Source organism: Panthera pardus, unplaced genomic scaffold (assembly GCF_024362965.1).
Source record: "Panthera pardus isolate Hobbes unplaced genomic scaffold, ASM2436296v1 HiC_scaffold_25, whole genome shotgun sequence".
In the NCBI taxonomy this organism is placed as follows: domain Eukaryota; kingdom Metazoa; phylum Chordata; class Mammalia; order Carnivora; family Felidae; genus Panthera; species Panthera pardus.
In genome coordinates this window covers 89,004,116-89,138,655 of record NW_026526821.1, presented here as the reverse complement: position 1 = coordinate 89,138,655, position 134,540 = coordinate 89,004,116, and the positions used below count along the sequence as shown (strand labels likewise).

Here is a 134,540-nt window from a genome sequence, read left to right as displayed (position 1 = left end):
TGTTGTTTTTAAAATGGAAGACATTTGAGTTTATTAGTATGCGAAGATTGACCCAAAGGAAAGAAAGACATAGAAAGAAAGACAAAAAGACAATTGATAAAAGCAGAGAGGATGACAGGGGGTTCAGGTGGAAGGATTATCCTCAGAAGTACATGGATTTCTCACAGAAAAGACAGGTATTGATAAAAATCTTTTATTCAGGTGAGTGGAGCAAGAAGTTGATTGAATTCATGTTTCTTGGGCTTTATCCATGTTAATTGAAATGTGGTCTGCAGACCACATTGATCAGAATCACCTGAGGTATCCATTTTATGAAGAATCCCAGCTGCCATCACCCAGAGAATAAGATTTAGGAAGTCTGGGTTGGCACCCAGGAATCTAATCTTTAAACTAGCACAAGTACCACCCCCCAAGTAATGCTGATCCATCATAATGGTTGAGAACCGCTCCTTTTTTTCTCTGTGAAATATAAAGGACAATACAGTGTTTCCCCACCCCCTATAGAAAGTCATCCCTCTACCTGCCACCTAGCAGCCAAGGCATGGACATATGACCTAGATTTACACCTTTGGATGCTCCCATTTGTGACTTTGTTTCTCAAGGGAGTGAAGCAGAAACAATTCAGAACTTACCACACAAAGCATAGTATGGGACTGGTAGCATCACCTGAGAGCTTCTTAGGAATGCAAACTCTCAGGCCCCATCCAAACCTACTAAATCTGCACTTTAACAAGATATCCAGATGGCTCCAAGCCACATTGAAGTTTGAAAAGCACTGGCTTAGAACATATCTGTAGTGGTAGAGTCAAGAGTTCTGCAGCAGCAATGGCCAATGGAACACGTAGCATGACCTCAGCCCTGGGTTCTGTTCCCCAGCCTTCCTTGATTCTTGCCTTTCTTGGTCAGCTACTCTACTTAGTACAGGTAACAAACAATCACAAAATCTCAGCAACTGATAATAAATAATGCTGTTTCTTGCTCATGCTCCAGCTGGCTGCCTGGGGATATCTGTTTCAGGCTGCAGTGGATGAGTTGAATGCGGTGACTTTAGTACATATGGCTTTCATTCTTTTGGGACCAGTGGCTTACTCAAAGAATGCTTCTTCCATGAGGGAGTTTGGAAGCTCTCAAAAGTGAGTGGAAATACAAATGCCTCTTAAGGCCGCAGTCACCCTGTCACTTTCCCCACACATCATTGCCCAAAGCACATCACATGCATAAATCCAACATCATATTCCTCCTATGGAGGTTGATGGAGGAGAGGAAATAAATATTTACCGAATGATGAACCTAACATACAATGTCACCCCTTTTCCAAGCCTGGTTTCTAGCTTTCCCACTGGTTCTAAGGGCCCCACAATAACCTTCTAGTAGATTCCTTTTCTGCTTAAGTTAGCCAGCACCAGCTTCTGCTGCTTGAAACTAAAACCTGCCACTGATCCATGGAAGGAAGTCTAGGCCAAATGCAGGAGAAGGTAAAACCCCAGGATGTGGCTGTCAGACTTGGAGAAAAAGCATGTAGAGACTATATGCACAAGATGATTAGACAAATAAAGGGATGAATGGAAAAATAGGAGGTCTTGGCTGGAAACCAAAATACTGGAGTTTTAAAGGTCCAAGATGTGGCTACAGGAGTTTAAAAGGCCCAAGGTGTGGCCACAGGATTAAGTTCCTGAAACAAGTCTCCCCTTGTAGTTATTAAAAACCCCTGGGATGAAGACATAGCTGAATGTAAAAGAAGGTGAGTCAAGTGCCACATTCTTCCTGCACACTAACCAGATAAGTCACAAAGAAGGCCATGTGAGCATCAAAGGGACAGGCGGGAAGGGAAGACTAAGGCTTTTTGAATGCCAGGGACTACGATGGGTATATTATAATTACTGCCTCTTCTAATCTTCACAACAATTCAGCAAAGCATTTTACAGATGAGGACATCAAGGTTCAGATAAGTTAAATCATTTTCCCAATATAATCCAGCCACTAAGAGGGGGTGCAAGGTAGCTTCAAGCCCAGTATGTTTGACTACATGGTCTATGCTTCTTCCTGTTGAACCATACAGTGTAGAAACCACACAGCAAGCCCTGTTGTAAGAGGAACATAGGGAACTGTCAATCTCCCTTGCAGAAGCTGCAAGGACAGCTGTATCCTCAGGAGCAAGCTGGGTGTCAGTTAAGGATGGGATGATGTGAGAGGCTGTTGGGGAGGGGAAGCTTGTCTACCACTATAGCACAGGTTTGGAGGAAGGAGGTCAGCATAGAGGACAAACCAAAGACTTGCAGAACTATGCAGATGAAAGCCCTGTATCAAGGAGTAATCAAAAGAGCTTGCATTCCTGTATGTGGCTGAGGATGAAATTTAAAGGTATGTATCTAGTTTCTGTGATAGACCATTCTCAACGGGGGAACAGGAGTGATCCAATTAAATAATTAACCAGAGGGGTGCCTGGGTGGCTCAGTCGGTTAAGCTGCCAACTTTGACTCAGGTCATAATACCGCGGTTCGTGAGATTGAGCCCTGCATCAGGCTCTGTGCTGACAGCTCAGAGACTGGAGCTGCTTCAAATTCTGTGTTTCTGTCTCTCTCTCTCTCTGCCCCTCCCCTATTCACACTCTGTCTCTCTCTCTGTCAAAAATAAGTAAATAAAAACATTAAAAATGCTTTTTAAAAAAATAAAAAATAAATTTAATCAGAGCATTTCATGTCTTTATTCAAGTCCTGCAAGGACTTTCAGTCTAACTCAGAATAAAATCCAAAGTCCTAACCATGGTCTACAAGAGCCTGCATGATCTGGCTCCTACCTACATACCTCCAGATCTAAACTCCTGCCCATCCCTCCTGCTCACCCACTAGAGCCACACTGGCCTCCTCACTGTTCCTCAATATGCAAGCCCACTCCCACCTCAGAACCCTTGCATCTGTTGTTCCCATGGACTGGAACACACTTCCACAGAGTCTGACAACTGTATCAGAGGGCTCTTCTCTGATAACCCAGTACACTCACCAAAGCTTTATTTTATTACTTAGAACTTATCACCACCCAACATGTATGCATTTGTTTATTGTCTCCCCTGACGAGGAGGGACAAGCTCCATGATGTAATGGATTTTATCTGTTTTGCACACCACTCTGTGCCTAGTGCCTAAAACACTATCTGGCCTATGAGGTGGTGCTTGGTAAACATTGTTGAATGAAATCAATGGAGATTGCATTGAATTGGCTGGTCAAAAGATTCTGAACAGAATTTCAGAAAAAATTTGGTTTTACTGATGCCGATAAAGATGTCTGCCTACTGGAGAACCTTTAATTTCCTTTCCCAGCTGGCTTCTGGAAGCTGACTATAACCTGTAGTTGACTCCTCATGGCAAGCTCTTCCTTAGGATGAGTCATTTCCACTGATGGGTAAGTTAATCCATTAATAGCTTCATTTTCATGATGTTTTTATAATCAGAAAAAGAAATTACAAAAGTTAATATGTGGCATATGGAGACAGAAACTTTGTTTTATATATGCATCTGTTTGTCTGTGTGTGTATCCAAATAAAATAAATTTATATATGATAAACCAGGGAGGACAACATAGAATATGCAATTCGTTTCTATTCCTGTGAGTACAAAATTACTATCTCACCTTACTGATCCCCTAGAGGGTTGCTACACTGTGACTCTTCTATCTAGGTTTTTCACAAACTGTATGTTGCATCTCCATCTGCCACAGAACTTCAAGTACCACTGGATACTTTGGGTTATAAGGGCTAGATGCCAGAGCAGTTTCAACAAGCTGAAGTTTTTTTTCTTATCCTGGACTTGACTCAAATCATGTAACCCTTCCAGATTATTTTGTCAATGGGTTGGAGCACAGGTAACTCAGTAAATGTGGCATATGTTGCCTCAAGAACCCAGAATGATCTGCTATTTATTGTACCTTTTTCTTAAAGGTATCGATGCAAGGTGTTTTGGTTTGGTTTCGTTTGGTTTTGGGGGTTTTTTGGCTACTTATTTTTTATTTTGAAGGTAACATCTCAACATTCCCCAGGCCACTATATCCCTGGACACTTCCTTGAGGTGACACCTTGGAATCTTTGTGGGATTTCCCAGCCACTCTGTAGTACATAATCAGAGAATTGAGGATAACTGCAACCTCCTGCTCTCTAGTCCTGTCAGAAAGAATGTCATCAATTTATCAGGTCAAAACAATAGCCAGCAGGATGGTGAGTAATCATAATGACCAAATTATGATCCAATGCCACTGAAGTAGTCCTGAGCGAAGAAAATGTACAACTGACCTTCCAGGTGAAAGCAATTGCCTCTCCTAGTCTCTACTTATTGGGAGATGGAAAAAAAGATCTATAGCAGCCTACCAGGTACCAGGGCTGGGTTGATTTTTCCTCCAGCAAAGAGATCATATTTGAATCAGCAGCTACAATTGAAGTTACCACTTGTTTAAGCTTATAGTTATCCAATAACATTATCCAAGACCCACTTCAAATAGGTGAGCGAAATGGAGATGTGATAAGAATCACCACTTATAAATATTTCAAGCCTTTGATGGTGCTTAATTACAAAAATGCCCCCAAATCGTTTGCAATATTGTCTTCAGCTTGTAATTTGGGTAGGGAAGGCAATCTCCAGGAACTTCCATTTGGTCTTTTCTACCATAATCGATAGGATCTCATGGGTAAGAGAGCAATGCATATGTATATTTTTATACCGTAACTGAATATTTCTACTCCAATTATACACTCAAGAACTAGGAAAATAAATACAGGATGGATTTGAAGATCCATTGGGCCCCTATGAGAAGGATGGTAGCCAAAATTTCATCCCCTAGCTCTTATAAGCCCACCCTTACTGGTGGACCACAATGGAATTCAGGTTCCTTAGAGATTAACTCTGACTCAGATCCCAGTAACTATTAATTCCTGAGAGATCTGGATATGTTTCTCTTTCCCCAGGCTAAGTTACCATGGCAAATAGGCACGAGTCTCTTTGGGGGAGTCTAGGAATGAGAGTTTTCACAGGGTCCTTCCTCAAGGGCTCCTGATTTCTCCTTCCTTCCAGGGGCCCTGGGACATTGAACTGACTCAGAAATGGAAAAAGGGAAAGAGGCCATGGCTCTTCACTGTGATGGCTTAAGTCAGGATTCTCTTTAAAGTACACCTAAAGTTGTTGGGGTTCCCCCCCCCATTTACACAGTTTAAGGAGAACCCTATTGGGCTGTCTCTTTTGGCCCTGAGTATCCCATGTTAACCACCATCAAAATTTCCTACGGGTCAAAATATTCTGATTATCACTCTAGCCCTGCTGCCTTTTATGGTAGCCATACTCACCTTTCTCTGTTGGGTAAGTGCCATTCCATGGCCTCTACCACTCTGGGATATGATTATCACCACTGAAATCAAGGAGTACATTTCAATAGCGAATATCCACCCCTGCCCCCATCCTCAGTCTACAGAAGACAGTGTCTTGTTCCTTGTGAAAACACAAGCCTCTTCTCACCATTTTATTTTTCTACGCCATAATGAAGGGGAAGTTCTCTGAGCCTTCTCAACTCAGGAAAGGGGTGAGTGAATGATAAATCCACATTTAATAAATCTACTCAAAGCTTTCAAACTACTAAAGTCTTTGGATTTTTCTATATCGTATCAAAGAGTTTCTGGTATCTCAACTTCATACAGCATACGCCACATCAGGTTTCAATCAGCTGATAAGGCAGTTAGATCCTCTAAAACTAAGCAAATTTAGGCCAAAGTAAAATTGTGTCCCTTATCTCTTGAACTTCATGACCACATATATTATCCATGTCTTATTTAAATAAATTAGCAAAATGTTACAATTTTTTTTGCTCAGTGCCATCTGACTTTAATTGGTCCCCTGGGACATGGGACAATATGACTCTTCTCATATGTCCGGATGTAATGAAAGGGGGTAGGAGGGGTATGAGAATTGGCTTCTGCTTGCAAGGAAACTATCTCAGGCGAGGTCATTCATTAGACGGGCTTCAAGTAGAGGAAGAATAAGTACAGCAGACAAAGGCAAGGAGAAGGTATTCTTTTGCTATCAAGATAGGCTCAGTGAGGTTCCAGACACCTGGTATCAACCAGATCCCAAATTTCCCCATTCGGATTTTCATGTTGCCACTGTTTCCTAATCTATGCCCTAACTTGTACCTAAAAGATTAGACAAGACTATGGGTTCAATTAATGTTAATCCAGCAACCCAGTTAACCTCAGCCACGTGGGACTACAGGAAGAGATTCTTTTAGGGCAGTCACGGGAACTCCCTGGTTCTCTAACTGTGCCTTGAAGCAAGACTTTAAAACCCTAAGACTTTCATTTTCTTTCTTTAAGCACATTTGAAAATAGCCAGACTAAGCCACAGCCTTTGTATTCCGTAGGCCCTTCACATGGCCTATCACAGTAGCCACTTTGATCACTAAGGCATTGTCTTCAATATAGGCTTCACTCCAGGTACCACAGATGATATTTAAAGTCATTGCTCACCACTGGGCACCATGTACCCATGACAGCAAACCATCTTCTGATAGTAAACAGATTGTCACAGCTTTCAACTACAACCGGGTCAGGTAACCAATCCCACCTTTTCATTTCATTAAGGTGGTATTGCCCGCAATCACAGCTGGTATTGGTCAGAGTTATTTGTTTTAGCCAACAGAATATACTCTAGCATGTTTCAATGGAGAGAGATCTATTGTAGAATATCATCGATAAGAATAGACAAGGAATTTGGGGTGATAATGCAGCCAGGAGAAACACCCGACCTCATCATGGAAGGTCCCAATGGAAATTCTACAGCTATCGCTACAGCTTTTAGAGACATATATGAGGCTACGGACAAGATAGCAGGAAGAATCTCCAATACAGCTTCTCCCAAAAGAAACAAATGCTTCTACCACCTGCTTTGTATGGCTACTTCCCATATAGCTCACTCCTAGCATCTAATTCTGCACAAGTATGTTTACTTGAATGAACTAACCAAAGCCTGGGGTTTTGTTTTTTTAATTTTCCATCTTCTCCTTTATGGGAAAGCATGCTGGAAGTGGGATGCAATGAATATTGGATGACCCAATCTTCATTCCTGCAACAATCAGGAACACTTATTGCCCAGTAAATATATTCCTGGAAGTCCCTCTCACAGACACAAAAGCACTCCTATGTAAAGACCTGTGTAAGAATGTTTATTACAGATGCATTTATAACCAACAAAAATCCATAAACAAGGTGAAGGCCCAACACTAAGAACATGGTAGAGTTCATTACAGTCCATATATATCTCTAAGTATTGTCATTATAATAATATTACATATTATTATAATAATTTATAATACTATAAATTATATTATTATATTATAAATATTATATTAATATAATAATATATTATTATAAAGAAGAAAATAGAGTTCTATAAGGTGACTAGGAGGGATTTCCTCAGGATGATGTTGACTGAGAAAAGCAAGATAAAGACAAATGTATATTATGTGATCTTGTTTATGTTTAGAAAATTAAAAGAAAAAAGTATATATAATGCATATATGTATATTATTATATGAATATAATAAAAACTATAGAAGAAATATACACTAGGTTTGGAACATGAGTTATCTGAGTAGATATGAAATAACATATGTGTAAGGGAAAGGGAAATGTAGAAGACTACATTTGAAAATTACAGGATGGATTCTGGGAAGGTGGCAACAGCAGCACGAACATGATTATTCAGTCTCTACAAATCTCCAGATAAAATAGAGGATAGCAAAACCAAAGCACATGGAAAATATTCATAACTAAGGTTGCCAGATTTAGCAAATAAATGCAGAATGCCCAGTTAAATTTGAATTTCAGATACACATTGAATAATTTTTTGGTATAAGTATGTCCCAAATATTGCATAAAAATAGAAAGACAAGACCTAAATGGGGGAGGGTAACCGTGCCAGAAAAAATCCCAGAAAGCAAGCCACCATATTTTTCAACACTACACAAAAACAACAGAAGAGGGAGCTCTATGAAATCAGAAAAGCTTTCCTGAACTCCATCTTTTTTTTTAAGTCCAGGAAAACTAATTTCACACACAAAAAAAGAAACAGAGGGGTATCAAGGTGAAACCCCACACAAAATTACTATAAGAAAAAAGAGAATAAAGAGGACAATAACATCCCCAAAGACAATGAAAGCATGCCAAAAAGACCTGCCCACAAAACAGGTAAAAATCGTAACCTACTACTTCAGAATGGATATCATTAAGAAAATGATAGAAAACACACACACAGAAAGCCTGGTTCAAATCAGAATTAGAAAAACTCAGATATGTTAAGAAAAAAAGAAAAAAAAGGAAAAACTCAGAAATGAGGGTTGCCTGGGTGCTCAGTCGGTTGAGCATCTGACTCTTAATTTCGGCTCAGGTCACGATCCCAGGGTCATGGGATTGAACCCTGCATTGGGCTCCACACTGAGCATGGAGCCTGCTTAAGATTCTCTCTATCGCTCCCTCTGCCCCTCTCCCTTGCTCGCTCGCTCCCTCTAAAAGAAAGAAAGAAAGAAAGAAAGAAAGAAAGAAAGAAAGAAAGAAAGAAAGAAAGAAAGAAAGAGGGGCGCCTGGGTGGCGCAGTCGGTTGAGCGTCCGACTTCAGCCAGGTCACGATCTCACAGTCCGTGAGTTCGAGCCCCGCGTCAGGCTCTGGGCTGATGGCTCGGAGCCTGGAGCCTGTTTCCGATTCTGTGTCTCCCTCTCTCTCTGCCCCTCCCCCGTTCATGCTTTGTCTCTCTCTGTCCCAAAAATAAAAATTAAAAAAAAAAAAAAAAAAAAAAAAAGAAAGAAAGAAAGAAAGAAAGTGAGAGAGAAAGGAAAATCTCAGAAGTGAGGTAACAGAGAGGCACCTGGGTGGTTCAGTCTGTTAAGCATCCGACTTCGGCTCAAGTCATGATCTTGAGGTTTGAGAGTTCAAGCCCCCTAAGCCCCCTATTGGGTTCTGTGCTGACAGCTCAAAGCCTGGAGCCTGCTTCAGATTATCTGTTTCCCTCTCTCTCTGCCTTTCCCCCGGCTCACATTCTGTCTCTCTCTCTCTCAAAAATAAATAAGTTTTAGAAAAAAATTTGTTTAAAGAAATGAGGTGACAGAATTCAATAAAGAACATGAATCAAAAGGAAAAATCATTTCAGAAATGAAGGCTGGACTAGAAAGAACACACAAGAAAGTTAATGCTGCTGAAGAAAAATAGCAAATAAAAAAGAAGTAAAAATTTTAAATCAACAACAAATGAAGAGAAATAAAAAGAACAAAAGAAAGGTAAAGGAGATCAAACACACAGGTAGTAGGAATCCTTAAAGGAGAAAACCAAAGCAAAGACAAAGAACAAATGCTACACCCTGCAGATTAAAAATGAAACAAAACAAACAGTAACAACAAAAATTTTCAATAAAAAAAGATTTAAAACTTCATATTGAAAGAGCATACCACATGGGGCGTCTGGGTGGTTCAGTCAGTTGGGTGTCCGACTTCGGCTCAGGTCATGATCTTGCGGTCCGTGAGTTCAAGCCCCGCGTTGGGCTCTGTGCTGACAGCTCAGAGCCTGGAGCCTGTTTCAGATTCTGTGTCTCCCTCTCTCTCTGACCCTCCCCCGTTCATGCTCTGTCTCTCTCTGTCTCAAAAATAAATAAACGTTAAAAAAAAATTAAAAAAAAAAAAAGAAAGAGCATACCACATAGCTGAGATTACTGACCCAGAACAACAAATATTCCAACATATTCTAGTAAAATTATTGGACTTTAAAGAAAAATTAAAATTCTCTGACATCTAGAAAAAAAAAAGAATATGTGACTTTTTTAAGGAAAAGAAAATTAGATTTGCATCAGGATTTTTTACAATAATGCTTTAGGCCAGGAAAAAGAGAGAAAAGGAATAACATAAGAGACACTCAAGGAAAAACAAGTATGAAAGGATTTTTATATCCAGAAAGATAACTTTCATATATAAAGGACACTGACAAACTATTAACAACATATAAAAACTGGGGAATATTGTTCTCATGAGCCCTTACTGAAAAATCTATCAGAGATATATCAGTGTCAGGCCACCAAAATAATTAGAGAGGCATTGATATAAGGACAGAAGTTGAGGATTCAATATATAATCACCTGTAAAACTACAAATAAATGAGAGCTAGGAGATAGAACATTAACATATAACAGATGTGTACTCTGGCAATGTAAACGTGATACAACTATCTTCTTTATTTTTATTTTCCAAAAACAGCTTAGTTGAGATATAATTCACAGGCCATATAGTTCACCCACTTAAAGTGTACAATTCAGTGCCTTTGGTGTATTTACAGAGCTGTGCGTCTCTCACTACCCTCAATTTTGGAACAGTTTCATTACCCCCAAGGAAAATCCCATACTTTTTAGTTGTCATTTCCAACCTCCCCACCCCCAGCCCTACGTATCCAAGGATCTGCTTTCTGACCCTATAGATTTGCCTATTCTATATTTCACATAAATGGAATTACACAATATGTGACCCCACCAGCATATATGAGGGTTCTGATTTGTCCACTTCCTCTTTGGTAACAGCCATCCTAATGGCACAATCTCACTGTGATTTTCATTTATATTTCTCTGACAGCTAACAATGTTGAACATTTTTCAGGTGCTTATTCTTCATTTATAGATCTTCTATGGAGAAATGTCTATTCATATCTTTTGTCTATCTTTAAATTGGATTATTTGTCTTTTTACCATTGAGTTATAATTGCTCTTCATATATTCTAGAATCAAGTCCCTTATCAAATATTTGATTTGCATATATTTTCTCCCATCCTGTGGGTTGTCTTTTTACTTTTTTGATGGTATTCTTTGAAACGCAGACATTTTCAATTTTTATGACCTCCAGTTTATATATTTTTTTCTTTTGTTGCTTGTGCTCTCGATGGCATATCTAAGAAATTATTGCCCAATCCAAGGTCACAAAGATTTGTACCTATATTTCCTTCTAAGAGTTTTAGTATTTTAGCTTTTATGCTTTGGTCTTTGATTCATGTTGAGTTCATTTGTATCTATGGTGTCAAAAAAGGGCCCAACTTCATTTTTTTGTATGTGGTATCCAGTTGTCCTGGTACTACAACTCTTTTTTTAGATGGTAAGAGAGAACAGAGAAAACATGGGCAAATTTTTACATGTTCTCAGCAATCATATTGGTGGTAGTATTAGAAGAGCTATTCTGACACTCTTGATGTGTAATATGGGATAAAACAAATGAGTCATTTTCATCCCCTGTATCCTTGAGAATCAGAATTCTCAGCATAAAATAAAGAAGGCAGTCTTAATAGAAAAGAGGTTAAGTAAATGTGCTATAGTCCTGGATTAGAGTTATAAATATTAGTATGAATTCATGAATTAGTTAGCTCTAGCCACTGAGAAAAATCTAAAGACAATGACCAACTACATAGCACTGAGTATCCCTTAACACCCAGAGTGTAGTCTTGAAATATCCTTTCTCGCTGAAAAAAACAAAACAAAACAAAACAAAACAAAAAAAAAACACAGTACTTTTGAAGAAATGGCTGATCCCAAATCTGGGGCAAAAAATGTACAAGACGGACCCAGAGCATCTCATAATACCAGATTGCAAGGAAGCTACTGAAGACTGCTAGGATTCTGTCAAAAGGACGAACTTTTGGAGCTAACTTGTGGAGGTTCACCACTGGCCATAGGACGATTTGAGCTTCAATAATAATAGTTATTACAAGGATTTGAAACTCGTCAAATATGTCTGAATCTAGGAGTTCATAATGATACTTTAAAAAAAAAAAAAAAAGAGTTGGTTGGGGCGCCTGGGTGGCTCAGCCGGTTAAGTGTCTGACTTCGGCTCAGGTCATGATCTCACGGTTTGTGAGTTCGAGCCCCACATCGGGCTCTGTGCTGACAGCTCAGAGCCTGGAGCCTGCTTCAGATTCTGTGTCTCCCTCCCTCTCTCTCTGCCTCTCCCCCATTCACACTCTGTCTCTCTCTCTCTCTCTCAAAAATAAATCAACATTAAAAAAGAATTAAAAAAAAAAAAAGAATTGGTCACCTTCAGAGGATGATAGGGAACCAATTTATTATCTTGAAATTAATAAATAAAAGAAATAAATATAACATTTATCCTGCTTTTTATATGAACTTCACTACAGGATAACAAAACAGTGGATGAGGGAAAATGTGTTTTTATAAATGCATTCCCACTAAAAAATGAAAGAGGAATGGTAGAATATCAACTTTGGTAGCCCCTCCCAGTGAATAATACAGTTGTCAGGCAGCTGTTAAGATCACAAAAAATGACAACCAGACAATGCACACTTCCTGTAGTCTTGCCATGTAATACTTAGAGTTTTGCCAAGGAGATTATACCTGTTATTTATTTTGTTTTGCTTTTTAAGTTTATTTATTTATTTTTTGAGTGAGAGAGACAGAAAGCAAGGGAGGGGCAAGGAGAGGGGGAGAGAGAGAGAGAGAATCCCAGGCAGGCTCTGCACTATGAACACAGAGCCTGACACGGGGCTCAAACTCACAAACTGTGAGAACGTGACCTGAGCCGAAACAAAGAGCCAGACACTTAACCTACTGAGCCTCCCAGGCACCCCTGAACCTGTTATTTGATCCATCACCGGGATCAGCTGTCTGTTTGTAAGAACTACAGAAAAGAGACGAACACACTGAACTGCACCAATAATATTTAAGTAACAAAATCCAAACTCTGGGTCAAAAAGCCTGCAAGCAAAAGGAAGGTTGGAGGAGGAGTTCACAGATTAAAAGATACTTACATGATATATGTTTAAATGGGCAAGAGTAAACTACAGTGTCTAGGAAAGCATATTTGGGTAATAAAACTATAAAAAAGAAAAATGCAAGGAAGTGGTCACTATCAAAGTCAGGTCTAACAAGTGGTTACTTATGTTGGTTACTTAGGAGAGGAGGGTTGTGTGCCTGGGATGGGGTACATGGAAAGGGCTTCTAGAATGACTGGAAAAGTTCTATTTTTGTTTATCTGGATGGTGCTTACCTTTAAATAATTCATTAAGTTATGCATCTTATTTGTGTGGTGTTCTGCAGTGATGTTTTATTTTACAATAAAAATATATATTTTAAAAGTTTCCTATATCCCAGTCACACCTCAGACCAATTAAATCAAGTTCTCTGGAGGTGAGACCTAGGCATCAGTTTTCTTTAAAGCTCCCTGGTGATTCCAGGGGTGCCTGGGTAGCTCAGGTTGTTAAGCGTCCGACTTTGGCTCAGGTCATGATCACACTGTTTGTGGGTTCGAGACCCCTGTCAGGCTCTGTGCTGACAGCTCAGAGCCTGGAGCCTGCTTCAGATTCTGTATCTCCCTCTCTCTGCCCCTCCCCTGCTAATGCTCTTGCTCTCTCTCTCTCTCTCTTTCTCAAAAATAAAATAAACGTTTAAAAATTTTTTTAAAAAATAAAGCTCCTTGGTGATTCTAAAGTGCTCCCAAGTTTGAGAACCAGTATGTAAGAGGAATGGCATTTCGCTGTACTCAGTACCAGGGACCAGGGTTCCAGTCTTCACATAGTCACACTTCATAGCAGTGGAGCAGGCGTTTTAACCTGAAACCACAAGAGCTGACCTATGTGTTATATGGTGAAAACAGTTTACTTACCAGACCTATGTGTTATATGGTGAAAACAGTTTACTTACCAGAAATCAGGATTGGACAGGCTGATTTTTTAAGTCCCTCCGAGTTCTAGAGCCTGATAATCTAAATAAAAAGAAACAAATCGTATATAAACAATATAATTGTATAAAACTTTTAACAGTTGCATACATGATAGGATCTCAGTTATGCATCTATATGAAAAATTTGTGTATGTGTATGCTGTTTAGAGTCCCAGCATGAAAAAGAATTCAATATATATGGTTTAAAGAAGAGATTTAATGAACGAGCGATACACAGAGGTGTGGGCAGGATTACTGTATTCACAGATTTGCAACAGTGAAAAGCTGTTACTCCAACGCTCCAAACCTGAAGAACAAGAAGAATAAATGTTTACTGGAGCCCAGTAAGAGCTGGAGCTGTGGAGGAGCCATCTGACAGGAGCTGTAGTTGTCAGAGGATATAGCCATTTACACTGGATCCATTCTCTTGTACAGCTGTGTAGATGACTAGACCACAATGCATGTGTCCATTCTATTGTTATTGGCAAGTTTTTGTTCTCATAAATAATGTTGCTAAGAATATTCTCAGACACGCTTCTTGATGAACATATACACACATTTCTGTTTGATATATACGTATGAGTGAAATTTCTGGGTCATAACATATATCAATCTTCAGCATGGGCTGCCAAACGGTTTTTCAAAGCACATGTACCAATTTAGATTCTTACTAACAGTACATAAGAATTCCTTTTGTTCATGAATATCTGCTGAAGAAGAAAGACAAAATGGGAGTATCTACACAATCAGATATAAACATTTATTATAAAATTGGTAATTGTGGGGCGCCTGGGTGGCTCGGTCGTTTAGGCGTCCGACTTCGGCTCAGGTCATGATCTCGCGGTCCGTGAGTTCGAGCCCCGCGTCGGGCTCTGTGCTGACAGCTCGGAGCCTGGAGCCTGTTTCCGATCCTGTGTCTCCCTCTTTCTCTGCCCCTCCCCCGTTCATGCTCTGTCCCTCTCTGTCTCAAAAATAAATAAACGTTAAAAAAAAAAAAAAATTTAAAATTGGTAATTGAGACAGTGTGGTCTGGGTGAATAGAGAGATAAATAAACCAATGAGAAGAATAGAAACTCCAGAAACAGTCCCATACATGTATAAAAGACACTGAATTAATGATTAAGATGGCATCGTAGAGCAGTAGAAAAGAGGCCATCTTTTCAGGAGATAATGTTGAACCAGTTGAATATACTTACCCAAGAAGAGAAACTTTACCCTACCTCTCACCATACCCGGAGAGAATCATTTCCGGGTGGATTGCAGATGGAAATGTGAAAGGTGAAACAATAAAGATTGAGAAGACAGCCTGGGAGAATATCTTCATGACCTTGGGCAAATTCTTAAATAGAATACAAAAAGCACTTTAGCTAAGAAGGAAAAGATTAATAAATTGGATCCCATTAAAATTAAGACTATTGTTCATTAAAAGACATCATAAAAATACAATAGTATACGGCACATATTGGCAACGATATTTGTAACACATTTTCTTAGTTCAGACTGCTAGAACAAAAGTACCATAGACCGGATGGCATAAATAATAAACACTTATTTCTCACAGTTTTGGAGAATGGGGAGTCCAAGATCAAGGTACCTGCAGATCTGCTGTCTGGTGAGACTCTGCTTCCTGCTTAACACACGGTGCTGAGGGAAACAAAGGCAAGAGAAATGAAGCTTAAATTAAATCTCCTTACAGCTAGCAGCCCACTGATAAACACCTGGAACATGCAGACTGTGACTCACGGCTCAAGCAACTCATGGCTGCCTTCGTGTTTTTGTTTTATTGAAGACTAAAAGTAACCTTATCTTAACAGTAGTTAGCCCCTCAAGGTCCTGAAAGCCTTGCTTTAAAATTCCTTAGAGACTTATACTATCCCTAACCCCCACTAACTTAAAAGTGTATAATCAGTTACTCCTCACAACCTCAGTCCACTCCTCTGCCCACAGGTCCTGTTCCCGTGCCTTAATAAAATCATCTTTTTTGCACCAAAGACGTCCCAAGAATTCTTTGTTAGCCATTTGCTAAGAATCCCATCACACGGTATGTCTTCTTGCTGTGTCCTCACATGCATGGCAGAAATGTGGAGAGAGCTCCCTGGGGCCTCTTTCATAAGTAGTTTACTCCTATTCATGACAGCTCCCCACTCCTGACCTAATCACCTCCAGAGGCCCCACGATCACATTGGCGATCACATGGGCGGTTAGGATTTCAACATACAAAGGACACAAACCTTCAGGCCATAACACACATTAAACTGACAAAGGACACTTATCCAGATTACAGAAAGAACTCTTAGAATGGAAAAGATAGCAACCTAGAGGGACATTGATCAAGAGACTTGAATCAGCACTTCACAAAAGAAAACATCCAAATGTTAAAAAGGGCACAATCTCATGCAAAATATAACAATGAGATACTACCTCACACCCACTAACATGGATAAAATTAAAATGACTGACAATATGGTGTTGGAGAGAATATGGAGCAATGAGAACTCTCATGCATATAAATTGATACAATCCCTTTGGAAGTGAAAATAAATCGAAAATCGAAAATACACCATGACTCAACAATTTTACTCCTATGCCTGTATTCCAGAAATGTATACATATGTGCTCCAAAAGACATGTAGAAGAATGTTCATGAGCAATGATATTTTTCTTAATAGACAAGAATGGAAACAGCTATATGACCACTAATAAAGTCAATAAATAAGTTATGGTATACTCATACAATGGAATAGTACACTGCAATTAATATGAGCAAACCAATGCTACAACAACATGAATCAGTCTCATAATGTTGAATGAAAGAAGTCATACACAAAATAATACATACTGTAGGATTCCATGTATATAAAGTGCAAAAACAGGCAATAATAATCTATGGTGCCAGATATTAGAACAGCTGTTAAGAAAGGGGAAGGGGGGAGGGGCGCCTGGGTGGCTCAGTCAGTTAAGTGTCTGACTTCGGCTCAAGTCATGATCTCGCAGTTCGTGGGTTCGAGCCCCACATCGGGCTCTGTGCTGACAGCTCAGAGCCTGCAGCCTGCTTCGGATTCTGTGTCTCCCTCTCTCTCTGCCCTCCCCTGCTCATGCTCTGTCTATCTCTCTCTCAAAAATGAATAAATACTGGGGCGCCTGGGTGGCTCAGTCGGCTAAGCCTCCGACTTCGGCTCAGGTCACGATCTCACTGTCTGTGGGTTCGAGCCCCGCGTCGGGCTCTGTGCTGACGGCTCAGAGCCTGGAGCCTGTTTCAGATTCTGTGTCTCCCTCTCTCTGACCCTCCCCCGTTCATGCTCTGTCTCTCTCTGTCTCAAAAATAAATAAACGTTAAAAAAAAAATTTAAAAAAAATGAATAAATATTAAATTTTTTTTTTAAAAAAAGAATGGGGAAGAGGGAAAGGGTAGTGATTGGAGGGACAAAAAGGGCTTCTGGGATGCTAGTTTTGTTCTATTTTTTGAGGTAGGAGGTATTTCCTGGGTATGTCAATTTTTTGATGTTTTATCAAGCTACACATTTATAATTTCTGCATTTTGTATCTATGTTATACCTCAATTACAATTTTATTAATGAAAAATATGTATATACAACAATGTTAATCATTGCATTGTCAATAATTGTATTGGATTAATCAGTTATGGCGTTAGTTAAATACATTGTGGTACATCCATGAAATAAAATACTTTGTTGCCATTTAAAATAATTTCTATGGGCGGGGCGCCTGGGTGGCTCAGTCGGTTGAGCATCCGACTTCGCTCAGGTCATGATCTCGTGGTTTGTGAGTTTAAGCCCCGCATTGGGCTCTGTGCTGACAGCTCAAAGCCTGGAGCCTGCTTCAGATTCTGTGCCCCTCCCTCTCTCCGCCCCACCCCTGCTTGTGCTCTGTCTCTCTCTGTCTTTCAAAAATGAATAAACATTAAAAAAAAGAAAGAAATTTTAAAAAACAATAATAATTTCTATGGGCGTGCCTGAATGGCTCAGTCAGTTAAGCATCCAACTCTTGATTTTGGCTCAGGTCATGGTCTCGTGGTTCGTGCGTTCAAGCCCCGAGTCCTGCTCTGTGCTAACAGTGTAGAGCCTGCTTGGGATTCTCATTCTCTCCTTCTCTCTGCCCCTCCTGCTCTCTCTCTCCCTCAAAAATAAATAAACTTTAAAAAATTAATAAAATAATGTCTATGGAAAACTTGCAGAACATTTTGCCAAGTGGAAAAAGCAGTTTACAAAAAAAGTATATTAAGTACATATCTATTTATTTTTTAAAAAACGTATGTGTATGTGTTTCTGGTGTGTGTGTGTGTGTGTGTGTGTATGCACTCACACAAACCAGATCCTGAAAGGATTCACTCCAAAATATTAATAACAGTTGTTTCTGAGTGGTATTATAGGTTGTTTTTTTTAACTTTCTGAATTCTTTGACTTTTCTACAATAAACATGCTCTACTTATGTTTTAAAAATGCTTTTTTAAAAAAGAAAAAATCTATTCAGAGCTTTGTTTGCATTTCATTAAATATTCTTTTATACATTCCCTGATTCTATCAAAGTAATCTTTTATTCTCCCCATGGTATCTGAATCAGGCAGAATGGCAAAATCAATCTGCTATGTAAAACATTAAACTAAAAATCTGAAACGGCTTTGGTTAGAGCCTTCCTGTTGTGTGGTCCTGTTTCTCCCACCTAATCTTTCTGAACTTGATATTCTCTTCCCCCATGTACTGCTGAAACTTGGATTTAAAATTGTTCTGTTTCTCCATATATTTTCTCGGTGCTTGGATTTTTGCTTTTATTTTTCTGTCTACTAAAGACACAGCCACAAAATCTCCAGACATAAACCAAGGTAGGTGGCCTATTTTTAAAAGGTAACAATAGGGGTGCCTGGATGGCTCAGTCAGTTAAGCATCCGACTTCAGCTCAGGTCATGATCTCATGGTTTGTGAGTTCAAGCCCCACCCCAGGCTCTGTGCTGACAGCTCAGAGCCTGGAGCCTGCTTTGGATTCTGTGTCTCCCTCTCTCTCTCCCTACCCCTCCCCCACTCATGCTCTGTCTCTCTCTCAAAAATAAATAAACATTAAAAAAAATTTTTTTAAGGTAACAATAATCATACTAGACCTCATATATGAAGTACCTACTATTTGTCAGACACAGTGCTGAATGCTTAACATTAATGAATCAATGACTCCTCACAACCCTAAGAAGTGGGTGTCTTTACATCTGTTTTACAAAGAAACTGAAGCTCAAAAACGTTAGGTAACTTGGCCAAGGTCACCTGTTTAGCAAGGGGCAAAGCCAAGATCCAAAAGGGTAAGGGGCCATGGAGAAGGGTCGACCTGTAAAACTATCCAGGATAGAGACTCATATAGTGAGGACCTTGGCTGTACAAATCTTTCGCACCCACCTGATTGTCCCTTCCCATGGAAATCCAACATTGGGACAATGAGGCTAAAAATGTCAGGAAAGAATCATGGGGAGAATCTGGAATCTCCAGGAGTCTTTGGTTGTCTTTGACACCAGAGGCCTCACTCCACATCAAAGGCCTCTTTTTTTGTAAGTGTGCCCACCTCTTGGTTGGACAGAATGAGACCTGGAAAACTCTGCCTTGAACTACCAGATCTCCCCCTCCCCCCCCCCCCCCCCCCCCCCCGCTCCGTGTTGGTCCAGAGGAAGCATTTAGAAGGCAGTGAGGGCTGCCTGAAATATACGACTATTGAGATGTCAGTTTAGATGACTGCATTGGGCTATCATCCAGAGTAGCAAGGACATTGAAGATCCTGACCAGTAAGTGCCAGGAACTTTCCAAGACTTTGCTGAAACATTTAGGCACCATGGCAGAGTCATCCAAATATGAGTTGGAAGTACCCTCAGAGATGTAACCACATATTAACTGGTTACTGTAATTGGAAAGCTAGAAGTCAGAGGCCTAAGGTAATGGTTCTCAAACTCGAGCTTGCACCAGAAGCATCTGGAGAACTTGTTAGAACACAGTTTGCTGAACTCCATCCCCACAGTTTCTGATTCAGTAGGTCTGAGGTGGGACCCAGTGTTGTGCTTTTTAAATAAGTTCCAAGCTTATACCAAGGCAGCCAGTCCAGGACCTCGCTTTGAGAACCATTGGCCTAAGGAATTAGTACAATAGTCACAGCTGTATGGATTTCTTAGACTGTACTGGCAGCCCTTTCCTTCATGGCCAGAGTGAAGAGGGAGATTTTAGGAGTGCTAAACTGGTTCAGAAAGGGCAGAGGAAAGCCAGGACAGTTCCACCAGGAGGTGGACATCATGGGAGCCACCTTACAGTCTGTCCACCACACAGAGTAAGTGATAGCTATTTCTTTCCATCTTCCTGATGTCCAACAGATAACTACTGATCAAACACACACACACACACACACACACACACACACACACACACACACACACATTTACCAAGGATAAATGCCAGTTTTTTAGAAATAGCACAGTCTGAATTTATATTGCAGAAGGAAAAATTTTTCCATACTGCCACATACATTTAATGACAGCCATTTGCTTGAGAGTACCTGAAATTACACAGAACAGTGTGAGTTTCCCTTATTCATCTTACTCCCTCAACCTTTCCTCACTCCCTGCAAACTGCTGGTGTTCTGGGCCCAGGATTAGGGCCCATTATTAAACTATACGCCTCCTCCTAACCACTGATTAGCTACACAAAGAACTGTCTTTGGACTTGCCCTTTCTCTTAACCTTCAACCAAATCAAATTATTAGCCAAAGCCTATCTTCCCTCTCTCTCTGACAGTGAAAGACGGTGAGAGAGTGAGTTTTCTCTTCACATTACATAACCAATTTCTTCTTGATTGACGTTTTAAATAATTTTTGTTTCCTTTACTAAATCTGTACCCTGTTCTGTGATAAGTGTTTTGCTCTTTCAATCCATCTCAAACTGGTTTTGAAGTAGGTGAACTGTTAGGAAACAATTAAAAATAAATAAACATCTAGATGCACAACCTCCTGTGTCTTATATGCTTATAGACTGGGTAAGAACTACAGTGAGGTCATGAAGGGGATGATCAATAGTAAGACTCACTGGATTCAGTCTCAGTGTGGTTAAGAAGTGTGGCAATGGGTTACTAGAGAGGACACACTGGAAGGATAAGAGGCAGTAGTCAAAGAAAGGGGTGCTTGAAATCGAGATATTGGAGGGACACAGAAGCCAATGATAACTGGTATTTAGACCTTTGTACTTCAACCTGCCATTGGTTACTGACCTTGACCATTCTTGTAACAAAGGAAGTTTCCCAAGGCCTGCTCAGTTCACCTTTGATTTTACTGATTACCAGTCCTCTTTATGGATACTCTGGTGACTAAGGCAAACGTTCTCCAGGATGGGCGCTTCAAAGGAAAATGTCTTCGAAGAAAGTGTTCCTGGGTGATCTGTGGGTCTCGCCAGCTAACCTTTCCAAGAGGGGAGAATTTGGATGCAAGCCTTATGGTCATGCAGTTACTTTTCTACTATAGCATAATGCAACTCCCAACTTCCCACGCATCGGCTCTGTAGTGGTGCGGGCACCGAAAATGTTTAGAACCATTATCATACTTTCATAGGCACCTCTCCTTGGGTCCATTGGACAATTCAGGAGAAAGTGCCTGGTGGAAAATTAGAGCTCTAATTACGGATTGGCCTGCTGAGATAATGTTTGTAGGCACACTTTTCCATGCTTAAATCAGAGGCACTCCATGGAAAGGATATATTTCTGTTCTTGCCTCTTTGAAAGTGCCTTTTCTGTCTGTAAATTATCTGTCCCAAGAGATTCTCTGTGAGTTCAGTAAAATTGTATCATGAGGAGTTGTTGTGTTTTTTTTATCTGAAAATTACTCAGCTTAAGAGAACATAAAAGTGAAGTCGTGTTAGTAATTGTAATCACGCTAAGGAAGTTTGCATTTCTGCAGCAAGCGTAGGCACAGCAGATAAGAGCCACTGGAAACAAGATTTTTCCAAAACTGCTCCTCTTACTGCTGAACTTCCATTAGTTTTGAGATCGCTACAGTCTGGATTCATTTATCCCATAATTTCTTTGAAAGCAATGATTTATTTTTATAAAAATGAATTAATGTTCCTTATTTCTAAATCCAATATGTAAAAGCAACAAATCACCCTAAATTGCACACATTTGGTGAACACCATTTGATGCATTTCTATGCATATATGCAGGTTTCATATTTAATTCACAGGCCATACAAGTCAATTCACCCTTTCAAAGTGTACACATTGTTATTTTTAGTATTTTGACAGAATTGTGCACTCATCACTGTTATCTAATTTGAGAACATTTTCATCACCCCAAAAAGAAACCTAATACCCATTAGCAGTCACTCCCCATTTCCTTCCACCTCCACCCCCTGGAAACCATAAATCTACTTTCTGTCTCTATGAATTTGCCTCTTCTGGACATATATACATGGAATCAATTGTTAGATTCTTACACCACCACTTACTAGCTATGAGACCTTGGCCAAATTACTTGGTTTATCTGAACCTTAGTTTCTCCATCTGTAAAATGGGATTATACTGCCTACTTTAAAGACTTGTAAGGATTACTTGAAATAACACATATATATTGAACACTGGGTGAAGTATAGAATTGTTGAACCCCTATATTGTACACCTGGAACTAATATAACACTGTATGTTAAGTGTACTTAAAATAAAAACTTTAAAAACAAAGGACTTGTATAGGACTTATCTTATGGTATTTGCCCTATAAACATGATATCCCTTCCCTGAGACTGGAATAGCTAGTAAGTTCAACTCTCGAGCCAAACCTATTTTTAAAGAATTCTCAAGAACAATTTTATTTGCTATAAATGGATTTCAAGGTCTTTAATAGGAGCTTATGTATTTTTAGTCATCAAGTACATCAAAAGCAAACAAGTACAATAAGTTTTAAAAGTAGAATTCAAGAGGGGCACCTGGGTGGCTTAGTCAGTTAAGTGTCCGACTTCAGCTCAGGTCATGATCTCACACTCTATGAGTTCAAGCCCTGCATCAGGCTCTGTGCTGACAGCTCAGAGCCTGGATTCTGCTTTGGATTCTGTGTCTCCCTCTCTCTGCCCCTCCCCTGCTCATGCTCTGCCTCTCTCTGTCTCAAAAATAAAAAATAAAAATAAAAATAAAGAATTCAAGATTGATGATAAGACTTTATCAAGTCTTTTTTTCAGATTTATTGAGGTATATTTGACAAAATTTTAACATATTTAAAGTGTGAATCCAAGTTTTAAAATTTGAACATTTTTGTGTCATATTGTTCATTGGGTTATGCGTATTTGGGCAAAATTTTCTTGATTGCAATGTAACACGAGGAGCCATTCGATTAGATCAACTGATTATGTAGTTCTACCCAGATACCATTCCTAGACAAAAAAACTAGCTATACCAAAAAATTATCAAAAGATAAATCACAATATTAGAAACTGTTTAAACTGTGATGATCAAACTATAATTGGTGAATGGGCAGAGAGTGAAACATCAATGTACTCATAAAGACATGAGTTCCTGTATACACTCTACAGGAACTGGTCTGCAACATCCTGGACCTCAGATGCAGAATTAATCGTTTTCATCACTTCATGTCTATTTGCTTGTCCAGACAAGGCTTTTCTCTAGTTTGTTCTTTTTTATCTCCATTCCCCAAAGCCTATCTATCCCCTACACCCCAGACACACACACATAGAGGCAATTATTCTAATGAATTTGTATCATATCCTTTATATATATAGGAATATACATACATATCATACATATATGTATTATAGCACATGTATAACATGTTTAATATATACATATATAACATGTCTCGCAAAACATGCATTTTTTTGCGTGTTTTAAAAATTATTACTATTATGCTTTAGACCTTACCCTATTTCTCATGTTTTATCATATTTCTCAATATTACTCAGCATATTGATAACTAATAATAATAATATTTGTATTGCTTGGGCACATCTAGTTTCTTGCTTCTATATGCTCCATAGTCTTCCCTGGCATTTATCCAGTGCATTTTACTATACAATCCCCAGAGATCAACACGTAGATTGCCCCCCAAATCCCTCAAGAGCATTGAAATCTTATTCTTGTCAAGGAATTTATTTCATCAGATAGAAAGATTGCTACTCAACTTTCTTTTTGTTCATATCTTTTTCTATTGTTTAATGTTCAACCTATGATTTTACTTTGCTTTCAGTGTGTCTCATGTTCTTACACATTGTTGGATCTTGTTTTATTTTGTTTTTTTATCCTAGTTGAGAGCTTCTAGATTTTATTTTTTATTTTTTTTATTTATTTGGGAGGGTAAGAGTGGGGGAGAGGGGCTGAGGGGGAGGGAGAGAGAGAGAGAGAGAGAGAGAGAGAGAGAGAGAGAGAATATCCCAAGTAGGCTCCACACTCAGCAGACAGCCAGATGCAGGGCTTGATCCCACAACCCTGGGATCATGACCTGAGCTGACATCAAGAGTTGTGTGTTCAAGTGACTGAGCCACCCAGGTGACCCAAGAGCTTCTAGATTTTAATTGATAAATTTTACTCATTTATATTTATTGAACTTTCTGGGACTTTTCTTATATTTTCTTTTTAAACATTGTTTTCTTTATTTTTAATTTAATTATCTTGTATTTTCTTTGTACTACATTTTAATCCTTTGCTCATTTCTAATGGAGGGATAAAATTTAATGCTTTTTTTTTGTTATATGATTACTCTTAAGTTTGATATATTTATTTACTCCTATTTATTTAACTTATTAACACATTATCCTCCAAATAAAACAATGACTTTAACATACCCCTTTAAAAAAAAAAAAGTTTATTTGTTTTTGAGAGAGAGAGAGCACACAAGTCAAGGAGGGGCAGAGAGAGAGGGAGACAGAGGATCTGAAGCAGGCTCTGCATTGACAGCAGACAGCCCAACGTGGGGCTCAAACTCAGAAACTGTGAGATCATGACCTGAGCCAAAGTCAGACACTTTACCAACTGAGCCACAAGGTGCCCTGGCTTTAACATACTTTTATGTCCCTTAGGACCATGACCAATTTGATATTGTCCAGAAAATTTGTTCCAGGTTGTTATAGATATACTTTTTCTCTTTTTTTCCTTTGGTCATTTAGGTTTCAGACAAAGATAACACTTGCTAAGTTATTTAACTGCCCTTGTATGTCTCATACACCTGGTAGCATTCTCTTGGTTTATTTCTCTTATTTTAAAACTTCTCCTAAGAGCATTTCCAGTGCTCTTTATGTGTAACCTCTAAGGCCTTTTGTGCCAGAGAATATCTTATTATAGTCTCACACTTAGATTATAACATGGATCCATAAAAAATTCTGGAATTGAAGTTCTTTTTATTTAATACTCTAAAATTATTATCCCATTGACTTGGATCCACTTTTTCTGTGGGAAAAAATGATGTCAATATTATTCTTCTTCCTTTGTAGCTCATTTACTCTGGAGATTCTTTGTCTTTATTTTTTTATGTTTATTTATTTATTGGGGGTGGGGGGCAGGAAGAGAGGGAGAGAGAGAATCCCAACCAGGTTTGGAGCCTGATGGGGGGGGGGGGGGGTTGATCTCACAAATGCTGAGATCATGACCTGAGCTGAAATCATGTGATCATGAACTGAAATCAAGAATCAGATGCTTAACCGATTGAGCCACCCAGGCACCCCTGGATATTGTTTGTCTTTCATGTTTTGGGGAAGATTTTAGAATTTTGTCTTTTTCTTTGATGTTCTTATATTTCACTATAAAGTGTATAAATGTGATTTTGTTTTTCTCACCTACCCAGCTTGATATATAATAAAACTTTTCAATCCCAGGAACTTTATCATCATTATTATTTCAAACATAACTTAACAATAATGTTATTCTTCTATGGGGCTCCTGGGTGGCTCAGTTGGTTGGGCGTCCGACTTCGGCCCAGGTCATGATCTCACGGTTTGTGGTTTTGAGCCTCATGTTGGGCTCTGTGCTGAACAGCTCAGAGCCTGGAGCCTGCTTTGAATTCTGTGTCTCCCTCTCTCTCTGCCCCTTCCCTACTCACGCTCTGTCTCTCTCTGTCTCTCAAAAATAAATAAACATTGAAAAAATTTTTAAAAAAACAATAATTTTATTCTTCTCTTATTCTGGGACTCCCGCTATCTGGATGTTAACATTTCTACTTCAATGCTTCACATCTTTTTAGCTTGCATTTTATATGTTACATTTTCTGCTACCTCCTGGGAGTTTTTAATGTGATCTTCTGACTCACTAATTTGTTCTTTGGGTGAATCCATCTATTTTAATATATAAATATGCACATATAAAATCCAACTATAAATTATATACATTATATCCCATCTGTTATATCAACTATGCTTTTATAGTTTTTTCATTGTATTCTTTTTAATGAATCTTTTTTCTTTATTCATATTATTAAATAATTTCTTCTATTTTTCTTAGTCTTTCTTTCCTCATCTCTTCTCCCTCTCTCCTTGAAAATAATAACTTTATTGCCATCAAAAAATAATTACTTCACAGCAACTTTATAAGTGCTCTAGGATACTGAAGAAAGAATCACAAAAACCTCCAGGAAAATAAACGTGACATTTTATTCCAAGCCAAACTGTCACTCAAATCCATAGCCAACAGACAAGCAGCTTTGAACATAAAATATTTCTGAGAGTTCCTGTGAGTTCAAACGGAGGATTCTATTAGAAGATAAATTTAGGTCTACCTGAAGAATTGGCAAGAGAGTATTGGATGTATGTTACTGTGGACCAGGACGGGACACATGCAGCGACTATGGTGGAAGAACAGATTAGAAATGATCTAGAAATGATATAACTGACAAAACTTCAGAGGGGAAGGGGGCACAAAGATAGGATAAGGTATAAACACATTGTGGCATAAATGTGTTTCTTCATCTTTAATAGCTTGGACTACATAGCTGCCAAATCAAGTGAAAGAAGTATACTTAATAATACCAAGGTTAGGGGCGCCCTAGCGGCTCAGTCGGTTAAAAGTCTGACTCTTGGTTTCAGCTCAGGCCATGATCTCACGGTTTGTGAGTTTGAGCCCCTTGTCGGGCTCTGCGTTGACACTGAGGAACAGGCTTAGGATTCTCTCTCTCCCTCTCTCTCTGCCCTTCCCTCCCTCTCTCTCTCCTAAAATAAATAAATAAACCGTTTTCAAAAAAAGTACAAAGTTTAACTCTAAGAAAATGAAAGTATCAATTAAAATTAAGTGGGGGTAAAGGAAAGGGGAAAGAAGTAGAAATATTCCAATTTTACCATTGCTCATAGTGGAAAATTAATAGACTCTACCTAAAGAAATACAAGATTAAGATAGTTACATAAATATAAAAAAAGACAAGAAATAACAACTGTTAGCCTGGATATGGAGAAAAGGAAACCCTTTTGTGTTGTCGGTGGCAATGTAAACTGATATAATCATTACGGAAAACAGTATGAGAGACAGAGTGTGAGCAGGGGAGGGCAGAGAGAGAAGGAGACACAGAATCTGAAGCAGGCTCTGAGCTCTCAGTTATCAGCGCAGAGCCCAATGCAGGGCTCAAACTCATAAACCGTGAACTGTGAGATCATGACCTGAGCCCAAGTCGGAGGCTTAACCGACTGAGCTACCCAGGTCCCCCAGTGCAAAAATATTTTAAAGCTAAAAAACAATAAAAAAACAAAATATTACAGGGGCGTTCGTGAGTTTGAGCCCCACATTGGGCTCTGTGCTAACAACTCAGAGCCTGGAGCTTGCTTGGGATTCTGTGTCTCCCTCTCTCTCTGCCCCTCCTTCCCGCCCCTCTCTTTCAAAAATAAATAAACATTAAAAAATTATTAAAAAACAAAAACAAAATATTATAAAAACAGAGCTAAAGCCTCCTATTAATTAATGTAAATGAGCCAGATTTCAATTTTCAGACAAAAAGACTTTCAGATTGGCTCACAAAACAAAAGCCAACTGTGTTATAGTCTCGAGACAAACCTAAAACAAATTAGCACTGTTATACTTCCTCCAATTTCCTGACTTTTTAGTAGATGCTATTTTATTTTCCATTGTGAAGGTTTATAACATAGACATTTCATTCTATAACCTGAGTTTCTTTAGTGTTTATTCCTAGCTCTATGTTTAAATTGGTATTGCAAAAAACTTCCAAACATCATTTCTAGTTCTTTATTTTGATTCTCTTCTTGATTCTATTTCTATCATTAAAATATTTTTTTCAAGAAAGGCTTATATAACAACAGCAACAACAACAACAAAAATGACAGCAGTACAAAACATTTTAACATTGGTTCAGCCCTCGCTATGTGCTGAGAACTGTGCCCAGGTACTTTACATTATCTCGTTTAGCCCTCAAAACAACCCTGTCTTGAAACTATTATTATCTCTATTTTATGGTTACTCACTCCTTAAACACAGTAATTTTGCTCTCTTCTAGCTTCTGTATCTAAAATTGCTTATCAGTCACCCCTCCCCCCCCCATTTCAATTTTATCTTCAAGAATGTAGAAGGTTTGGGACACCTGGGGGGCTCAGTCAGTTAAGCGTCTGACTTTGGCTCAGGTCATGATCTCGCGGTTTGTGGAGTCGAGCCCCACGTCAGGCTCCGTGCTGACAGCTCAGAGCCTGGAGCCTGCTTCGAATTCTGTATCTCTCTCTCTCTCTCTCTCTCTCTCTCTCTGCTCCTCCCCTGCTCATGCTCGGTCTGTCTTTCTCTCAAAAAATAAATAATAAGACATTTAAAAAATTTAAAAAAAGAATGTAGAAGCCTATTGTATGAAGGGCAATGTCTTCATTTGAACTTAGCCAACAAAAGGTCCCACCATCCTTAGAGGGCAGTGGGAGATTAAAGATAATAGCAATTTTTTTTCATAACAGCAAAATTTTGTTCTAGCACATTTGAGAGTTGCACCAAATAAGCCTTGAAAAATTGACTTTAGAGACCCTCCATTTACTGAAGCATGAAAGAGGGCTGAAAGCAAGGTGTTTTCTTTCATGGGTAGGATATAAGTGTAGCGAAAGGAAGATCATACCAGAACTTTAAAGTACTCAAGTCTGTGTGAGCCATGAACAAGGAATGCTTTATCTGAAGTCACAATTCTGAAGGCAAATGCTGAAAACATATTGCTTTACAAATTATCGGTAATTGGAATCATCCCCCAATCCTGGAGCTTACATACTTCCCGAGTTGTGGTAGTAAAGAAAAAGGCACAAAATTCATTTGTATGGATTACCATATTCTTAACTGTATCTTTCTCTACTGCTCCTGGGGTATATGAAGAGTGAATCATTACTTCTCCTTTTACTTTTCTTTAAAATACTAGTTACGGCAAAGTTCTTCCTCCTACTCATTCCCGCCTCTCACTATTGTAAGTGGGTGTGGAGGTGGTAGTTAAATTTATCATTCACTCCATAGGTCAAAGAATACTGGAATTATGATAGACTAGATGAGGAATGGCCAATCTCCAGGATTAACGATTCTAAAATGAAAACAGCAGAGAATAAGAACAATGGATTTGGGAGCCACAAGCTTGGGTTCAAATGCCGTCTCTGCCATACAACCTATGCGCCCCTGTGAGGATGAAAGTACTTAGAAAAATGCCTGCCACACAGTAGGTGCTAAAGAAAAAACATAATGGTCCCAAGATTTTATCTCAAGGGGCTGAAGATGACTTTATATTGGTTCCTGGGAAGCATTTCGTGTTTTCCAGTTAGTGGCATGGAGCAGACCCTCAAATAGAAGCATTGTAAGACTGCCTCCAACATTCACAGGTGTCCTTGAAACATTGGTTTTCTTCTTAGTGATGAGGCACCAGGTGAAACAACTTGCCTTTCATTCTGGATGGAGTATCCCAACATATCCCAGATCTTTTCACACTCCATCCATCCAAGAATTTCTGTAAAGTGGCAGACTCCTGTATTTCACAGGACGACCTCTTTGCTTTGCTCCCTTCCCATGAAATTTCACAAAGTACCCTATGTACTTGTGGCTTTTAGTTCTCCAGAGCCTTTGGTATGATGCCACCATTCTTGCAAAGTAGCATGCTGTCCTTTGGAATGGAGATAGAGTCAGGGACACTGCAGAGTTCCGGAGCCCCATTTGGTGGTGGGGGCTCCCAGGCTCTGTTCCTGATTCATCAGTCACCTGACTTACTAGCCTCTGGTTTAGTTTTTTTCTGTTCGTGAAGTTGCTCAAGTCTGGTTTGTGGAAGGGGCCAGGAAAAAGGTGGGGAAAAGACCCAGAATGGGATATCCAGTGGCGGCAAAGAATGACAAAAGTCTTGGGTGACAGGTGCAGCACAATCAGGGTCCACGCTGTACATAAAACCCGGCGTTCCTGGAAGATTGGATCTGCTTATATTCAGTTTTAAAAAGTGGCAATGGGGGTGGGGGTGGTAAGGAACAAGCAAACAGACGAGAAACAAAACCATCTTATTCCCTTTTTTATGCAGCTTCTGGAACCCACTTAAGTGGTAAGACATCCTATTCCAAGGAAGAGAAATGCTTTTCATTACTTGGCAATAAGCTGGATTGGCGATTTATTAGCATCTATTTCAACATCCCAGCCATCTCATGTAATGAGAGGAGAGGTTGATCAACATTTATGGAAAAACATTTAGGAACTTCCATAAATTTGTGTTTCCTGTACAGAGCACTGACAATCCGGAGATGTAATGACGATTTTGAAATCTGGGTTTAGGAATTCCTTTGAAATCGGTCCAGGCTTGTCAGTGCCTTTGAAAAGCATATGGCTAAAGGCAGCAATGATAATAAAAACCCAAGGAGGCACAGCTCAATCACTCGGTTGCTTTTTCCCCCCCAGCTGCCTTTGCAATCCGTCCATTATATGCTCTCCGGGCCATTGGCAGGAAATCTGTAAATGTCAATGTGAGGAGTTTCTGGTGCATTATTATAGCAGGCAACATTATTGTTTTTTTCTCCTTTAAAAAATATTTTGGCAAGATACCTGAGACTCTGGAATGGGCCGCCAAATCACAGTAGGATTCCAGATGGTTGAGATTCCGGCTCCTGATGCCCTGATGTCTCCCCCTCCCTCCCCTCTTAGATATTTTCATTTGTGTTCTCCTCAGAGATAAATATTTTTATGTCAAGCAGCCTCAATAGTGGTCATTATTGAACATTTCTGGGTTAACCTGGAGGTGAATGAGTTCAATCATGTACACTCGTGAGGTTCAGCTTTCATCTCTCCCCTTTCCAGGCTCCTCTTGCCCCTTTCAGCAGCCTCCCCCACTCTCTCTCCCACTGAGGTGTCCTGTGAGGACCTGACCTACTAATGCTCCCTCTTTCTTCCCCCATTTATCTGGCTGGCCCCTAATATGTGCTCAAGCATTGGCAGAGTGGTGTGTGAGCTTCTTTGTGATCCTGCCCTGACCTCTACAGTGTGGGTGACTGCCCTTCTCGAGGCTTGTGTGGCAAACCATGCTGTACTCCACTGCAGGAATAGAATGTAGTGATCACTCATGGAGGCTTCAGTCAGACTTGGTGCAGCTCCGGGCTCTGCCTCTTGCTCTGTGTGACCTTGGGCCAGGCACTTAACCTCTCTAAGCCTCAGTCCCCTCATCTGAAAACTAATAATACTAAAGTTATCTTAGATTGGCTGTTGGAAGGACTAAAGATAAAACTTGTAACATGGTTGGGATAACACCTGTGCACAGTAATTGTTCTGTGGACATTTAGCCATTGTCATTGCTATTCTGACAGAACTTTATTTCAACCATCGGGTGGATGTCTGACTCCCATTCTGGATGGTAAGCTCCTTGAAAGCAGGGACTACAGCTTTGACATCTCTGACTCCCAGTTCCTAACTCAGTAGGTATTAATACATCCTGCTCAAAGGGTATTTGTATGTTTCAGTGAGGCTGTTGGAAGGACTGTGCCCTAAACAAAAGGTATGACTTAAATCAGGGATACCTCAGTTATATGGAAGGCAGGGATATTTCCACTACTTTGCTCCTATGTCCATTTTTGCCCCCAAGGAAGGAAATACCACATTATTAGTCCTTTCTGAGAGTGTACGAGTTGCTCAAAGCCTAGGACATTCCTGAGCCATGTTTCACTGGTGGACAAAACTTGCAACAGGTGAGAGTTTGAGTTCCACTCTGTTACTCCCTGCCTCCATGCAGTGAGCAGAGCAGGCTTGGCTGTCCTTCTGGTCAACCCCCCTGTCCTATATTCTCTACCCGGACCTGTGGGAGGGAGGGGTGTGTGTAGACTCTGCAGTGTAGACTCTCAGTTATCCTCACTTCAGAAGAGACAGTATAGGAAGCACCTCCCAGGCTTTCAGAACTAAGCCACACACTCCAGCCCAGAGAAGCCCTGCTTTTGGTAGGTGACTTCTACTCGTGCACTATTAATAATGTGATGCTCTATTAACATAGATGCCCACCTCTATGTATAGCTGAGGGAACCCCAAAATAGATAAGAGACACATGGTATAATCCAGACACCAAAATCCCACCCCAAATTGAAATAGGGGATATGTGGGACAGAACTTGTTATGCTCATGAGAATTTTAAGAGTACATGACCCCTCCCAGGGACTACAGAAAGGATGGCAACACTAATCCAGGCACTTCTGAGACATTCAGAGAAAGTTTTGAGATGGGCCAGAGCAGGGGAGTTTTGCATGTAACTATCCTTCTGTTCCGATTAAATCATTCATGATGAGCCTATGTGGCTTCGACAGTAAAAAGGAGGTGATTGAAAGAAAGGAGGCATTTTCTGGTTGGGCAGCAGTGAATAGGAGCCAGCACAGGGAAATCACCTCTTCTCTCCTTCTGAGTTGTACTTCAAAAGTCCTTCCTTCCACATTCTGCTTCTTTCTTTGAATCACACTACCTTCTCTCCCAAAACCCTCTCCGTTTGTAAATAAATAGCCCTTGACTGGAAGTCAAGTGCCTGGACTCTTGCCCAGCTCTGCTACTAATTCACCAGCCAGGGGGCCTTGAATCATTAACTTCTTTCAGAGTCAATTTCTCATCTGGAAATCAGATATAAATACTTAGCTCTCCGGGCGCCTGGGTGGCTCAGTCAGTTAAGCATCTGACTTTCGATTTCAGCTCAGGTCATGATCTCACGTTTCTCACATTGGGCTCTGTGCTGACGGCATGGAGCCTGCTCGGGATTCTCTCTCACCCTCTCTCTCTACTGCTCCCCTGCTCACTCGCTCTCTCTCTCTTTTTTTTTTTTAATTTTTTTTAATGTTTATTTATTTTTTGCAAGACAAAGTGTGAGAGGGGAAGGGGCAGAGGGAGAGGGAGACACAGAATCCGAAGCAGGCTCCAGGCTCTGAGCTGTCAGCACAGAGCCCGACGCGGGGCTCGAACCCACAAACTGCGAGATCGTGACCTGGGCCGAAGTTGGACGCTCAACCGACTAAGCCACCCAGGCGCCCCTCGCTCTCTCTCTTAAATTAAATAAACATATATAAAAAAATGCTTAGCTCTTAGGAGACTGTCAGGTCATCAGTGTGAGCCTTAATCCAATTTGACTGTTGTCCTTATAAAAAGGGAAAATTTGGACAGACACATGTACAGAGGTAAGACAATATGAAGAGACACAGGGAGAATACAGCCACCTACAAGCCAAGGGATGCCTGAGGCTACCAGAAGTGAGGAGAGACACCTGGACAGATTCTTCCCTACTTCCTTCAGAAGGAGCATGGCCCTGCTGACACCTTGTTTTCAGGCTCTGGCTTTTGTTATGGCAGCTCTAGGAAGCTAATATGGCATTAAATGTCCTCAAGATTTGCCACTGTGGCCGGGTGTTCTGTTACTGCCAGACACATTGCTAATTGATACACACGAGATACATATACATTAGTGTAATTTACTGCTGTATAAGAAAAAAAAACTCCCAAAACATGCAACTTAAAACAACAACAAAAAAACATTTATCTCATACAGTTTCTATGGATCAGGAATTCAGGCTCTGGTGAAAATTTCATGAGGTTAAAGTCAAGATGTTGCCCTGAAAGCCTGACTGAGCTTAGAGGATCCACTTCCCTCTAGAACATCATCATTGATTTGACTCCACTCTAGGGACTCTCAGTCCATTGTCTTTTGGTTCCATCTTCTAGATCCTCCTAGAAGACAGGATACAACTGGCCCAACCTGGGCCAGGTCTCCTCCTCTAGACTTAATCAGTCTTAGTTGAAAAGCCCGAAGACCTTCTTCCTCTGGCTCCCTTCTTCTCATCTTTTCTACTCTTCTGCTCACACTTACCCGCCCCTCCCCCCCCCCATCCATGCCCTCACCCTACCCCAGGCTTCAGACTCTGGGTTCCATTGTGACAGAGGCCCTGGTGGTCATTATCTTAGAGAATATGTTGTCTTGGCGGCCAGTGGAGCCTTCTTATAGCACCTGAAGTGTAAATAACTTTAGGTCTTCCAGATTCTTCAAAGTAAAATACTTACAAGACAAACAGACCTTTGTTCTACCAATTCATATCACCTCCCACAAGTCATTTTGATTCTAAGGACCCACTCCCCAACAAGGGTAAAGATGTACTAAGGGGTTTCCACAGCACATATCACTCTTTTTATCCCCAAGGCTGGGCGAGTGTCTTATGACTCCGGCTTGGTATCTATAACTGGGAAACACAGGTATAAACTCTTCTGAGAGGAGGGACTAATGGCAGCATGTGTCACTCCATGAAGCAGTCTCTAAATTGTGAGCCTAGAAGGAGAATGTCACTCAGCAGCCATTCTGCCCCATGGCAAAGGCTGAGGGAAAAACACTAATCAGTATTGGAGAGGAAGTGGGTCGGGAGTGTGGGGTGGGGATCTCTTAGTCAGCTGCCCTGATCCTATCCTAGAAGAAAGAATTTCTGGAATGTGACAAAGGAAGTTATATCCAAATTGGTGGGTGATGGCTTCAAGATGAATAATATCTCAGCTATATTTGAGCTCCTCTCAAACATAGAAAATTATGCCGCAAGAAATAGCATTTAATCTGAGCTTTAGTCCCTGCCAAGTGAGGCCATTTAAGGATTTTTTAAAAAATGTTAAGCCCGCCAGAGCAGATTTGTCCTATCAGTGACAATGAGGGCAGAGGAGAAAGTGAAATAACACGATGGGCTTCTAACGCCAAACCTGATTTGGGTACAGCATGGAAAGTCACCTTGGGTGTGGCAAGATGAGGAGGTGAGGCGGAGGACCACATAATTAGATTTGGGTTATTGCCAAGGGCCTCGTTTTATTTGAGTTCTGAGTTTGTGGGTGTTTATGACACTACTAAAAGCAACTAAATAAAAGTAAGTTATAAATGAGGATGAGGAATGGGACGGAAGAGTCACTAAGCCCTCAGCAACTCCGTGTCCCTGTCTTTTAAATGGGATTGTCTTTCATGCCTAGAAAATACTAGACTTACAAAAGAGTAAATATCTCCATAATGCCATCATGTTTTGGGCATGGAGATTATAAATGTCTCCCTGCTATCCCTGCAAATCTGGGAGGTCTCAGTTTGGGACAGGCACTTCCTCAATTATAAAATAGCAATATAACAGGGAAACCTTCAGCTTCCTTAACTCTATTGATCCACTTGGTAAAAATATCCCTTTAAAATCTTTTTTGTTTTTAAGATTTTATTTTTTAAGTAATCCCTGTACCCAACGTGGGGCTCAAACCCTCAACCCTGAGATCAAGAGTTGCACACTCCACTGACTGAGCCAGCCAGGTGCCCTCCCTCTAAAGTCTTCAAAAATGTTTACACATATGTAGTTGCCATGGTATGAGTTTAAGTGATGATCAAAGTGAGGTGAATCTGGAACTCCCATGAGCTTGCAATTTAGGAATGATTGGGAAAGACTGGACCCCAGTTATCAAATAAATACACAAAGAAGTTCACTTTCATTTGGTTCAAGCAAAAAACAAAACAAAACACAAACAGGTAAAGGACATTTAATGGGTGGTGAGTAAACTGTGGAGCCAGACATGATCTGTACCCCACTGGCAGGTCATCTGGACAGACGTGGATTGTGTCTGATGTGCACCGAGCCCCAGACTGGGTGCTGAAATGGCTGCAGAGTGAGTAAGTGTCAGCGCCTGCCCTCAAGGAGATTGAGTCTCATAGGGGAGACAGATGTCTACGCCAATAGCTATTTTATGCAAAAACACAAAATCTGACTTAGACATCAAAAAAGGCAGGGGAAAGGGGTGGGTCAAGAACATAGATTAGAAAGGGAGGATTTGAATAGTTTGAGAATTTGTATCACCTTGTGCTGGGGCCTTGAGGAAGAGCCAGGCAGAGTGTCACTGGAGAAGTCGCTGAGTGACCCGCTTAGAGAAGACACAGGGACCCTGTAGGCTTGAAGGCTTAGGAAGGGTGGGTGAGAAGGAGCAAGGACAAGGGGCATGAGGAAGGGCAGACTCTACATCTGAGTCACACTCCTGGGCTTTCCAGAAAGATGAAGCTCACGTGGCCAAAGTGATAGACCACTTTCTATCTGGCATGGACGCTCAGTCAGATGCTCCTAAGGAGAAAAGGAAAGGCTGCAGCAGCCCTGGGACCCGCCACCTGGAGAGGCTGTGTCTGGAGAGGCAGGTCTGGTGTAGGCAGGAGATTCTCTGGTTTGAGAACCAAGTCGGGGGCTGGGTCGGGAAACCGTAGGAAGGCGCTGCACGGGATGTGAGAAAGTATAGACAGTAGTGTGCGGTGCTTAGGGACAAAGATCTGGAACCCAACTTTTGCATTCACGTCCCAGATTTCCCACTTCCTATCTCTCTGATCTTGGATGAAAATGCAAACTCTGTTCCTCAGATTGCTCATCTTTAAAGTGTGCAGAGTAAAATCACCCACCGCTTAGAAGTGTGATGGGCAGGAAATGAGCTGACAAGTATAAAAGAATAGCACACAGCTGGTAGTCATCGGTGTTAGCTAGGATTATTCCCTAGTCATTTGATGTGAGTGCCCAGCCTATCTTCTCTATCCCCACTGATATTTTCAAAAATCCATTCCATTTTTTTAAAGTGTTTTTGTTTGTTTTATTTTGAGAGAGCACGTGAGCAGGGAAGGGGCAGAGAGAGGGGGTGGAGAGAGAATCCCAAGCAGGCTCCACGCTGACAGTGTGGAGCCCGATGTGGGGCTAGAACTCATGAAACTGTGAGATCATGACCTGAGCCGGGACCAAGAGTCAGACACTTAACTGATTGAGCCATCTGGGCGCCTCCAAAAATCCATTCCATTTTAATTCAGGGTCAAGTCATTCGATTGGTCAATATGTGGACTCCTGGGATGCCATGGTGGCTCAGTTAAGTGTCTGACTATTGATTTTGGCTCAGGTCATGATCTCACGGTCATGGGATCAAGCTCTGCATTGGGCCCCGTGCTGACAGTGTGAAACTTGCTTGGGATTCTCTCTCTCAGCCTCTCTCTCTGTCCCTCCTCCAATTGCGTGTGCATGCTCTCTCTCTCTCTCTCTCAAAATAAATAAATAAACATTAAAAAAAAAAAAAGTGGACTCCTGAGGCCAGTGGACTGGGGCTCAGTCTCTCCATGGATCCATTACTGCTTCTTTGTTCTACATCAAAGATGAAGCACACCACAGGACAGACCCATGGGGGGGGGGGGGCGGTCAGCTATTGGAAAGCAGGTGCCACCCTTGGTCACGAGAGGCCCTGTAGGAAAAGCAGGAGCAGGCAGGGACCTTATCGCCCCATTGAACAATCACTTTGGACCCCACCACTCCCACCATTCTTAAGTTCTCTAAAATAGGAAGAGTCATGAAATACATTCAATCACAGGTTTGAGTCCCTCTTCTTCCCACCCACCTTCCCATCTCCTCCAGCCCCTCCCTCAAAGCTGACACTCCAAAGAAGAGAGTCTTGACACTCCTACTGCTCTGGAGAAGGCTCGGCCTCTGATAACACAAGAGACACGTGGCTCTTTTTGAAGGCAGCAGACCCACCAGGCAGCTCGGGAGCTCCGAGGCGAAGGGGCTGGCAGCAGGCAGCGCACAGCCTATATATGGAGCTGCCAGGGAAGTGACTGTTTCCAGGGTGAACTGACACAGCCGTTCAGGAAACGAGCAACTCAGAACTTAGCAACGTAATTGAAGCCTGCCAGGCTCACCTCTCACACCTCCACCCCCAGCTCCTGCTCTGCGTGGGGCTGCTTTGGAGGATTTGCTGCCGGCACCCAATAGCTGGGTGAATTCTGCTCACATGTGTTTCCCAAACAGCCCTGGGGGAAGCCTGGGTCTTGCACAGGGGTGGGACTTGGGGGCTCAACAAGAGGGCTTCCGTGGTAGAAGTAAAAGCCGCCAAGCGAAGACAGGGACATACGAGCAGAAGGAGACAGCACAAAGGCACCGTCCAGGGAAGGGAATCGGCCCAGACTGTCCCATTTAGAAATGGAAAATGTGTGGTTGGGGTGATGACTGGTTCTTCTCTTAATCACTGTCATTAAAACAAAGCAACCATAAGAGAAATGGCAGATTCAACAAGGGAAATGAAGGAAGAGAAATGAACAGCATACATTTATGAAGATACAGTGGACTCCTGGGTCCTCATGAAAACTTGCCCACATCAATTCCCAGAATACTTTCTACCTTAATCCGCCTGATGGCAAAATGGCCCCCACATGAGGTAGCTCAATGGGGCTCTGTTCTCTTCTCTCCAGGATGATGACCCAGTGGCGATGGCCACAAGAACCAGGAAAGATCTGGATATAGGCAGCCAAGTCGAAAAAGATTTGCTTGGACAGAAGTCTAAAATTAGCATGGAGAAGAAATGGTCAAGAGAGGCCTATCAAGAGAGAAAGAGAGAGAGAGGAGAGAGAGAGAGAGAGAGAGAGAGAGAGAGAGAGAGAGAGAGAGAGAGAGAGATTGGCCAAAGAGATGGGACCTCCAAAGCCAGGATGTATGGCAGAGTTCCCAGCACCAGCCCTGAAAGCCAATCCTGGCCACTCAGGGCCTTTGAAGAGAGACCCCTTCTGTCTAGGGCCAGAAGCCACACTGAACTGACCTCTAGTCCACCCCTTTCTTCTCTCCTTGTTGTAACAAAGATATATTTGATTTAGTAGACTTTTGTGTCAGTGCTATTTAAACATTTCGTTGTCTTGATGTGGCCTATTTTAATTCTTCTTTTTCTATCCTTATCCTTAGTTTATTGCTTCTTTTTCTAATTTTCAGTCTTCTCATTCTACCTTCTATTATTTTCCCTCAACTTCACACCTTAGGTATTAATTTTTTTTTAACGTTTATTTATTTTTGAGACAGAGAGAGTCAGAGCATGAACAGGGGAGGGGCAGAGAGAGAGGGAGACACAGAATCTGAAACACGCTCCAGGCTCTGGGCGGTCAGCACAGAGCCCGACGCGGGGCTCGAACTCACAGACCGTGAGATCATGACCTGAGCCGAAGTCAGACGCTTAACCGACCGAGCCACCCAGGCGCCCCAAGTATTAAACTTTATTCTTTAGAAAACTATTTGCTTCTATATGGTAGCCTTTCTATTTACACTTTTAAATCTTTTAAAAATCTGCCTTTTCTTTAATTTTCCTGTACATTCCTTTAAAAGATTACTTGTTTAGATATTTACAGATTTAATTTCTATTGCATTTAGTTTTAGCTCAATGTTTTATTCTTAAAGGGTTTTTTTTTTTTTTTACAAAAAGTTATTATTAGCTGTATCAATTATGTTTCAGAGCAGGAATGTGGCAGATTGTACTTCCTAAAAAAGGCCACAATATTTTCATCCCACATGCTCTTCCAGAACTTTGCTGCTCCTCCATCAAGAGGAGGCATCTAAGTCCCCTTGCCTTGAACCTGGGTGAGTCTTTGTGACTGTTGCAACTACTACAGTATGGTAGAAGTAATGCTATGGCACTCCTGAAGGTAAATGATAAAGATGATCATACACACACACACACACACACACACACACACACACACACACTCCACCTTGGATCGCAGCCACTATGCAGTGAGGAGAGGCCCACGTGACTAGGAAGCAAGCAACTCAGCTGACAGCCAGCACCACTTTGCCCTCCTGGAAGTAGATGGTCCAGCCTTCAGGAGAGCCCCTTCAATTTACAAGGTATGGAACAGAGCTGAGCTTTCCCCGACAAGCAAGCCCTGCCCAAGTCACAGGTTTGTGAGCAAAAGAAATAATTGTGGCCGTTAAAAAAATTTTTTTTAATGTTTATTTATTTTTGAGAGACAAAGAGAGATAGAGCACGAGTAGGGGAGGGAGACACAGAATCCAAAGCAGGCTCCAGGCTCTGGGATGTCAGCACAGAGCCCAGTGCAGGGCTCAAACTCACAAACCTCGAGATCATGACCTGAGACAAAGTCTAACGCTTAACCAACTGAGCCACTCAGGGGCCTCACTTGTTGCCGTTTTAAATCACTAAGTGTTGGGTGCTGTATTATGTAGCAATAAAATAACCAAAACAAAGAAATAGAAACTACCTTAGGTATTTTAAAGAGGAAGAGGTTTACTAGAGGAGATTGGGTACTTACAAAATGTTTGGAAGGACTGGAATGAACCCCAGAATGTAAATCATTGAGCTCAAAAACACTACAGAAGATATAATCTAGGAGTGAACTAGAAAGTTCCTACTGGCCAACACAACCACCTTTCAATGACTAAGAAGCCAGGGATTGGACACTGGACACTGTTGTGGGAAAACCTAGTGTCTCCTTGACGTGACTTGGCAGCAGAAAAACAACCCAAAGAGGCACGAAGATGACTTCGGCCCCACGCCCGCCTTCCGAATCTCACAACACTACTTGGCATTACCTAATTTGCATTCTGAATTCTAGCTGCAAAGGAGTCTGAGACCCATCGATTTCGGCTTCCTGGCCTCTGCAATACAGGGAAGCCCTTAAAGGCAGGGTGAAATAGAGATTGAGCGATCAGCCGAAAGCAGCCACAAACATAAAAACTATGCTTTTATTTAATTTTACATCTCCTTTTCTTCTCTTCTCCATGTCTATTACTTTGCTCTTCATGATTTGTTTTTATACGGGGCAGCAGCATTAATAGATGTAATCACGATCGCGCTGAGGAGAGTGAATCCTCCACACAGGGGCGATCAGAGTCTTCTGCACCCAGGGGCACCTGTAGGACCCATCTGGTCTCTCCTAATTAATAACATCAATATTTTTATACTCACAAAAATTTAATAGGCTGGACATCCATACCGTTCTGCAATTTTGTTATGATGTATCAAAACACCTTTCTAACAGTATATATGAGATACGTATTACATGTAACAGTATATATATGAGATATACGATCTCATTTTTAACAGCTACAAGTTTCTCAATGCCAAGAATTACTGTAATTATGTAATCTTCTGGTTGATATATAGCTTGCTTCAAATGTTTTTCTGCTACAATCAATGCTATCAGGAATCTTCATTCACATCTACATTGCGGGAAGTTTGGTTTGGAATAGATTCTGGAAGTGTAGCTATGTTTTTCTTTATGTTTAAATGCCCTCTTATTGTTTAAAAATTCTAACAAGGAGTTACATAAAGTGAAATACAGAAATCCCTCCATATATACTTCCCCAGAATTATACACTCAACAGTTTAATGTATGTCCTTCAAGATCTTGGTCTGTACATAGACAAACACACACTCCAGAAACATGTAAATATAATTGTTTGTTTTTCAAAAAATGGGATCATTTTATGTTTATTTCTAGGTTGCCTTTAAACCTAACAATATAATAAAATTAAATGTATAATAATAAATATTATCATAAATAACTTTCTGTTTAGATACACCTCACTCTTTTAATGCCAAATGCTGATTATTATTAACCTTTTCAACTCTTGCTTATCTGAAGGGTAAAAATCTTTATCTTGTATATCTTGTTGTTTGACTTGCATTTATTTTATCAGTAATGAGGTTGAACATCATTTTATCTCTTTATTATTTGTATTTTTCCTTCTTTAAGTTGCCTATCATAACTTCTGGCTATCTCTCTATGATTTGCCTTTTTTTTTTTTTTAACGTTTATTTATTTTTGAGACAGAGAGAGACAGAGCATGAACAGGGGAGGGGGCAGAGAGAGAGGGAGACACAGAATCTGAAATGGGCTCCAGGCTCTGAGCTGTCAGCACAGAGCCCGATGCGGGGCTCGAACTCACGGACCATGAGATCATGACCTGAGCCGAAGTCGGACGCTTAACTGACCAAGCCACCCAGGCGCCCCTGATTTGCCTTTTTAAGTTATTTGTAAGCACTCTTTCAATATTAAGCCATGTCTACTATATGCAGAGAGATTTTTTTTCCTCCAAAAGTGTACTTTGTTTTAGATTTTATTATGGCTTTTGTCAAAAAACATTAAAAATTTTCACATAGACAAAGTTGCCAGTCTTTCTAATGTGGCTTCTGAGTCTTATGCTTGCTAAGACCTTCCTCATGCCAAGATTATAAAAATATTCTCCTATACATATTATTACATTTTTATTCTTGTTTTATTTTTATTTTTTAAAATGTTTATTTTTGTGAGAGAGAAAGCGAGAGAGCGTGTGCACACACAAGCTGGAAAGGGGCAGAGAGAGGGACAGAGGATCCGAAGCGGGCTCCGTGCTGACAGCAGAGAGCCCGATGTGGAGCTTGAACTCATGAACCGGGAGATCATGACCTGAACCGAAGTTGGATGCTTAATCAACTGACCCACCCAGGTGCCCTTATTTTTATTTTTTTAATGTTTATTATTTATTTTTGAGATAGAGAGAGGTGGGGAGGGAGGGGCAGAAAGAGAGGGAGACAGAGAATCTGAAGCAGGCTTGGAGCAGTCAGCACAGAGCCCAACACAGGGCATGAACCCACAAACCATGAGATCATGACCTCAGCCAAAGTCAGACAGTCAACCCACTGAGCCACCCAAGTGCACCTGTTGTTACATTTTTAATACATCTTGAATTTACTTTTGAATATCTTACAAAATATGTACTCAACTTTTTCTTACAGGTCTACCCATTCTCTCAATGCCACTCATTCAATAATCAAAATTTTGCCATTCATGTGAAATTCTACTTTTATCACACTCTAAATTCCTTATATATGTGGGTTGGTTTCTTGACTATTCCATTAATCCATCTGAGTATCCCTCGCTCTAGCACTACATTATTTTAATAGATTTTTATGTTTAAAAAGCATTAGTCATAATAATAAAAATTATCTTATTATTCTTTCATGTTCTTCCAAACATACTTCAGAACTAATTTGTCAAATTGCACCCCAATTCCTAAAAAATCCCACACCTTATTGGTTTTTTTGGGGCGCCTGGGTGGCGCAGTCGGTTAAGCGTCCGACTTCAGCCAGGTCACGATCTCGCGGTCCGTGAGTTCGAGCCCCGCGTCAGGCTCTGGGCTGATGGCTCGGAGCCTGGAGCCTGTTTCCGATTCTGTGTCTCCCTCTCTCTCTGCCCCTCCCCCGTTCATGCTCTGTCTCTCTCTGTCCCAAAAATAAAAAAATTAAAAAAAAAAAAAAAAAAAAAAAAGAGTTGGATACTCAACCGACTGAGCCACTCAGGCGCCCCAGATATCAATTTCTTTATACAGATATTACATTTTTGTTATGTTATATGTCAGTATTTCATATTTTTGTTGTTCTTATGATAGAATTTTAAAATTCTGCTTCATTTTCTTTTCCTTTTACATTTCAATTTCTGGTTCATTGCTGCTGATATATAGAAAGAATAGATCTAAAAAAAATTTTTTTTAATGTTTATATTTGAAAGAGAGACAGACAGAGCATGAACCGGGGAGGGGCAGAGAGAGAGGGAGACGCAGAATCTGAAGCAGGCTCCGGGCTCTGAGCTATCAGCACAGAGCCTGGCTTGGGGCTCGAACCCACAAACTGTGAGATCATGACCTGAGCCAAAGTCAGATGCTTCACCTACTGAGCCACCCAGATGCCCCAGAAAGAATAGATTTTTGCATGTTGACTTCGCACCAAGAGACTTATAAACTCTCATATGATTTCTCATAATTCATCTGTTTGTTCCTTTAGATTGTTTGCTGTATATAATCATATCATATGTGTGTTGTTACTGAAGTTGCAGTAAATGTACAGATTACTCTGGAGAAACCTGACTAGCAGCTGTGGAGTCCCCCTTCAGGAAAGGACATGGGACCCAGCTGCAAGGAGCAGAGGTGTAGCTGAGCTCCCAGCTGTTAGCACCTTTCAGGTTCACCTCAGCTTTCAAGCCAAGGCCATGCTTTTTCCAGGAAGGCCCTCCCCACTGACTGAGTACAGAGGGCGAACTACGGGAACAGGCCGATTCTTCTCAGTGCGAGGTTTTACTAACGGGCAAGTTTTGCTCTGAAATTCATCACTCGGTTTCCTGAGACTTTGTCAGATATGCAATGCGGGCTGAGGCTCTCCTCCCTGTGTATCACTCCCAAATAAGCCCCTTGTACTCCTGACTCCATCTCATTGTCTGCTTCACAGAGAACCCACTGACTTTGACACATTGACATATTTATAATGAGTCTTTCCATCCAAGAAAATATATCTCCCCACTTATTCTATTCTTAAATGCCCTTCAGGAAGATTTTATAGTTTTCTTCTTATTCATCTTGCACATTCTTCAGTTCATTACTAAATTTTTATTTATTTATTTTTTTTTGCTTAAGTAAATGCTATCTCTCATTCATACCTTTTATTTACGTATTTTAGTTTATTTGAAGTTTATTTATTATGAATGAGCATGCACACATGTGTGAGTGGGGGGAGGAGCAGAGAGAAAGGGAGAGAGAATCCCAAGCAGGCTAGTGTGGGGCTCAACCCCACAAATCATGAGACTATGACCGAAGCCAAAATCAAGAGTCGATTGCTTAACTGACTGAGCCACCCAGGCATCCCTTATTTATATATTTTAAAACTACATTGTAGGTCATAAGGGTTTAAAACTGTTATATCTTTTCATTATCATTCATTTCTAAATCATTTTTCTTTTGGTTTCTTCAAACAAACAAACAAACAAACAAACATAAAGGCCAAAAACAGCAACAACAAAAACCTTCCTCCATCGGTAGGAGAATGGATAAGCAAACTGTGATATATTCAAACAATAGAATATTAGTCTGTGATTTATTTTTTTTTAATTTTTTTACCATTTATTTATTTTTGAGACAGAGAGAGACAGAGCATGAACGGGGGAGGGTCAGAGAGAGGGAGACACAGAATCCGAAACGGGCTCCAGGCTCTGAGCTGTCAGCACAGAGCCCGATGCGGGGCTTGAACTCACGGACCGCGAGATCATGACCTGGGCCGAAGTCGGCTGTTTAACCGACTGAGCCACCCAGGCGCCCAAGTCTGTGATTTAAAAACAAAAACAACAAAGCACAAACTACTGATACATGCAAAACATGGAATGGATAAACTTACAGACTTTGTGTTGCGCAAAAGAAGCCAGATGCAAAACAACACATACTAAATTATTCCATGTATATGAAGTTCAAAAACAGGCAAAACTAATCAATAGGGATAGCATGGAAAAAAGCAGTTACCTCAGAGAGGGATGTCTGTTAACTTGAAAAGGGCACAAGGGAACTTTCTGGGGCAAGTCACTGTTCTGTATCTTGATTTGGGTAAAAGGTCCTCAAACTGTACACTTAAGATTTGCTCCTTTCACTGTATGTAAGTTATAATTCCATAAATAAAACACAGTGTGATTGGTTGGAGGACTCTGCTTTTCCTGTTGGTTCTCCACCTAAATAAATGACTACCCCACTGTCAATTCCAGAACCTGAGACTCCCTCCTCTCCCTTCTGCCCCATGGAGTGGCTAATCACACATGTATGTCCATTATATCCTAGCTCCTAAATGACCATTGACGCTTCTCCTTTCCTGTTACTATCACCATGGCTCAGGTCTCAAGACCTCTGTCACCTGATTTGCTGCAGTGTCCTCTTAAGTGATTTCCCCTCCAGATCACCTTCCATACAGTAGGCAGACTGGTCTTTCTAAAATAAAAACTACATGTCCTACACAGCTTAACCCCCTTCAAAGGCATCTTATTGCCCCAAGGATACAGTCTTGATGCATAAATATGCTTTAAAAGATCCTCCGTGACCCTGAGCTTGCCCCTGTCTCCCACCTGGCCACACTTCTCCTTTCTGGCTTTTTTGACTCCTTGTGGTCCAGCCATTACAGACTTCCTTCAGTTCCCTGAATCCTCTCTCTGTCCTTCAATCCTCTCTCTCTCCCTCTCTCTCTCTCACTCACTTTTTGATCTTTTGCTTGGAACATTCTCCCCACTCAACCTGTCCTTTTCCCATGGCTAACTTTTACTCAACCTTCTGGTCTCAAATGAAGTGTTGCTTCCTCAAGGGAAGCCTCCCCTGAAAGTCTTAACTAGATTATTATCTCCTGCCTCATGGTATGATCCCAAACCACCTTGTCACATGCATCACACCTGTCTGTAATAGTTTGTTAAAGCAGCTGATACAGTAACTCCTCAATAAGTATTTAGATGAATGAATAAGTGAATGAATGAGAGCAAGGATTGGGTTGGGGGGAAGTTAGTCACAAAATCCTGGTCACGGTGACCAATCCCACCCCCATATGAGATGGTACCCAGGAAACCAGAAGCACATTTGGGGTGAGCAGGGTTATCTACTGTTTCTTAACTGGATATATTGCATCTCATCGCCTCTCAATTTTATAGCATGTGCTTGTCCTTCAACTGCCTGATTGGTTGATTCTTAATCGTCAGACTGTAGGTGAGCAAATAACACATATTCCCATTACGCAGGTGAGAAAAATGCAAGCACAGAAAGCACTGGTAATTTGTTCAAAGCCACAGAACAAGTTAACAGTAGAGCTGGTTTGGAATGAGTTCCCTAGGCTCCAAGGCTGGGGGTCACTACTCCATAATGGGGTTCTCTGTGACCCTGTATGCCATGTGTCCCTAGACTGGCCTTTATGGGAACTGGTGTTTAGAAATCCTATTGAAGCTCCTTTCATTCCCTACGTACCCTGTACCAGAAACCCGCTGTACATCATTGACAAAGCCAGTTCTGTTCTGGGCCCCTGCTTGCTGCTGCCCGGGCAGGGGACCCCGGCAGCCCTGCCCCTCATACCCTGACTGAGTATAAGCCTCTGCTGGAGTCTTCACATGGCACCCCGCATGAATGTGTGGGACCCACTGGTTGCCAAGCTGAATATGGCTCCAGATTATTCTAGGAAATAAATACATTGTTTTGCTCTGGATTGCAGGAATTGCTAATTAGGGATTTTTATTTTGGGCAGTGTTCCTTGGAGCTGGCAGACAGAAGGAGTAGGCGACTTGCTCCAGGGGCACTGTTAAAGCAAAAGGAACTATCCATTTCTGCCCCTGTTATGAGAACATGCCAGAGCCATTGCTGCCTAGCTCCTGCCCGCAGAGCCCAAGGCAGAGGCCTCTTGGAAGTTTTCCTGGCTCCCAGTGGTTTCCTTTTCTTTGGGAAGGCCCTTGAAACACAAGCACAAGCCCCTCGTGGTCTCATCAGCTGTATATTACCCTCCCCCTAGCCAGATAATTGTCCTCAGGAGGATAGCACAGGTCTTTCTTGGTATTTCCTACCTGGAACTGAGAATGAGAATCCATTTATCACAGCAGGCTGATATGGAGAGCATCAGCCAGGTTTTCAGTCATCAGTGAGAGAAAAGAGGAAGAGCTGAGAGCATTTGAAAAACTCTTAGCCCCTGGTTCCACTAGCTCACGACACGCAGCTGTGTCCCTCCCCTCCCCTGTAGGTTGGTTGGTTGGTTGACACGCCTTTGGATTCTGTGAGCTGCTAAATTCCGTTTTGGGTGGCGGGGTGTGGGGGGAGGCGTAATTAATTTGTTTGGCCTAAACTAGTTCAGGCTGCATTTCTGCCACTTTCAACCAGAAGCCTAACCTTCTGATGGTTGTCAGGGTTTGAGGACACACAGAGGACTCAGGCTACGGCTCAGTGGCCCATCTGTGGATAAACTGCCTGGGTATTTTGGAGTTACGCTGTCTGGTTCTAGTACATTGGCCAATCTACTTTAAAGCAGTAGGGCACCTGGACGGCTTGCACTGACTCCTCTGTCTCCCCCTCTCACTGCCCCTCCCCTGCTAGTGCTCTCTCCCTCTCTCAAAAATAAATAAACATTTAAAGCAGTTTAAAGAGAACTATTGTGAGACAGGGCGGGGGAGGAGAGAGGATAGAAGACAGTGAGATGAAGTCAGGTCAGTGGAAGCGGGAGAGGCCGGGGGGGGGAGAGAAATACACCGGGGAGGAGAGGCGTAGCAGGCTTGTTTCTGATTCTAATTCTGTTCCAAAGCTAAAACCTCTCAGGCCACTCTGTCAGCCTCTTTTTCACCTTCTCAACTCAAGAACTGAAACGCAATGCTCTGAACACCATTACCTAATCAAATAAAAACATCTATCAAGGTTCAAGTCCATTATTGCCCACAAAGGAGGAACCAGACTTAGACACAAAGGGGTGGAAGAAGGTTGATTCCAAATCCCAGGGTGGGTAGCAGTGTGGAGAAGTCACTAAGTCCATCCCCCCAACACTGCCTCTGACCCTTCTGGAACCCATCCCAGTCACAGCTCTCCTGTGATCATCTACCTCTCAGTTCTGTCCAGTGTTGACTTTGCCCACGGGAGTAGAATGGAAGACGGGAGAAGGAATAACCTCCCTCTGTCCTGTGAGAGAACAACTAGAAGCTGCCTTGGAAGAGTCTAGGAAGCTTTTCCTAAATGGTTCACAGCCACCTTGTTCTCTTCTCTGCCTCCCCCATTACCCGGGACTAAAAATCACAAAAGGAAGAAGGGTACAGAAGCCCCCCGCACCCCACAACCCACTCTAGTCAATGCCAGAACAGCCTGATCTCCAGTGCCCCTTGTGGGAATGTGAAGAGCATTAGGAAGCTTCCCCTGGATCACAGAAAAGGAAATACTAAGGCCCTGTGGAGAGATTCCTATAATGTTTACAATGCAAATTAACTTTACAATGCAAATTAGAATATCACCAGGATACCTCTTGGTGCTTACCAGTTGACTCTCATATGCTGCTGTCTGGCTCCAAAATTGTAACAATTTTCTTAGAGGAACATTTGACATTATATATTGTAATTCTGAATGTTTGCACCTTTGACCTAGGAATTCTACTCCTTGGACTCTAGCCTATAGTTTTACTGTAGGTTCAGATGCTGGCACCACCGTTTACTAACCCCGTAAGCTCGGGCAAGCTTCTTAACCTCCCCATGCCTCGATTTCCCCTTCTATGAAATAGAGATAATAATAGTACTCAACACATTGTGAGAATTAAATGGTGAGTGTATGTAAAACTCTCAATACCTGGTGAATAGTGCCCATAGTAAGTGGTATACAAATGTTAACTAGCATACTTAGTATTATTACCTCCATCAGTGAACCAAGTACACAAAAAAGACTATGCACAGCCAGATTCATTATATAATACTGAAAAACAGAAAACAATTGAGTTAAAAACTTATGTACATCTGCATGATGGAATACGCTGGAGCAGTTGTTAACAGCACTATCGATTAATCTGTATCACGATGGGGAAAAGAAAAACCATTTAAGGTACCATGTCTTGTAACTGACAAGAGTATGTATAGTGTGACACCATTGGTATAAATAATGATGATGATGGTAGTGTTACAGTTGGATAGAGGAATGTTGAATGAATATGCATGAAGAAAAGGCTATAGGAATCAACTTGAAACTATTTAAATGTATTTATCTGGGTATAGAATTGGGGAAGATATTTTCATTTTAACATGTTTATCTTGGGGTGCCTGGGTGGCTCAGCTGGTTAAGAGTCTGACTCTTGGTTTTGGCTCAGGTCATGATCTCATGGTTTGTGAGTCTGAGTCCCACATCGGCTCCATGCTGACAATGCAGAGCCTGCTTGGGATTCTCTCTCTCCTTCTCTCTTCCCCTCCCCCACTCACTCCCTCTGTGTCTTTCTTTAAAATAAATAAACTTAAACATAAAAAAATATTAAAAAAACATGTTTATCATTTTCCAATGAGCATTAAAAATGGTAAAGACAGAAATTATAAACCAATGCCTGGCCATGGCCAGGGGAGGGGACAGAGAAGGACCCTGGCAGTGGGTCCCTTGCCTCGGGACAGATGATCAGACTGCATCCATCACAGTGGTCAGTGCAGCCTAAGGGGCGCTGCAGGGGTCTCCGGGATGGGACTTGTGTTCTGCAGAGGTGGCAGTTGGAGACATACTTCATCCCTGCTGTAGTCTCACTGGCCTTGTTCCTTGTTAGGCTGATGGCTGGATCCTGCCTCTGTCCCTGCTTTTAACTAAATCTTTTAAGAAGGGAAAAGAGAGGAAGTGGAGAGGGAAGGTGAGGAGAGAAGAAAGGAGAGGAAGGAGGGAGAGAGGAGGGGCAGAGAGGAAAGAGAAGGGTGAGAGATGCTGTGTCCCTGCATCTCCATGGCCCCAGGAAGTGGGCCGAGAAGCTGCTCCTCAGCTCTGTCAGGAGTCGCCATGGAGACTGAGTGCTGGCCTCTTCATGATTAATACTCTGAGGCAGCTGTCTTCTTGGAGTCTTTTTAAATATATACACTATTATTTGAACACAATGATATTTAGAGCAGAAAGATCAAGGTGGGGGGTGGAGGAGGGGGCAGTAGCATTACCAGAATGATGACAGGGGCTGGGCCCTTCTTAGAAGAGAGAAGAGGGAGGCTCACTCCTCCCCATTCTCCTCCTCCTCCCTCCTCCCACCCTGGATCCAGAGCTTCCAGTCTTATCCACCGCAGCATCAGTAACAGTGTCCCAGGAGCCTGCGCAGTGCCTGGCACAAAGCTGTACTCAATGAACATTTGATGAATGAATTTTTTCATTCATTAATTCATTCAGTAATTGTCTGTTCCATGCTTGTCCAGAAGGTAAACTCTGCTTCCCCAACCTTTTCCCATGGAAATCCCATGGAAATTTCCTCTCACCCTCCCCAAGGCCACACACACACACACGCACACACACACACACACACACACACACACACACACACACACTACCACCAATGACAACTTCCACACTGGTTCCCAAGGACCTTGCGTTGCTTCTCCTCAGCACATGTCTGATGTGACCCACAGTGCTCCTATCCATCCTATCCATGGCAGTCACTCCATGGAAACTTTGCAGGGATGGACACCAGCCAGATCAAGTTTGTACATCATACCCTACTTGAAAAGCTAGAGGGATGTCATCCATCTAGGCAATCCTAGAGTGAATCCTTTTGTAAAATGAATAATCTTTTCCTAAATTATCTTGTGGAGTAGGCTAGCTTGTCCATCCTATCACTGAATAGAAGTGTGGTCTTGAGCAAGTTATTTAACCTTATCTAGTCTGTTCCTTTTTTAAAAAAAAATGTTTATTTATTTATTTTGAGAGAGAGAGAGAGAAAGAGAAAGCACACCCAGGAGAGAGTGGGGGAGGGGCAGAGAGAAAGAGAGAGAGAGAGAGAGAGAGAGAGAGAGAGAGAGAGAGAGAATCTCAAGCAGGTTCCGGACTGTCAGTGCAGAGCCCACACAGGGCTCGATCTCATGAACCACGAGATCATGACCTGAGCTGAAATCAAGAGTCAGATGCTTAACCAACTGAGCCACCCAGGCACGCCTAGTCTGTTTCTTCATCTGTGAAATAGGTCTCCAATTCCTTATTCCATAGAGCTTTGGGATGATTAAATGATATAAGATGCTCAAAGTGTGTGATTTCCCTTTTTCCCTTCCAGTTTGTGTTTTTATATTTAAAGTGGTGAATTAAAGTAGAACTCATAGGTCTAAGCTCCTCTTTCTTCTCCTCTCAAAGACCTTTATTCTATCTAGGCCCCGAATCTCTTTTAGAGCTGTTAAAATTTAGAGGTAAGAGGGGCTGAGCTGGGAAGGGCTATAAAATGCCCATTCTCTTTATAGTCCCCCCTTCTTCTCCTCAAGGAACCAAATGCAGATGCAATTACCCTCCAGAGGTAACCATCCCATATGTGAGAGTGTGTGTATGTGTGTCCACTGAAGGTGAGTGGGTCAGAGATGGGTGTGTGGGCCAGCCCACACCCAGAGTGCAAGCTGTGTTCCTCATTTCCTCTCCTATTCAGTCTTCCCTCTGCAGCCCTACTCCCAGGCCTGGCCTGTAACAAGAAGTTGGGGTGACTTGGACCCTTATCAACACAGACCTAGCCCAACAGCCCTTGGCAGAGAGCAGCAAAGGTCTGAAAACTTGCCAAAGGAGTAGGGGAATTATCCATGACTAAGAAGGAGGAGGAATGCTGTGGCAGAGGGAAGAACAACAGAAGGGACGGGGAACCTGGGGCTGGCCAATCTGGCCCGACGGGGCAGCCTGGGGAGCCCTGGACACCGGCCTAGCCAAACCCCTCCATTCCTCCTCCCTCCCAGGCAGTAAGATGCCAGAATGGATTTGAGACATGTGTGCCCTGTGTGTCTGGTGTGGGCTCACCTGGCCTTGGCAATGCATTTGGATTACAATCAATCCCCCGGTCTGAAATAGTGTATAATGGAAGTAGTGATCTGTGTGTTTCATCCTTACAGATATGTGCTGGGTTTCTGCATTTCCGACATGCAAACATGTGTGTAGCTAACACAGAATTATATCTGTGGCATTTGTTAGGACATGCTGCTCATACATGACTCTTGAAAACCTTTGTATGATTTCCAGACATGGGGAGAAGATGAGTGCAAGTGTGTCAGCATAGATTTTGCAAGTGATTATGTGATGACATATTCTGTGACCATACTTGTGGGGTCATAGTAGAGTGGGGTTGGGGCAGTTAGGGATGGAGAAGGGTCTCAGGGTCCTGGTGGACTCAAAACCAAAATCTACCTCTGGCCCTTAGTAAGCACTTAAGGAAGGAATACTGTGTGAATGAACATTGAGAAAAAATGAACGCATGAATGAATGTTTGGATGATGGACATAGGGTGAAAGGCCTGAGAATTTGGTGAGGTTGGGGCATTTTTGGCATTCTCTCAAAAATGAGAATACCAGTGGGTGCGAGAGGCTGGGAGATACACTGCAAATCATTCTGTAGCCCATCACCCCTGAATGGCTTTGTTCCTATTCCTAGGAAAGCAGAGAAAGAAGAGGGAACCCCAGCCCTGCCCTCCCCACTTCCAACTCCTAGAGTCCCAAGAACAGATGCTCTTTGTAAAGAAAAACATGCTATCCTGTGTATTGATTTAATCTCCTAATTTGGTTCCAGAAAGGAGTTAAGTGAACTATACAACAAAATAAAACCACAACTATTTAAAGAAAATAAGACAGAGGGAAAACCACAGCGGAAGACAGAAGAGATCAGGAGAGTAGGCAGGCTTCTTTGCTGGAACTGACTGACCTTCTGCAGCCAAGATTCACAGCTACCTTAAGATGAGGGTTTTTGTTTTGTTTGTTTGTTTGTTTGTTTGTTTTTCCCAGAAGAAAAAAATTCTTCTGGGGAAAAAAAAATTTTCCAATTAGTCCAGGTGCTGATTTCAGGGAAATATATCCTGTGGATTATCGGCGTATTGCTGGGAACAGCATCCTTAGAGTAAAAGTCAAGGCAGAAAAAAAGTCTACAAAAGCATTTCATACCCCGTAGGTGAAGGAGGAGGGAGCAGGAATAGGCCCTACTTCTTTGGAGGACAATTTGCCAATTGTCTATCAAAATTCCACATACCCTTGACCCAGAATTACATTCATTGGAATTTATCCCACAGATATATTCGCATTTATATAGTCAAGAACGTTGGGTACAACAAGGTTGGTAAAAACCAAAGGTTGTAAGCTTCTACATGCTCATGGATAGGGGACAAACTGACCTCCCTCATAATGGAGTACTAAGCAGCCCTAAGAATGACGAAGCTCTTTATGTTCAGACATGGAGCAATCTCTCAACTATTATAAATGGAAAAAAATTATATTGCAAGACAGTGAGTATGCCAGCATATGCATATTTTTTTCTGAAAGAATACACAAGACACTTAGATGTTGCTACCTCAGGAGGTATATGGGGAGGGAAGAGACTTTTACTTTTCAATTTAGAATATACCCTTTTGTACTAATTGATTTTTCCTCTCATCGGTAGCAAGCGTTATGGTCCTTTTTAATTGAATTGTTATTTTTCCTAGAACAAACTAAAGGGAAAAAAAAACTATTAAGAAAATGAAAAAACACACAGGTGGAAGCAAATAATGAATACTGGCAAGCATCTCTGTAGTTTACTGTGTGCCCATGCGTAGCATTTAATATGCTCTAACCTAATTACTGTTTACAGTAAATTTATGAAGTAGGTACACATAGCTCCATTTCACAGGTGAGGAAACTGACATTCAGGGAGATTAAGTGACACAGGTTGTACGTAGCAGAGAGTGGATTCAAATCCCCAACTGTGGAAACCAAAGCCCACGCAGCTTTTCCTCGCCGACCCCCGGCCTCTGCCTGCAGGCGGGAAGTGCACTAACTGAACGCCGGGCCCCACGTGGCGCAGCGCCCCAGTCAGGCGCACCCGCGGCCCCGGCGCGCACGGGGCTCCACGCTCGGGGAGCGCGCGCGCACGCAGCGGCGCGGGCTCGGCGGCGGCGGCGGCGGCGACGTCACAGCCCGAGCTTTCCTTTTCGGGAGTCCCCGGCACACATCCTGTGTCCATGTTTGGGCATTTACGTCACGGCGGCAGGGCCGGGGCCTCCCGAAATGGCAGTGGCCCGGGGAGTCGGAAGCCCGGAGCCAGCGCGGCCGCTGCTATATAAGTGGGGGGGCCGCGGATCGGGGGAGCCCGGCTGCGCTTTGGAGAGGCGAGGAGCCGCCGCCCGAGGCGGGTCCCGGCGAGCAAGGGAGCCTCGACCCCGGGACCTCTTTCCCAGAGGTGAGCGCCTGGAGCCAGGAGCCCGGCCGCCTGGGTCTGTGAGGCGCAGGGCACCCCAACTACTGGCCTCCCCGTCACCCGCGCGCCAAGCCCAGCGGGCGAGGCCCCCGGCGCCCCGCAGCCGCTGCCGCGCCATGCTCCACCTTAGCGAGTTTTCCGGCCCCGACGCGCTCCTGGTCAAGTCCACCGAGGGCTGTTGCGCGGAACCCAGTACCGACTTGTCCCGGTTGCCCGGCAGAGACGCGCCGGCGGCAGCCGGCTACCCCGGAGGTAAGGAGAACGGCCGAGGGTGCTCAGACGGCGGCGCAGCGCGGGGGCGCATGGTGCCTGAAAACGGGCAGGGACGGAAACGCTAGAGCTGTGGGGGTAGGGGTGCTAGGAGGCTCGGGGGTCCTGGGGTGCTCACCCCCATTCCCTGCCCCACTGTGCCTCCAGCGCCTCCGCAGGAACCTGTGGGTGTATCAAGGCGTCCTTTTGCCCGTGCACGTGTGTTTTGCGTGTGCATGTTTGTGTGTGCGTCTTGGGGCGTATGCGGGCTCAGGCTGGATCACAATGTGGAAAAGGCACCTTTTATGTGTCAGTGCGCCCCAAGGGCCTAGTGGGTGGGGGCTTGCAGACTCCGGAGGCGCACCCTTTGATGTGCCCGGAGCTGATTCCTGCTCCCTCCTCAGCAGGCGACTTCTTGAGCTGGGCTTTGAGCAGCTGCGGCGCCGGGGGGGACTTAGCCGATTCCTGCTTCCTGGAGGGGCCTGCACCCACGCCCCCTCCTGGCCTCAGCTACAGCGGTAGCTTCTTCATCCAAGCAGTACCCGAACACCCGCACGACCCGGAGGCACTCTTCAACCTCATGTCGGGCATCCTAGGTCTGGCACCTTTCCCCGGCCCTGAGGCGGCAGCATCTCGGTCTCCGCTGGACGCCTCTTTTCCCGCAGGCCCCGACGCCTTGCTGCCGGGTCCAGCGGACCTTTACTCCCCGGATCTGGGCGCTGCCACCTTCCCAGAGGCGTTCTGGGAGGTCTCTCCCTCAGCAGGCGCCCCCTCACAGTGCCTGTATGAGCCTCAGCTCTCCCCACCCGACGTCAAGCCAGGCCTTCGGGCGCCTCCGGCCTCTCCAGCGCTGGACACTGCCTCGGCCTTCAAAGGCCCCTATGCTCCCTGGGAGCTACTTTCAGCTGGAGCCCCAGGGAGCTGTGGGTCACAAGGAGGTTACCAGGCGGCCCCCGACGCCCGCTTCCCCTCGATGGGGGCCAAGATTGAAGACCTGCTATCGATCAGCTGCCCGGCGGAGCTGCCAGCTGGCCCCGCCAACAGACTCTACCCCACGGGGACTTACGACGCTTTCCCGCTGGCCCCGGGTGACTTAGGGGAGGTGGCCGAAGGCCTCCCAGGTCTCCTGACCCCTCCTAGCGGGGAGGGAGGGAGTAGCGGTGACAGTGGAGAGTTTCTGACCGCTACTCAGCCTCAGGTTTCCCCCCTAGGCCTCCGCAGCGCCGCGGCGGACTTCCCGAAACCTCTGGTGGCAGACATCCCCGGGAGCAGTGGGGTGCCTGAGCCTCCTGGGCCACCGCCGTCGGTCCCATTCCCCCCTACCAAGGCGCGGCGTAAGGGGCGCAGGGGCGGCAAGTGCAGCGCACGCTGCTTCTGCCCGCGGCCGCATGCCAAGGCCTTTGCTTGCCCAGTGGAGAGCTGTGTGCGCAGCTTTGCGCGCTCCGACGAGCTCAACCGCCACCTGCGCATCCACACGGGCCACAAGCCCTTCCAGTGCCGCATCTGCCTACGCAACTTCAGCAGAAGCGACCACCTTACCACACACGTGCGCACTCACACGGGTGAGAAGCCTTTCGCCTGCGACGTGTGCGGCCGCCGCTTCGCGCGCAGTGATGAGAAGAAACGGCACAGCAAGGTGCACCTCAAGCAGAAGGCGCGCGCCGAGGAACGGCTCAAGGGCCTTGGCTTTTACTCTTTGGGCCTCTCTTTCGCCGCCCTGTGAGGGAGAAATGGGTTTGTAGATTGGGGCGCCGCCTCCTGGCACGAAAGAGGCGACCTGGTCTGCCCCCCTCCCCTCTCCTCTTTCTGGCACGTCCCGGGGCCGGCCTCTGGTCCCCCTTCCAGTTCCCTTGAAGCGCCAGTCGTTCACGCCTCGTTCAGCACCAGCTCTGTGGACAGCTCCCGCGGTCCGGGCTCCAACTCCCGCGTTAGCCGCGCTATGAGGGAAGCCCTCTCGTGCACTGAGCGGGCACTTCCTTGGGACTTAAGACAGTGTTTTGTAACTGGCTTGGCGCACGCCCCACGCCCCCTATTAGACACCCCCCCACCAGAGGCAGGCTGGGGCAGCGCCGAGCCGGTCTCGCGCGGGATTTTGTACAGCAATGTCGTTTCCAGCAGCCATTGGATGTAACGTTTTGCTTTGGGGTTATTTCCTTTTGTTGTTGTTAATTTTTGTAAAGCAGACGCTACTCTCGAGCAGTTGACAAAACTGTTTATTTTTGCAATTAAAATTATTGTGCTAAAAGCTTACTGAATCTGCCATCCAAGCTTCTGACCCATTCCCCAACCACTCCCCCAGAAGAATATGTGCCAGAAGAGAAGGGAGATATGACGCCAATGGAATCATTATGCAGCTTCTGTCAGGCACTGTGGAACACAGTAGGCATTCAATAAATATGTACTGAATTAACAGATGGATTTAATTACAACTGACCTAAGGGCTCAAGGTGTTTCTGAAACTTGAGAGTGATTGAGAGGCTTAGGTGTTAAACATTGATCATATATTATCCTTAATCCTCACAATCCTGAAATTCCATTTCAAAGATGAGGCAGGAAAGTAGGTAACTTTCTGGGTAACCCAGCTAGGAGCAAACAAGGTCAAACTCAGATCTATCTGGCTCCAGAGCCAGTGCTTTTTTACCAACCCCAGAATGGTGGCACCTCAGCTTAAGAGCACTGTTTGGGAAAGGCTTCCTGCCAAGGAGTGAAATAGGTTCCGCAACTAGAGGGAGCCCCAAGCAGTAGCGACAGCAAGAGAAGACTGCAATATGTCAGTGCTGTTTGTGAACACCCAGAGTCTTGGGTATCACAGAGGCTCCAGCCAGTGCCTGTGCCTCTGTATGAGAAACACATGCTGTCATGGCCAAAAGGGATTCAGCGTTCAGCTAGACCATGGATGGGCAGAGCCAAGCCCAGCAAGGAGAGGGTGCTTTCCAGATTCTCACAGGCTGGTTGCTCACAAAGGATCTTTTCCAGGTGGCAGCAGCCCATTTACCATCCAGCCATGCACCTGCCACAGTCCCTTTTCCCTAGCTCTTCTTCCAGGTGAATCCTTCATGGCTTGAGGAGGGGGTTTGGAGCAAGAAGAGAGGAAAACATGATTTTCTGATGGAGAAGATGGGGAATGGATGCAACTTGCTCCCCCTTTACTCCTTGAGCTTACAACTCAAAAGCTTTTATACTCTTTCTGGCCACCTTGGGCACAACCTGGAACATTAAAAGCCTGCTCTGCCACCCTATCTCTCCTCCCCAGTAACTCCTCTCTGCTAAGGAAAGGATAGGGCCTGTCTTCAGGCTTTATTCTTTTCTCTTTTGCACTGAGCTATTCCTGAGTCAAGAATGCCTTACAGCCCTCTGATGCCAGATCAAGCCGGCTTCTGATCCTTTGGCTTCTTTGTCTCTTCACTGTCAGACGTGCTCACCCTCCACCCCACAGTCAAGTGGACCAGAGACAAAATGATCAAGTCCGAGAATTCCACCCATTTGTTTCCCCAGGTATTAAGTACTTCCACATGGTTGAATATCTTGTATCTAATAGACCAATTTGTGGTAAAGGACTCCACTCCACATTACCTCTTCTAGAAGAGTTAGCATTTTTAAAAGTAGCCTGCAGAGGGCAATGTTTAACCCTGTAGAGAGGCTCAAATGGTGGACCATCAGGTATTGTAATAGGTAAGTGGCAGATTCGCAAAGACGTAAGATGATGATTTTCATTAGCTTACTATTGAAGTGACCATACCTTTCACTTATAGGTATGGACCACCTGACTTCATTTCCCACGCAATGTAAGGAAGAGCACAGAGGCTCAGATTTCAAGTAACTGATTGCAAACCATACAACCTAAGCAAAGAGAGAAGGGCAGACAGACTGTGGGTGGCTAGTGTCTAACCACCCCACCCTTACCCCCTTCGTAGCATTCTGCCAGGTACTGTCAGCTCTATTGTGCCCCTCTCTTGTCCTCACGCACACCTAGGCCTAAATATCACGGATGAGAAAATTGAACCCCCACAGAAGTGACTTGGTAGTGGTGCTGGTATCAGAGCCCTGCCTGACTCTAGAACTCCCAGCTGAAAAGCCCCTCCTGTCACTCCCAAGAGAAATTGTTCCATTTACTGGACCTTCCTCTAGGGATTCTGAGGGAAGAGAATATTAGGCCAGGCCCACACAGAACTAGGGACTAACAGAGAGCTCTTTCCTTACTTGAGCCTCTTTTTCATCTGGCCCTCAAAATATGGGTGTTTTTCCAGACTTGGTTCCTAGCTCTCACCTTCCCTATTTCAACACTGTTTTTGGAAAGCACATTCACTTCAAGGCCTTTAGCTATCACTGCTGCATAAATGACTTCTAAGCCAGCCAGCCCTGGTCTCTACCCCAGCTGTAGCCACTTGGTTGGACTAATGAACACCTCCATATGGGTGTCCCACTGCCATTTCAAATACTATCTGTCTAAAACCAAATCATTCTTCCATATACCCAATTTCTGCTAATGGTGACTATCATTTGTTTGGGTCCCTGGTCTCATCCAAATAACTTAACAGTTCTGTGGGATTCACCTTTGATCCCTCCTCCTGTATCCAGGCTGTCACTCGGACCTGTTGGGCCTTCCTGGAGTTCTTCAGGGTCTTATCTACTCTCATTTATGGTACATATTTCCTTTTGTCTATTGTAATTTTTAGCTTGTGAGTTCATCTTCAGTGGGGATTTACCTGGGCAAAAATACTCCGTGGCCTGGCTTGAGGGTATGTTTTTCCTGAGCAGTTTTGTGTGTGCTTGTGCCATGCATCCTAAGAGTACCAACTGATGGACATCAGTCTTTATGTTAATTTTCAGCCCACGGTTCCTATATCACACAGGAGTTGTGAGTTCAAAGTCTAACCCGTATTGTTATACATTCTCATAGGCAACTCCCCCAGTTAGAGCCCAGGTCAGAGCACATAAGCAATAAGCCTCCCTCCCCATATCTCCTGGGGTTAGTCATAGCACATCCCTTGCTTACATTTCTTGGTCTCATTTCTCTTCCCAGTTTTGGTCCATATAGATTTTCTTTCCTTTACTACAATCTTGGTTAAGCGTTTCAGAGGTCTGTTATGTCTTGTGAATCAGTCCACATATTCTGTAGCAGGAGGGTCTTTGGCTTATCCATTCGACAATATTGATTAACACTGAAGCCAGAACATATTGGTTCCTCTATTAAAATGTTTCCCATGTTTATCTTCTTTTTGCCTATTGCCAGTACCTCAGTCCATGCCACTCCCTGCACATACACAAACACTGTGGCTATGACAAGCACATAGAAGCACATGATAATAACATGTAGTTGGACGGAACTTAGAAGAACAGAATTTCTGACCTCTCAATGTGTAGAGAAAGAAACTGAGGCCCAAGAGATTTAGCGATTTTCTTCAGGGCACACAGATGGTGGGAGACTGAAATGGGCCTTGAACCTGGGCCATCCAGTTCCAAGACCAGTGTATATCCCTGTATCTACTCGTTCCACAAGTATTATTGAGTGCCTACCATAGGCCAGGCCAGTGGCCCCTAACTTGTTTCCTTTCCAGTATACTTGAAGAACTCAACACAGACATTAGTAACGGTGGTCACTCTAATCCCCATTTTCACCGTGGAGAGACAGGGAAGAGTAATGAGAATCTTGATGAGGTGGGATATGGGGAAAGAGAGTGACAAAGCAACCTAGAATGCCTGCTATTTCTTCCCTCATCCCCCCACCCCCTGTGCCCTGTTTGAGACAAGCCTGCACTGTACCAAACTGCTCCCTGTGGTCTCTCTTCCTCCATTCCACATTGCACATCACTACTGATGTAATTTCCCTAAACCATTGTTCATGGTGTTTTATCCCAACTGACCACAACTTCCCCCTTCCTACAAAAAATACACTGCAGTTAAAGCCTTACATGTCTGATCCAAATTCATCTTCTACCCTCCTCTGTTATCCCTACTTTTGCTCTTTCCTCCCCCCACCCCCCACCGACCATGAATTATCCAAATCCTCCCACCCTGAGCTCCTTCAAGAGCAGAGACCATGTCTGATCCACATGTGTGGGTTCCATATCACCATGCCTACCGCCCAGCACATTCAAGGGCCTAATTATTGTGTGGATTGGTTGGCCAAAAAAAGGCCTAAAGTGCTAAAAGGGGAAAGGAAAAGAGAAGGGGGAAAGAGCAAGGAAGGAAGGTGGTTGGAGAGCATGAAGCTGAGAAAAGATCAGGAGGGAGAGTTGGGCAGAAGCAGGACTGAGGTCCTGATCCAAGTCATGGGGGTCTTATGAGTGGGACCACACTTTTGGCTGCTCTGTGCCTGTCCAGGTCTTGCTAAGCCCATGATTCTCTGCCTTAGCTCTGGGCCCCCAGATATGTCTGTCACTCAGCTCTTTCTCTTTTGGTTTTTCTGGCCCACATGGAGTGGGATTCAGTTTAACATTTTTAGAACTGTGGTTCCCATAACAACCAAGCAGGAATTGTTGTCTGTGAAATGTAGCACGAGCACACATGCGCACATGCACACATGCATACACACATATGCGCATGTGCACATACACGTGCACAGCCCCCCCATATATTCAAATGCATGCACACCCACATACATCCACATGAGCATTCACTAATAGATACATTCACAACATGCAATGTACACCCACATGTATGCACATGCACACACCTGTGCACGTACACACATGCACACATGTGCATATGCACAGATATATACCTGCATGCATACATATATGCACAAAAGTGCATGCATACATACACAAGCATGTCCTGTATTATTTTTGCATATTCATAAGAAACATAGAATGAGGACGAACAAACATTATGAGAACAAAGATAGAACCAGACAATATATGGACATTTTTGGTTCTCTGCAAAAGCAGGTGGATTTAGGGAATCTGTATTTTAGAAGAGGAGGGTTCAGTAAGCCTAATACAGCAAAAGGGTTGCAGGAGGGCACTGTGTTTAAGCACAGACATTGGAGTTTATTGACTTGAGTTCAAATCCTGACTGTGCCATTCGTTGGGCTCTGAATTTTAGCTCCCCTGTCTGTAAAGTAGGAATAATAATATGCACTTGATAGATTTGTTAGGACAATTGAATGATATGCATAAAAATGCTTAGTATGATGCTTGGCACTTGGCCAAGAGGAGCTGTTATCATTTAGGTCCTAGAGGAAGTGATTTCCCACTCACACTAAGAAGACTTTCTGAAGGAGGAAAAAAATTCAGCTAGGGGAAGGAAAAGTGGGGTGGGGTGGGGGGGGGGGGTGGTAGTTTGACCTGATTGGCCACTATTCAGCCTGTCTTTCTTAAATTTGCCTATCCCAAAAGCCACCAGACAAGTTTACAAATTATCTTTCCTGATACTAAATGCCCAATGCCTTTGCCAGAGCAGGAGTAGGAGGGGGTCAAGGAAAGTCCCCATCAGCCTCTATTGGAGAATCCTGGGGCTATGCTGGATTCCTGCTGGCTGTTGCAGCCAGACTGCCCCTCTTAGCCCTGGTGCTCAACCCTGCCCAAGCTCGGCTCTGTGCCTTTGCCCAAGTACTGCCCCTAGCCTGAAATTCCATCTGTCCTTCTCCTCTTCTAAAGCCCAGCTCGCCCTGGGCTTGATAGCCCCAACACCATGTCTGATTTCTCAGGCCCCACTGCAGCCCTGTGGACTTCCTCCAAGCCTGGAACAGCCAGATTGTTTCTACTTCGGCTGGATAGGCCTTAAGCCAAGGGCCAGGCCCTCCAGATGCTCCAGGCCTAGGGAGTCGGGCTTCTCTCCTAACCAAGTTCCAAGCAGGGGTGGGAGGTGGGGGGTTAGGGGGATGGGGTGGAGTTGGTGGGAAGGAACCAGGGCTACAGACCACCGCCTCTTTTTTCCTCCTCTAGGTCCGGGATGGGATTTGTGATGGGGACAGGTGCTCCTCGATGGCATCCTCAAGGGCAAAATTGGGTCCTGGGAAAGCAGCCACTCGAAGCTTTCCTGGTTCCCTAGGGATGCCCAGAGGAGATTGGCTCAAGCAATCGCCGCCGAGACCACGCATCTGGCCGGAGGTCGCCGGGTGCACAACCTAGGGCGCGGCCCACGAGGCTGCTTAGTGACCGTGGCGCATATCCTAGGAGCATTGCAGCGTACCCGCCCTCTTCCTGACCCACAGAACCGCCCCCCTACGCCCGGGATCTGCCCCGGGTGGGAGCAGGCCCAAGCCGGAGTGGTAGGGTTAGGGCGGAGCGGTTTGAATTAAAGGTGGGCAGAAGAGGTGCCTGGGGCAGGGAGAGTGCACTGGGCGGTGCCGGGAGCCTGGAAGACCGGGACCAAGGAAGGGCTCGGCCAAGCGATCCCTGCACCCCCAGGGCGGCGCCGCGGACCCCTCCCCCATCGAAGCCACCTTCAGCGGAAAACGTGGGGTCCCGGCGCAGCCGCTTCTGGCGGCATCTGCCGCTCCCCATCTCGCAGGAGAGCCCGCCCCGAAGGAGGGGCCGACTCCGCCCCACCTCCTCGCTGCCTCCCTCCCCCTTCTGTTCCTTTCCTCCGGCCGCGAGCCCCCTCCTCCTCCCACCTCCTCCTCCATCCTTCCCCCACCCGGTTTGTGTGCCCCTCCCGCTGCGACTGGCTGGGAGGCTCGGCCGCCCCCGCCCCGGGAGGGAGGCGGGGGCGCAAGCCGCGGCGGCCACCCGAGGCTGCGGAGGGGAACGAGATCCGAGGCCCCAGGGCGGCCCTGCATCTGGACACGGCACGCGGGGGCTGCCTGTGCACCCCCAGCCGAGGGCCGTGGGGCCTGGCCTCGCCGCGGGGTGGAGGAGGTAAGGGCGAGTCATGGGCGCGCTGCGGGACCGCTCCTGGAGAGAGAAGGCAGGGAGGACCCCAGCCGCTGCCTCCTCCTCCTCTTCCTTCTCCCCCACAGCCCTCGGGAGGCCCCCGAGGCTGCCGGACAGGGAGGGATTCTGGGCAGGCCAGGCCAGAGGCAAGGAAGGGGTTAATTTAAGGAATTAAAATCAGAACGTTTTGAGACCAGGCTTCCCATCCCCCCGGCTTCTCGCCAGTTGCTCCCCGCGCCAGGTTGGGGGGCGGGGGCGGGCTCCAGACCCCTCTGGGACTCTGGACCTTGGAGAGCAGGGCCAGAGGGAGGGAGGAAGGGGAGCGCCCTCAAACCCAGCCCTCTTCACCTGCTTCTGAAAAAGGGTGGGGGAGGGGCTTGGTGTTGAGGCCTGGCTGGGCACCTGTGCGGGTGTCTGAGGGTGGGAGGCTTTGGGTGTCTGTGTGCGTGCCGGCGTGCACGTGTGATAGGATGATCTGGAGGTGTGCATGTGTGTGCACGCATGTTTCTGTCTCCTCATATCCCAGTGCCTCCGCTGGTGACTACCCACAGTGATCTGGATGTGCGCGCCCCACTGCATTGCTTTGCATGTGAGTGTGTGGCACGGCGCCTGTATGCACTTGCCATGGTGTGCCTGGGAGCGGGAGTGGGGCCTGCTCTCCTTAGGTCGAGTGTGCTGTGAGGGGCCCCGATGGTTTTCCGGGTGTGGGATCCAGGTGCTGGAGCCATGTGTGTGTGACCTTGGGAGGTGTGTGCATGTTTGCAGGAGCACAAGAAGGAAGGGGAGCTTAGAACAGAAAAGGCAGTGTCAGGGCTGCCGGGAAGCAGGGGACTGGATGCATTGACCCCTGTGGGTCTTCACTAGACTATAGTGATTGCCCTGGGAGGTACACAAGTGGGGACCACAGCCCCAGGTGTGGAGAGCCACAATCCCCTCCTTCTTGGGGATTTGGAGGGATTTGGAGGGGGGGGGGCATTCCTTTATTCTCCATTCACAGGGACACTTCCAGCTGCCTCCCCATCCTTAGAACACCTCCTCCACCTGCTGGCAGATGTCTCCTGAAAGCACTGAACTTAAGGCTTCATTTCTTTGGCCTGTAAAGCCATCTATTAACATCCAAATCCCTTCCCCTCCTCTGCATGTGGATTTTAGATGGAAAGAGGGAGAAAGAGCTCTTGGGCCTAGAGGGCCAAGTGAGAAGGTAGAGGAGGTGCCAGAGACATGTTGGGGGAGTCGAGGGCAGGGTGGGTGACCATCAAAAATCAAACTCTGCTAACTTCTCAATTTTGCCTGATCTGAATTTAACAGAAAAAGAGACAGAGAGGAAGTTTGGTGATGTCCACACAAATGTTTCTAGATTTAGGGATGCCTAGTATATTTTTGTTTTTGGAATATTTGTAGCTGGCAGGGGGTGGTAGTTGTTGAAAGGTAATTGCCATCCTGCCTTTGAATTCCCTGGACTTTCCTGCCTCTATGGAAGTGCCCCCACTCCCTTCATTCAATCAACAAATATTTACTGTGAATATTGTAGAGTTGGTGCAACATTCCCCTCCCAATTAGAAGTAACATATGTTGCTATACTCTTAGTACGGGTTTTGAAATCAGGTAGTACTTGATCAGGTAGACTTACAAGTCAGATCCTGACTTGTAACTGTTTCAATTATTCAGTGGTGCAACAAACCACCTCAAAATGTAGGGGCTTAAAACAATAATGCTTTATTATTTTTCATGGTCTGTGTGTTGGCCATGACTATGGCCGTGGCTGTGGGTTCACTTGGCACCTGTCAGCAGCATTCAGTTGAGGGACTGGCTGGAAAGGAACATCAAGGTGGTCTTTCATCCTTCAGGGTCTCTCTACATACGATATCTAATCATTCAGTAATTCAGCCAGAGTTTTTTTTTTTGTTGTTGTTTGTTTGTTTGTTTTTTATGGCAGCTGTATCCCTAGAGGAAATACTGTAAGAGGTTATAAGCTCTAAGGTACAATTGCTTATCAAACCTCTGCTACTACATGGCCAACTTTTGAGTCAGTGTGGGAGGGCACAACATAAGGGCAAGAATCCTGGAAGCATGGTTCCAGGGAGGCCATCAGAGCAAAGTCTATTACAGTCACTTCCCGGCCTTGGGCAAGTGATTTGGCCACTCTGAGCCTCATTTTCCTCCTAAAATAGAGACAATACCACCTATGTGGCAGCACTGTCATGAAGACTAAATGAGAAGCATGGTATCTGATCAGAATAGTTAGTAGGTAAATGTTCACTGTTTAGATTATTAGACTGTAAGCATCTTGAGGGCTTGACTGTCTTATTCATCCCTGTGTCTCCCAGTGGCTGGCATGGCCCTTGTGTTTGATATCTTTTTGTCGGGTGGATAAAACAGAATGAAGCACAGAAGCCCTAAGCCTTGGAGCTCTGTTAGAGTGACAGAGGCAAGAAGACACAGCAAGTTCTTACTTCCCAGTGGGTGGGACGTAAGCCGAACCGGGGAAGCACTTGTAATTCCAGGTGATTCTTAGATGGACTTAATTATAACCAGATTCATCCAGTTCCATGATAATGAGTGATAGAAATCACTTTGGTTACATGAAATCAATCAGTTCATCCATTATTCAGTGTGATTCCTCCAAGAATGATATACTGATGTCTGCTGTGGGTGAGAAAGGTGTGAGAGTGAATCATTTGCATTGTCCTTGCCTTCCAGTGTACGAATAGGGTGGGATCTGATGTGCAAACAAGTCCATGACCATCCAGCATGTGACACCTGTTACCGTATGTGAAGAGCTGTGGTAAGGAGTGATTCACGCTGTGATGTGATTTGAGCTGAAGGAGGGGGTCAAGGAAGGCTTCATGGAAGGGGTAGCATTTGACGTGGCCCTGCAGAATTCACCATTTGGTGCAGGGAGTCCCAGGAAGAGGGACCAGCATGAGCCAAGATTTGAGGGTGTGACAGCACATGGCACTTCTCAGTGAAACTGAGCCCTGCAGGGCTCATTAAGGATGCACATGGGAAGCAGGACACAAAAGCTAGGCTGGCAAGGCTGTCTGGTGGTCTGGTCCTGGCCAGGCTTGAGGGCAGTCAAAGCAGGGTGGACTTTACCTCCCAGAAAATGGCCTGCCCTCAGAGATTTATTTTGGAAGAGTGACACGACTGGATTGGTATTTTCAGAAAAAGCAGGAGGAGTTAGAGACTTCAGTTAGAAACAGTATCAACAGACCAGATAGAAGCGGATAATTATGGTCTGGGGGAGGGACTAGAGGAAATAAGAATCAAATATCTAGAAGGCAGTAGGACAAAAACCGGTGACTGATGAGGTCTGAAGAGGACTTTGAGAATGCAGAGGTGCCTTGGGGGTTGCATCCAGGGTGCTGAGTAGATAATGAAGATGTTGGTCAAGATGGGAAACAGGAGAAAGATGCGGGCTTGAAGGAATCATGTATTGTGAGTACACTATTAGCCACATTAACCTCTGAGCCACCTACATTAAAATACCACCCTTTCATCGTCTCCCTCTCTACAGGCTGCTTCTAAGGAGCACTTAAAAAAAAAAAGATTGCTATAAATGTCAGGTCTAAGGCATGGGTTATGTATGCCTCATGCTAGTGGAAGTGATAGTAGAGATTAGAATTAGGTTATCTCTAAGAAGCATTTAAATATGTTCTGGTGTCTCTCATCTTAAAAATTTCTTCTGGAATCTCCCATGCTGCCTCTTCCCCTTCATAGTTGAGCTTCCTGTATGTACTCACTGTCTCCACCTCACTCTCCCCTCAGCCCCCATCAGCTGGGCTCATCAAAGAGGTCTTCCCTGAAGTCCCCAGTGGACCCTTGCCACCTCTGCTCTGACTTGTGTCATCAACTCCTGTTGTTTACACTGTCATTTACACTACTGCCCACTTCTTCCCTCCTTGACATCCTCTCTTCCAAAAGGTTTCCTACCAGAATTCCCATTGCTGCTTCTGGTTCTTAGAAACTTCTTGGTTCTTCTCCCTCCCCTGCTTTTCTGAGGGTCCACCTTTATTACCCTGCTCTCCTCTCTCTGCACCCTCTCCCTGGTCCTACACTCATCCACTTTTATGCTTAAGTTGCCAGACCTATATTTTTGGCTCCATATCGCAAACTGTGTATCAACGACTATCTCTATTTCCAAGGCCTTCTGGAACCTCAAACTCATGGAATTTACAACCAGGCTCGTCTCTCCCCCAAACCTGCTTTCCTTCACTTTCCCTCCTACCTTAACCACAGCCCCATTTATCTACATGCTCAAAACCCAAACCTGAGCTTGATCTTTGACTCTTCCCTTTAGTATGAGCCACAATCATTCTGTCACCAAGCCTTCTTGACTCTCCTTCCTATGTTGCTCCTGTATCCATCCTTGTCCTCATTGCACTCCTGCTACCTTGGCTAACAATTTCTGCCTCCAACAGCCTTCTGCTTGACCTTGGCCCTCAGTAGTCCATTTTCTAAACTGTATATCTGATTAAGTCCTTGCCCTTCCTTCATTCCACAAACACTTACCCAAGCACCTGCCCCATGCCAGGCAGTGTTGGAAGTGCTGGGGAAGTAGCAGTGATTGAGACAGAGCTTAGGGTTTAGTTCCCAGAGAGAGATGTTCTTTTTTGCCTTTGCGCATCCTGTTTCCACTGCTCAGAATGCCTTCCTTCTCCTCCCCCAATCTCATAATTACACTTCCTCACCTGACTCGACTCTTCCAGTCATTTCGATGCTACTGCCTCTGGGGGTTCCCCAATTCCTCAAGCTAAGTTGAGTGTAGAATCCCATGCTAGCCTCTTGCACAGCATTTATTTTATTGCTGTATCATCTAATACCTTACTTAGTCTGTCCCAGGGAACCCCAAGCTGTTTGAAGGCAAGATCTCAAGATGTCCTCAGCATACCTAGCACAGCACCTGATAAAATTCATGGCCCAGAGCAGGTATTCAGTAAACATACACTGAATGAATTCATGTTTTAATAGAACTCAGGAGAGAATGCCAGGCTAGAAATACAGATTTGCGAGATTATTAGGACTTTTGATTACAAGTGACAGAAATCCCACTCAAATTATTTTTTTGCAAAAAGGGATATGTACCAACTCATGTAACTGGAAAGAAGGGGGATGGGTGTGTTTGGGGTATGACTGTACCTGGGTTCTCAAAAATGTGGTGAGGACTCTTTCTAGCTTTTAGCTCAGCTGCGCTCTGAGTGTGGCCATATTTTTCCCCCGCCATGCATGGGCTTTCTCCATGTAGTAGGTGGGGGTTACACAAGGCCATAGATAGCTTTAGCATCCTAATATGTAATTCCAGAGGAATAAGAGACTCCTCAGTCTTTCATTTATATTCCCAGTGAATGGCTCTGTTGGCTCAGCTTGAGGAATGTGTCCATTCCTGGGTCGTTCATTGTGGCCAAGGAGATGGGGGCACCATGGTTGACATGATTGGCTAGGCCTGGGTCATGCAGCCCTGTCAGAACCACATGGAATGGGGAGGGCCAGCTTACCAAAGAAAGAATGAGATGTATTACCGGAAGGTGAAGAAGACTTGCTGAGCAGATAAAAATACTAATATCCACTGCAAGAATTCTCAATGATTACATGGTAGTGGAAGCCATGAAAATGCAAGATAATCTGTGTTTCTGTCAGAGTCAGTGAGAATGTGACAGTAGACAGGAGCCAGAGAAGACACACATCTTGAAATGGTTGGTCTTGTTTGAGGAGATGAGATTCACACACCTGAAAGCCTTAAAAAAAAAAAAGATCCTGTGGTTCATCCTGTAGAATCCTTCTACCTAATGCAAACCTTCAGCTGGATTTGAAAGAAAGTAGACTTGAGATAGGCATTTCAGAAAGATGGCAGGAGCATAACAGGTCCTGGGGATGGGGGCAAGGGGCAGGGCCAGGCTGAAAAAGGAGGCAGGTCTTAGGAACGCAGAGGTTGCTGATTTGAGGAGACTAGAATGCAAAGGAAAATCTCCAACTGTTCTGTCATGATACTCCTAATACAGGACTGTGATACAATTTGAACAGGCAACACTTCTATTTTTCTTTTTCTTCCTCTTCTACCTCCCCCTGCCTCCATCACCTTCTTGCCTGCATCCAGGCAAAGCTTATGCTCATGCTGAGGGAGTACATACATCTAGGCAAAAATATTCCTAAGAATGATTCATAGTCCTTCCTCAGCTCCAGCATATGGAGGGAAACTGTGGGGCAGGCTGGCCTCAGGGGAAGAGCCACCTGGACCCAAGAAGTCCCTTCCTACTTCTACCTTGCACGTCCACACATAGGCCTGCACCCCCAGACTTTCCCCTTTGTCAGAGCCTGGCTAGCAGGGTGCTGTGTAGGAAAAGGATGCTTCAAAAGTATATGGGGAGGGGACGGAACAGGTTGGCCAGTTCTGATCTCTGAAAGTGCCCCCACTGGAGGGCTCAGCACTTAGTTGGGATGGGCAGGTACCCACGGGTGCCCTGATACCAAGCTGACCATACATCACAGAATAACCCTGTTCCTGAACAGTTGTGTGTGTGTGTGTGAACTGAATTCTATTTATAACATCTCTGGTCACTTTGCCAACTTCTTCAATTTTATCTATAGTTATTAATCCATTCAGGTTTTCTACTTCTTCTTGAGTCAATTTTGATAATTTATATTTTCCTAGAAAAATATTCAGTTCATCCAGATTTTCAACAATTTGGGCCAAGAATTGTACCTGGTGGCATTTTAGTAATTGAAAAAAAATCTCTGTGTCAGTGGTTATATCCCTTTTCTCATTCACAGTGTTATGTATTTGTTTTCTTTCTTTCTTTTTTGCACTTTGAATAGATTTGCCACAAGACTATTTATTTTGTTGGTCTGTTCAGAGAACTCTCTTCTGGATTTCCCTCTCAAGGCTACTTTTTTGGTGTTAATATACCTAATGATAACGGTGATGGATGATAATGATTTTGATGTTAATATACCTAAACGATGGTGATGTTAGAACAGTGACTAAGTATTTAAAAAAAATTTTTTTAATGTTTATTTATTTTTAAGAGAGAGAGAGAGAGAGAGAGCGCGCGCGCGCGCGCGCGTGAGTGGGGGAGGGGCAGAGAGAAAGAGGGAGACACAGAATCTGAAGCAGGCTCCAGGCTTTGAGCCGTCAGCACAGAGCCTGATGCAGGGCTCGAACCTGTGAACCATAAGATTATGACCTGAGCCGAAGTAGGATGCTTAACTAACTGAGCCACCCAGGCACCTGCTAAGTTGTTTTTTTTTTTTTTTTTTTAATTTAAGTCCTTGGCTTATAGATAACTAAGTTGTTTTTGGGTAAAATAAAATTTGGATTTGCTCAAAATTATCTAGTGGTGGGGGTGGGGGAAGTACAAAGCAGGGGAGCAGGTATACAGATAAAACAGAAGCGTCATGAGTTGGTAACTGTTGAAGTTGGTTGATGGGTATATAACATAGTTTATCTTCATATTGTGTTTTTGAATATATGTGAAGACGTCCATAACAAAAAGTTGTGTCTTTTTAAAATTTTTTAATGTTTTATTTATTTTTTGAGAGAAAGACAGAGTACAAGCTGGGGAGGGGCAGAGAGAGAGGGAGTGTTTTGTTTTGTTTTGTTTTAATCCTTGTCTCACCATGCATACCGAAAATTTTTAGATGGATTTAAAACTCCATTGTATAAAAGGAAACCATACAGCCTGAAGTATGTGTATGCTACCAAGTCGTTGTCAGTTTATGGATGACTATTTGTTTAAGGCCCTTAATTAAAAACAATTTTTTTTAACATTTTTTATTTATTTTTGAGAGAGACAGAGACAGAGTGTGAGCGGGGGAGGGGCAGAGAGTGAGGGAGTCACAGAATCTGAAGCAGGCTCCAGGTTCCAAGCTGTCAGCACAGAGCCCGATGTGGGGCTCGAACTCACGAGCCGTGAGATCGTGACCTGAGCTGAAGTCGGACGCTTAACCGACAGAGCCACCCAGGCGCCCCTAAGGCCCTTAATTTTAAAAAATTGTTCTAGACTTTAAAAAAAAAGGTAATTACACAAAGTATGAAAGGAAAACATATATAACTGTTTATAAAATCTTCAGTAAGGCTGGACTTCCTAAGCATGATAACAAAATCAGAAATGCTAAGGATTTTTACTGAAGCCAACTATAAGCTTTATTATATCAGTAAAGACTGTAAACGAGCCAATTGACAGACTTGAGTAAAACATTTGTAGTATATAAATGACAAGGGATCAACATTATAAAAAGCCTTTGCAAATCAGTAAGAAAATATGAACGTTCAGTATAAAAATGAGCAAAGAATAGTACATAAGCAAGTCACCAAAGAAATATAAATGACTGCTCAATATGTGGGAAAAAAAATATCCAGCCATAATAATCAGAGAAATGCAAGCAAAACAGCCAGGCCACTTTTCGCTCTCAAATTGGCAAGAGTAAAGTGAGGCCAGGGGGCGCCTGGGTGGCTCAGTAGGTTAAACCTCTGACTCTTGATTTCTGCTCAGGTCACGACCTCGTGGTTCGTGAGTTCGAACCCCATATCGGGCTCCGCAGTGCGGAGCCTGCTTTGGATTCTCTCTCTCCCCCTCTCTCCCTCAAAATGAATAAATAAACTTAAAAAAGAGAGAGTACAGCGAGGCCAAAGGTGAAGCTGAGTTTGGCTGCAGTTGGTAGATGCTGGGAGCCATTGAAGGAGCATGAGTTCTCGGTAGACAGAGGAATCTGGTGCCTAATATGGGACGAGATAGAGCTCTGAGCTGAAGCCTGGGCCAGCAGTCTGGGTGTGAGGAAGAGCACAGGGCAGAAGAGAACTGATGGAGAAAATGAGCAGGTCTTGATGGTTAGCAGAGAGCAAAGTCAAGATGGCCAGTGGTGTGGTATGACTGGGAGGACAGTGGCACTGTTGAAGAGAACAGGGATGGACGCTGGGGAGTGGGTGAGGGGAAGTCCAAGGTTTGCTTTTTACACTGTGGGTCACTGTGTTAATCTAGAGCTTCATTACTAGTGACTGGCCACTGACTCAGATGATTTAGGCTACAAAAAAATTTGTTGCCTCACACAATTGACAAGTCCCGGATTAAAGTTTTAGGCAGATCTGGATCTGGATGCTCAAGGGAGGTCATCAGGAGCCTTGTTGTTCTTCTTGCCCAAGGAGGATAGAAGTGGCCACAAGCAGGGGCACCTGGGTGGTTCAGTCAGTTAAGCATCCAAGTTCGGCTCAGGTCATGATCTCACAGTGTGTGGGTTTGAGCCTCGTGTCAGGCCCTGTGCTGACAGCTCAGCACAGCTTTGAATTCTGTGTGTGTGTCTCTCTCTGCCCCTTCCCCCGCTCACACTCTGTCTCTCTCTAAAAATAAATAAACATTAAAAAATTAAAAAAAAAAAAAAAAAAAAAAAGAAGTGGCCACTAGCAGCTCCAGGCTCACATTCTACCAGCTGAGCACAGGTCCTGGAGTGGCTATATTGGCCTGAAGTTGGGCACTGTGCCCAGGATGAATAATCGCTGTGACTGATGAACAGGCTAAGGTCATATGTGCTCCCCCTGAGCCCCACCCAAAGTGGGGGCAATGGTTCTCAAGGGAAAACTGGGGGTCCATCCACAAAGCAGGGCTGGAGCTGAACCGCAAAAACAATAAATGTCCTCTACATTCCACGTCTGAACAAGATCTACACAGACCCCCCCTACTTGTACAATTTTTTAAAATGTTTCTGTTTATGATAATGCAACTATCCCTCACAAAACGTCAAACACACTTGTCCCATCTCCAGAAGGAGATGTTCCAAGTTCTCATCCACTTACCACATCTAGACCCAATTCAAGATCTTGGTGATGGTCTGTTTGGCAAGGTACTGAGCTAGCCACTCATGGTCTTTCAATTTATGGCCAGACTATGATGGAGGAAAGATCGGATAGCTGAAAGAACAAAACCCTTCCAGCTCAAGAGGGGAGATGAGGAAAAATGCTCAGTGGTCACAGACCCATAGCATGGTCCACATGCTTGACCAGTTGGCAAGGATGAGGTTCCCTGACTCATCTATTTGGCTGCTATGGTTCTGCCATCTCGAGGAGCCTTCATTGTTCTTCATGCTCTGTGCCACACACAAAAAGGGGCATTGCGGTGGGGTGGGGTGGGGGGGAGTCACCTCCCACTGACGGCAAGTTTAAGGGGTGAGGAACATTAGTAGCTGAGTAATCCCTGGCCTTTGTTTTCCAGGTTTGTGGGTTTTTCTGGCAATACAATCCCCTTAATCATTAGGAAGCTTTCAGTCAGTTTGCATTCAGTTGTCCCCAGAGCCATTAACCAAACTAGAGACCTCATTGGAAGTTGTAATTCTTGAATCAAGTCCCTGGTGATAGTGTTGGGGGAGGAGCAGGAGTTGTCTCTTAGCAACAGTTCTTGGTGCTCTGCCCATCCCAGGAGCCATGGCTCTGTTGCCTCTAGCTAGGCCTCTGCAAAGGGCAATGCAAACCCCTAGTCTAGAGTTCATTTGTCCTCTCTCACTCAAGCTGTATCCCAGTGGAAGGCTCTTTTGATGAAAGCAACGATAACCTCTGTTGAGCTGGGAGGGCACAGCAGGAGGGGTTCTTGGAGAGCCTGAGGAGTCAAGAGCCTGTGAGGGCCCAGGTTTGTCTCTGTCTGTGTGTCCAGCCTCCCTGTCTTTGCTTGAGTTGACTTTAGCTGGAAGCAGAGAACTGGCTCTTAATTATCTGACTCTCAGCCATATTGGATTACTGGCCTCAGGCAGAAAGGGCCTCTCTAGGCAAAGCGGCATTTTCTTCCTGTCTGCTTTCAGATGTGCCCCTTTCAGCCAGAGTGTGTCTCTTTCTTGTCGGACCTTACTGAGGCCATGGGAAAGGCCACACCCCATATGGTGACATTTTTCTACAGGTCCCCTAAAGTTCCAGGTAGGAACATCAGCTGAGCTCGGGAGATAGTGCAAGAGTTTAATTAGCTGCTTTGCTGCTATGTAGCAGGGTTCACCAACTTCTGAGGAGGGATCTGGTACTATCTTACTTCCCCACTTAATTCAGCTAATTCTTCCTTAGGGCCTATTCCTTTAAAACATTCAATTTCTCACTCTAATTTCTGGCTTCGGACTTCTTTCTAGTGCAAGTGCCACAGACCCAACTCCAAATGGTCAAGAAAAAAGGGGAACTGATTGGCTCACCCAACTGAACAGACCAGAATCTCAAACAGTATCTGTGAGAAACCTGTCCATCTCAGCTCTGCTTCTCTGTATTGGCTTCATTCCCAGGAGGTTCCTCCCCAAAGAGACAAAGATAGCCCTTGCAGCTCTAGCCTTCCCCATCAGCTTAGAAACCTGAATGCAAAGAGGATGCTTTTCCCCAGTAGTTCCAGAAAAGTCCTGGAGGAATGACTCATTGACTCAACTTGGGCGATCTCTGCCCATCCCAGGACTCTGTTTGGCCAGGTCTATATTACTTTCTTACCCCTGGAGTCGGGGGTGGACCATCAACCCCCACTCAGACCACAGGGACTGAGAAAGTGGGGAAGGAAGGATGGTTCCCCAAGGGCAAAGCAGAATGATTTTACCAGGAGGACTGGGTTCTGGGCTGGTAAAGGGAATAGATGTTCACCCATATATCCATGTGGAAATGCCTGAAGGCAAAGGGAAGTCAAGAGCAAGTCAGGATAGAGAGGCAGAGCTGAGAGTTAGTGGCTTAAAGCTGGGAGTGAATGGGAGCAAACCAGACTGCTGGGGAGAGGGTAGATATGAAGGTGGACCTCCCATCATGAGACAGGAAGATTCAGAAGGCAGTAGGAAGAGGAGGTCAGAGAACCTTCATGGCAGCCTGTAAAGACAGACTGGTCATTAGTATGAGCGGTGGGACTAGTGGGGGAAGATCCTTGATGACAACTGGATTGATAAGCAGTGGTCTGTGACCCGGAGGAGCACAGGGACAGCAGAGGGTGGTTGAAGGCAGTTAGGAAGAGGAGAGCAGTGACGAATAGGGTAGAGATTCCACAAGGCAGGAGTGGTGTGACCAGAAGCCAGAGATGAGGGAGGATGGGCAGCAGGAGTTGAGAGTGAGCAGGGTTAGAATGCCAGGAAGGGTGGTGTCTTGTGCTAGAAGCCTGAAGAGGACAAATACGGTGGCCCTTGGAGTAAAGGGCAGGGCAGGGGCGCTTACTGGAGACCAACCTAGCAAAGAAATTTGAAAAAGGAGCTACGTGCCTAGCATGGCAGGGATGGGAGTATGTGGTACAGAAACAGGACAGGAACAAACAGGGACACACACACAGGTATCATCAGGTGAGGTGACAATTTGGTCACTGCAACATGGTACCAATAGTTTGTCTTGATGGGTATTTCCATCAAGGTGGAAATAACACCTTCTTTTAAGGATTTCTTAAAGTATATTTATTTATTTGGAGAGACAGAGAGCGAGAGAGCAGTGTGTGTGCGTGAGCAGGGGAGGAACAGAGAGAGAGAGGGAAGGGAGAGAGAGAATCCCAAGCAAGCTGTGTGCTGTCAGCACTGAGCCCGATGTGGGGTTTGATCTCAAGAACCAGGAGATCATGACCTGAGCCGAAATCAAGAGTTGGGATGCTCAACCAACTGAGCCACCCAGATGCCCCAAAGATTTGTTTTCAGAGGTAACATACATACAGCCACAAATACATATAGTACACTAACCTTACGTATACAGCTTGATTGTTTACGTACACACGTACTCACATGTAAAACCACCACTCATATCAAGATCTAGAGCATTTTCAGCATCACATGTGGTTCCCTCCTGCCCCTTCTCAGTTTATCGTCCCCAGGAGTAACTTCTATTCTGACTTCTGTCATGATCAATTTAGTCTGTTCTTGAATTCCATATGTATGGAATCCTCCAGTATGCACGCCCTCTGGCTCCTTTCATGCAACATAATATTGAATGGATTCATCCACGTTGTTGAATGTACCAGTGCTTCCTTTTCTTATTGCTGGATAAAATTCCATTATGCATATATTACAATTTATCCATTCTACCGGTGTTGGGCATTTGGGTTGTTTAAGTTGGAATACAGCTTGGAAGTGTTATACATAATATTAATGCCTTTCTCCCCCCGCCCCCCCCCCCCCCCCCTTAAAGAATCCTCATTCGTCTTCACTCTCATACATGTACAGGCCCTCCCACCAGTACCAGAGCAGGCCAGCCTCCTCCGGGAGGTCAAGCCATTGGTATCCCCTCGCCCCTCCATTATGGTCATGGGTTTCCTGGGGAAGTACGTTTCCTTACGGGTGGGGATACCACCCTCCTAAGTCTTACTCCCTCTCTTCTAGCCTCCTCTCCCCTGGCCGTGAGCGCCCTGGGCCTTCCTGACCCCGCAGCGGGGCTCGCCCGCAGCCCCCCATGAGCGCGCCCGGCTGACCGGCGGGCCGGCCGCGGTGGAGCCCAGGCGCCGCGGGGGCGGCGGGGCCATGGCCTCGCTGGACCTGCCGTACCGCTGCCCCCGCTGCGGGGAGCACAAGCGCTTCCGGAGCCTGTCGTCGCTGCGCGCGCACCTGGAGTACAGCCACACGTACGAGACGCTCTACATCCTCTCCAAGACCAACAGCATCTGCGACGGCGCCGCGGCCGCTGCAGCCGCCGCTGCCGCCGCCTCGGGCTTCCCGCTGACGCCCGAGCCCGCCGCCCTGCTGGCGGTGCCCGGCGCCCGACGCGAGGTCTTCGAGAGCACGTCCTTCCAGGGCAAGGAGCAGGCGGCCGGGCCGTCGCCCGCTACGCCGCACCTGCTGCACCACCATCACCACCACGCGCCCCTCGCCCACTTCGCCGGCGACCTGGTTCCCGCCAGCCTGCCCTGCGAGGAGCTGGCTGAGCCCGGCCTCGTGCCCGCAGCCGCCGCGCGCTACGCACTGCGCGAGATCGAAATCCCGCTGGGGGAGCTGTTCGCCCGCAAGTCCGTGGCCTCCTCGGCTTGCTCGACGCCGCCGCCCGGGCCGGGACCCGGGCCCGCCTCCGCCTCCCCCGCGTCCCCCTCCCCCGCTGATGTGGCTTACGAGGAGGGCCTGGCGCGCCTCAAGATCCGTGCGCTGGAGAAGCTGGAGGTCGACCGGCGGCTGGAGCGGCTGAGCGAAGAGGTGGAGCAGAAGATCGCAGGCCAGGTGGGTCGGCTGCAAGCCGAGCTGGAACGCAAGGCGGCAGAGCTGGAGACGGCGCGACAGGAGAGTGCGCGGCTGGGGCGCGAGAAGGAGGAGCTGGAGGAGCGTGCTTCCGAGCTCTCGCGCCAGGTGGACGTGAGTGTGGAGCTGCTCGCCTCACTCAAGCAGGACCTGGTGCACAAGGAACAGGAGCTGAGCCGCAAGCAGCAGTGAGTGGCCCGCGGGGCCCTGTGGGCGGGTGTGCCCGTGTGTGTCACTGCCGCTGCCACCACCGTGACTGGGCCTGAGTGTGTCTGTGTTTGTGTCTGTGTGGCCATGGCTTTGTAATATGGCATCTATGGCCACAAGCCTGTAATGATGGTGTGGGTGGGGCCAAGAGTGTCATGAAGGTATGTGTTTGGGACTGTGAGTACATGCAAGTGTGACCACGGGCATCACATAGCTAGGCACACAGCAGTGAAAATTGTTTCTCTCCCTTTCTCTCTCTCTAGCAAAGGCCAGCTCCTACATTGTGGCACCAGACCCTCTTCCTACTTTTGCCTACTCAAAGACATAGTGCAGTTCTGCTCTCCCCCTTTGCCATCACCAGACTTTCCTCGTCAACTGTATCATTCCTAAAAGCATCCAGACATAAGATCATTACTCCCATCTGCCCTAACCCCACTGCCCCCCGTAGGCTACAGCCACTTTTCTCTCCTTCCAGAACAACTCCTTGAAAGTATTGTTTATATTCCTTGTCTCCAGTTTCCTTCCCCACTTTCCGTCTTCAATGCACTCTGATCAGATGTCCACCTCCACCACTGTCCTCTGTGTCACCAACGACCTTCACGTTGCCAAGGCCACTAGTCATCATCTCAGCGTCTCAGCCGCGTTGACACAGTGATAACCTTGAAACCCCTTTTTCACTTGGCATCCAGGACACTCTCCTGGAATGTCCTTCTTTTTTCCTGTCTGCTCCTCCTCGGTTTTCTTTGCTGGCTTCTCCTTATTTCCCTGGTCTTTAAATGTAGAATTTCGAAGTAGATGGATGTTATTTATCTGTCCCCATTGTGATGTAAGCTCCACAGGGGCAGGGATTTTTCTCAGGCTTGTCCACTGCTGTGTCCCTAATACAGTGCCAGACACCTAGAAGGTGCCCAGTAAATGTTGAGTGGATGCATGACCAACTGTGAATCCTGAAGTCACTCTGAAGCATGCTGTGTGTACATGCACTTCCCGGAGGCTTCTGCGTCTGAGAATGGTTCTGAAAATGTGTGTGCGCGTGTGTTGGAATGTGTCGTTGGGACTATGCCTGCCTCAGACTGTGTGTGTGCCTGCAAGTGAACTTGACACGAGCGGATGTACATGAGTGTGTGTGGCTGTGTGCCCGTGAGCATTGCTGGAGGGAGGGGGTGGCTCTGAGTGTCACTGAGTGTGACTGACTGTTTCAGTGGGGAGGAGGGGTGTCTGGCAGGAGTGTTGGGGCTGGGTCAGCGGGGTGTGAGTGTGTGACTCGGGGTGGATGTTCGCATTTCTGTGTGTGCTGTCCTATGGGGCATTGTGCCTGGGCCTGTTCCGCGTGCACCCGCGTGACCACAGGCAGCTGTGCCCGTGTCTCTCCCCACTGCTCAGGGTCCCCTCCGGAGGGTGGGTGGGCGGCCAGGCCGAGGCACGGGGGTAAGAGACTGCTCCGGGCCCAGGGAGGTGGTACAGATCGACCAGTTCCTGAAGGAGACGGCGGCGCGGGAGGCCAGCGCCAAGCTGCGGCTGCAGCAGTTCATCGAGGAGCTGCTCGAGCGGGCTGACCGGGCCGAGCGGCAGCTGCAGGTCATCAGCAGCAGCTGTGGCAGCACGCCCAGCGCCAGCCTGGGCCGCGGAGCGGGGGGAAGCGGTGCCGGGCCCGGGCCCCGGGGTCCAGGCAGAATGGTGAGTGCCTGCCTGCCTTCCCCCCTCCGCTTGTGCCCCTGCCCCGTGCAGCCTCACCTCACACACTGCCTGGCATCACCCCCCACCCCCCGCCCCCGTCATGCCCCATGCTTCCCTTCTTTGGCTCTTCCCCACGAGCAGACTCGAGGCCTGAAGTAGGGGCCCCTCTGATTGGGCAGACGTGCCGGCCCCTGAGGCTGCGATCCAGTGAGGTGTGATCCAGCCGCTCCGGTTCTCAGGGGCCCGTCTCCACTCAAATGAGAGCCCGGGAGCCACAAGTCGGGGTCTGGGGTGCTGGGTGGGTGTGGGGAGGGGGCCGGGGAGCCTGCCTCTCTGGGCTGTCTGTCTGTCTATTTGTCCATCTTTCCCAACTTTTTTCCTTCTCTCTCCTCTCCCTCCTCTCTTCTCTCCATCTTGTGCCCTGTTTCTCCCGTTCCTTCTCACCCTTTTGCCTCCTCTGCCCCCTGCCTCTCCCTCCCGCTCTGGGGGCCCACAGCGAGAACACCACGCGGGCCCGGCCATGCCTAGCACATACGCCGTGTCAAGGCATGGCTCCTCTCCCAGCACAGGGTAAGCCTCGGGCCTGGCCCGCCCCACAGCCCACCCTCACCCTGGAAAGATCCACTGGCCCACTGGATGGCTGGCCCATCTGAGGCCTTGGCTCCTTGTCCTTTCCCCATATTCCTTGGGTCACCTATGTCTGCCTTTGCACACTGTTGGAAGGGGGCTCTTGGAAAGTAGGGGGAGTGGGTTGCCCTTGGCCGGTGGTAGGGGTGGCATGGGGAGTTCGGGCAGTCCTGGTGCCCCTCGCTCCTCACCGTCTGGTCCACCCCACCCCAGGGCCTCCAGCCGTGTCCCTGCTGCATCCCAGAGCTCAGGCTGCTATGACAGTGACAGTCTGGAGCTACCCCGGCCAGAAGAGGGGGCCCCCGAGGACAGTGGCCCTGGGGGCTTGAGCACACGGGCCCAGGCTGCCAACGGCGGCTCGGAGCGTACCCAGCCCCCTCGCAGCTCAGGCCTGCGGCGCCAGGCCATCCAGAACTGGCAGCGCAGACCCCGCCGACACAGCACGGAGGGGGAGGAGGGTGATGTCTCGGACGTGGGCTCCCGAACCACGGAGTCAGAGGCTGAGGGCCCCTCAGATGCCCCCCGCTCTGGGCCTGCTATGGCCGGGCCACTGAGCAGCTGCCGGCTCTCAGGTGAGTCCTGGGGAGGGTAGGCCAGAGAGGCCAGTCTTTCCTTGGTGCTGGGCCCTCTCAGGGGACACAGGGCTGAGGCGGTAAATCCCTTGGGCTCCCACACCTGTTTTCCCCCCTGTCCCAGACTCCCCACAGTGAGAATGACAAACTTCCCTACAAGTGCCCTGTGAGCTTGGGCAAGGAACTCACGTGACAGAGCAGGGCTGCAGCACAGGGGCGCTCAGGTTGGGTATTGCACAAGGATGCCACATCTCAGGGGTCCATTCACGTGGTGGGCTTGTTGACATTTACAGGAGAGTAGTTGAGTGTTAACTGCAGGCTGAAGTCCTGGAGCAGCAGGGAGAGCCCCCTTCTGTATACGGACAAGGCCATGTGCATATGTGGGTGGGTCAGGGTCAGGAGGTTAGAGGGCTTAGTGATCAGGTGCGTGACTGCTGTGTAGAGGGAGTGCTCTGGGCAGCCTCACCCTGGCCTTCTGTTCACAGAGGCTGGGTTTCTAACCATCTGTACCCTCACCCTCCAAACCCTTCCCCACTCTTGACTCAGTTGATTCATCTAAGGGGTGAGTTTGGACTCTGTGATGATATATGATCTTAAAAAGACAGTTTGCTTGAGGAAGGGTCACCTTTTTCTAATTTGTACAGAGATAGGGTGTGGCAGAGGAGGGGGAAGCAGAGGCCCCTTGTCCTTCCTCCAAGTCACTGGCCCTCCAGCATGAGTCTTTCGTGACTATTCCTTCGGCAGCTCCTAGCCCCCCCATCTCCCCACCCGCACCTCCACACTGGCCTTTGACCCTCCACACTGACTTTTGACCCTCTGGTACTGTGCAGCCCGCCCCGAGGGAGGCAGTGGGCGGGGTCGGCGAGCTGAGAGGGGCAGCCCCTCACGCTCCAACGAGGTCATCAGCCCAGAGATCCTCAAGATGCGAGCCGCCCTGTTCTGCATCTTCACCTATCTGGACACACGCACGCTGCTGCACGCTGCCGAGGTCTGCCGGGACTGGCGCTTTGTGGCTCGTCACCCCGCGGTCTGGACACGGGTGCTGCTGGAGAATGCCCGCGTCTGTTCCAAGGTGCCTGTCCCTGTCCACTGCCCCTGCCGTGAACCCACCTTTCCCCCAGCAGAATCTGGTCCCTCAAGGTCAGGTCCTTGCAACGCTTACAATACCCCGGCTTCAGCCTGACTCCCCACAATGCTCTCATGGGGCCTCCTGTCTTGGGGCTGGTCTGCCTCTAGGCAGGCAAGCACAGACCCCTTCATCCCCAGGTAACCCTTGTCTCCCTGCAGTTCCTGGCGATGCTGGCTCAGTGGTGCACCCAGGCCCACTCGCTGACGCTGCAGAACCTGAAGCCCCGGCAGCGGGGCAAGAAGGAGAGCAAGGAAGAATACGCCCGGAGCACCCGGTGAGGCCATGGCGGGTGGGCGGGTGGGTGTTGCAGGCTGCAGACCCAGAATTCCATTGGGGGTTGCTTCCCAGAGGGGGAGGTGGCCACAGGCAGTGCCCTGACCTCTTGGCCATCCCCAGAGGCTGCCTGGAAGCAGGGCTGGAGTCCCTGTTGAAGGCCGCTGGGGGGAACCTGTTGATCCTGCGCATCTCCCACTGTCCCAACATCCTCACTGACCGCTCACTCTGGCTGGCCAGCTGCTACTGCCGTGCCCTGCAGGCCGTCACCTACAGGTAGGTGCACACCACTAGACTCAAGGTCCACACCCTCTTGGCCTCGGGCCAAAGGGATCCCTGGGGTCTGCATACTCTTTCCCCAAGGGTCTTAGGCAAAGGGACTCAAGAGTTCTATGGTCCAAGGGAAGGGAGCAAAGGCCACTAGGGTGGGTGGTCTCACCTTTGTCTTTTAAACAGGAGTGCCACAGACCCCGTGGGCCACGAGGTCATTTGGGCTCTGGGTGCAGGCTGCAGAGAGATTGTCTCCCTCCAGGTGGCGCCACTTCACCCTTGGTGAGCCCTGGCAGGGGTCAGGTGGGGACAGGGTGGGGCTGGGGCTGGGGCTGAGGACTGAGCAGATCTGAGCCATTCCAAAAGCTGACTGGGGAGACAGATTCACATTCATTAGTCGGTGTAAGTAAGTGTTGGGAGCAGGGCTTCCAAATCAGACATGGGGTGATGCCCTGGCTTACTGGCAGTGAGACTTTGGGCAATCCAGTCATGTCTTAGTTTCTCAAGTGCAGAGTGAAGACGGTATTAGAGATCTTTCAGTTTTGGGAGGACTGTAGCTGGCTCCAGTGAGATGTCTACATAAGGCCTGCAGGGGCCACAGTAGGTGTTCAGGCAACGCTAGCTAGAAATAGCCACATTTGTTTGAGCTGGTTTTTAGAGAATCCAGATCATTCACCGCTCTACTTGGAGTTCCTCAGACCAGGCGTTTTTGTCCCTGCGCTTTGTCCCCCAAGCCCTCTCTCCACAGAACTCCTCCCAGGGCATCCAGTGTCCTTCGTGAACACCTGGCAGAAATTGGCACTGCTCCCCCGCCTCCAGTCCTACTGCACCCTGTCCCAACCCCTGCTGTCATTTGCTTTGCAATAATTTCTCTATGTTTCAGTCCACGCTGTACTCGCAGTTCTGAGTAGGGGCTATGAATGCCCATTTCCATATCTCTGGTTCCAAGTGCAAGCAGACGCCAGAGAACCTGCTGCCAGGGCGAATATTGAGGGATGAAGTGTTCAGGGAAATAGAGAGTTTGATGTGGGTGGTGGGCAGAGGGGAGCAATGAGTGTGGAAAGGAAGGTTGGGGCAAGGTTAGGCAGGTCTGGCCTAAGGGGTTTAGATTTTTGCATTTCATCTAGAAAGTGCTTGGGAAGCCATTGGGGTATCTTAGATCTTAAAAACAGGATTATATCAGATTGGTTACCTTCTGTGTCCCTCCCTCCCCCAACTCCTTGAGGGAAGGGACCATGTTTATATTGTCACTGATGTATCCCCAGGGGCTAGTTCAGTTGTTGGCTGTAGTGGACACTTGAGGCCCATTTGTTGAATGACTGAGAGAATGTAGGAATGAATGACTCACTGTCAGCAGTGTGTAGGATTCTTCTAGATGAATCCAGATGAATATGGATGGTGGCCTGAATTGAGAGGTCAAAGAGTTATCCAGGAATCAAAATCTGTAGGTCTTGGCAGGAGGTGAGGGAGGAAGAGTCAGGGATGATTCCAGGTTTCTAACTGGAGCAGCTGGGTGGTTGGCGGGGGCCCCAGCCTAAGGCGGGGCATGAAAGAGGAGCCGGCTTGGGGTGTCATGCAACCAGAAACTTCCTTGACAGCCTTCTCTCCGCCCCGTTCTCCAGCCAGCAGCCCACGCGCTTCAGTAACCGCTGCCTGCAGATGATCGGCCGCTGTTGGCCCCACCTTCGGGCCCTGGGGGTTGGGGGCGCTGGCTGTGGGGTACAGGGCCTGGCATCACTCGGTGAGTCCTTCCTCGGGACTGGGGTGGAGGGTGGTGGGAAGCAGGTGTGGGTGCAACACTGAAATCCCAGGGGGTTTGGGGCTGCAGCCGGGGTGGTGGCAGGAACACCAAGGCACGGGGCGGGAGGCAGCCTGGGGAGTTTGTCAGCAGGACCTCCCCTCTTCCTCCCCCTTCCTAGCAAGAAACTGCATGCGGCTGCAGGTCCTGGAGCTGGACCACGTGTCAGAGATCACCCAGGAGGTGGCAGCTGAGGTCTGCCGGGAAGGCCTGAAGGGACTGGAGATGTTGGTGCTCACGGCCACCCCCGTCACCCCCAAGGCCCTGCTGCATTTCAACAGTGAGCGATGGGGATGCAGGAGGGGGGCTACCACTGTCACCACTTACTGTGCCACGTCAGCAAGTAGCATAGCCAGCTCCCTGTCTGTCGCTCCTAGTCAGCAAGCCAGCACTGGGGGCAGACCAACCAGGACGCTAATCCTGGCTTTGCCACAAGTGTCTTCTGCGGGCAGTGTGGCGTTCAAGTCTTGCCAGCATCTGGTCCAAATGGTTCGGTTCAACATTTATTACCCTATGCTCTACGTACGTTGGAGACACGAGCTGTACAATGCCATCTGCCCCACATGAGCCTCTGGCCAAGGGCAGAGGCAGAACAGACAGGTTAGGAGCACAGGTTCTGGAGCTGAACTGACCTAGGTCTCAATTTTGGCTCTACTGCTTATTAGCTGTGTGACTGGGCAAGTTACTGTACTTCTCTGGATTCTGTATCCCCTTCTTCTAAGCTGACCCTCTGGAGTGGGTGGGAGGGTGAGGACCATTCTCAGGGTGAAGACTCCTTTCTCCATGGTGTAGACTCCATGCCTCCTCTGAGCCCACCTCCCTCTAGCCACTACTTCACTCCTGGCCACTCCTCCACCTTCACTGAGGACATGGGTGTCCAGCTCAGGCTGCTCACACTCCTTCAGGGCAATGTCTTGGACAGGAGCTGCCCTCCGACCCCCACTCCCCCCCACAACTGGAGCAGCCTTCTGGGCACAGCCAGCACAATTGAGTCACCACCGGCACCCAGTGTCATCGCCCTGAGGATCTGCAGTAACCACCGAGTGGCTCCTCAGCTCCTCAGGCTGCTGGGGCAGGCCTCCCCTTCCTGAGGCCCTGGTCACACCTACATCGTCAGCACTGAAGGCTCCCTGACTTTCTTATTATTTCTAGGATCCTCTTCCTTCCCCATCAGCCTCATGGCCTGGCCCTGGACTGACCACCAGAACTGCTCAACCTCTAAAATCATGACCTCCAGAACCTTCTCAGCCACCTGATTTTCTTCTTCCTCCTCCACTGACTTCATGGCAACATCTAGTCCCTTAAGCCCTCTGCTCCCAACTTGTTTGCTGCCTGTCTCCTCCTCCATGCTCCAGAGAAGAGCCACCAGCCTCACCTCAGCCACTCTGTCCTTTTAATTCATTTCCAGATGCCCAGGCCATGGCACAGCTGTCCCCTCTGCCAGGGAAGTTCCTAGAGCCCCTGCACAATTGGCTGCTTCCCACTCATCATCCCAGAGTTCACTGCAGCCTCTGCTCTGTGACCTTGCCCTCCTCCTCCCCTGCATTCCGTGTGGTTGATCCCCTGGGTGCCACCAGTGTGCTCTCCTCTAGGTGGTTCCCAATGCCTGGCATGTGACCATCTCCGTAGGGTTCTGATTTCATGAATTAGCGATAGAAGAGCAGCCCCATTGTCCAAGCCAAACATGAGCCAGCACCTTATTACCCACCTTTTCCCAGGCATTTGCCGGAACCTCAAGTCCATCGTGGTCCAGATTGGGATTGCTGATTATTTCAAAGAGCCCAGCAGTCCTGAGGCCCAGAAGCTGTTTGAGGACATGGTGACAAAACTCCAGGTAAGGAGTTGGCTCTTAGGCCAACCAAAACCCCAGGTGGCATCCCTGGGCTGGGGTTGGTGACCTGGGTGTGTGATGGGAGGGCCCCACTTGCCTCAACCTGAGGGGAACTAACCAGGGTTCGGTCTACAGGCCCTACGACGGAGGCCCGGCTTCTCTAAGATCCTGCACATCAAGGTGGACGGCGGCTGCTAACCCGGGGTGGGGGGCGGCAGGGCCCCTGCCGGCCCCACACCAGGGCACTCTCTTTGGACCTCCAGAGGGACCCTGATTTGGACTAGACCTTCGGAGGCCTTGTGTTTTCCCTAGCTTCCAGGGAGGGGTTGACAGTTTCCTGTCCTCCTCTTGGGACAGCGGAGCAACGGGCCTGACGTCAGGCACTGGCTCTTCAGGGCAGGGGCTTGGACAGAAGCTGCCCTCCGACCCCCACTCCACCCCCAACTGGAGCAGCCTTCTGGGCACAGCCAGGAAGGAGCTGAGTCACCACCAGCACCCGGTGTCATCGCCTCGAGGACGTGCCATAATCACTGAGTGGCTCCTCGGCTGCTTGGGTTGCTGGGGCAGGCCTCCCCTTGTCAGGGGCCTCTGCTAGTCCCCAGGCCAGACGGGGCTCCCCAAAGCAGCTCAGACTTGGCAAGAAGGGCTCTTTTCCTCCCCCTGCCCTGTTCCAGCCCTCTGTGGGGCATCCCCATCAGACAGCCTGCCAAGGCTCTGGGTCCACATTCTCCAGGGATAACAGACAGGCCTTGGGCGTCTGGGAATGTGGTCAGCCAAAAGTGGGGGGCAGGGGGCAGTGAGGTAGCGGAATGGGCTTGGAATGGCAAAACATTCATCTAGAACTTTTCCCCAGGATACTGAAACTACCACTCCCAAAGTGGGGAAATTGCCAAGTAGAGAAAACTTAGTTTTTATTGCTGTAGAAACAAGACCCCTCCTCCCAACAACCACATACCCCCATGGCACACCAGAGCTAAATTCAGAGCTAAAAGGTGCATGTTTCTATACCTTCCACCAATCCTGAGCCTCTGGCGAGGCAAGGAACCAGCTCTGGAAATTTTATCAGCAGTGAGAAGCAGTTCCTGTCCTCAAGAAACAACTTCTATTCCAGGTGCTTGGGCAGCAATGTAATGGCCTCTGGGTCTCCAGTGCTGTGGTGGGAGGGAGTCACTGGGCTGCCTTCTGTGCTGGGGTCTGGAGGAGGCCAGGAGGGTGGTTTGGGCTGCTTCCTTGTCTGGCTAGCTTGCTTGAAGATGTAGCCTTGGTAGGGAACCAGACGCATGAGGCCAAGAATGAGGAAGAGCACCCTCATCAGACTTGCCTCCCTCCCCAGTCTCCACTGGCCCTATGGACTGTGGGCTATGCTGGAGTTCTTTAGCCTAGGGGCAGTGCTGGGGCCTGACCCACAGCCATTTGGCTTAGAAGTCACAGAACGCAAGTAGGTTTTCACAGACTTGCACGGTTCCAGCAAGACCAGGTTCTGGCACTAAGGCTCCAAAGACTCAGGTCTCCCCAGTTCCTACTCTCAGAACCCTCACGGTGGTGTAGAGGCTATGGGTCCTGCCAACATTCATTTGGAAAGTTCTTTCAAACATTAACCTCAATCCATCTTAGGGTTTCCTTCTCTCCTATACAGGATCAGCTTTGCCCTAACCATTAGGTTGCTGGTCCTGGCTGGGGCTGGACTCTAGTTTCTAAGCCCTTTGCAGTGACCCAACTTTCTGCCACAGCCTGGCTTAGACATCAAGACCCAGCCTGGGTTACCCTGTAATGAGTCCTCCAGAGCAGGGACCCCACAGGCTCAGCGTCCAGCTCCCCTGGCTCCACACCCAGCTCTGTCCCAGCTCTTGTTGATGACTTTTCCTCCCGTGGCTTATTCTGGCCTTGCCCTTTGAAGACCCCAAATACCAAGGGTGTCATGTTGGCAATTCCCTGTCCAGTCGTGCACAAAGCCTTGGCTGTGTGGCATCCCCCACTCCAGAGCGGCTGGCTCCACTGGCTCCCACCTCCCCGGCCTTGTCCCCCGGAGTCACAGGAAGAAGCACAACTTTTCTCTGTCCTCCAGGGACCTGGAAAAGATATGAGGGTACCCTGGGTGCATCTGTCCTGCCTTGCCAACTGCACCCTTTACAGCTCCCGCTTGAGACCTTAGGACCGGAGGTGCTGCCCACCCCTGCCCCCATCCCCCCACCCCCCCCATCTCCTGGACAAAGCACAAAGGGATGCCCTGCTTGGCCTGAGCCTGCCTTACTGAGGGATTTTTCTGCCCCAGGAAGCTTCCATCTCTGAATAGAAGGCTTTGGGTAATTTCTCCCTGGGTGGGCACCCACTGGGATGTCAGGAAAGGAGGTCAGGGTGCATGGGCAGTGAGCTAGAGTGGGAGAAAGTGCTGAAAGAACTGATCCCTGGAGTAGGTTCATTCACCCACTCCACCCACCCATCCACACATCCTTGCAACAGCCCTGACCACCACCAGCACTGGGGGCAGAAGAGTGAACAGGGCCTCCCCTCTCCTGGCTGGCAGGAAGTTTGGCCAGCAAGTCCCCACCTTGTATTTGCCAGCTTAGTGTGTATGTAAAGGATGTGTGGGAGTACATATTGCACAGGCCCCTGCCGACGGGAACGATGGGTCACAGCGTGTTCTACCGCACAGCTGCCCCTGGGGCTGACAGACTCCTGCACCCTGGACTTCACGTGTGCTGAGAACTGGAAAGTTGCAGGCCCCCTGTCCCCCAACTCAAAGCTATTCAAAGCACAGCCTGCTGCTGTGCGGGGAGCTCATCTGCAGGCCTGTTCCATTTGTTCACTTCTTTGGCAACCACACAGCAGGCTGAGGATGGAAAACAGGGACGGAGGGCCTGGCCATCCCTGAGGCACCTTATCCCTCACTCAAAGGAGAATCCTCCTCCTCCATCTCACACCTAATAAGATGCAAGGGAGAGGAGTACCTGAGAGACCCAATCAAGGCAGGCCCTGCTCGGGGGTCCTGGGCACATGCAGAGGTCCCATGGGCCCCAGCACTTGGTGTCCCTACCACCTCTCCCTGTTATATAGCCTGCAATGGTAGGCTGATTCATCAGGCTTTGCTTGGGCTTCCTCCCCATGGCACCAGCAGGGAACAAAGGAGATGCTGTGTATGTCTGACCCCCCCGGGGAGAGGAAATGTGCTGCCCAGAACCATGGCTTTTCACTGGCTGAGAAACCACCTAAGGAGCAAGGCAGTCCAGGATTTCCTGGTCCTGTGAGTGGTTTGAGCTGGCCTCTTATGGGAAGTCCTTCAACAACGAAAAAGCCACCTCCTTCCCAACGCCTGCTGCTCCAAGGTTTGGCTCCATCCTTTCCCTTTGGGTTCTACTTGTTCCCCTGGTCCTTTGGGCCATGGGTGGGAAGCTGCCCAGTCCCTAAGTCCCTCTAAGGCACTAAGCTGAAGACCTCTCCAGAGTGACTATTGGTGCCAAAGACCCAATTCCTGGTGGACTTGGGTTGAAGACGGGAGATGGTGAGCGGGTGCAGGGCCCACGTGCCCAGAGGAGTTAACTCAAACTGATGGGATCTGTCTAGCCCATCAGTCCTTGAGGAGTAGAATTCCCTCCCCCAGGGGCCTGGCGGCACTTCTCCTTAACCCTGGTGGTCATGCTTTCTCACCCAGCCTTGTTCCAGGCCCGCATTTCTGTATATACTGCTGTGTATCGTGTGTATGTATTTATTCCTGGACAAGTGTATTCATCTGCAGCCTTTGCCTGAGGATAAGGTTTAGGACTGGGTGAAGACCAGGATACCAGGGCCGACTAAGGCAACCAGCTCCTATTTCTTCCCCAACCCCCCGGGACCCTGGCCAGTCCCAAGACTGCCCTGACAATCAGGCAGGCTTCCCCACCATGAGCCCAAGCCTTGTCTGCCATTGCTGGCATGGCTCTAGGAGGCTTGGCCTCGGGCTTCCTGGCCTCAGCCCTGCCCTAGCAGGGGTCCTGCATTTAGGCGCAGAGGCCTGAGGTGACCTAGGCTTGCCTCATGACTGGCACCGGTAGGCCTGGCTCTAGTGGGCACCGCTAGCGGGGACCTCCACAAGTGGCCCCCGGGCCTGCCTTCCCCGCACAGCCAGGCTGCAATGCGCCTGAGCCGTGAGAGGGTAGCTCCCCCCACCCCCAGCAAATGAGGTGGAGGGGTGGAGAGCATTTTTTGGTTTTGTTTCTGAAGTGGTGCCTGTACCTCCAGCCCCCAGGGGGCCTTCCCTGGCCCCACTTCTCTGCCCCACCCAGGCATCACCATCCCAGCACTTTGCTCCACATTATCCACAGATGCCCTGTGCCGAATGTACCTGAGTGTATGTATTTAAAAGGACTCACATGGGCATCAGAGAATTTATGACTTTGTATCCAATAAAAAGGTGGTGAAACTGGAATATCTGCCAGGGAAGTAAATGGTAGGTGGCCGTATTTGTCCATCTGCGTCACCAAGCCTTTCTGCAGCTAAACTGCACTGAGGCAAGAAGTGGTTGGATGACCTGAATGGCATCAACAGAGTGAATAAAGCATTAGGAAGACCTGTCAGGACTGCAGACGTCGCTGAAAGCCATGCAGGTCACTATCCATCCCTGTCCCAGTTCACTCTTTCAGCGTCTGCATGCAGACAAAAAACCTTGGGGTGTCGTTTCTGATTCAGCTGGGAGACGCCATCTTTAAGGACAACCCCTGCACAAGGACGAAAGGAGCAGTGGGCACTGTCCAGTCCCTCAATGGCTTGGCCACCTCTGCCGGAAGTTATAGCCAGCCAATAAGGCTTTTGGCCTGGGAGAGACCAAACTGTCCGTCACTGGCCTCGACTACCCCAGTTTGCAAAATGAAGTCGCGCCACTGATTATTACTCAGGTCTTGAAAGATTTAAAGCCAGTAAAAAGACCAGGTGCTTAGGCTTAAATTGTGAGTGGCTCTAGCATCAAACAGGTAGATGAGCATAACTCTGAGCCAGCTACTTTTATGTTCATAACAAAGGTAGAGCAGCTGAGGCTCAGAAAAATTAGTTTACCCAGAGACTATCAAGTTAGAAGGGATGGGGGGGGAGGGTTCAAAAAAAGAAAAAAAAAAAAAAAAAAAAAAGAAGGGAGGTCAGACTCCACAGTCGGGACCTGATCACCACCCCATCCCTGCTTTTGAGTCCATCTAACCAAGAGGGGATCAGACTCAAGAGACTTTCTTTCTAATCACCTCCCAGTTGCAGGCAGCAAAAGCTTCCATGGCTCAAAGTGACAGTTACTCACCTCTACCTTCAACAGTTACTAACTACAGCTAGCTGCAGGCCAGCTCTGAGGACTAGTATAAACGAGAACGCAGTCAAACCCTGCTGGTTTCTAGTTGATCTGTGGTGGCCACTGCAAACCTCCATTGGTCAGAAGAAAGCAAAAGGAACCCCCAAGACCACTGGTGGTCAAACAGAGAAGACCACGTGGGTGCTCCTTCAGCCACCTCTCCTCAATGGACTTTTAAGATAATCACTACAGAATTTAAAGGGAATGTGGCCTCTTTACACATTCCTCCGAGAGATCTTGAGTAAGAGAGACCAGGACACTGAGCCAAAAAGAATATACAAGTGGAAGGAGCAAGCAAGGTAATAGAATGCACTGACTCAAACCCACAGAAGTCCTCGGAGCACTGCCTGGCAAGGCCAGGGCTAAACAAGATGACGTCAGAAGAAAAGGAAGGGACTCCACATCTCCTAACTACTTCTGGGACTAAGAGAGCGCTCCGAGTGAAACTTCTGGACGGAGGCCCCTCAGGTGGAGCTCTCTGCTGGCAGAGTGGACCCTCTGCCTGAAAAACCAGACGCTGTTGAGGACTCAGTCCGATAGGAGAGAAGAAAACTTTTCCGTCTGTCAGGTAAGTACATACGAAAGTAAAGTCCTGAGCTGGAGTCAAGACATTTATCAGTAAAAGTCCGGTGCCCAAATAATTTGCAAAGTGAATTCTAAGTCTTAGCTTTATTTAAATAACCTCAGTGAGAACAGAGTGGGCCAATTACGACCCCTTCCTTGTAATATCAACTAACCAAGACGGGGAGAGTAAGCATACCCTGCAGCCAGCCCGCCGGCCACTCATGAGGGACGGGGTGCCTCTCAGTGGGGGCGGCCCCGGCCCCGGCCCCGGCCCGCAGCTGGGGGAGCATCCACTGTTGAGCGAGGGTTTTTGATGGTTTCATCTACCGACACGATAAGGCAGGCAGCCTCAGAGGCTGCGGTCAGGGCATTGATGCGCACCATAGCTGGCTCCCACACGAAGGCCTCAAAGTTGTCAGCAATGTCCTCGTTGTTGATGTCCACTCCATACCACATGCCCCCCTGAAAGAGCAGGAGAGGAGGGGAGGTTAATAAGGAACTGCTCTCAAGTTTCTTCTTGCAAATCCTCCCAAAGACAAGGTCGTTAGGAAACCTCATACTCTGAACTTGCCAGCATTTCCCTAAGAAAGACGGCATCTGTCTGGCATCACACAAAGAACCTGAAAGTGCAGGTCTTCTCTTCCCACTCGTGCCCCCAACGACCACCCCCTTCAAACCCTAGACATGCTGCTCACACAAGAGCTCTGGGCCCTCCTCTAGGCAACGTGCCGTGTTTTGGGGAGGTCCAGTCCTCAGGTCACCCGAGGACTGTGTATATCACACCACAGTTCTCAAGAGGAACACTTTCCAATCCCTTATCTCGCTGCTTCCACCAGTCCCCACTTCGGATGAGGGAATGGAGATGCAAAGAAGTGAAGGGACTCTCTTAAAATCCTAACAAAGGCAGAAGCAAGGTCACGGAGCGCTGCTGTCACAGTACTGAGCACTTAACAAATATCTCTAAACAAATGTTTGCTAAATAGCAAACGAACACATTTAAGTTCTCACAGAGATCACAACTTAAGAGATGGTAGCACCATGGCTGGACTGCCCAGCAGCAGGGCTCTGGCATGCCTCGCCACCACTGGGAAACCCAGTAACGTGCTCAGCGTGTGCTTCCAGGGAGGAGGCTGCAGGGTGCCCCTGGTTCCTTTGATGGCACCACAAGGAGCTATGATTATACTCTTGGTAGAAGCACTGAAGAAACTCTGGAGGCTCCAGTCCTGGCACTGTGGCTTTCCCTCTGCCCTCAGAGGAGACACAGTTGAGTCGGTACCGGGTTTAGTTCCAGCCCTGTCATGGGCCTGAACACTCTATGGAGCTTGAGTAAGCATAGCACACACTCAAAATTTAGCCCCATGCACCCAATCCCTGGACTCAAGGAGACGGACCCACCTGGGCATGCCGAGCTCGCAGCTTGTTGAGGATGTTTGTGGCATCAAAGCCAGCATTGTCACACAGCTGGCGTGGGATAATTTCCAAGGCCTTGGCATATGCCCCAATTAACAGCTGCTGTTTTCCTGGAACGGTCCTTGAGTAATCCCGCAGGTACTTGGAGAGCTCCATCTCAATGGCCCCGCCACCAGCCACCACTGAATCGTTCTGCAGAGACCAGACCCACCTCTTAATGCTAACAGGCCCCTGGCTCAAGGTCCAGCCACAGCGGAGTTGGACCAGCTAGTCAAAAGGTCCTCCCAGTACAGAAAGGGAGTAGTTCCTCATTCCTCCCTCATCCCAAACCCCAGGAAGCCTAGATGTGGCTCTTGTCTAGCACATTCCAACCTCCATCTGGTGGACCTTATGGTTTCTGACCATCTCCAAGGTCACTTTGGACCTCGAGGGCATTGGTGCAATCACTGGGATGGCTAAGGACAGTAGCTCCACTGTTTGTTTACGAGAACAAGTCTTAGCCTTTAAGGCAGCATGACCTATTTTGAGAGACTGAAGCTGTTTGTCTATGATTTGTGAGGCAATCAGGGCTAACAGGCCACCCAGGGAAGAATAAGTTATATATGGTAGAAATCACCACAAAGATCCAGGAAACCCCCAGTCTAGTACCTTGATGGCCCTCCTGACAATCATGATGGCGTCGTGCAGGGACCGCTCTGTCTCCTCCATGAACTGCTCAGCACCACCACGGAGGATGATAGTACAAGTCTTGGCCTTGGGGCAGCCAGTGAAGAAATTATACCTACACCCAGGATCAAATCATACATGTAAACTTCTTTCTGCTGCCAACCTGTTGTGTATGACCTCACCACGTTCGCCCAACACTCAACAGCTGCTCTTTGGTTCCTCACTAGGGTTTCCAATCCTACTCTTGAAGAGTTTTGGGGAAGGTCTGGGGCTGTAACCCTAGGGGAGAAGATACTGTAGAGTCAGACTTTAGACCCAAATTGATCTTCTGCTCTCCTGAAATACTTTATATCTGAGTTCTTTATGTCCCAAAAGGTGAGACCTCAAAAAAGAGCGGCACATGTTGTATACCACACCCAAAAGATGGCAGAAGGCCAGACCCAGGCAGGTCTCATGAGCTCTGCCAGCAGGCAGCCCAGGCCTATGGCTTGCTTACCTCTCGCCCCCAATCTGGGTCTCTTCAAAGACCTGGCAGCGGCCCAGCACATCTGCTGACAGAGCATTCACACTGGTCTGGATGGAGCCTCCACAGGCCTGAGAAGCACAAGAGATCAGATCACCTTCACATGAAGCCAGAAGAGAGCTTCCTGCCACCTAGTCTCAAAAGCCAATTCCCATGCTAGACCCTGCCACAGTGCCCAGGACTCCCTGCACTGGACAACCTCCCATTTACCTCCCTAAAAGAGGAGAAAACAAAACAGAACAAAGACCTACGAAGGACAAGCAGGCCTGGTCAAAAGGAGATGGAGACCTTTTACTTCACCCAACACCCACGCCTCCAAACTAGTGTGCCTTGGGCCCAACAACTAAAGTTAGGATCAGTGCTTTAGACCTAACATATCTTGTGGAGATGCTCAAAAAGAAAAAGGAGAAATGTGGCTGAAAACATCAGTACTTGAACTGATCTAGCTGATCAGAGCATCACTGCTAGGTTCCCTCACCAATCAGATTTCCTGACTTGCTCTGGTTACACCGAGCACATGCACATGGGATTGGAGTGCTTCACGGCAAAAAAAAAAAAAAAAAAAAAGAAAAGAACAAGGTTTAGACAGGCCTAGTCACAGGCCAACACTCCAGTATACCCGTAGTAAATTAAAACCCCTCCAGGGCCACAAAAGCCAAGAAGCAGTCTGTGAATGTTTAGTTACCATCATTGTCCTCTTCAGATCCTCCTCTGGCACACGGCCAGCACAGAACATGTCCCTGTCGGCAAAGTACTGGGTGGCCACATCCCCGATGGGGAGTTTGGACAAGACGACTTTGGCTCCGGAGTGATGGATCCTCTCTAACTTGTCATAGAGAATGTTCCACTCAGCATCAACAATTGCCTGATAATCCTGAAGAGAGACCCAGAAAAGGATAAGGATGCTTGGGGAGGGGAGGGGCATGAAGGGCAGGGGGGAGATTAGCATATATGGTAGGCTAAAATATACTCCCCAAAATAAAACGTGCTGATGTATTTGGGAATTAAAAAGGGTAAACAAAATAGCCTCTCCTCAGTCCAAGTAACAAGAACCCTACATGAGAAATCAGGAATCACCTAAAACTTTCAGACACCAAAGTAGAAAGAAACCCCAGGACTGGGAGTTACTCCACAGCTGGTATGCCAAGGTGTGAGAAATAGTTTAGCTTGGCAGAGTTGTAGATTCCTCTAAGATGCTGTACCCATGGAGTTCCCAATAACAAGATCCCTTCCCTCCAGAGGCCACTGTGTTTTGGCGACACATTACCCAACAGCACCTACTTATAGCTGGATGACACTGCTACTCGAGATAGCCTTGGTATTATCAGTGATGGGAGCACACCTGTCCCTACAGTGTGGGACCCAGTACAGGAGGTGAGGGGCCCTCAACTGCCCAGGTAAGAGGAATCAAAATACTGGGCTCAGTGTATGGGTGGAGGGCAGCTGCCAGCCCCTTCCCTGGGGCCAGAGAATATTTCAGCAGGTCTCCCCTATCCAAGTCTCCTCAGGTCCCTATCCAAGTCTCTTCACTCACAGAGAGAAGAGTGAGGAAAGAAGTGGGCCTAGTATTTGGACATCAACATATTCAGGGGGACAAGAGGAGAATGGGGCTCATAAGGAGCCTGAGAAACAGCTGGACCCAAGAGAGCCACAAAGACCCAAGACTTTGGCCCAGAACGCTGACAACTCCATGCCTCTAGCCAGCTGGTAGGGCCTACCTCAACTGTGTGGACTCTGATTTCAGCATTATCTTTCTCAGCTTTCAGCTCAAGCTCAACATTTAAAAGGGCAATCATTGGATTATTGTACTTTTTGGGTTGCATTTCAAACCCAGCGTAAGAGAAAGTCTTCTTGAACGCGACGCCGGCTACTAGCTGGGACTCCTGTTTAAAAAAACAAACAGTTAACAGTTCAGTCACTACTGGCATGAAATGAAATCAAGCTAGTGCTGTGCTAGACTAACATGTGTCCATTTCTGCAAACATGAAAGAGTTAACCACGTCTTTATTTCACTGTTACAACAAAGCCTTTCCACTTTCATAAAAGCTAGGAAAAATACAAAACATATTTTGGTTATCCCTTCAGTATAAAGAAAATCAATCATTCAGCTTACAGGGACTAAGCATGGGAAAGGCCTGTTTGGGCTATTTTCTAAGACTGGCCTTCAAAGCAGGAGCCAAGGGCTAACACTGAATGTATTTACCGACAGTGCCAGGCAAGGAACCAGGCATTTATGAATAAGGCACAGGCCTCTTCAATCCCAACTCACCCCCCAGTCTTCTACTGGACACACCTACACACGCTCCTACTGCACGCGCACACACATACTCCTGTGTACAGCATCCTAGGTCCTTCCTCTTCCCAGGAGATGAAGCCAAAAGATCTTAAGAGTCAGAAATTCCCTGTACAGTTCCCAAGCCACCATTGTGGCTTCCCATGGGTTGGATTTAACAGCAGGGCATACATAGTAAGAAAGCATGTTGCACTTGGGACTGACTTTAGGACTATCTAAAGACCTGGGTTCAAATCTCAGATCTCTTTCTTGCTAAATGACCAAGTCATTTCCCACACGATAAAAAAGGGTATTTCCATTCAATACCTCTATGTTCTCTGGCCTTCTCACTAGATAAATTAGTTTTATTTATTTTATGAGAGAAAGGGAGAGGGAAGCGGGTGGGAGAGACAGCGCACGCGAGCCCATGCGTGAATGAAAGGGGCAGAGTGCAAGAGAATGTTAAAAAGCCTCCATGCTCAGTGCAGAGCCTGACACGGGATTTGATCCGATGACCCTGGGATCATGACCTGACTGAAATCAAGAGTCAGATGTTCTACTGACTGAGCCACCCAGATGCCCCAAATTATTGTTATTTAAAAAAAAATTTTTTTTAATTCATTTTTGAGAAACAGAGAGCGCAAGTGGGAGAGGGGCAGAGAGGGGCAGAGAGAGAGAGACAGAGACAGAGACAGAGAGACAGAATCTGAAGCCAGGCTCCAGGCTCTGAGCTGTCAGCACAGAGCCCGATGCAGGGCTTGAACTCATGAACCTCAAGATTATGACCTGAGCCGAAGTCGGATGCTTAACCAACTCAGCCACCCAGGCGCCCCCACCAAATTATTATTTTTGATCCCTAGTTGAGTGAATTGGCCAATCTAATCTCAAGAGTCCAGGGAAATAGGAAGGCCCAGGAGAAGATGGATGACTGCTACCAAAGTAGTGGGTAAAGACAAAGTCAGTAAGCCATGATGGGCCAAGAAAGCACTGGTACCTGGGGCCAAAGACAGGGAAGTAACTCAGATGACCTCCAAATTCCTCACAAGTTTTATTACAGAAAGAGAACCTGAGTCCACTGACATGTGCCATGACAGGAGGAAGGACAACAGAGTGGGAGTGCAACTCAGAAGGGTAAAAGTCAAAGAACAGAAAAGTGAAGGGCCACGCCAGGCTATAATATTTGAAGCAGGTCTCGCCCCATCCAAATCCCTTCAAGCTGGGTCACCAAGATAGAGAAAATTAAGAAGTAGGGCAGGCCAGAGTGGAGAAAGGCCAAAGCAGCATAGAGATACCAACAGGATGCTTCCAGACAGATACTACTGTGTTAAAAAAAGAACAAGTTACAGTTAGGTTGTGCAATGCACTAGCCATGAACCACATGTTGCTATTTAAATTTAAATAAATAAAAATTAAATTAAAAATTTAGTTCTTCAGTTGTATTAACTGCATTTCAAGTGCTTGGTAGCCACACATGGCCAGTGGCTGCCATAAAATGGACAGCACAGACATGTAACAGTTCTACCGTGACAGGAAATTCCATTGGACAGCAATGAATTAAAAGCCCCACATGCTGATATGGATCAAATTCTAAAATAAGTTGTTAGTGGCGCCTGGGTGGCTCTGTCAGCTGAGTGTCCAATATTGGCTAAGGTCATGATCTCATGGTTCACGAGTTTGAGCCCCATGTGGGCTCTGTGCTGTCAGCTCAGAGCCTGGAGCCTGTTTCAGATTTTGTGTGTGTCTGTCTCTCTGGCCCTCCACTGCTTATCCTCTGTCTTAAATAAACATTAAAAAAATTAAGTTGTTAAACGGACAAAAGTGAGTTATAGAACACTATGTATTATAAATAAGCACTTGTGTTTAGGAAAGCAGTATTTACATATGTATTTACAGATGCATAAAACAATTCTGGAGGCACCTGCTCTCTCACACACACACACACACACACTCACTTATTAGTGGTTGTATCTGGGGCAGGAGTGGTGAATGGGACGTTTACTTTTTTCCTTTAGGATTCTTTTTACGTTTAGAACTATGTATCATCTATCCAAAATAAATGAATAAAAGAAGGGAGAGCTTGGGCATGTCACTTGGAGAATGGACTGAGAAGTACTTCTCAGGCTTATTAACTGAGAGGGTCATAGGTAATTTATTAGATGGAGCTAGTCCCATCCCCTCCCACATTACACTAAGATTCTAACAATCAACTAGTTCGATCTGCTGTTCTGCTGACAAGTAAATATAGGTCCACAGAAATTACAAAATATATCTACAGTCACAGCCTGCAGTGACAGTATGGGGAATACAACTCCAGTCTGACTTCTAGCTCAACACGCATTCTATTCCTGTAACATGTGTTCATCTCCTGTACCAACCTATGTGAAGGGTCAATATGAAAGCAGAAGCCTCCCAGGGAGGCTGTAGCAGGCTTACCTCTAGGGCACCACCCTGCACCTTTTTGATTCCAATCATTTTAAGCTGCAACAGATCGTCGAGCATCATCACCGCATCCACCACCATCTTAGCGAAGAAGGCTTTCTGCTGGGAAATCAGCTTGGAGCTCAGAGCGGTCATGGCACACTTCTCCAGCAGCTTCCTCTGCTCCCTGGGACACAAGGATAGGTGGGGCTTGTGTCAGGTCTGGAAAGCCCCTTGTCTGAGTCTATTGCAATGTGTAGGGGGCTTCTGTTCTAGCCTCTAAACTCAGCCCACATCAACTTCATCTTGTACAATCTTTAGGGCAAATTATCATTGACAGATGGTGACTGCGGTCAAAGACCTCGTATGTGACAGCTTTAAAATTACAGTCTACAGCCTCTTTTGTGCTGTGAGCTGGGGCACAGCCAAGGGTCTAGCAAGAGCCAAATAGCCCCAGGCCCATATAGGGTGGCAACACGCTTCTACATCCAATTTGGCCACAAAAAGTCAAGACTCTGACAAAGCCCACTGCAAACTTACACTTTGTCTTCCTTCTTCACCGTCACAGCAATCTCTTTGATCTTGTTAACTGCCTGCCAAGAACAGAAGCCGAGTGAGTCCCTGGTGCCAAAGGCAAACTGGAGAGGTGGGTCCCAGTCTCTCTTGCCACTCTCCAATCTGTTTACTCCCAAATTGTAAGCATTTCCACTCTGCAGCTGAAACACACTTCTGAGTCTTGGTGCTGCCCGGAAACACACAGCTCTATGGTTTAGAAAACTCCCAGCGACAAATATACAGTAGGTATAGTTCTGAAGAATCATCAGGGTATTTCCAAGACTTAATTCTGAATATGCAAGGAACACTAAAACAGATGAGTGGAAACAAGCTAGGACACTTGATTGGGCCAAACCTTCTGGCTTAAGAAAAACACTCATCGGGGCGCCTGGGTGGCTCGGTCGGTTAAGTATCCGACTTCGGCTCAGGTCATGATCTCGCGGTCCGTGAGTTCGAGCCCCGTGTCGGGCTCTGTGCTGACAGCTCAGAGCCTGGAGCCTGTTTCAGATTCTGTGTCTCCCTCTCTCTGACCCTCCCCCGTTCATGCTCTGTCTCTCTCTGTCTCAAAAATAAAATTAAAAAACGTTAAAAAAAAAAATTAAAAAAAAAAAAAAGAAAAAGAAAAACACTCATGACAACTGCTAGCACTTTATATATTATTAGACACGTTACGTATGGCATACATATCTGTATGTTAAACTTAGTATCTTTTCTTTTTTTTAACGTTTTATTTATTTTTGAGACAGGGAGAGACAGAGCATGAACAGGGGACGGTCAGAGAGAGGGAGACAGAATCTGAAACAGGCTCCAGGCTCTGAGCTGTCAGCACAGAGCCCGACGCGGGGCTCGAACTCACAGACCGCGAGATCATGACCTGAGCCGAAGTCGGCCGCCCAACCGACTGAGCCACCCAGGTGCCCCAAACTTAGTATCTTTTCAAAAGCACTTCTCATATGTGATCTCATGTTACCACCCTGAACCAGAGATATTTAAGGGAGAAAGTAAAGAAAGCCTAGAGGGACCGACTTGCCTAAGATCACACAATGAAGGTCAAAGGTCAATAAAAGCAGGGTCTCAAGATACGTGTCATGAGGAACTTTAGATAAAACAAAAAACCTCTCACTTACTGAGTCAGTCAGGAAACCTGAGGCTTAAAGAGATTAAGGAAATATCTAGTCAAATAGCTACTGGATGGCAGAACAGAGATTCATAGGGAGAATTGAGAAAATGTCCAGGGAACCCTGTTACCTCTCTCTATACTCCGCTAAAGGTATTATCCTGAGAAACACAAGGCTAAGGTAGCCAGTATTCCCATACCAACTGGGTGGCAGTGCGGAAAGCTCGGATGATGATCTGTGGGTGCAAACCTTCCTCCACATAGGGTTTCACCTGCTTCAGAAACTCTGCAGCCAGCAGGGTCACTGAGGTGGTGCCGTCACCGACCTGGAAGAGGATGACAGGAAATTCACATTTCTCACAGTGAGGAATAAGGCCTGAGACTCCATTTTTAGGCAACCTACCCATTTAAACTAGGGACTGTTTAAATGGGTGTGAAATGTTTTTTCTGGAAGCGTAGGTGATTGCAATGAGTACAAGGAAGGTGACGATAGTTAGGTATCCATCCCATCAAATGGCTCTGGGCTACAAAATGAATTCCTCAGCCAGGCCCATTCTCCAAAGAGGGCTGATTTTGCAAAGTTCTTCAGGATATGAAATCATATACACAGACTAACCAACAATTTATTTATTACATACAGGCACTATGATGATTAAGACAATCCCAGTCATGCTTATAATACAATACTTATGTGTCTGGTAACAAGAGGCATGAGACAAATATTCTTCAAGGAGCACAAAGTACTATAGGAGTTTACATAAAGATAATTTACAGCCAAATCCTACTAAAACAAACCTTCCAGAACCAGCCAAAGTCCTTTATATTTTAAATACTGTTTGGAATTGACAGATCACTAGTCTGCTAACCTTTCTAATGTAGTAATATTCCACAATGGGATCTAAACCCTTTATTTATTTATTTAAGCATTTTATTTATTTCTGAGAAAGGGAGACAGAATGCGAACTGGGGAGAGGCAAAGAGAGAGAGGCACAGAATCCAAAGGAGGCTTCAGGCTCCGAGCTGTTAGCATAGAGCCGGATGCGGGGCTCGAACTCACAAACCGTGAGATCAGGACCTGAGCCAGAGTCTGACACTTAACCGACTAAACCAATTAGGCGCCCCTCTAAACCCTATTTTTAATGAGGGAGAAGAAGAACTAAAACTAGTTTACCTCTGATTTGGCAGAAATTTATGTTCAGCTCACTTATGTCCATTGTGTAATGTGAGGGACTCTCAAAGGGGGTTAAAAGTGTTACTGCGGTAAAGGGTATAAGCTGCCAAATTCCTGGCCAGAAAGGTTTTAGTCAGTAACAGGTCAAATTCAGACTCTTCCCACTTTAATTTCATATAAGCCATACTGTTTTGTAGGCTACTGGGTCCTAATACACCTTTTTATATAACTTCAGAACCTATCTATAATACTATAAAATGCAAATCTGTTTCTGTCAACATTTAGTATCAAGACTCCAGTGTTAGAAATGTTTTTAAAAGATAGACTGGTCAATGCCACAGTATTGTACACTTAAAAATGGCTAAAGTGAGGGACGCCTGGGTGGCTCAGAAGATTAAGCAGCCGACTCTTGATCTCAGCTCAGGTCTTGGCATCAGGGTTGTGAGTTCAAGCCCTGCATTGGGTTCCATGCTGGATGTGAAGCCTACTAAAAAAAAAACAAAACAAAAAAACCTGAAGTGGTAAATTTTGTTATCTATATTTTACCAATATTAAAAAAAAAAAAAAAAAGATAAACTGGAAACCTTAAAGTTTCCAGCCCCATCTTAAATGGTGACTAACACATGAGAGCTTAAACTATTTACCAGGTAACTGAAAGGAGCCTGGTTCTAAGATCTCAGCTACATGTAGTAAAAGAGTATGAATTAAAAAAAAATTTTTTTTAACATTTATTTATTTTTGAGAGACAGAGTATGAGCAGGGGAGGGGCAGAGAGAGAGGGAGACACAGAACTCAAAGCAGGCTGCAGACCCCGAGCTGTCAGCACAGAGCCCAACGTGGGGCCCAAACTCACAAACCGCGAGATCGTGATCTGAGCCAAAGTCGGATGCTTAACCAACTGAGCCACCCAGGCGCCCCAAGAGTATGAATTTAGAAGATTAACTTCATCTAAATACTTTACAATTTATAAGCACGTACTACTTATGACATCATAACTTTAGATATATAATCAAAAAACTTTTAAGACAGAAGAGCAAAGGAGCAAGCAGGCATGTGTTTCAACCTTCACTTAAACACATATGCTTGATCTTCCCACCTCAGCATCTTGGGACTTGGCAATGTCCACTAACGTCTTTGCTGCAGGATGGACAACATCAAGGAGTTTCAGAATTGTGGCCCCATCATTAGAAATCGTTGCTTTGCCTTAAAAGGAACAAACACAAAGTAAAAATTTAAAGACCTTTTCTCCAGTTGGACTTGGAGCCCAAGCACACTTTACTGGGATGGGACAGAGGAGATCATGGCATAAATAAACTGATCTTTTTATAGATTTAGCTCTGTGCACAAAGGGCCACCTAAAATCACAAACTTCTGAAGACCATGAGCTCCCGATTTTCTCTGAACAGCATTTAGCATACATTGGACTGGATGTAGAAAATACTAAATGGGAATGAGAAACCATTTAGATATTCTTAACATAGCTGATGCCTACTATTGTCTCACGTCAGTTAATATACTAAAACACAAGGGGGAATTCTGTCTTGGTAATATGATACAATGGGAATGACCAAAGTTAACTTAGATAGTTCTCTTTCATGTTTCCAGGCTGCATCTCTCTATGAGGCAACATGTTCCTGAGCCCAACTTCTTCCATATATCCCTGTAGGGTTCAGCATTCAGGACAATGTATGAAATGGAACCATCTCCTAGCAAGCAATCCTTCAGAGACCTTAAAAGCAGTAGAATTTCTGATACCAACTTCTGCTAGCCCCAGCACTCCCCAGGAGTCTCCTCTTCTGCACACTGGCCTGAGGAACCCTGCAGACTTACCTCGGCCGTCTACGATCAGCTTGTCCATGCCACGAGGGCCCAGGGTGGTTCTTACAGCTTCTGCAATCACCTGGCAGGCACTGATGTTACTTACAAGCTGGGGGATGCCTTGGGAGCTATCAGTCCCCTCTTTCAACAGGATAACTGGTGTGGGCTACAGAAGAAAGCAATTGACTGCTTTTAATAATCATCTACTACAATGAAATTCAAGGAGGGAGGGGAAAAGAAAAATGTTTTCATCTCTCTCATAACAGAAATACCTGGAGACCTTTTGTTATTTTTTTATTTGACAGAGAAAGCACATGCGCGCACAAGTGCAGGAGCAGGCTCCACGCTCAGCGCAGAGCTTGACTCAGGATTTGATCCCACAGCCTTGGGACCATGACCTGAGCCGAAATCGAGAGTCGGACGCTCAACCAACTGAGCCACCCAGGCACCCCTCTGGAGGCCTTTAAAACCATATTCCCACTGTCCACCACATAGATTTCTTAACCAGCCTCTACATCCAGAGATACTGCCAGGACTACAACATACCCCACAGGCGTGCTAGAAAATGGTCACGGCAAGCACGATTTGGTCTAAAAGAACAAATCAAATACTGTGTTCTCCAGCGCTCGGCTGGACAAGCACAGCCTTTTCAACTTCTGACACTATTCCCTGTGTTGAAGAATTAGGTCAGAGCACAGGAGGAAGAAGCCCAGTGTTCACCCTCTGGCAAAGCAACCACTTATCTGCATTACAGCTTAATCCTAGGGAAGTTGATGGGGCACTGATGCAAAACACGAGGCGCCAGCAGCTTCAGGTGGTGTCCTGGAGATGCCCAGGCAGGCAGCTTTACCACGACGCTCAGCTGGAGAGCAGGGAAGCAGCATGTTGTCCCGCCTCACAAAACAAGTCTAATTCATACAGCAGTGTTTCCATTCTCATGCTGGTACCACAGAGCTTCCTTGTGACCAATCTCCAACCAAATGTCCCACAGAAGTTTTTCTCTATTCTGCATGCCAGTCTTTTTTTGTTTTGTTTATTTATTTTTGAGACAGAGAGAGACAGAACATGAACGGGGGGAGGGTCAGAGAGAGGGAGGGAGACACAGAATCTGAAACAGGCTCCAGGCTCTGAGCTGTCAGCACAGAGCCCGACGCGGGGCTTGAACTCACGAACTGCAAGATCATGACCTGCACCGAAGTCGGACGCCTAACCGACTGAGCCACCCAGGCGCCCCTGCATGCCAGTCTTGAGAACAATCACTATCCCCAAAGGGGCTTAATTGGCAGACCTGCAGAAACTCTGGGAAGACAGGGATACCCGCGTAAAGGCCTGCTTAGCTACCTCTGCTCCAGTGACCATTAGCACTGACAGTAATTCCTCAGCTTAGCAAACTAGAGTCTGTATCAAAACCTGTGCCTTCAGAGATGAGCTCATAAACCAGACTCAGTCTTCCCTGTGTTTGTGACTAATTTTGTATGCGTGAAACAAAACAGTAAAGATAAAAACTGTTTTAAAACTTGTTATGCTATGTGTGTGCTATTAGGCTGCAAGTTAAAATTTACTTCTTACCACAAATTGCCATAACAAGTTTGAAAGCCACTGCCCAGGCCCACCCCTGTGGGTGCTTCAGGTATCTGAGCAGGAAAGGAAAGCACAAGGTTGTGTCAACTCAACAATAAGAAGTCAGGGATTCACACACCAGAAAGTCTAGTGACCCATGAGGCTGACTCCATATTCACTGGCCAATTCCTGAAAGAGTTCAACTCCTCTGGCTAGTGTAGCAGGAGGGCAGTGGGTAGACAGAAGACTGGAAAAGGGCTGAAGAGGCAGGTGAGAACCAGATGGCATACTCAATTGTAGATCATGGTAAGGAGTGTAGATTTTATTCCTACAAAAGGAAGGCCTGGAAAACCTTTTAGCAGAGGAATGGCATGTTCTTTTTTTAATGTTAATTTTGAGACAGAAAAGAAAGCGGAAGCACATGCGCCTGAGTGAGCAGGGTAGGGGCAGAGAAAGAGAGAGAGAGATTCCCAAGCAGGCTCAGCTCTGTTAGCGAAGAGCCCCTGTGCTGATGCGGGGATTCACCTCACATACAGAGAGATCATGACCTGAGCCAAAACCAAGAATAGGACACTTAACCAACCAAGCCACCCAAGGCGCCCCACGAATGGCATGTTCTGATTTACATTTATCTACATAAAACACAAAGAGAGAGAAAGCAGGAGGCAAGATGTAATATGTAAGTGCATAAAAGGGGGCTGGAAAGATGTGCATCGAATGCTAATGAGTAAGAGTGGAGGTAAAGAGGGTTCTGACACTTTGTATTATATGTTTTGTTTTAATTTTTTTCTAATGAACAAACTTTTTTTTTTTTTTAAGAAACGCCTGAGACAGGATGCCTAGGTGGCTTGGTTGGTTAAGTGTCCAACTCTAGATTTTGGCTCACTCAGGTCATGATCTCACAGTTTGTGAGATAAAGCCCCACATCAGGCTCCACTCTGACAGCACAGAGCCTGCCTGCTTGGGATTCTCTCTCTCTGCCCCTCCCCTGCTAACAGGCACGTTCTCTCTCTCAAAATACTAAACTTAAAAAAAAACCAAAACAAAACAAACAAACAAAAAAAAAACAATAAACAACTTTAGTAAGAATGCCTGTCAGATAACCCCTAAATCTGGGGTCAGGCATGGGCTGGAGGTAAAATTCCTTCCCTTTCACCAGTGTCCCAGGTCTGGAGGCAAGAAATGGCTTTTTTGGCCAAACTTCTTTCAAGCCTCTTCCACCTTTTGTAAGGAAAAAGGTGTCCCCACCTTCTCCTAGTCCTGCTAAATTATGCCTCATGGCAGCCCCCAAGCTTCCTTGCTTCATCCTTGCCCCAGATAGTCTTACATTTCAAAACAAAACCTAACTTGGATCTCAAGTTCATCTTATTGCCTTCAACAAATTTTCACCTCTCCAACAGGCTAACATCAATGCATGTAAAGATTTTTTTCTCAACACCCCCCCCAAACTGTACCCCTATTTACAAGAGCTACCCTGGCACCTTCTGCCAAAACCACTTTCTTGGGGCACCTGGCTGGCTTGGTTGGTAGAGCATGTGACTCTTGATCTCGAGGTCATGAGTTTGAGCCCCATGTTGGCTGCAGAGTTTACTTACTTAAAAAAAAAAAAAAAAAAAAATATATATATATATATACACACACACACACACGTATGTATACACGTATATATACATATGTGTGTATACATACATATGCGTGTGTATGTATATGTACACACACATATATATATAAAGACATTAAAAAAAAAAAAGTTTCTCATCAACAGGCAAGTGATTCACCAGAGCCCCAATTCTTCTAACATATTTTCTCAACAGCAGCCAATAGGGGCACCCCGAACAGAGGATCCCATAATTCCCTCTTTGCTTCCTCTTGGCGTAATTTTTATATCACCATCAATCTTAAAGCATGACCTTCCCAAAGGTAAGGACTATAGGAATCTCAATTTGTGGAGCGCCTAGATTTGGCCACATAGAAAGCAATATACAGCAGCTTATGGTGTTAAAAATTCAACTTTACATATACTTGCACATGTTTCATTCAAACCATGAACTAAGATAGCACCAGCTTCTAATTTTTGGAAAAGCACTGGCAGTGTGGTGACACCAAATCCACAGAGAGTTCTTAAATACAAAGCAAGGAGCAGCTGCCCACAGTCCCTTTGTTCCCTATGCTTTGTAGGCCCTACAGAAGTCTCACATTCCAAAAGGAGAAATATAAACAGCTAATACCACAAGGAAAAAGAGCAGGGGTCAGTTCAGGAAAAACCCAAGTGTGGTGGAGCATCCCAGTAAAGGGTTTTATCACCAGACTGAAGAACCTTGGTTCTGATCCTCAGTTCTTTCAATGCCAACCAAAACTCTTATGGTAGCCTTGTCAGCAGGATAGATTACAGGGAGGAAAGGAAGCAAACCACTACCTAGCAGAATAGCTAACATTTGCCAATTGCTTATTGATGCTGGGCACTTCATATGTATTAGCTCAATGAATCCCTTCTAACACACTGAAGGCCACAAATTTAACATGCTCAAAGTCACACACATGGTAGGTGGCCCAGCTTAAGTTACAAAACTAGGCATTCAGTGCGGCTCCAGAGCCCTTACTCTCAAGGGCTCTGCTGACTCTGCACAGAAGATGAAGCCGACTTCAAAAAAGGTAATGCTGAAGAGGGACTGAAAAAGGGCAGTACTGGAGGTATAAAGGGGAGAAACTACAGATAAATCCTAGGTTCCTTCTCTCTGTGGGTACAACTGGATTCACAGGGCATTCCCTAACAGAACACTTCATATGTATCAGCTTGACATCTACCAGGACAGGAAAAAGCAGCAGAAGCCCAGAAAAGAACAGAGAACTTCCTCTGCCTGATAGAAATGAGTTAATTGCCAAGTGCACTACAGGGAGCAGTAAGTATCCCAGTCATCGTTTTGCCTCAAACACCTTCTTAAACGCTGGCCGTGTTCAACAGCAACTCAAGAGATAGCAGGAGGCTTGGGAATCCATGGAAGTTATCTACAACTGAGATGGCACAAAAAAATGATGCAGAAGTGGGGCGGGGGGGGGGGGCCTGCAGGATTCATCAAGACCCCCAACTCAAGAAAACGAAACCCAGAGTTAGATGGCCAACTAAGAAAAGCCTAGCCCGATGCCAAATCCGGAAGGGCAAGAGAGGGTTGGAGTCAGAGCCTGGGTCCTTCCACCTCTGATGTGCTGTCCCCATCTGCCCTCTCCATTCTCCCGGCTGAGGAGCTGCACCCGCAACAACCAGCTGGGTACGGTATATTCAGCAGGCGCTCAATAGGCGTTTACTTAAGCAATGAACGAGTGTTAAAGTACAAACCAAGTCTGTTTCCATTTATGTGGCAGCAGGCGGGCTGACCGACCGGCAAGCAACCCTAGTTGAGCCCTTCCGCTCAGCCCAACACAAGGTCCCCACGCTGCCTCTGCCCTGTTCTAGGAAGCACACGTTTTTACATCCTACATTTCCCCAGGTACCAGTGCTTCCCAGTCGGCCCGCCGACCGCGTATGCACGCTCAAGTCGGGACTCATTTAACACAGGTTACAATTGCGGGGGGCTCCAAAAACCGGGTCCCCTCAGCCGGCTTGCGGCCCCGAAGCAGCTTGGGACTTGTAGTCCCCAGTCGGCCACACCAGAACCTTCCCTCCAGCCCCACGAAGTCCTCGCCCAGGGCCCATGCTCCGTGCTCCGGCCGAAACAGGCCGCGGAGAGCCGGGGTCGCCCATAGACAAGGGGTGGGGGCAAGGACAGAGTTAGTAGGCAGCGGAGGGCTCTATGGAACTGACCCCGGCCGGGCGGTGCCACCCAGGGGCCAGATGGCAGCGGATGGCGACAGATAGGCGAAACGCCACTCACCATCATTTTGGAAGCTCGTTTAGTGGCCCGCTACACCTTCCCTCTTCTCCGCGTCGGGGCCGCCCAGCAACCCCACAATCCCCCGCGCCAGAGAAATCCCCAGAAGCTTCGCCGAGCCGTTGGCTCGGGAGAGGAAGGGGACGGGCCACTTCCGCTACTCTATGGTTTGCTACCACAGAGTCAGTACGGCTAGAAAGGCCAGAGGCTGGGCCTCGGGGGGGAGAGGCGTTGGTTACCGAAGGGTCGCAGGATTGTGGTTATGCATTTCTCTTTGAGTATGTAGACTCCTTGCTCGGCTCGCATTACCCACTAAACCCTCATTCCTTCCCCCACCTCCGAAAGCCAGACCAAGGAACACAGTAAGCACATTTATTGAACGCTATGGGACAGGCTTATGGTAAATAAGCAAATAAGCACCTGGTGAGAGATCTCATAAGCCCTTCCAATCCTATGATGTTGGTACTGTTATGTCTATTTTTTAGATGAAGGAACTGAAGCTGAGAAGTTATGAAAGGTGTCCACGGTCACAGTTGTACACTAAATGGTAGAGAAGCAGGCGTGGGCACCAGGCACCTGGCCCCAAATCCCGTTTTCTGGCTCTTCACTGACCAGAGCCTCCTCGAGGGTGGGGATCATCAAGCCGCGACCCCAGCGCGCAAGCGCTGGTGGAACTTGTCACAGGACGAGCGGAGGGGAGGTCGCGGGAGACCACCTGGGCGCTAGACGAATGCCTTCCCAAGGAGGGAGGTGAGGAGGAGGAAAGCACAGCTGGGAGACGCAAATCGTCATCTTGTGAGGCGGCCGCAGGGAGGATCCAGCCAAGACCGCAAAGCTGACGGCCACGACTTTCCTGGGCTGAAGTGAGTCCAGCGGGGCGCCCACCTCCAGTGCTCTTTCCTCCCCGCCCGCCCGCCAGCCCGCGCAATCCTGCAGTCGAATCCAAACTGAGAAACGCTGGGGAGCGGGTTGGGAGGGGTGGCAGTTGCTGTTAAGAGTTTAGACCAATCAGTCCTAGGCCCCACTTCTCTCGACCAATAGGAAGTGGGCTAAGGCGCAGAGGCGGAAAGTGTAGCTACAGGAACAGGCATCAGAGCCAATCAGCCGTCGGCCTCGTTCCTGTCCGCCAACCAGCGGCAAGAGCGGGTCTGGGGGCGGGAGGCCGGAGCAGCTGTCAGGCTGAAGTCCAGCGAGCTAGCACGGTGGGGCGGCTGGAAGAAGCGCGGCGCCGGGCCGGGCCCTGGAGATGGTCCCCGGCGCCGCGGGCTGGTGTTGTCTCGTGCTCTGGCTCCCCGCATACGTCGCGGCCCACGGTGAGCGGCAACGGGCGGGGCTGCGGGGCGGGGCTGGCCGTCTAGCTTGCTCGCGTCTCGGGCCGGGAGTCACGGGTCACCTTGGGACCCCGCGAGTTCGAGGCAGGGCAGGTCTAGGGACGGGCGACTGGAGTGGTGGGTGCTGGCCCCCAGGGACGTGAGCAGGGCGCGGCCTGAGGCTGGGTTCTGAGTCCTCAGCTCCCCACGTCGAAGCAAGACTCCTCTCCACGCCCCCAGTAGTGCCGGCCCAGATGGCTGAAGGGGCGACCAGGAGAAGGAACAAGGGACAGTTAGAGATATTCCAAGCTGGAGATAGTATGTGAGCCCTCACATACATATACAGGAACACACATTCTTACACGTGGGCCCCCACGTACAAGCACACACGTACACACACAACCTGTTTGCACCTAAAGGAGCACATAAGTATATACACCCATACACTACGTGAGCACATACGTATACCACACTTGATTTACACAGATCAGCAGATGCAAAGGCCAGGCAAGATGTGTGTGGTAAGGAGGAGGGGTTTAGTGTTAAAGAAGGCTCATTGGAAATATATCTGTATCTCATGGGAAGTCCCCACCCTCAGGATGAAAGGCTGTAAAGCCCAATGCCAAGCCAATGGAACTCTATCTGGTCTCTGTGATTTGGGCAGTAGAGGACAGCTAAAGCCACAATCAGTCCTAACCCCCTGACACACAGTAGTGGGTTCATAGTTTGTTGACTATTTGACCAGCTTCCACACTTCCACATTCCTCTATCTCTCTGGGCTAAGGCAACCAAGGATTCAAGTCCAGGCAACACATCAAACTTTAGTGCTGTAGAGAGGATCCCACACCCCAGAAAAATCTGGTTGTTCTGGAAATTCTCTCCCTCAGTGCGACTGAGCTGAAAATAGTTGTTCACTCCTTCAACAACCTTTATTGAGCACCCACATATCCTAGCCACTGTTACATAATGTGGATACAGCATTGAACTAAGCTACAAAACTGTGGGTTTTGCCTTAGTGGAAGAGACAGACATTAAACAATTCTGAATAGTGTATAATTACAAATTATGTTGAAAGTGTCAATGGAGAAAAAGTACATTTTGAATGGGCATAGGGAAAGGGCAGTGATAGGGCAGAGGGGTTTCTCTAGAAAGTGACATTTAAGCTATGCCCTAACCAAAGAGCAGAAGTGAGCCAGGTGAAGAGGTAGAGCTGGGTTGGGGGCAAGGGTAGGAAGGCTCCAGATAGAGGGAACAGTTGCAAGAAGACGCAGAGGTGAAGAAATTGAAAGGAGGTCAGAAAGGAGTAGATAAGGTTGTAGTAGTAGCCAAGGGCAGATGGAACAGGACCCTGCAAAGGGTAGTCGTTGAAGGGTACTGAAGCCATAAGAGTGGTGACTTGATCATATTTGCTTTAAGATATTTCAAGAAGACCCCTGGCTGTTGTTTGGGGAATGGATGGTAGAGAGCAAGAATGGAGGCAGATAAACCAATTAAGAAGCTGGACCAGTCAGGACAAGAAATGATAGTGGCTGGACTAAGAGGATGGCAATGGGACCAGAGTCAACTTTTAAGTTTTAGTACAAATTGTTTTATACCTAGGCTACCACATCGCCACCTTGAAACTCTCAGGTCCACTTCAGAACAAAGAGGGATAGATCCTCGGAACACAAGAGCTCTCACTCTTCCTGGCTCATCAGTGCAGCAGCAGCAGCTGTTATCTCTGGGGTTACTAACACTATCTGCATCAGTTCTATCCTCCCCAGGACAGAGATCATCTATCTCACCCACCTGGAGGACTCAGTTGGCTGAAGCTGGGTCCCTGAGCCCAGATTATAGCCAGCCCAGTTGTACACAAGTGTTCCATGACCTGAACCTGAACCAGCTTGTTCCCTGGAAGTTTCTTACCTGTACTCTATCTTTCAGGCTTACGCATCCATGATTATTTGTACTTCCAAGTGCTGAGTCCTGGAGACATTCGATACATCTTCACGGCCACACCTGCCAAGGACTTTGGTGGTATCTTTGTAAGTTCAGGGAGACCCTTTTGTCTGTGCTCCTGTCTCCACCCCACTAAGTCAAGGTGACCGTCTCATCCCTTCAACCAATACCTGACTGCTAGGACAGGGAAGGGTGCACAATCCAGGCCTGCCCTCCAGGGGCTGCTGTGCAGGAGGGAAGGGCTTCCAGCTAGCTATTCCCCGGGGTGTAATACAGACTTGGGCACCAGACAGGGAGAAGCTGTCTTCTCTGGGGACATGAAATAGTGAAAAACCAAGGGCTCTGCTAGCTGTCTCTGCACTATGTGGCTTACAGCAAATTACTTCCCCTTTCTGGATCCTACCAACTCCCCTACATATCTCATGAAAAGGCACCGTGGAGTAGGACAACTAGATAAGCCTTTGTGAGAATTTAGTAAAAATACTCCAGTGCCCAGCACACAGAAACCACTCCATGTTTCCTTCAACTTTGTGAGGAACCGATAGAATGGGATGGTCAGCCTGGTCCTACAACAGGCATGTCTCCTCATGCTCTGACCTGTCTAAATGTCTTTCAGCACACAAGGTATGAGCAGATTCATCTTGTCCCTGCGGAACCTTCAGAGGCCTGTGGAGAACTCAGCAACGGTTTCTTCATCCAGGACCAGATCGCTCTGGTGGAGAGAGGGTAAGGAGCGGACAGACACAGGCACAAGAGGAGGCCAGGTGTAGGTTAGATTCTGAGATCAGTGTTGGGAGTGGTGCTTTGAAATAGCGGTTCTTAAATAATTCAAGTTTTTAATGGTCTTTAAGAGATGTCTTAAGATTACCCATGCCTTTTGGCCATTTACGTATGAGCCTTTACAAAAAATTTTCCACGGTCCTTCTCTCATCCTTCCGGTGTGACAGTCTGGAGGAGGAGTAGCTAGGACCCTGCCTTTCCTTTGGTCTCATCACCACCTCTTCCAGGGGCTGCTCCTTCCTCTCCAAGACACGGGTGGTGCAGGAGCACGGCGGGCGGGCAGTGATCATCTCTGACAACGCGGTTGACAATGACAGCTTCTACGTGGAGATGATCCAGGACAGTACCCAGCGCACAGCTGACATCCCTGCCCTCTTCCTGCTCGGCCGAGATGGGTGAGGGCTCCTTGTCTCTGGCTGTGTCAGCACCAGGCTGGGTGCCATGACTTGGGGAGGTCAAGGGCAATCACCAGTCCCTTCCCACAAGCCTCTGTTGGAGGGCCGAGTCCTTGGGCCAAAAATGTTGGAGGGCCCCAGTTGAAGGGCCAAGTCCTTGGGCTCTGGAACTCCCAGAGTGATGGGGACAATGGGGCATGATGGGGTGCTGAGAAAGTGACCATCGCCACCTTTCTTCATGCCCTCCCAGCTACATGATCCGCCGTTCCCTGGAACAGCATGGGCTGCCATGGGCCATCATTTCCATCCCAGTCAATGTCACCAGCATCCCCACCTTTGAGCTGCTGCAACCGCCCTGGACCTTCTGGTAGAAGAGTTGGTCCCACACACCAGCCATAAACAACTCTGGGCTGGGAAGGGGAAATCCAGGAATTCTGCTATTTGGGATTTGGGGATAGCATTTGAGGACAGGTGGAGCCGGGTAGGGGAAAAAGGCTTTGGCCTTGGCTATGCTAAGAAAAGCTGTGTCACTGGCCTTCCCTTCCTCGGGGTCCCCAAATGTCTCATGCTATGGGAATAGACAAGAGCCAGGCCCCAGAGCTTCTGGACTAGAATCTGGAACACAGGGGCTAAAGGTAGGTGGCCTGAGAGCCATCTGTGACCAGTCACATCCCACCTGGCTCTCGCCTCCCCTTCCCAGGGTCTCTTCAGTGTACTTCACAGCAGCTGCTGGAGTGGTGTTTGAGGAATTAATAAACCCTCACTGACTTTTTAGCAATAAAGCCTCTCATCAGGGTTGCAACTGTGTCCTAGAATAAGAGCATACAGGGGTGGGAGGGGCCTTCACTCTCTCATCTGGTCCCATGCCCCTGCTTTGAAGGGAGGAAACTGAGGCTCACAGAGGGTAAATGACTCACTCAAGGTCCTTTAGAACCAGTGCTTAGGCTGCTAATCTTGGATCCCAGCACACTCTACCTCCTGCTCAAGAACTCAGGAAGCTGTAGTTCAGTTCCCTGAGAAGACTCCTCTGATAGCCTGGTCCTGGGGACCCACTCTGGACCTCAGAGGAGGTCCTTGCTCTTGGCGTTTAGAAACCTTTGCACAGCATTGTAGATGTGACCAGGGAGGAGCCTGCTGGGGGGCTGCATCTCCCATCTCCTGCCATTGCCTGGTCTAAACCTATGTGCCTCTGTGCCACCTATGTGATTGCTGCATGCCTCAGACAGCTTGTCAAGTCATTCTACACAAAGCATTCCTGCAGAGGCCTGTCACCACTCACACTTTATTGAGAACAGTGGGCAGGTGGGGGCATGAGGGGTGCTGGCTGCTGTGAAGAACCCAATAGGCCAGACAGGTGAGCTCCACCTGGCTCATGATATAGGATAGAGCCTATGGGGTGGGCACCTGCCCTCTCAGAGATCCCTCAGCAGGCGGTTGTGGCAGCCCCTGCCCAGGGAAAGTAGGCAAAGAAATCGCAAGTGATAGGCTATAGTTCCCACAGCATCCAACCCAAGAGTGAGGGGTAGTACTAATCTGGGGGTGGAGGGGCAGGTGACACAGACAGGGTTTATCTCAGAATATCTAGCCTAGCTCCTGTAGTTTTCTGGAAGACTTCAGTGTTCCTCTGTGGAGACCCTAACGATGGAGATTGAGGCCGGGAGAGCTCCTCACTGACCCATGTTAAACTGATCCCAGGGAAGCCTCTTGAGCATCTGAAATTAAGGAGCACAGGCCTGTCATCACTCAGTCTCAGCCATGCTGCTAGAGTCCTCAGTGGGAAAGGAGTGTGAGGAAGGGGTGATCTCCCCACATACCCCTCTTGAGAGAGGCAGAGGCCTCTTACACACCCCACGTGGCCAGCTACTGTGCCAGGGCCTGAGAGGCAAGGCACAAGGTACAGAGATTCTGGAATCTGGGGAAGGGGTTATACTCTCCACTCTCTTGGATGTCCAAATAGTGGGGGTGGGGAGAGGAAGGTATCCCCCTGGTTCAGTGTCCCCAGCACAGAGCCTTAGGGAAGGTGCTCTGGAGGCCCAGTTGCTCCTTCCTGCCTCTCCTAGCTGTGCCAGCAGGAGGCAGTTGCCTTAGCAGCCAGAAAGGTGGGAGTGGGGAAGAAGGTGAAGGCATCTCACCACTCCCCTTTCTTCTTCAGTGCCGTCAGGCCGATCTCTTGTTACCCCCGTCTGTAGTAGGTAGAAAGCGGTGAAGCCTCAGGTGGACAGGGAAGCATGGCCATGGGGCCAAGTGGAAGAAACACTGTTTCTGACCTCTGTTGGAGTTGCTCGCCGACTGGAGTGGATACCTCAGTGTGTGTGTGTTTTGAGGGGGCAGCACTGAGAGGCTCAGTGACCACGCAGAGCCTGAGCCACTCAGTAGCAGTGTCCAAGGCATGAGGTCTAGTGGGGGGTGGTGTGCCTAAGGTCCAGCTTCTGTACTACTCTCTGGCAGAAACAGAACTGGAATGGAGCGGGGGAAGCAGGCAACGGGAGTGGGGGAGTTCCTTCCAAGCCTCCTCTCTGGAGGAAGTCCCCCTTTTCCTGCAGGGTCTGGGGCAGGCCCCTTCCAGGCAGGGTGACATCACACATCGGTCATCTCATCCCCCAGCTCTGCATCCTCTGGCTCTCCTTCCTCCTCTTCATCCTCCTCCTCCTCCGAGGTCACGTTGGGTTCATCAGCCTCTGCCAGGCATTTGGGGCAGGAACAGACAAACAGATAGTTCTCCCTGCAGGAGATGGGGGATGGTGGTGAGGGTGAAGTCAGGCAGTAACCAGGATGGAGCCTCCCAGAGCCCAGCCACCCACCACATCCCAGCTGGCACCTGAGGATCTTGTGGCGGCTGTGGCGGCTGCGCTCCCGCTGACAGCAGTCTAAGTAGCTGATACAGATTTCCTGGAGGGCAGAGAAGAGGTGGAGTCTGACAGTCTGTGCTGTCTCTTAGATGGGATCAGGGCCTCCCCAACCACTGTCCCATCTCCCAGGAGCTAGGCTCTCATTCATTTCCCTGTGCTCTCAGAAGGCCACCAAGAGGCTCAAACAACCTGTGTCTGAGACAGAGAGGGGACAGTGGTTAGCCTCAGGCCACGACTATAGGCAGCCAATGGCTAAGGTCTGTGGCCATTGTCAGAGGTTATCTTGACATGGTGCTACTAGCTCTGGAAGAAGATTCAACCAGGCTCTGCGCACTGTGCTAACAGCCAGGACTCCCAACCCCAAACCCACACATGCACCCGTAGCCCACGCGACGAAGAGCCATCTCTTGTTTTCTTGGAAGCTGTGGATTTGTTGATCAAAAGGTGGCTGGGGACAAGAACCTGGGCATACACTTGTCTCTGAATCACTGCTCTGAGGTTTTCTGGTTATTTTTTTGAAGAATTGGGGGTACTGTGGGTTTGAGCATAACCATGGGTAAAAAGACTCCTGCCCTGGGTCATGTGGAGATCAGCTGAACAGCCTGAACTTGGGGCTCTAGCCACTGTTGCTTCCAATCCCTGGAGAGAACTTGCAAGGCCCACCCCCCACAGCTCCTAGCCCTCTCACCTCTCCTGGCTTGATATCCTCCAAGGCCGTGACATGCAAAAGGAAGTTGTTTTCTGGGAAGGAGGTCTCTGCATTGGGGACACAGCTGTGGTTACCTGGGTCACAAGAGGCAAGAAATAAGGACTGCTGACTAATAAAAATAACAGCCTCAACTTGCAAAGCACTGGGTCCCATCCTTCCTTGTTTTCTGATCCTTGCTAGGGCTACATAGGTCCTGGAACCCAAATTTCCTGACTCCCTCTGTCCAGTGCTCTTTCCTAAAGACCACAGAGCACAGGCACAAATGCACTTCCTCTTGCCACCCCCTCCCACCTGCCATCACTGCCCTTGCTGTCCTCAGCACTGGGCAACTTGTTCTCAATTGTGTTCCTAGTGTCCCACAAAGGGAAGGACAGGGCCGTGAAAGGGACCCCATGCCAGACACTTAACTCAGTCGGCAACTGGATGTCTGGTAACAGCTGAGCCAGTCCCCCTGCGAGCCTAGTTTGGGAGGGGTAGCATGCCCCAGACATTGGGAGGGCTGACAGTGAGGAAACCAGAGTGGGGAGGCTGAGATCTGGAAAAGACAGTTGTGTGATTGGCTCTGCTCCTCCCTGTTAGGTGCTGATGAGACCAGCCTTCTAGCCTAAACTCCCTCCTCCCAGGAGCCTGATGGCAGTGGTTGTGCAAGGCCAATGCTTCTCTTTGCAAGGAACAGAGCTCTGCGTCCTGCCTTAGCACAGGACCTGGCCCACTGGAAGGTTTTATATATAAACATATATTAAGGCACAAGCAATCCAATGAATGAATGAATGAATGAATGAATGAATGAAAAACTGATGCAACAAAAAGTCCCGGGAGAATCCCCAAGGAAGCCCAGACCTAATCCTGCTCCCAGACTCCTCCCCACGAGCCTAAAAGGGGCTGAGAGAGATGTACCCCTCCTCAATGCCGGGACTCACAGCAGCTCTGAAGCACAAAGAGGCCAGATCCTTCACAGTTAAGAAACTCTCCAGTTGCTGTAAGACAGTAACATTGTAGATGTTATTCTATGCATTTTACAGGTGGAAAAAGAAAACTAGACTTACAAGGATAGGCACTGGTTCCACTGTCTTGCCACCCAGTTGCTACCATTTCATCTAAACTTGCTTCCAGGAGGCATAAACCTTGCTTTTCTATAAATGACATCACCTTACTTGTCCAGCACCCCCCTCCCCCAGCATCCAGACTCTATATGGATCTCAAGGTCATGTCTTATCTTATTTGTCCTGTGGATAGATGTAAAGCTTCCTATAGGCACACAGGGATTACCTTCCCCAACCATTAGCTCAGAACCCCCTCGGGGAAAGACTGTGTGTCTGGCTAGGGGGGCATTCAAGGTTGGGTGAGACCAAGGCTCCATCTCACCAACCTGCCTCGATGTCCTTGTACAGCTGGTCAATGAAGGCGTCCAGCTGCTCTCGGTCCTGAGGCTTCAACTCCAGAGCGTCACAGGCATGGACCCACTGGCTCAGGGAGCTGGGGGTCCCAGGCATCCATGGTTGGAGAGAAGGAGGCCCAGCTCCCAGGGCTCTCCACCTCCAGACAGGTTAAGCCCATTTCTTTCTCCAGGGCAGGGGCCCATCTTCCCCAAAAGACCAAGGCTCCCAGGAGCAAACTACCACCTCAGTCTTTCTGACTCCCACCACTGCATCCAGTCCAGCTCTCCTGCCACAGAATCAAACCCTAATCTTGAAAGGAAGTGTGGCTACCTTCCTCTGTCAATCTCCCGCCCAAGCCCTGACAGACAAGTGCAATAGCTTTGGAACATTCTCTCCTAACCTGGTCCCAATTCCTTGGCCATTGGTCCCAACAAGAGCAAAGAGAGACCGGAATCCATCTGGTGTGAACCACTGTGGGGAGAAAGAAAAATGAGTGCTCAGATTACAGCCACTCGCTTTTCCTCCTGAAACAACTCTCTGTTCAGGAAGTCTTCTGTGAGTCAATCCCATCCCAACTTCACACCAAGTCAGTCTTGGCTTAACTCTCTGAGTAGGAGATGCTGACCTGGTTGCTCCTGGAGAGCTGGAATGACTAGGAGGTCACTGGTCCCACCTTCCCCATGCTCACCTGGCTGAGCGCCTCTTCATAAAGGGCCTCTGTGAAGAGTCTCCGCAGAAGTTCCAGCTGGCCCTGGTTTAGGGGAAGCAGGGAGAGACCTGTATCCTGGGGATTTCCCACTAGCACCCAGGCAGGGCTCAGAAGACCAGGTAAGGAAAAGAAAAGGGGCCAGCTCTGTAGAATGAACTTGCCCTGAAGGCAAAGGAAGGCCACAACCTTGGCAGTCTGTTGGCCTGTTCCAAGCCAGAGTGGGGAACCCCAAATTCCTATTTTCCAGGAGGGCCGAGGCAACCTGGCTTCAGATGACTGTCCTCGAGACCACCTTCCAGGCTCCCTGACCTGGCCTCCAGACAAGCTTGACGACCCCCTCCTCTCCTCAGAATAAATGCAGGAAGGCCCACCCCAGCTGCCCTTGAAACCCTGCCTGCACCTTCGGGCAGCTCCTGCGTGGAAGTCTGCTGTCCTCAGTGAGAATGTGTAATCTTTGGGTGGGAGTGGGCACTCAGCACATTGGCAGCTAAAATGCTATTTCACGCCTGCTCCCTGACCCTCCACTTTCCATTATACTGACTTACTCACCACTATCCTATCATGAGATTCTGCCTTACCATGTCAGGGCACCCGACCCTTCCTTCCTGTTCACCCCACTTCTCAACTTTCGGTCCCTGTTAGGTCACAAAGTTAAATAGTGGCAAGAAGATAGGTTCTCTGAATAGATTTTTGGCTCCAGGCTCTGTGGCTGGCAAAGGACCAAATGTGGAGCTCCCCTCAGGTAGCCACAGAACATCCAAGGCTATTGGGATGAGGGGATCATGGGGGAAGACTAACCTTGAATTTGTCCCCCAGGAGTTTGTGGACAATCTCCTCCTCCTCATTGGCTGTTTTATTACAGAACTGGGAAAAGAGCCTGATCCAACGATCTTTATCCTTAGCCTGCAGGGAACAAATATACTTCAGGGTCACATTCACATATGCCCGGGCGTGCACGCGTGTGCACGCACGGACTCAGGGACAACCATCTCCTTGCTGTCCCTCATACCCAGGCGGGACAGTAGACTGTGATTCTAAAGCCTCTGCCATCAGCGAAACACCATCATGAGATTCTAGGTAGACCCTTCCTTGGCCTGGGGACTTCCTTCCCATCCTGCCCACACCCAACCATCTCCCCAACTGGGCCAGGCTGGCCAGTTCAACAACACTTGGAAAAAGAGGAGAATGGGGTTGTGGAGCTCCAATACTAACAGAATGGGTTGGAGTGGCTTCTCTCACTTTACATATGAGGCAATCCTGAGAAAGTGGCACCTGTAAATTGAATGCGTGAACTGTTGCTGCACAGGAGGTCCTCTCCTAGATCAGAGGCTGCAGGAAAGATGAGTCTCCTGCAGATTTATGGTTAGCTGCTCCTGAGTTTACACAGCAAGCAGCTCTCCTTTGGAAAGCGCAGAGGGAACTCTGCATCCAAGCCAGGGACTTGAGGTGAGGAGGAGACTGAGGCCAAGGGGCACATGAGGCCAGAAGGGGCTTCCGTGGGAGGTCTGGGTGGGCTTACCTGCTTCACTGTGGCCACCATCCGGGCCATCAACATGATGCTTGCAGTCTCGGGGGGGTAGTGAACACTCCTGGGGAGAAAGAAAAAGATTTGGCCTGGAAATCCCCTCCCCAGTAGCTGTGTTCAGGGAAGCCCAGTCTGATCACTACAGAGAATCCTTCCTATCAACTCTATTTATAACCAAAGAGAGATGTCATTGGCAAGGATGAGGGCAGGCCTTTACCACCCCATGGGCTTAATGGGGCTCTTCCTGGGAGTGTGTAAAATGCTGAGGGTAGTGGGACTGGCGGCTCACACTGAAGGCAGGGGGTTGGGTGATGTGACTTCTGTTTAACCCTAAGACTGGAGGAAAGATCTGGGGGATGGCAGTTTAAGAAAGATGACTGCATCTGCTGATCTCAGGCAGGCAGGCAGGTCGAGAGGGAGGATAAAGGGAAGAAGAGATGAAATGCTACCCACCTCCAGGCCTCCTGTAGCTTATTGAGAGGATGCAGGGGGTCGTCCTGGGAAGGCCCTGGGCACAGGACCTGATGGTACTGCTCGGCGGCCGCCAGCCGACACTCCGCACTGCAGTACATCACCTGGTGGAATGGGTGGAGGTCAACACCCTAGGATCTGGCCATGGGGTGAGGCACAGACCTTCCTTAGTAGTACTCACCTCCTCTGACTGCACTCCTTCTACGAACAGCCCCTGAGCAGTAGCTCAGTGACATCGTCAGATGAGAAAGCACACACCGCCCGGGGGCATGTGAGAGGGGCACCCAGGCTTGTTGAACTATGGGAAGGAGAGAGCTTTCAAGTAGAGGGAAGAGCCCCTGCCAGGCTCCTGGGAAGAGGGCAAGTTCCCACTGAACCAGTTTTCTAGATAGCGGGACCGGGACAGGGAGAACACAACTGGAATAGTTACAGTCTTTTGAATGTCTTACCCTACGTTATGGCTCTCAGGGCCCACGAGCAGGTCTGTTGTCATTCCTGTCTCCCCAAAGAGGACTTCGGCTAAGGCTTCTCCCACCAGCTCCCTTTCAGGTGCACTCCCCAGGGATGCTCACCTGGCAGTGGGGACAGTGCTGGTGGAGGTCCTTGCGCACGGCACACAGCTCAGGGTGAGGCAGAACCTGGCCCGGTTTCCCAGTCAGCCTCTGGGCATTCTCCTCTGCCTTCTCCAGTGCCCGAAGGCAGTGGTCACAGGCTGAGGGAGAGAGCCCCATGTGACAATGTAAGTGTCTTTAGAGCAGGGGCCACATTTTGTCTTTTTCACAGAAGCATCCCTAGGGCTAAAGATAGTGCCTGACACTTGATAGGTGCTCAACAAATGTTTGGGAAGTAAGTGAACGAACAACTGTGTTAAAGAACAGAATGGGTGCATGATTTCACATGCATTCAAAAGCAGATTGGGATTTAGTCTATAGGGCTCCCCTCCTAACCCCCAGACTGAGCTTTCCCCACATTCTGGAGCCAACTGACCCTCCCTTCATGTTTGTCTCTAGCCTAAGAAAAGTGTGAAAAAAGCACGTGTCTGGAAAAGCTAAGGGCATCCTACTTGCTTCTGACCCCTAACTCAGCCTGTTTTGGCCAAGGGGCGAGTGGCCTCCTCTTGGTGGAGAGCTGCCCTTTGGCACGGAGCCCTTCCACATGATATCCAGTCCCTGATACTGCAGGTCACACTGAGTTCTGCCTGCCTGACAGTCCTCCCCCAGGAAGCAGGCTGGAAGAGCCCGTCCCTCGCTCACTCCCAGCCCCAAATGGCCTAAGACTAGAGACAAGCATGATTCTCAGGCACGGTTCTCCAGGATGAGCTTTTCTCCCAACACCTGAATTCCCAGAGACATCAGCTAGTGGGAATGTATGTAGCTCTCTTCCATGCGTACAGGCAGCTGGCCCAGCAGCCATGAGGAGTGGACGAGATGTGCTCACCTCGGTAGCGATAAAGTGCATTCCAGAGAAACTGTGCAGCTACCAGGGGCTGTTCTACAAAGATGGTCTCCCCTTTCCGGATCAGCTGTGTGGCAAATAGGCCCTTTCCCTAACAGGGAGAGAAGGAATAGGATGGCCATAAGGAGAGAAAGAGGGCATAGCTCCCAGAGGGCTTCCCAGCATCACCCCCCGCCACGCCTCCCTCTCAGGAGAGGCCTCTGCCTTGGGAGGGTTCATGGAGCATGGTCACCCCCCCCCACCCCCAACTGCCAACCAACTGCCTCCTCTGGAAATGTAGCTCTGACCTACTTTCAGTCACACCTCTTTCAGCCTGCTCAGAGCAGAGGGCCTGGGATGGGGAGGGAGCCACACTGTCAGCCAGAGGAGAATTTTTGGAATGGCCAGAGCAGGGCCAACTCTCATGGCAGGCTGGAGACTCCTGTACTAGCAGCCGGTAACGACAGGGCAGTTTTCTTCGAGTCACCCATGTGTCCCTCCAGGATCCTGGCGGTGACACCGCTGCTCAGGGTTACAAAGGACTCCTATGCCACAGGAGAGAGGGAGGCCTCGCCTGGGGGAGAATGTGCCCTATTTCCCTGGTCGGTGGGGAACTCACCAAGTTCTCAGCGTTATGCTGAAAGGAAGGGTGAATCCTAGCACCAACCCTAACACTACTTGCTGTGAACCTTGGAGCCAACTGCTTCACTTCTTTTTCTTTCTTTTTTTTTTTTAAGTTCATTTATTGAAGTAACCTCTACACCCAACGTGGAGCTCAAACCCATGACCCCGAGACCATGAGCCACACACTCCACCGACTGAGCCAGCCAGGCACCCCAGGTGCTTCACTTCTTGGCAACGGTTTCACATATGAAAAGCATCACAATGATACCTCCCAGGTAGTTTCCAGGATGCCATGATATAGCACAAGTGAATGTACCTTATGAGCTTTAGCTCCTTACTACTCTAAGTGAGATGATAAGTGGGCAGCATGGGCATCATTTGGACACCTGTTAGAAATGCAGAATCTCAGGCCATGCCCTAGACCTGCTGCATGAGAATGTGCATTTTAACAAGATGCCCAGGTGATTCAAATGCACGTTAAAGTCTGAGGAACTCTGGTCTAAAGCACCGTAAACATCATGTAAGGCATGAAGGATGAGAAAACAACTGCTGAATTGCTATTTCTCAGATGTGCAAAGGGACTCAGGAGACAGCTTCAGAACCCTGGCAGTTGCTGGCTCTGCCGGGCACTTGTTCCCACTGTTCACTTAGAGAAGAGGGGTGGTGCCCCTGCCAGCACTGAACTGTCACAAGAAGAGAAAGAAATTAAAAAAAGATTTGACGTAGCAGTAAAACGTCCTGTCATGTGGCCTCTCAGGTAGCTCCCTGTTTCCTTCTAGCATTGGCACTGTGGCTAGATAGCAGCACCTCCCAAAGTTAGAGAGGCAGGGATGTGTAGACCAGGAGAGCCCTGAGCAGAGGGGGACAGCTGGAACAAAACCTCTGGCTAAAGCTGTTGATGCACCCTTGGTTGTCTTCTTAGAATCCCACCTCCATGCCTTTTAGCCCTGGACCCAATCTGGCAAAATGAAAACATGGCCTTATTTTATGGGACAAAGGAGTATGAACATGGACCCACATTATTGCTGACAATCTCAAATCTCAACATTGGGCAAATACCAATGTCTTTCTCTCTCTTTCTGGAGGATCAAATGCAGAAAATATTTGGTAATCAAAATAAAGGGAACAGAATCAGAGCTGTTCCTTTGTGAAACCACTCATCCCCCAAACATAAGACAGGGTTCCAAGAAAGCCACTCTCATTAAATATTAATTACCAAGAGGCTTGGAGAAAGCTTATGCCTTGAGTGGAAAGGGCATAAACTTGCAAAAATATTTCCAATTTGAAAAATAAATTTTAGAAAAAAGATTGTGCAAAACTCTAAGACCATGTAGTAAACTTTAAGAGTTTTACTAAATGGATACTTTTCTAGAAAAACACAAATCACCAGAACTGAATTCAAAAGGAAGGAAAGCTAGAGAAAGAAGCAGTGCTGGTATCTGGCTGACCCACACCAGTATGGCATTCTGGTCGGCATCCACTGTCTTTGGTCAGACACTATCATGTTCTGATTGGTTCTGTCCCTGGCAGAGTAGTTGGTAAATCTTTGAAAGGTCATTCCTGCCAATATAGATAGAAGCAATACAGAAAATAGTCAAAAACAACCCCCATGTGAAGCCCCTAGTCCATATGGTTCATGAGCCAGCTCCCTCAAACCAAAGAATAAGTAACTCTCATGCTATTTAAAAACTATTTAGTAACAGAGAAAAAATGGAAAGCTTCTCCATTTTACCAAAAAACAAGCATAACTGTGATGCAGTAACCTGAGGAAGATAGCACAAAGAAAAAAACGTCACAAACCAATCTGGCTTGATGAACATAGATGCAAAAAGCCTGGAGTAAACCATCTTGTCAGCATGTCTGGGGTGTGTATGTGATTTTCTCCAGCAGAAGATCGTGTGTGGGAATAGAGAGCAGCCAGCTCATTCTTCCAGAGGTGGGGTTTGACAGAAGGCTGGGACAGGACAGCTGGGCAAGCAAAGTGGCTGAAGTGATGAGGTCAGAGGAAGAAATAAAGAAGAGAGGGGCTGAGAGATAGGGGACTTAGTGAAGGGAAAGGTCAGTATCTCTGCCTGCAAGGAGTGATGGAACTGGGATACCATCAAACTGAGCCAATCAAGAACAGAGGTGGAGACAGAGATGTGAGCAGCTGAAGAGGCCAAGGGTATTGGGGAGCTGCTTTACCACAGAAGGAAAGGAATGCTCCAGATGCACCGGAGAGGAAAGAAGGCAATGGAAGGTTGAGGTGGGGAGAGCAGGAAGCAGATGACTAGAAGGCTGACATCTTGGGCAGGGACCAGGTATATGCACTGCTGGTATACATGATAAATTATTCAACCTCATCAGTAAACACAGACTTGTAAATTAAAACAAAGTGATACCATTTTGCACGTATCAACTGGCAAAGTTAACTAGTAAAGAAAATACTCTGATGAAGAGAACAAAAGGATGTGTGCACAGAAACTGAGCTCCAGGAACTTTGCCCTCAGGGATGAAAAAATACAACGCAAAAGTGCATAAATAAGTAGGTGGCTGAATGAACTGTGGCAATCCCTTGAAACAGACTATTACTCAGCTCTTAAAAATATGTAGAAATAGGTTTATTGATGTTGATTTACTGCTGCATCAAACAGAGGTTCCTAAAATTGTGACTTTGGTATCCGTATATTTGCACAAGTATAGGATTACGTGATTTTTATCTTCTCTTTCCTTACATGCATTTAGAGTATTTTTCTACAATTAACTTTTAAGACACGATAATATAACCACAAAACCATATTGCTTTCCTGTTTCAATGCTTCAAATGCTCCCACGGGCTTCGAGCTCTAGTCCAAATTCCTTAGCATCCCAAGGCCTTTGTGAAGGGTCCTGGCCTCTCTCCCCACCCCATTCCCAAATCTCACTCAGAAAGTTCCCCGAGGGCCCACTCTTTTTCATACCTTAGTACCCTCTGCTCAGCCAGTCCCCGCCCACCACCCCCACGGCCCAGCAGCAGAGTACTCCAGCCTGGACCAAAAGGCCCGGCGCCCACCCGGCCCCGCCTGGAGCAGCAGGAGCAGGGCAGCCGGAGGGCGCACCGGGTCCCGAAGGGAGGGGGCGCGCACGGAGACTACAGAGACTACGGAGACTTCGGGGCCCCCGATTCACCGCGTGACCGCCCCGGAAGCCTGCGCGCGGGGACAGACGGGGAGCCCCCGGGCCGCGAGGAGGGGCTGAGCCGCAGAGTCGGAACGGCTCAGGAGCTTCTAGGCTCCAGGCCTAGGGTCCCGCGGGGCTCTCTCCAAGGCCGGACACGGTAGGTGCCCGTGGCGGGTCTGTCTCGGCCTCACCTTAGCGCTGCTTACGAATCGGACTTCCACGGCGACCGGAGCCCGACCCGACACGCCCACGCAGAAGGAGAACACGTCGCACATGGAGGCCGCCATCTTGGGCGCGCCTCCGCCTTCTGACCCTTGACCTCGCCTCGACCCGGGGGGGCCCCGCCCCTCTCTGGCCCCGCCCCCGGCGAGTGAGTCTCCAGGCTGCTAGGGTTTGCGCGCTAGCAAGTCCGAATTGGGAAATTGGGATCCCTTTAATCTGTGTGTTTAGGTCGATTGGTTCGATGGCTGGATGTCGCTGGGTCCGCGTTTTTTACATCTGTGCAGTTTTGCGTCTGTGTCTTCGTACGTACCTATGTATCATAGCCGGTGGGTGTGTGTATAGTTTTGATGTATCTGTGTCCAGTTCGTGTTTTGGTGTCTGTTGTCTCTGTCCACCCAGTGCCCCGTCGAGAGTCAGGCACTCTGGATCCAGCCATGGGGTGGGACAGCGGCCGGCCAACTTATACCCTCTCTGACCTTCTACCTGAAAGGAAGGACTACCTTGGGGAGCTTGTAGATGGCGAGCTTGCCCTACCTCCCCATCTACAAAGTCGGGCGCAAGAATTCCCTTCTCCTTGGGCCTTCTGGCAGCGGGCAGACAGCCCTTCGACAGATCAAGCTGGACTTGTGCTTCTCTCAGACCCTTCGGGGGCTTAAGGGACTTTGCAGCCTAGGGGTGGTAGAAGGGGGTAGATAGTGGAGCTCAGGTCTGAGGACCCCTGAAATTGTGTGAAGTGAGTGTACATATACATATTGTCCTGGGAACAGCAGAAGGCCCTGTTCTCATTCAGGACCCCAAAAAGCTGGAACCACTGACTTACAGCATCTGTCCCCACAGCCAAGTCTGACAACCATGTGTCGTTTCCTTGTCCTCCAATTGATTCTGTGCTCCTTGAAAAAGGATGTGTCTGCTTCTGTTATGGTCTCATGGTCATATTGGGGGATTGGGTAGGCCCTAGTAACTGTTGAATAGGTTAACTGTTGATTTTTTTTTAAATTATTTTTAAAAGGTGAGTCAATTGAGGAGGCAGGTGGTGGAAGTGGTAGATGCAGGTAGATTCCTTTGATTAACAGAGTGGACTTTGGGTCCAGCATTAGGAAGGATTTCCCTGAAGACAGGGGGAGAGAAGAGTTCTTGAAGCTGGACCCTGGCCTCAAGCCTGTGGCCTAGTGTCTAGGAGAAGATGGTCTACCACCACTTGGAGGCATGTGGTTTTTCACCTCTGCTCCCTGCCCTTCCTGTCTCCCTCAGAACGCTGCAGACAGCAGTGGGGACCGTGCCTTCTGTCACCGGCAGGTGGCAGGGCAGGCCTCCTTTCACCAGCTCCCCTCTACCCAGAAGCCATTGGAGATTCTAAATCAATACTCTGAACAGAGGCCTGCCCAGGAATGTAGAGCACTAGAGAAATGAGCTCTGGAATTGCTGGTGGCTGGCCTCACAGGGGTAGGCTATCAGCAGGCTTCTTAGAAACGGAGCAGATTCCTGGGAAGGAAAGGGAACCATGAGTTAGGGGCTTGAAGGGGAAAAATTATAACTGTCTCATGGAAATACAGCAGAGTTTGTGAAAAAATGCCTGCTTTGGCAAAGGCAGAGCCAAATTTCTCTGTACAATGATGGAGAGGGGTCAAAGTGGGTAGCTAGAGGGAAAAAGATGGGGTCAGGGAAGCATGTCTGTGCCTAAGCAGACAATTGGGGCTGAGCTCCTAAAAGTGGTAGCAGTTCAGACAAAACAAGAAAACTTTGGGAAACTCTGAAGTAGGCTAAATGGTTTACCTTTCCCTCCTCTTTACTCTCATATCCATCATCTCTGGTGGGGAAGAGGCTTCTAGGCCCAAATACTGACTCAAGGAAGCCCCTTCTCCACAGGCAAGCCAGGAAAAGATTAATCCCTGGAGGGGCCAGTTCTGGTGCAAGCACCACACCCCCAGGTGGAGGGAACTTATAAACCTTAACACTTGCTGAACACTTAGCACTGGGCCTGGCACCCCATAACAGCTTTACAGACATCCTGTCAGCTCTGGGAAGAGTAAATTGTCAATGCACCCATTATACAGATGAAGAAGAAAGGCTCAGAAGTTCCCGTGGGTATCCCCAGGAAGAACTAGCCCAGACAGCCTGGGTTGAGCCTTTGTCCCAGTCCTCAGCTGTCCACTCCTGACTCAGTGTCTTCTCTCTGGATGCTGGTGTCAGAGCTGCTGGAGGGCTCATCCTGGGAGGCAGCCATGGCAGACACAGCTGGTAGCTTCAGCCTTTGCTGCTTCTGATACTTGACCCTGCGGTTTTGGAACCAGACCCTCACCTATAATTGGAGGCAATGGTCAGAAATTAGAATGTGACCAGCAGTTCCCACTGCTTCCCCCATTCCCACAGTGGCCCCTGATCTCTGGTCCACATTTGATCTTCCTTCTAAAGGAAGCATCTCCTTCAAAACACCCTTCCCTATAATTTTAGACACATTCATTCATCCAACAAGTATTTATGGAGCTCCTACTATGTACTAGGCACCATCCTAGGTGATGGTGATACAGTGGTGAGCAAGAGAGGTATGGTCCCTGACCTCATGGAACTCACAGTCCAGAGAGAGAGAGAGAGAGAGAGAGAGAGAGGGAGAGAGAGAGAGAAATATGGAAACAAATCCATAAACACAAATGCGAGTATGAACAGGGGTCTGGCCCTCCCTGAGGAAGCAGCACTTAAGCTAAGGTTCACCAGATCAGAGGCCAGTTTAATGGGAACAGAGAAAAGCAGGCTGGGGCAGGGGACAACCTGTAGGAAGGCTCTGTGGTAGAACCAAGCTTGGTGTGTTGGAGGACCAAAAAGAAAGAGAGGGTGGCTGAAATAGCTGAGAGTGAGATGGGGAAGTGAAGGAAGGGAAAATGGAGAGGTCAGCAGAGCCCAGATCACCTAGGACTATGGAGGCTATGGATAAGGAGTGTCAGCTTTCAGGCTACTAAATGGGATGTGATATAGTCCTGTTTGCATCTCAAGTGAATTGCACATCTGGCTGCTCTGTGAAGAAAGGATGAAAGGAGATGCAGGGAGACAGCTGGGGGCTATTGCAATGATCCAGAAAGAGCTGGGACTGGTGTGAACTACGGGCAATGGAAAAAAATGAAGCGATTCCAGCTGTACTTTGGGGGTAGAGGTGACAAGGCTTGCCGATGCAATGGAAATGGGAGAGAAGGAAGAATGTAGGATGACTTGGTATTTTGAGCAACTGGATGGACGGTGGGACCATGAGTAGGGAAAGGAACAGATCTGGAGAGAAAAAGGTCACAAATTAAAGTTTAGACTTAAGTTGAAATGCATACCCAGGAAACATCCAAGTGGAGACCTCAAGAGGGTAGATAGAGGGATGCCTGGGTGGCTCAGTTGGTTAAGCGTCTGACTCTTGATCTCACCTCGGGTCATGATCTCACGGTTGGTGGGATCAAACCTGCGTATGCTGTATACTGACAGGGTGGAGCCTGCTTGGGAGTCTCTGTCTCCGCCCCTCCCCCACAAACATGTATGTGTGCTCTCTCAAAATAAACAAACTTAAAAAAAAAAGAAGGTAGGGGTGCCTGGCTGACTCAGTCAGAAGAGCATGCAACTCATGATCTTGGGGTTGTGAGTTTGAGCCCCATGTTGGGTGTAGAGATTACTTAAATAAAACAAATAAAATTTAAAAAAAGAAGGTAGATAAATGTACAAGTTAGGAAAAAAAGGAGTGAGCTAAGATACAAATCTGGGAGTTGTTGGCTTATAGATGGTATTTAAAAGCATGGGAATAAATGATGGGGCACCTGGGTGGCTCAGTTGGTTGAGCATCCAACTTCAGCTCAGGTCATGATCTCACCGTTGGTGAGTTCGAGCCCCACATCCGGCTCAGCCTGGAGTCTGCTTTGGATTCTGTGTCTCCCTCTCTCTGCCCCTCCCCTGCTCATGCTCAGTTTCTCTCTCTCTCTCTCTCTCTCTCAAAAATGAATAAACATTAAAAAAATAATAAAATAAAATAAAATCATGGGAATAAATGAGATCAGCTACAGAGACAATTTGAGGTCACAAAGAGTACCCTACAAAGATGACACAGAGGAAGTGGCCAGAGAGCTGGAAAACCAAGAATGTGGTGTCCAAAAGCCAAGAGAAGAATGTGTTCACATAAGAGGAGAGGTCAACTGTACTGAGTGGGGAGTAAGACGAGGAAAGCATCTGTTGACTTTGGCAACATGGAGGTCATTAAGAGACCTGGAGGAGAAGTTTTGATGAAATGGTAGGGAAAGAATTCATATCAGAATGAGTTAAGTAGATGGGAAGTGAGGACATGGAGTGACTATAACAAATTCATGGGAAGTTTGCCTATGAAAAGAGCAGAAAAGTGGTGTAGTAGCTCAAGTGAAGTATAGGGTTCTAGTGAATATTTATTATTATTTTTAATATTTAGTCCCTTGAACACACTTAACTTCATGGTCAGCTCCCTTTTTAACATGGAGACATAAGTTCTAGGTTAATATCTAGATTAACATAGTTGTTCCCATTATGTGATTTCAAACGGGACTACTTCCTCATTCATGTAGGAAGTGTGCCAGTGATTAGGGCCTGTCTCCCTCAGTGACCTGGCACAGAGGAAGAAGGCCCATGTCTTCCCCTCAACCTCACCCAGGGCCTTCTGGAGAGCAGTGTCTGCCCCCAGGCACAGCCCTGACCCCACAGGGGTCCCTGCTCCCACCTGGTTCTCCGTAAGGTTGAGCTGGGCTGCCAGCTGGGCTCTCTTCTTCCCCACTAGATTGTGCTGTTTTGTAAACACTTTCTCCAACTCTTCCAGCTGCTTCAAGTTAAACATGGTCCGAACCCTCTTTTGAGGTCTCTCAGTGTCCTGAAGTTCCTCGGCTGGAGCCCAGTCTGGAGTGCCCCAGAGGCCTGAGCAGTGAGCCAGCTCTAAGCCTAAAAAGCAAACACACAGACACACACACACACGTATTTAGGTATTAAATATGCATAAAATACCCCTGGAAGAATAAAGAGACTGGTGTCATTGGCTGCTTGTGGGGTGGAGTTAACCAGCTGACTGGGGGACAGGAATATAAGGGGAAACTCTTCTCCATCTGTCTTAGGAAACATTGTGGAGTTTGAACTGTAGGAATGGATTACCTATGCAAAAACTAACTTGAAAATGAGGGGCACCTGGGTGGCTCAGTCAGTTGAGCATCCAACTCTTGGTTTTGGCTCAGGTCACGATCTCACGGTTTGTGGGATTTGTGCCGAGTCAGGCTCTGCGCTGACAGCCTGGAACCTGCTTGGGATTCTCTCCTTCCCTCCCTCTCCCTCTCTCTCTCTCTCTCTCTCTCTCTCTCTCTCTCTGCCCCATACCTGCTCAAGCACACACTCTCAAACAAACAAACATACATTAAAAAAAAAAAAACTAATTTGAAAATGAGATTAATACAAAGCAGTAAGCTGCAATTCAGACCTCAGCTGTGTGAGGCAGTTAGGGAAAGTTGTTTTGGAAACTTGGGCATGTCGCTCAGATGCAGTGGCAGGAATCTGGATGGGGTTGAGAGCCTAGGCTTTCTCTGAAGGGAAGGGTGGAGAAATGCCCAGCTGAAAGGGGTGGAAATGCAGAATGGAGAGAACCCAGGGAATAGCCACCAGGTAAAATTGTGTTACATGGATCTTGGTATGGGTTGACAAGGCTTGCGTTAATCTTGCTCCTGTTTTCCTCAAGGGGAGGTGGGGAACCGTGAATCAGATTGCCAAAAATGGCAAAAGCTCCTGTGGGTGGATGTAAATGCTAGAGGAGAACGTTAGGTACACAGTTAAATTCTCGTTGGGGTTTAAGTGCCTGAGCCCCAGAGCCCGAGGTTCCTCTTTTAAGAGCACGATACACAAGCAGGCTCAGAGAGCAGTTAAGTGTGGGGCTTTATGCTCACCCGGACTGGGCGTGAGCGGTGGAGGCGGTACTGGGGTCCCGGCATTTGCCAGCTAACAGCTCCTCCATGAACCTCACCACCGCAGCAGCCGCTTCTCCCAGCTAACTGGGCCGCGCGTTCCAGAAGAGAGCTACTTTGGGGAAGAGTCTAAGCTAACAGTCGTTATTCAAAGGGGCTGTGGAAGGAGCGAGAGACTAATTCTCCAGAAGGGACGCTCTGCAGCCCCAGGGCTGGCCTTGTCCCAGTCTTCCGAGGCCCCCTCTGACCTTCCCCGCACCTTCTGCTCTGCACCCGAGCGCTCACACACACCTCCTCCCACCTCAGCAGCGTGCGTGCGGGGGAAGCCTCGTGCAGTGGTCTGTTCTCGGCCAGTCCCTCTCTTGGGCTTCGGGTTCAAGGCAAGGTGAAGGGTCATTGGGCCCCTTCCCACCGACCGTGCGTGGTTCTCAAAACTCAGGGACGTCTCTATCCTGTGCCCGCTGTCGCGGCTGCCACGCTTCGGCCGCCCGCCCGGTTCCCAGGCGCCCGAGCAGCTCGTACCTGTGACGCCGAGGCCCTGGAGGCCGTAGAGGTGAGCCACGCGGAGCCCCGTCCGGGGCAGCTGGGGGCACGGCTGGTAGAGACTCACGCTCAGGTAGGCCGGCAGCCACGTCGCGGGAAACCGGGAGGGAGCCGAGCCGAGGTCCGCGGCGACGCCAGACATTGGGGCGTTGGCGGGGGGCGCGCGGCGGGCAGGCCTGGCCAGGATGGCCTCGACGGAGAAGGAAGACTCGAGGCGCCCGGGAGCGCGGGGCCTGCCTGGACCCGCGGGGCGGCGCTGGAGCTCCGAGGTCTCGTCTCCTGCGCCCGGGGGAGCGGGCGGCCGGCTGCCTCGCGGCACTGGGCTGGGCATGGCGCGGCCCCTGCCCTGTCGGGCACAGGGAGTGAAGCCACGGCCTGTGGGCAGCCGTGCAGGGAGCGCGAGGGACGAGGGGGAGCACCACGCAAAAGGGAGAGAGACTTGTTGGCCAGGAGCATTCCGGGCGGTGGACAAGGGTTCTTAAATTTGGCGAGGCGGGGCGGGGCCGGGGTCGGCCTTTTCTTCCAGCCGCCTAGGCGGGGCCACCAGCGCGCTGCGAAGCCCCCACCCTCCAAAGCCGGTCAAACCGCCAAGTCAAGGTGGGCACTCCCTCCCTTACTCCGTATTTAAAAATGCCCTCCTTGGTGCGGTCGGAAAAGGGCCCTAGCTCGCTGCAGCTTCACCTGGGGCTAAGCAGACTTTAAATACATACATACATACATACATACATACATACATACATACATACATACATAAAATCTAATTTAAATATATTGATAAATACAGTGAAAAGTAAATTTCCCATCCTGTCCCCCAGCCACTCAGTTTCCTTGAGTGGAGACACCTCCATGGTTACCAGTTTCTTTTGGATTTTTCCAGGAACTTTCCTCTGTCTAAAAAGGTGGAAGGGGAAAAAACTGTAACAGTTCCAGGTTAAGAAATACTCTTTATTACCAATACATAGGAGTTACTACAAAACTCCTTGAGTTCTGTAGGTGTAGGGCCGGCATTTGTATCCCTGGTTTACAGATGAATAATGAGTACTTCTAGCTGTTGTCCTTGGGCAAATTACAAGTTACTGTTTGTGTTTCCTTACCTGTAACGTGGATGGTAATAGTAGCTATCTCACGGAGTTGCTGTGCGGATTACCTGAGCTAATGCATGTAAAGCATT

The 134,540-nt window shown here is 47.3% G+C and overlaps 6 protein-coding genes across 7 annotated transcripts; 3 read left to right on the top strand and 3 right to left on the bottom strand.

Annotated features, from left to right (window-relative positions):
• The first annotated feature begins 54,355 nt into the window (after positions 1-54,355).
• Positions 54,356-57,094, top strand: EGR4 (early growth response 4). Of its 2 annotated transcripts, none has more exons than XM_019441877.2 (2): positions 54,356-54,847; positions 55,249-57,094. In XM_019441877.2, exons 1-2 carry the CDS (start codon positions 54,406-54,408, stop codon positions 56,565-56,567), a joined length of 1,761 nt encoding a protein of 586 aa, XP_019297422.1. In that variant the 5' UTR covers positions 54,356-54,405; the 3' UTR covers positions 56,568-57,094. The 2 variants fall into 2 exon arrangements, with proteins under 2 accessions (XP_019297422.1, XP_053746798.1); XM_053890823.1 differs by having other exon boundaries at positions 54,648-54,847; positions 55,252-57,094.
• A 6,083-nt stretch (positions 57,095-63,177) lies between these two features.
• FBXO41 (F-box protein 41) lies at positions 63,178-90,573 on the top strand. The gene is made up of 13 exons (XM_019441870.2): positions 63,178-63,648; positions 76,945-77,975; positions 79,446-79,671; positions 80,168-80,241; positions 80,512-80,870; positions 81,701-81,942; positions 82,158-82,273; positions 82,396-82,548; positions 82,729-82,824; positions 84,165-84,283; positions 84,462-84,620; positions 86,059-86,174; positions 86,307-90,573. The coding sequence occupies exons 2-13, from the start codon at positions 77,083-77,085 to the stop codon at positions 86,367-86,369; spliced, it is 2,616 nt and encodes an 871-aa protein (XP_019297415.1). The 5' UTR covers positions 63,178-63,648; positions 76,945-77,082; the 3' UTR covers positions 86,370-90,573.
• Positions 90,574-92,117: 1,544 nt separating this feature from the next.
• Positions 92,118-109,558, bottom strand: CCT7 (chaperonin containing TCP1 subunit 7). Its single transcript, XM_019441859.2, has 12 exons — positions 109,420-109,558; positions 104,003-104,156; positions 103,269-103,375; positions 101,202-101,327; positions 99,870-99,922; positions 99,345-99,516; positions 96,358-96,522; positions 95,325-95,513; positions 94,613-94,710; positions 94,099-94,231; positions 93,436-93,642; positions 92,118-92,502 (listed from the first exon to the last, which is right to left on the bottom strand). Exons 1-12 carry the CDS (start codon positions 109,423-109,425, stop codon positions 92,281-92,283), a joined length of 1,632 nt encoding a protein of 543 aa, XP_019297404.1. The 5' UTR covers positions 109,426-109,558; the 3' UTR covers positions 92,118-92,280.
• Positions 109,559-110,565: 1,007 nt separating this feature from the next.
• PRADC1 (protease associated domain containing 1) lies at positions 110,566-114,637 on the top strand. The gene is made up of 5 exons (XM_019441844.2): positions 110,566-110,729; positions 112,650-112,750; positions 113,281-113,390; positions 113,672-113,839; positions 114,090-114,637. The coding sequence occupies exons 1-5, from the start codon at positions 110,663-110,665 to the stop codon at positions 114,208-114,210; spliced, it is 567 nt and encodes a 188-aa protein (XP_019297389.1). The 5' UTR covers positions 110,566-110,662; the 3' UTR covers positions 114,211-114,637.
• Positions 114,638-115,091: 454 nt separating this feature from the next.
• Positions 115,092-127,000, bottom strand: SMYD5 (SMYD family member 5). Its single transcript, XM_019441812.2, has 13 exons — positions 126,869-127,000; positions 122,919-123,027; positions 122,054-122,193; positions 121,464-121,585; positions 121,005-121,074; positions 120,284-120,388; positions 119,465-119,527; positions 119,177-119,247; positions 118,767-118,873; positions 118,318-118,374; positions 117,377-117,471; positions 116,658-116,728; positions 115,092-116,561 (listed from the first exon to the last, which is right to left on the bottom strand). The coding sequence occupies exons 1-13, from the start codon at positions 126,962-126,964 to the stop codon at positions 116,417-116,419; spliced, it is 1,251 nt and encodes a 416-aa protein (XP_019297357.1). The 5' UTR covers positions 126,965-127,000; the 3' UTR covers positions 115,092-116,416.
• A 496-nt stretch (positions 127,001-127,496) lies between these two features.
• NOTO (notochord homeobox) lies at positions 127,497-133,808 on the bottom strand. The gene is made up of 3 exons (XM_019441831.2): positions 133,349-133,808; positions 131,608-131,822; positions 127,497-129,198 (listed from the first exon to the last, which is right to left on the bottom strand). The coding sequence occupies exons 1-3, from the start codon at positions 133,698-133,700 to the stop codon at positions 129,040-129,042; spliced, it is 726 nt and encodes a 241-aa protein (XP_019297376.1). The 5' UTR covers positions 133,701-133,808; the 3' UTR covers positions 127,497-129,039.
• Between the last annotated feature and the right edge of the window lie 732 nt (positions 133,809-134,540).

What these genes read in the sequence shown, in the direction of transcription:
- CCT7 (XM_019441859.2), bottom strand. An exon ending in GCTGATCGTAGACGGCCGAG is followed by an intron (nt 103,376 to 104,002) that starts GTAAGTCTGCAG and finishes GTTCCTTTTAAG; the next exon opens with GCAAAGCAACGATTTCTAAT. An exon ending in TCAGAGTCCACACAGTTGAG is followed by an intron (nt 95,514 to 96,357) that starts GTAGGCCCTACC and finishes GTCTCTCTTCAG; the next exon opens with GATTATCAGGCAATTGTTGA.
- PRADC1 (XM_019441844.2), top strand. Translation starts at nt 110,663, where the DNA reads ATGGTCCCCGGCGCCGCGGGCTGGTGTTGTCTCGTGCTCTGGCTCCCC. An exon ending in CGCATACGTCGCGGCCCACG is followed by an intron (nt 110,730 to 112,649) that starts GTGAGCGGCAAC and finishes TCTATCTTTCAG; the next exon opens with GCTTACGCATCCATGATTAT. An exon ending in AGGACTTTGGTGGTATCTTT is followed by an intron (nt 112,751 to 113,280) that starts GTAAGTTCAGGG and finishes AATGTCTTTCAG; the next exon opens with CACACAAGGTATGAGCAGAT.
- EGR4 (XM_019441877.2), top strand. Translation starts at nt 54,406, where the DNA reads ATGGCAGTGGCCCGGGGAGTCGGAAGCCCGGAGCCAGCGCGGCCGCTG. An exon ending in GGCAGCCGGCTACCCCGGAG is followed by an intron (nt 54,848 to 55,248) that starts GTAAGGAGAACG and finishes CTCCCTCCTCAG; the next exon opens with CAGGCGACTTCTTGAGCTGG.
- NOTO (XM_019441831.2), bottom strand. Translation starts at nt 133,700, where the DNA reads ATGCCCAGCCCAGTGCCGCGAGGCAGCCGGCCGCCCGCTCCCCCGGGC. An exon ending in CCAGGGCCTCGGCGTCACAG is followed by an intron (nt 131,823 to 133,348) that starts GTACGAGCTGCT and finishes TTTGCTTTTTAG; the next exon opens with GCTTAGAGCTGGCTCACTGC. An exon ending in TCAACCTTACGGAGAACCAG is followed by an intron (nt 129,199 to 131,607) that starts GTGGGAGCAGGG and finishes CTCCAATTATAG; the next exon opens with GTGAGGGTCTGGTTCCAAAA.
- FBXO41 (XM_019441870.2), top strand. Translation starts at nt 77,083, where the DNA reads ATGGCCTCGCTGGACCTGCCGTACCGCTGCCCCCGCTGCGGGGAGCAC. An exon ending in GAGCTGAGCCGCAAGCAGCA is followed by an intron (nt 77,976 to 79,445) that starts GTGAGTGGCCCG and finishes CTCCGGGCCCAG; the next exon opens with GGAGGTGGTACAGATCGACC. An exon ending in ACAGGGCCTGGCATCACTCG is followed by an intron (nt 84,284 to 84,461) that starts GTGAGTCCTTCC and finishes CCCCCTTCCTAG; the next exon opens with CAAGAAACTGCATGCGGCTG.
- SMYD5 (XM_019441812.2), bottom strand. Translation starts at nt 126,964, where the DNA reads ATGGCGGCCTCCATGTGCGACGTGTTCTCCTTCTGCGTGGGCGTGTCG. An exon ending in TGCACTTTATCGCTACCGAG is followed by an intron (nt 122,194 to 122,918) that starts GTGAGCACATCT and finishes TCTCTCCCTCAG; the next exon opens with CCTGTGACCACTGCCTTCGG. An exon ending in AGGATATCAAGCCAGGAGAG is followed by an intron (nt 116,729 to 117,376) that starts GTGAGAGGGCTA and finishes TCTGCCCTCCAG; the next exon opens with GAAATCTGTATCAGCTACTT.